The sequence below is a fragment of the Pseudochaenichthys georgianus genome, chromosome 8 (assembly GCF_902827115.2).
Source record: "Pseudochaenichthys georgianus chromosome 8, fPseGeo1.2, whole genome shotgun sequence".
NCBI lineage: Eukaryota > Metazoa > Chordata > Actinopteri > Perciformes > Channichthyidae > Pseudochaenichthys > Pseudochaenichthys georgianus.
In genome coordinates this window covers 27,820,467-27,948,004 of record NC_047510.2, presented here as the reverse complement: position 1 = coordinate 27,948,004, position 127,538 = coordinate 27,820,467, and the positions used below count along the sequence as shown (strand labels likewise).

Here is a 127,538-nt window from a genome sequence, read left to right as displayed (position 1 = left end):
GAATGTTTACGTGGTGTGTTCAATAAAAACATGAACACATATAATTGTTTGTGTGGTATTAGTTTAAGCAGACTGTGTTTGTCTATTGTTGTGACTTCGATGAAGATCAGAACACATTTTTATGCAGAAATCCAGGTAATTCCAAAGGGTTCACATACTTTTTCTTGCAACTGTATGTGTTTTTCAGAGTTGAAACATGTGTTCTGTTATTTAGTTTCAGTGTACAATCTGTTCCTTTCAGGTAAAAGACAACACAATCTTTGTAGTGGAGGTAGAAAAATAAGATTGATCGGCTCTGAACCTCCAGGAAAAGCTTTGTTTGATGTGTCAGGCTGTACTACAGATCTGATGAGTGCACTATTTTCAGACTGCAAAATGATCGAGAAACAATATAAAACTGTATTTCCTGTACAGCACAGCATGAGGGCTGAACAAACACAGCTGCAGCGAAGCCTTACTTATTTTCCTTCATTTGAGGTATTTAAAGAAATTGACGTTATTTCACAAGATAACTTTAAACTATGACTTAAATTATGACTGATCCCTTCAAATCTGGTTTCCTTATGTTTGAAACTACACCGCACCTGATGGCAGATACACAGTTTAAAGGGTTCAGGTGTTTGTAGTGACTTCGATTTTTCTCAGGACATCTATTATCAATACAGCAGCTGCCGCACACCCCAAGGTCTAGCCCATTTTGATTGGCTATAATGCTCCAGCTTCTCTTTGAATGTTCCTATCTGTTTGTGGTGAAAGTAACCTGAAGCAAGGCAAAGTGTGCCAACTCTCCTTGGGACAGTATTGTATTGCATTGTAATTCAATTCCTACCTTGTTACAGTACATTTAACAAAGAACATACACAAACTAATGGAAAAGACCCTGTGAATGTTTGCTCAAGTGGCAGCCATTTAGTTATTATTGTTCAAGTAGTATGTGACTTTGAGAAATGTAATATTATTATATTATGATTACAAAACCCCTCTCCCCTCTGAGAGGAAGCGGCAGATTATTTTCGGCTGCGTACTTTCAAATTCTAGCGCACTCGAGCTGGTTTCTCCATTCTTACCTACCTTTAAGTGTTTATTAAAAGTTTTCATTTCACACAACTGTCACACAATGATCTGTTTGAATAAACCAACATAAAAGGTGATCTTGGTCTTGTTTGTGATGTGTGTATCTTACACTGCACTGTAACCTTTATTCATGTTGCTTGCTTTTAAATTAGTGTGTTTAAATGTTTTTCATAATATGTTTCTTAATGCTCTTAATGTCTTTCATTACATTGTATTTAGCTGACACTTTTATCCAAAGCGACTTACAATAAGTGCATTCGACCGAGAAGACACAACCTTGAAGAAAACAGAATCATATAAGTACATCAGGTTTCATAGAGCCAACACATTTCAAGTGCTACTCAACTGGCTTTAGATAAGCCAGTCCTTTATTAGTATATAAGTGCTTTGTTAGTAATTCTATCGCTCGAAGTGGAGTCGAAAGAGATGAGTTTTCAGTCTCCGCCGGAAGGTGTGTAAGCTATCTGCTGTCCTGATGTCAATGGGGAGCTCATTCCACCATTTTGGAGCCAGGATAGCAAACCCACGTGTTTTTGCTGATGGGAACTTGGGTCCCCCTCGCAGCGAGGGTGCAGCGAGTCGTTTGGTTGATGCAGAGCGGAGTGCACGTGCTGGGGTGTACGGTTTAACCATGTCCTGGATGTAGGAAGGGCCAGATCCATTCGCAGCATGGTACGCAAGTACCATTGTCTTGAAGTGGATTCTAGCAGTTACCGGAAGCCAGTGGAGGGAGCGGAGGAGCGGTGTGGTGTGGGAACATTTAGGAAGGTTGAAGACCAGACGAGCCGCTGCATTCTGGATGAGCTGCAGAGGTCGGATGGCACATGCAGGTAGACCAGCCAGGAGGGAGTTGCAGTAGTCTAGGCGTGAGATGACGAGAGCCTGGACCAGAACCTGTGTGGCTTTCTGGGTCAGCTGGGGACGTATCCTCCTGATGTTGTAAAGCGTGTATCTGCAGCAGCGGGTTGTAGCAGCGATGTTTGCAGTGAAGGACAGGTTGTTATCTAGGGTCACACCCAGATTCCTTGCAGTCTGAGTCGGGGAAACGACAGAGGGGACACTCTTTTCCCGGAAGAAAAAGCAATTCAGTCTTGTTGAGCTTGAGGTGATGAGCAGACATCCACTGAGAGATGTCTGCTAGACAAGCAGAGATGCGTGCGACGACCTGGGTCTCAGAACGGGGAAAAGACAGAATTAATTGGGTGTCGTCAGCGTAGCAGTGGTATGAAAAACCATGTGGGCTAATGACCGATCCAAGGGAGTTTGTGTACAAAGAGAAGAGGAGGGGACCAAGGACAGAGCCCTGAGGGACACCTGTAGTTAATTGACAAGGGTCAGACTCTTTCATTTTTGTAAAGCACTTTGAATTTCCTTTTGTTGAAATGTGCTACAGTATATAAATAAACTTGCCTTGCCTTGTATAAGTCCCCCCATTTTGACAGATCGACCTCTTTTCATACAGTGTGGCGTTAAGATAACAACGTAAATATCGGAAACTCTGAAGCTACATGTGAGTTGCGTCTCTGCAGGTATACAGTCTCTCACATCCATCTATGAAGCCTACCAAGGCTGTGTAACTGTTGATTAAATAATAAATTTCCTATGAAATGCAATGGAAGATGGCATATTGTATCTCATTATGATGTAGCTGTGAGAGCCTAGAGGGAGAAGATATACGTTTAGATTTGAATGTATTGAATCTTGATCGAGCTGTAATGAACATTAGGACAGACTTTCTATATTTTCAGCACCAACATTAGAGCATCGCAGGTGCTGAGCAATCACTCCCATTTACATTTATGGTAGCATTAGACATTTATGGCAGTGTAACACAGGTGATCTATCTGTGAGCAGTCATCTGCTGAGAGCTCCTCTGTGATAAATAACTGAGAGCATAGACTGTAGGTAGCTGATAGTGCAGCAGGCTGGAGGGGGTGATGTGAAGAATGTAAGGAAAATAGTGTTTTCAAGTGTCCATGGTTAGAGTCAGTCGATGTCAAACAAAATTGCAGATCATTGTGGGAATGGCAGTTAATAGCAAAATGTCGAAAGCTGATTCTCCACCTGAAACATGTTGAATGATGTGGTCCGAGAGCTGCTTAAAATATGAAAGGCAATGTCATTTTGCCATGGTCAGTTTCTTGTCAACTTAGCTTTTATTGTAAAGTAGTTAATGTGTGGAAATAGTCATCAATCCACAAATAATCTATGCTCAACGTTAAGGTTTTTGAAAGGTAGCCAGACAAAAAAACTTCCTATTGAAGTGAATGTACATACATACTTGATCTCATGTTCTTGAGATTAGTAACCAAGCAGGTGGCTGTAACTTTTTATATGAACAATGAGCTAAGACAGTTTTATGGTTTGTCTTCTGGTAGTCTAATATCCAGAAAAACAATAAGCCCAGTGATTTCTCCACTTGATGAGTGCCGTTTCAAGGTTTTCACGATTTTGTTTCATCAACTCTTGCATTTGAAAGGCACTGAAGGCAGTCATGTGATTACATGTTATGAAAACACTTTGTAAGCTATTCAGTTTCTTTATGTGACGGTGTGGTGTAGGTAAGAGTTTGTGTTGCCAACAACGCCACCTAAGGGAGTTTCACCCCTAGGAACTAACTATTGATAATAAAAGATGTAACCCACAAGGAACACAGGTTCGTTTTACATAACGAGCCAGAGACAGTTTCAGTTACAGTAAACACAATTTATTTTATTTTATAACAATCAATTAACTATTCTAAAAACACCAGATACACATTATACAATCAGCTAAAATGTAATACTGGGGCATAGGACCGTTTCTATAGCTCAGCAAAGAAGACAGTCGTGTGAAGTGCTGCTTAGGATTCAGTCCCTGATTCCCTCCCACATTGGCAGAAGAACTAGTAAAAACACTCGCTGCACAAACACTAGCTGCACATACGATTCAATATGACTGGGTTTTATCTCTGCTGCGAAGTTAAGTACAATTCATTCTCCTCCCATGGTGTAAAACATAAGCCAGCATTTTCCACTTCTGCTTCTCCCCGATGTATATTTCTCCGTTAAACATGTTTAATACAAAGGAAATGCTTTTAAGTTATTTGTCCTTGGGCGCCTGGCTCTGTGAATCCTCAGTATAGCAGAGGGATTTAAAGCAAACAGTGGGAGGGGGAGAGAGAGTGCAGTGGAAGGAGATACTCAAGGGACACGTAGACAGACAGAGACAAATAAAGAGAGACTCAGGCAGAGAGGCAATATAAGACGGCAAGATAACAAATATTGTGGATAATGCAGTGGTGAAGAGGTCAATGTGCAGCAGGAGAAGGAGAAGAGTAAGAACAAGAAGAAATATAAAGACTTATAAACAGGAAGAATTACGTAGGACTGTAGAAAGCCATGAAAAGTTGAAAAAGGAAACTGTTGTCCTTGCTTTAACCTTTTCAGGTGACATTATGAATCCTCCTCTTATCAAAAGGGAGTTAGAGCTCATCCCAGATTCAATGCACACACACACACACACACACACACGCACGCACGCACGCACGCATGCACGCACGCACGCACGCACGCACACGCACACTGTACACAACCTTTTTTAACTTAGACACTATAGCTGAAGTTTTATGTAACCATGTCCTGTAATGAAGCCCTGCAGCATTGTCAAGACAAAGTCATATTTACTTTAACTTCTTATCTTTTAAAAAATATGTATTTATTTTATGTTGGAAAGGTGCAACTCAAGATTCAAGGCTTTTATTGTCATTCGTACATAGCTACAGTGTAGTTATGTTGATGAAAATCTTAGGTCCCAGGCTCCTCCAACAGTGCAGCACAATAAAACAGATACAATAGTGCAAGTAAATTCAATCAAATAGAATAGACTGTCATGAAATGTAAATTCCCTCACGGATAATTCAAGTATTGTGATTCTGATTTGAAGTGAATGTGATCTGACGAGTGGTGCATTTCCAGACCTCAGCCCAGGCTCATGGTATACCAGCAGTCTCTGCAAAAGGCAACATGTGAAGCTCAACATAGAAGGGGTGAAAACTGTTTCCATGACAACAGAGGATGCAGCTGCCGCTTGCTGTCCATTAGGCCGACTTTGGATGTGGCCTCGACCTGTCGATAGTCCCTCTTTCTATGATGACTGTAAGATGGTACACTTAGTATACTTAGGTCAAGTCACAATGTTTGTTTGAGATCTTTTCCTCCATATTTCTCACAAGGCCAAGGATAAACTAAAAGAGAACGGTAACTAAAACAGGAACATCTGAGTGACTTTACCTGAAAGTCTCTTTGTGATTGTGCCTGAAGATGCCCTTTTTAATGAAGTTACAATCAGAATGTTATCAGGAAGGCATTGATGTGTATATTCTCGAACAGCATCCTCAAATAGACAACACTTGAAAGACATGAGCAAATCTGCCAGTTTTTTGGCTCTAACTTTCACTATGTCTTTGTAAAAGCCATACATAAATATGAAGAAGAAGCCTTTTTTCTAGGAAATGGAAATCTAGGGACACTATTATCTTTGAGCTGTCAGTGTATTCTGTGCTCAGTCCTCTGGGTGTAGCTACTGAGCTGCTGTCTGCTGGGCCACAGCCGGAGCTATCCTCGGTACTGAAATGTATGAGATTCTGTACGGTATTACATTTTACAATTTTGTTTTGGAGACTATTGCATATCATTAATGAGACTATACAGTGCTTGGTTTTGCTGGATTAACCTACCACTGTATCACTTCCATTAATCTACTGATAAGAACTTTTTGCATATTGATCAAAGTCAACAAATCTTCCATCCAAAATCTTTTTGTACTCCTCCTTTGCCAATAAAAACTAAAAACAATGAATTCTCATTTCTGTATCACTTATAACCTCTATGCTTATAACGGATTGCTTTTTTTCAAGTTTGCAGAATTCTTGCTATTTTACATTTGTAATTGTGATCCTCGTGCACATAAAAGACTCAGCTAAATGTTCTTATCATCGTAAACAGCCTTGTTTGCAGGATCATATCAATGTAGTGATTTATTGTTCTCTGGTTATTCTATCTGTGGTCTGTTTTCTTAAGGTAAACACAGTAAATACATGTTTTGTTTTCCGGTCGTTAGATGGCGCTACCAGTAAACCAGCTACTCCCATAATGAGTGGAGAATAAGGCAGAGCTCCAGCAGCCCCTCAGATCAATTGAAGGAACTCAAAGGCAACTGTCGTGTGGCTCCACTCGGCGCTGCTATCCAACAATGTCCGGGGTACAATCCTAACTGAGTGTCCCAGATTATTTCTCCACATTTATTCCGCTGCACAATCTGAAAAGGAGGACTATACCCGAGGCGCTGCTGCAGCAGGACGCACCTGCGGGATTCCTGCTGAAGTTGTTTCACACACACACAGCAAAACACACACACACACGCACGCAGCTGTCGGGCCGGGAAGTTGCCCGCGCTCACCGTTGATCCTCAGGACTGTCGTTTTTTAAAGTTATGTGTTTGAAGCTGGTTGTCACAATGCTGAGGAGAGCCGCTTTGTCCGTGTGTGGAAAATGATTGCATCCAGCAGCGACCTGTCCATTATGGTGAGGAGATGTCTTCTCACTTTCAAACCATTCAGGTAAGAACAAGTCCTCTTCGATCGGTTACATCTCTATTCACTGACATGGCCAATTATCACAATAAACTACACACCCTTGTACATTTTCTTATTCTGTATCTGTATCATCAGACTACAAAAAGTCACCATAAATGTAAATATTGTTTGCCTCCTGTTGTTTTCTACTCTTGCAAGTTCAGAAAATGTGCATTAATTGGAACAACAGAATACCTGCTGTGCCATAATTAACGTTTGCTTACTCAGCTGAAACTACCAGCAGCAGATGTATCGGGAAAGCAACTGAAGCAGATCATTAAAACTGAAGCAGTCATTACAACTTTTGCTCAGGAACACAAGCTGAATGGCTCATTAGAAATAAGAAAATTAAGAATCAGTATCAATAGTGTTAGTGATAGATGGTTGTCGTCTTCCAGGTGTGAAGTTCCCTATTGACAGCTTTCTGAGTGCAGTCAGTGGTGTTTCACATTCTGCCTCCAGACCTGATTGAACAGGCTGTACAGTTCAGTGTGTTGTCACTGTAGCATCAAATACTTTCCACACGGCGTAAATGCTTCCCTGAACATTGACTTTTTACATCATTACCTCACATATTGCACAGTAAAATGGCACTATCACTCTCTCCGTCTCTAACGGAGTGACTGCAGCCTCTCTGTTGTCAGTTTCCCCACCTTATACAAATTCCAGCTGTGGCTTGAAGAATGGAATTGCAACCATTTGTCCTGCGGTGCCCCTCAATACAAAACATTTTCCCAGCATGACTCCTGGAGCGTGGCAGAAGAGCCAAACCATTTGTTTTCAGAGCTGGAGGACTCACAACATGTTTGCTGTGTGTTTGCCTCTTCCTCCCAAAATGCAACCCATTCGCCTGTAATAATGCTTTTATGTTTGGATGTCAGCTCACTGAGCACAGTGTGATGCAGAAAACCCATCCGTGTAATGGTTCATTTGGGATGACACGGCCAGGCGTGTGCACTGTGCTTTTCTGTGGGTTGATTGGTGCAATATGAACTTTACAAAAAGTGTGTTCAAGCTCCATGAAGCCCGCTGTGATGTTGACTCTCACATGCTTTTTTGGTAATGTTCTACTTTCTTGTCTCTACTTTTTATCTCCTATGCTCTAACCCTGTCACGCTACATGGTTATACATGTGGTTTAAATATTGTACACCTTCAAGTGAAGATCAACTATGTGGCTTGTCAATTGATGTACAATAGTAGAGAATAAGCTGAACACTAGTAGCTTTGAACTGTTGAACATTTGTAACTGTGGTATCAATATACCAAATGTCTTGTCTACGTGTCTTCAATACAAAAAAGAATGAAAAAACCCCCGTCATGCTCTTGTGTCGTGTAATCGGCCTCTGGTCTCTGTCTATCTGCTGCAGGATCTTTGTGGTGGGGATTGGCTTCTTCAGCCTGTGCTTTCTAATGACCTCTCTCGGGGGCCAGCTCTCGGCCAAGAGACCCGGAGACTCTCCCTTCACGGTGCGGAGCGAAGGTAAGCCAGCAGTCACACGTCAGTGCCGCCCCCCCCCCTCTGACTCTACAGCGCCTGTGGGTCGTAATGAACAGGCTGGGAACACGCTGAGAGCCTCGGGGGGCTTGCTTGATTGCTGCCAGGGGGCTGACAGAGCTGCTCACTTTGCTCATTGTGAATGCGTCAGGGGGGGGGGGGGGGGGGATTACATGCCGCCTGGAGAGGCTCCAACTTCTTTCACCCCTGCTGTTTCTACCACGCTCACATGGCCTTGCTCTGACTCATGACTCTGACCAATTAGTGGAGGGACTTACTGTCTGGCAGATCTTTACATGTTGGCTATTATGACCTTGTATGTATTCATGAAGTGCAGACATGTAACATGTAGTGGAAGCAGTTCACCAAAGGAATTCATTATTGGCGCAAACTAAGTTATTGCAAACACACAAATAATATTCTGTTCGTATTTTTGGTGATAAAAAGTTATCTTTCCTTTTGACAAATCTCATCTGAGAGGCTTCATCCCCCGTTATACCTTCTGTCTTTTTATATTTGCTCATATGATCTTGCTCCGACCCATTTGATCTTATTTTGTGCAAAAGAACACCAGTAGCTGACCAATTAATGAAAGTTGAAGTGGGATTTACTTCACCGCCTTGTGAATCTTTAAATGTTGGCTATAATGACCTTATGACCCATATGTATTCATGCTCTGACCCATTTGAAATCATTGTGGGTGGTGGAACTATAGTAGCTGACCAATCAGTGGAGGCTGAAGTGGACTCCACGTAACTGTCTATGTAGAAGTAGTTCACCAGTGGAAATTGTCACTGAGGCAAAAATACATCAGTGAATTAGTGCTGAGATGTTGAATGTGTAATGATGGGACGGTGGTGCATTAGTTTCTTAGCATTTCCTAGCATTTTATTTGTCAAATCATCATGTTTTTGGTTATAATAGGCTTCTTCCTTTTGACAAATTCAATCTTGCTTCTTTAACGCCTACTTTTCTAACGTTTTTGATCTTGTTCTGACCCATTTGAACTCATTCAGCTAGAAACTGACCAATCAGTGGAGGCTGAAGTGGGAGTTACTTTACCGTGTTGGGAATATGTTGACCTTGTATCTATTTATTTAGTACAGAAATGATCGTGTAGAAGAAGTAGTTCGCCACAAATCGTAACTGAAGCAAAAAAACCACATTAGTGAATCTGCCAGTTAAAAGTACATTGCTAATACTTATTAAAAGTATAAGAAATGTTTATAAGTTTATTCGTTACTCACCATTTTTCAACATTTGTGTGTCATGTGGTCAAGTTCTTGGTTCAAAAAAGTTCTTCTTCCATTTGACCAATCTCACCTGAAACGGACACTCACATGTGGCCAGCAATACTGACCATGCCTGTGTGCAGAGATCAAACAAATCAAAGCCACACCAGAAAAGAAAAAAACTCAAACAATTTCAGAGACAGCCTCCCTGACAGAACCGCGTTATCTTTCTCAGCACGTCCTCTGTGTTTGCGCTCTGTGCCTCTGCATATCAACCATGACAGCGCTTGCCGTTTGGGAGAGTCACTGTTGCCTTGTGGACTTTTGTCTCTCACCTTTTTATCGCCGCGTGGCACATGTTGACTCTGTGTGTCATCCTCTGTGACGGATACCAGCTGGCACCGGAAGAAGCCATGCAAATGAGGCGACAGCAATCATTTCATCCCTCTTGAATAATGCAGTCCATCTTTGAGCCAATCAGTGAACAGCATGTGGCCCTGTGGTTGTTTTGCTGTGCGAGATATCTTTTGACTGACTTGAATGATTTTGCTCGGTTGGTAAAATATCATCTCAAAGTGGGAGCGCCAGTGTAATGCAGTGGGCTGCTGTGACGAGGTGCATCAGGTGTCATCGAGGGAGACAATCTCAAGGCTCTCACCCATGTATGAAATAGTATATGCAGAGCTGCTTCCAGAGAGATAAAGAGAGGGGGTTGAGAGGGGGGGGGGGGGGTGAGACGAGACAGTAGAGCTGTCTGATTAATTAACCACTCACAGGGTGCAGTCAAGGAAAGGCATTCGGCCTCCAGCTCATTAAACACTGCCGCCGCTAACCAGGGAGAGTCAAGCTATGTACATTCTCACCCTCTGTGTCTGTGTGTGGGTGTGTTTGTGTGTGTGTGTGTGTGTGTTTGTGTACACGTTTTAGGAATGAAGATTAGGAGCACGGGGAGTTGGCGTAACGAAAGAGTTGAGATGAATTGTTCAGTGGAGCTGGGACTTCATAATTCCCAATGTACACACCCATGAAGCCTCTGCTGTTTCGAGCTATACATGCAAACATACTGTATACGTGCTGTAAGGCTGCATCATTTCGGAAAAATAACTAATTGATAATATTTTTACTGGAATTGCAAATGCCATATGTAGGATTCATGATATTGGAGGGAATGGCGTTTTATGCATTTTTACCCTCATTATCATTAACATATAATACATTAATCATTGTGTGATTCGTAAAGTCTTCAGAGTACGATGTGTAGCCCGGCATATCTGCAGCTTCACAATTATTTATTCAGACTGATATTTAAAAATATATTTCCTTTTATCAAATGTCCTACCTACTGCCAAGTTGATATTGCACGAGGCACAATTGGGAGTTTATTCAATTAGGATTAATTGTGCAGCCCACACCTGCAGCAACATGTGCAGGACATCTTAAAAGCAGGAACACACACATTGTTTTGAATATCAAAGGGTGAACAAAATGGCCAGGCTACGCTTTGAGAACCTCTGTTCGTTGCTCGTCTTGTAAATGGCAAATGTGTAGCTGCAAGACAAAAAAGGTGTGAAGGAAAATGTCTAATTATTTTCTTGCCACCTTAAGGTCTCTCTCTCTTCTCTCTGCATTTATTTGTAAACTTCTCTCAGGCTCAGTCTCTTTTACCTGTCTTGGTTTATTTGCAAAATCTCTTACCTAAGATGTACAAAGACTCTACTTTATCACAATCAAAAACAAGATAGTTTCACACTCCAGAGCTAGAGACCCCACATAGTTGCATTTGGATACCCTGTAATATATATCCCGTTTTAAAATGCATGTATTACTTTCTTTTGAAGGTACGGGAAGCTAATGAGGTGGAGAGAAAGTAAGAGAGGGGACAGAGGGAATGGATTTCTTCAAGAGTGGGTAGCATGGAAGTCTGAAGCGTTTGATCCTATATCTTAAAGGCTCCAGAGGTCTACTGTAGCTTTCTAATAAGCTCTTTGAAGACCACCTTCATAGTGTCGCCTTTCAGAAGAGGGGCTTATTGAAGCTTTGCCACAAAGAGAGAAATAGCCCTTTTGGGCACTTTCAGGCGTTCCCAGGTCACAACAACACTAAGAGCTCCGATGTAAGTTCATTCTTATACCGGCAAGCTCCATTACGTGAGCTTTTTTTAGCTTGTGGAAGATGTGTTTTGCTGCAGGCAGACAGAGTGTTGCATCTCTCAGCAAAGCAGATGTTTTCTTCTATCTTCAGCCCCCTGTATCCCCTTTCCACTGAGGAAGTGGTTTGTCTGTTGGTCAGCAGGATTACAGAACAACTTTTGGTTCTGAATTCAATATTCTTTTTTTCTGATATGTCATTCTTTTTTAAATTTTTTGATAAACTATTATATGTAATGTTTTGCATATTTTCGTCATTATTTTTTTCTGATATTTACTTTATTATGTTGTTAGTGTAGATTGATTTGTACTAACCATTTTGTATTTATTTTCTATAATTAATTTCATATTAACGATTTTCAAAAAACTGTGTGTGTTTGTGTGTATACTGTATGTTATTGTTTGTTTGTGCGTGTGTGTGAGAGTGTGTGTGTGGTAGTGCGTGTGGGAGTTTGTGTGTGTGTTTGCATGTGTCTATGTGTAGGGGTGTGTGTGTGGTCTGGAACATCTGATTCCCATATAGGGAAATGTAGTGAGGAAATCAGTTCCACCATTGCACAAAACAAAATCGGTGGAAAGAACATCCATCCATCCATCCATCCATCCATCCATCCATCCATCATCCATCCATCCATCCATCCATCCATCCATCCATCCATCCATCCATCATTTCTTTTCCCTGGCCACATCAACCAGCTCTGACTGGGGGATCCCAAGGCGCTCCCAGGCCAGCGAAGAGATATAATCCCTCCACCTGGTCCTAGGTCTACCCCTTGGTCTCTTCCCAGATGGACGTGCCTGGAACACCTCCCTAGGGAGGCGCCCAGGTGGCATCCTAACTAGGTGCCCGAACCACCTCAACTGGCTTCTTTCGACGCGAAGGAGGAGCGGCTCAACTCCGAGTCCCTCCCTGATGACCGAACTTCTCACCTTATCTCTAAGGGAGACACCAGCCACCCTGCGGAGAAAACCCATCTCGGCCGCTTGTATCCGCGATCTCGTTCTTTCGGTCATGACCCATCCTTCATGACCATAGGTGAGGGTAGGAACGAAAATGGCCCGGTAGACAGAGAGCTTTGCCTTCTGGCTCAGCTCCCTTTTCGTCACAACGGTGCGGTAAAGCGACTGCAGTACCGCTCCCGCTGCTCCGATTCTCCGGCCCATCTCACGCTCCATTGTTCCCTCACTCGAGAACAAGACCTCGAGATACTTGAACTCCTTCACTTGGGGTAACGGAGCGTCCACACTACAGCTACAAAAAAAGCTTGGAGCTGGACGTGTCTGTAGCTTGGGGATTTTATTCAAGCAACGCGACCAACAACCAATCACATGAATCTCCCGCCCCCGACATACAAAGCAAAAAACCCCGGGGGTTTTATGGGAGCAATATATATATAAACTCCCCAAACAGGCGAAAACCTACCAGTTTCCCCCACTGTCTCTGCCACCTCCCTCCATGCCTGGTTCCTCCGGTTTGTATCCCGGTAGGTGAAGAGGGTCTGGTCATACAAAACCGGGTGATTGCTACGGCGATAATTAGTTTCTACTCCAACTTTTTTTGAAATATAGAAATGAATGGCGGGATATCTCTCCCAGCTTAGACGCGGTTTGATTGGCTACGGCTTGAACTGTCAGATTTTCCGAAACAGGATTTGATTGGCTGGCGCTGGCTACTCCGGCGGAGACGGACCGCTATGCTACCCACAATTCAGTTCGGCGAAAAAGCGAGGCAACGTGACGTCACCCCATTCAAAGTGAATGGGCAGATTGAAGCTGTCGATGCTGTCGACGCTGTAGTGTGGACGGGCCGTAAGGACTCATTCCCTACTTGGAGGGGACAGTCCATCGGTTTCCTGCTGAGAACAGGTGGCAAGAACAGAAGTAGCTTATTTGTGCACATGCACAGAACACATCAGGTTGATGTTACGGATTGGTTAGTGACGATGGCGATTCAGTGCTGCGCTGCAGGGATCCCGTTTATCGCTGCTTAATTATCATAGTTTTTGTAGCACCCCTTCAATTAGGATACAAATCTTGCTCGAACCAAAGCAACAAAAAAAAAAACAGTTCTTCTTTGTGTTCCCACACAACAAACTAGCAAAAACAAAGTAAATCAGAAGTAAAGTAACTTTTTCTTAGGTGCAGTACTCTGCAGGATTAAATGTAAAGAAAAACACGTCTTTTACACAAACTTTTGATCCATCAGCGAGTCACGTAGCAGAGCATCAGGTGTGGAAGCAGCGCCGTGTTCAGGATCCTCTTCACTGAGATCCTTTCAAAGACCCTGACAGAAGTTTTTTTTGTATTTCACGGCTCAGCAGTCCTCAATATGTGATGCATGGAAATGAATCTTTCCTGACATCGCTCTTGTAGGGTGTGGCGTTTGCAGGTCTATCGAACCTCTCTACTTTTGTTAGAATGAGAAATGGGATAAATAATCTGCTTGAAATGGAAGCGCCTTCCCGCAGCGTGTGTAGATAATAGGAATGAAACAAATGTGTTTGACGAAAAGGGGTTTGAATTAAAGATGAGTGCTCAATGTGAACTCTTTCACAAGCCGCTGTCATTCGGTGGAAAGAGCAGTGGTTTTCTCTTGGAGTGTGAGGCAGTTACAACAACAGGGGCTGCAGTGATTGTTGTTTTTGCCAAGACAGGCAGTTACCAGATCGTTACGGCTTTGGAACATTCAGCTTCTTTTATTTCCAGCCACATTTCACAAGTATTTAGGCTGAAACTGATCTACAACTTTGTACTTTGTTTTGTTGCTCGTGTTTGACATTTATAGAGGCATTTTAGAAATGATTCTAATATATGATGTTTGGTGTCACATCTGCTGCTTACTAATTAGTCTTTTGTCAAATAACAGTTGGAGTTGATTTAATTGTGTGTGTAGAAGTGTTGGTGTAGACCCCGGTTGATTCAATTATCTCCTGGGGAGGCAGTCGGATGTAATACAGTTTTGATACTTTCTGTAAATTAGCTGCTGCAACGTTATTACCTTTTATCTTTCTGTGGCCATGATGCGTGTTCATGCATGTGGGGATGCAGTACGGGCCGACTCATCTTCACAGTACTTAATATACAGGCAACGGCAAAGCATTCACAATGTTCTAACACCTAGTGCTCTGTTGTTATATAACATTAGCTTTTATGTGCACTAGGCCTGCACAGTTAATTACATTTTTTATTGAAATCGTAATATGGACTTGTGAGAAAAGTGCAAAAATGTGAAATAAATCTGTCTCAATTATGGATTGTGGTGCTGAGCATTGTTTAAAGAGATAACATAAGATGAGCTTTTGTTAATCCTCAATGGAAATTCAGTTTTCCACCCTGTTATTGTTTACACGCACGCACGCACGCACGCACGCACGCACGCACGCACGCACGCACGCACGCACGCACGCACGCACACACACACACACACACACACACACACACACACACACACACACACACACACACACACACACACGCACACTACATTTCAGACCTAACCTACAGATTAGGTCTGAAAACACATATTCACGAAGACATGCATTTTTATAGAGAGTTGCCAGAGCTAAGAGGTTGCCAGGTTGGCCGGTGCCTTGCTCAAGGACACCTCGGCAGTACCCGGAAGTGAGCTGGCTCCTCTCCAGCTACCAGTCTGTATTTTTTGGTCCGATCAGGGCTTGAACCAGCAACCCTTCAGTTCCCAAGCCAGAAGAAAAGGGTCATTTTTTCAAAGCTTTATTTTTTATTTTTTAAGCTTGTACTGTCGGGATAATGACCATGATCATGACTTTAACTATGATTATTTCTATATATATTATGTAATGATAATGCGAATAACATTTTAAAAATGAAGTGAATCATACAATTGCAATATCAGTCAAACTATTAGCAATTGTTTTAAACTTGGCGTTACTGCTTTATTTTATTGCTATCTTACTATATTTGTATTACAGTGTTCTCTATCTGTGTACTTTTTTACATGTTTTGTTTTATATTTTTTTGTATGCACCATGACATCAAGTCAAATTCCTCGTACGTGTGAACCTGGCAATAAACCCGTTTTTGATTCTGATTCTGCGCACATGTTATGCTGGTTGATTTCAGCCTGTTTTAGAGCATATGTGTTGTTGCCAACTGCAAACTGGGTCAGGAGGTTCACTTTCAGCCTCGGTTGAGGTAGCATTTCATATTCTTGTTGCTTATTTTGCATTCATGCATGAATTGCTGAAAACAGGAAATATGTTTATGCAAATCATCCTCATATTTTGATGGTTCTGCCAAATATGAGCAGTGAGAATTAAAGAGAATACAATTGAACTCCCGTGACACTTCTGTGTGTTTGTGGGTGAAATGAGGAGAGGCCGTCTTATTTTAATATTAGCAAACCCTGAGCTCTGTGTCTGAGTCAGCCTTTCATCACTTTTGCCAGGTGGGCTTGTTTCAAAGTAAAATTCTACAGCTGTGGAAAATCAATAAACATAAGGCTGCAGTTTTAAGGTGGGAAAGCGGCTCGAGATACACTTTTTGTTATATTCCATGGAATGCTCTTAACATCCCGATAGCAATGAATATCTTAAGTGCTTTGACAATACATCCATAAAAAAACGTCATCTGTGGAAGCCGTAGCGCTGTAAAAAGCACGACCAATCATCTGAGCCGGCCCGGCTAAAGTAACTGGATGTACGGTGGCCCTGAAGTGCAAGACACCACAGCATTTCAGAAAACACCACAGCATTTCACAAAACACCACAGCATTTCAGAAAACACCACAGCATTTCACAAAACACTACAGCATTTCACAAAACACTACAGCATTTCAGAAAACACCACAGCATTTCACATTCGACGGAAAGGGTATTACTTTAGGGAGAACACTTCTTGTTTGTGATTGGACAGAGCCAGCCAGAGAAGCACTGCTGTGATTGGTTGTTTTTGCTGCCAGTCAAGAAATGACGCTTCGTGATTGGTCAACACCCGACAGCGAAATATGTCCCAACCATGGTCCCACAACGTATGATCCCATTCCCAACACATCAGCCGTTAGCACACACACTCAGAGCTCACAGCTCCTCATATCTGTTCAGAAACTGGACAAAAGTTAAACATGTACAAACCACAGACTGTCTATGTCATGGCGAATACAGTCGCTGCTTTATTTATGTCTGTATGATGTTGTTGTGAGTGTGTACGGAGCAGCTACAGGTTAGTTTAGCCTGATGAATCCGATTCAGAAAACACGCATTTTAAAAGCTTTTCGCCTGCCGTCTTGTCTGCAGACTTGTCAAAGCGTTAATTCATGGTTTTTACTAACTGCTATCAGTATGTAGTTACTTCGGCATCACTTTGAAACGTGTATTACAATTAAATCACGGTCAAATATGTTCATTTTGTTGTAGGATTTACATGGAGATACGCCCCGTCCCCTCTCCAGCGCCTCTTGTTTGAATGACAGCATTGACAGGAGCAAACACAGCTGACAGCCGCGGTGAAACTCGAGCAGCCGCGGTGAAATTAGAGCGATGTGAATATTGGGTAGTCTACCATAGTATTTACATGGAGATAAGCCCCTTAAAAACCACGAGTTAATAAAGCATTAATTCTGTATTTACTCCTGTCATTCAAACAAGACGCTGGAGAGGGGGCGGGCCGTATCTCCATGTAAATCGGAATCGGATCCATCAGGCTAAACTAACCTGTAGCTGCTCCGTCCACGCTCACAACAACGTCATACAGACATAAATAAAGCAGCGACTGTATTCACCATGACATAGACAGTCTGTGGTTTGTACATGTTTAACTTTTGTCCAGTTTCTGAACAGATATGAGGAGCTGTGAGCTCTGAGTGTGTGCTAACAGCTGAGCTAACGGCTGATGTGTTGGGCTAATCACGAAGCGTCATTTCTTGACTGGCAGCAAAAACAACCAATCACAGCAGTGCTTCTCTGGCTGGCTCTGTCCAATCACAAACAAGAAGTGTTCTCCCTAAAGGAATACCCTTTCCGTCCAATGTGAAATGCTGTGGTGTTTTCTGAAATGCTGTAGTGTTTTGTGAAATGCTGTGGTGTTTTGTGAAATGCTGTAGTGTTTTCTGAAATGCTGTAGTGTTTTGTGAAATGCTGTGGTGTTTTCTGAAATGCTGTGGTGTTTTCTGAAATGCTGTGGTGTTTTCTGAAATGCTGTAGTGTTTTCTGAAATGCTGTAGTGTTTTCTGAAATGCTGTGGTGTTTTCTGAAATGCTGTAGTGTTTTCTGAAATGCTGTAGTGTTTTGTGAAATGCTGTGGTGTTTTCTGAAATGCTGTGGTGTTTTCTGAAATGCTGTGGTGTCTTGCACTTCAGGGCCACCGTATGGATGGCCTACCTGCCGGTCAGCCTTCCATCTGGGCACAAACTTATCTCGTGCCCTCATTGGTCATTTGCGCGTTCGTGTGTGTTGGAGGAGGGACTCTGTAAGGAAGTGGCAGATTTTTTCCGGCTGTTTATTTTCAAAATCTAGCGCACTCGAGCTGGTTTCTCCAAAATTACCTACCCCACCTTAAATTAAAAGCAGCACCATGCTTTTAACTAAACCTGTAAGTCTAGTGTGCATACTGTGGAAAAGGTGAGATGTTAAGGAAGAGACGGATTAAGGTTTCATTGAAGCTGCAGAGAATGCTCCACATTTTTTTTTTTATAAAGTGCAACGACTGTCGTCTCCACTTTTCCCAGCTGTCAGGTGCAATAAGGCTGGAGGATAGAGCAGACCTTCTACAGCCAACCTGATCTCACCAGAATGCGTGACTCCACCACGACTCCTTAACACCACAATGCGTGGTGGAGTCACGAACTTTGTTACATTTACGTGTCGGCACCACGCAAACAACCCCAATGTAAAGTGAATGAGGCTCCTTTGTCGTGGTGCACACACGCATTTCTACAACGTCCCGCAGTGAGCTTTTATTCTATAAAACGTTTTTTTAAATCTACTTTATAGCTTGTAGTAACTCACGGGAGGCTTCTTTTATTTTATTTGTATTCATAATAATTAAAAAAATTCGTCAGAATGTAAAAATTACATTAGTTACGAATTTGTGTTCTCAAAAAACAGTGCATTGTGTGTAATGCAACTGTGATTTTTATTAAATTAGTTAGTTTTTAAGGAAGGCCAGAGCTTCAGCTGTGTCAAATAGATTGTTCCCTTTAGTTAACGTTATTTAAAAGATAATGATCATGTCCCCTGTATTGTATTACGAGCGTCCATTCCCATTGGATAACGGAGAATTGTACACCCGGAAGTAAGAATTCTCCTTACTGTCGATTGATTTTACAGTGATATCTGCACTACTCATCGACTAAAAAACACCAAATTGTCCTTGTTAATTACACAACATTGATTGGTTTGAATTGTGTGCAATGCTTTTGTATTTTTCCCCTTCGATTCGGAGAAACAAATGTTTTTTCTGAGTTTTAGGATGGCCGAAGACACTACACTACCCAGAATCCTCAGCTATCGTTTGGGACTAGACCATGTGCTTAGCTTGACAAACCCGTGATCAGTCCTCAACCTCTGTGATTGGATGTTGGAGTGGCAGTGTGCGAAGTTTACACAGAGCGTCAAAAAGGACTTTGAAATGGAATGAAACCCATCGACGGCACACTATTCAAAACAGGAATCGAACGTGTCCTACCCCCCCCCCCCCCCCCCCCCCCTTAGGTCACAGGCTCCTCCAACAGTGCTACGCAATAAAACAGATAGGCCTACACAGAAAAAATTGTGAAATAGTGCAATACGAGTCTATATACAAGTGATTGGAATATGATATATTAGATAAATAATTTCTAAGTAGCAGCCAGATGAATGTTATTTCTAAATTCAGGTGTTTAATAATCGTATAGCCTGTGGGATGAAGTTGTCTCTGTGTCTGGTGGTTTTAGTCCGGATGCTGCGGTACCGCCTGCCAGACTGCAGCAGACAGAACCGTTTGTGGCTGGGGTGATGGGGGTCTTTTATAATCCCGAGGGCTTTCTTTAAGGTTAACCTGGTATTTTTACTCCACTACATTTATTTTAGTTACTTTACAGATTTGGATTAATGATGTGAAATATAAACAACCCTTAAATCAGACTTTAGTTACACCTGAGTGAAATTCAGTGAAGGTGATTGTCAAGTGCCAACAATCAGGCAAGATATTTGATAGTTGGTGCTTGAGAAGACTAAATATTTATCTGCAGATCCGTTTAAAGCATATTCATTACTTGTTATTCTCTAATAGTTAATTAAAGACTGTATATAATTGCTATTTTGCACATCCCTTTCAAGATTTCAAGATTTTCTAAGGTTTATTGACATATCATATACACAACAGTGTAGTTATGCAATGAATGAAAAACTTGGGTCACAGGTTCCTCAACAGTGCATTACAAGACATCTATCAATATGTGTGTACCTCCACCATTAAACTGTTAATTAAAGACTGTGTTGTCACAACCAGGGCCGGCCCTGACCAATTTGCAAGATTTTAGCTGGCGCCCCTCCCCCCAAAATGCAGACACTCACTATGATTCGCACGTGCATGGTTGTGGCATGACCACAAAAACAATGATGTTGACACAAGATGTGTGCAACTGTATTTAGTTTCCAATCCATTTGAACATGATTTAAGTGGGGGGGGGGGGGCTCCTCTAGGGGGGTCCGGGGGCATGCACCCCCGGGAAGACTTTTTTTTTTAATATTGAAGTTAAAAGCATCAATCTGGTGCACTTTGAGAGCAACATTAGGAGATCTATGGATACATCTCTCAACACCCATATGAAACAGAACTGTAAGCAGATTTTCTTTTTCTTTATGGATATTTTACAAATCACTCCCCTTTCAAACTGTATTCTTGTTTATTAATAACAACTTGTTTGTACTGTCAGTATTTTATACCTGTTTTTCATCTATTCTCTTATTTTTGTATAACTATAATAATCATATAAAGGTGTGCCTTTACCTCACTGAGCTGAGGTTATCAGAGCCTCTCAGTCTTTCAGGAGAGCTCTCTAAGGCTGCGGCCCCACGAGGACGAATTCGGTCGTTTGCGTTACTGTTTAGTGTCATATAGACCGTTCGGCCACACGAGGACGACCGAATACGGCACTAAACGACTGAGGAAACGACAACGGGTCCCAAGGTGGATAGAAATGCATACGCCACTCTCTGGGGGGTCAAACAGCTCCGTGTGTGCGCCCTATACGGACATTTTCAGATCACTGATAGTGATTGCGCAATAGCCCCGCCTCTCCCCACCTCTTCTGCTCACCTCCGCTTACCCCGCGCCATTACTGAAGTGTTTCGCCACCAACAACAACAACAATGGCGGATCGCAGAGTTTCTATCGTGCTCCGGACGCTATTGACCATGCTACAGTTGTTTGTGCAACATCTACAGCAATAATGATGAGGCAATAGCCCCGCCTCTCCCCACCTCTGCTGCTCACCCCCACGTCAAAGTAAACTGCACCCTGAATTCAGATTATTTATCTTTCTCTCGCGAGTGAAGTCTAATCTGACAGGACGGAGACACGCAGCTCTGCTCACCTGCAGCTCCTCCCTCTGCAGCAAAACACACACTTCAAGTCAGATCATCACCCTTAGCTATTTTAATTACCTCTCAAACTCCCTAAACTAGTTATAAATATGTTTATTTTTACAGTCGGCCGGGTCACTGATTACTGGATGAGCTGCTGCATGAGACAGACACTGGCGCTGTCCGAAGAGAGGGAGGAAAAAGAGAGGCTCCGTGTATTTTATCATTATATTATATAGAGTCGTTATTCATTTGTTTTAAAGCTCAATAAATAACAAAGAAGACCTTTGACCGGCACTTTTATAATTTTGTCCGGAAGATTTAAACTTTAATACACGCTGACTGGCGAAAAACTCTGCCCGGTTCCCTCGGCCCCCACCGCGGAGAATAAACAGAAGGGCAACCATGACAACCATGCTTCTTCGCTGCTTTTGTGGAGGAAGTTACAGCGCCACGTAGAGGCTCCTGCATATGTACTGCAGCTTCTCCAGCGGTTGGAGCTAAACGGAGCGGTCTCGTGTGGGCAGACACTATCCGGATAATTATTGCATGTGGACGGAAGCCGTTTGCGATTGCGTTTGCGTTAATCCTATGCGTTTAGCCGTTTTCGTCCTCGTGGGGCCGCAGCCTAAAGCTCTCCCCCCCGCGGCCGCTTACACAGTAAATTCCAATGTTAATAAAAGCACACAGAAGCTGTGTACGTTTTTTGGGAGTTTGATTTATTTTAAATGAATACAAATACAAAATTAAAATCTATAATTGCACACTAAAACCATTATTTCAAAAAGAGAACAATTTCTCATAAACCTTTGGTTTTTACTGGGACTGGGGCAGTTCAACTTGATTTTGGGGGGGGGGGGGGTGCCATAGTTTATGGGTGCTGTACGCAATATAGGTGTAGTTCTGTTAGTATAAGATAATACGATGTACTTTGTTGATCCAAAATCGGGAAATTGTGTTGTTATGAAATACAAAAAATATATATTTTTTAAATTTCTAACTTTTTTTTTTTCAATTTTCGGCGCCCCCTATGGGTTGATGCACCCTTAGCATTCGCCTATACTGCCTATGCCGAGGGCCGGCCCTGGTCACAACAGACTGTATATAATGACTAGTTTCCACACCCCTTTCAAGATTTTCTAAGCTAAGGTTTTTTGACATTATTATACACAACTACGGTGTAGTTATGCAATGAATGAAACACTTGGGTCGCAGGTTCCTCAACAGTACATTACAAGACATATATCAATATTGTGTGTATATCTCCACCATTACACTGTCGTATTCTGCACATTTCTTATACTATCTACATACATAAGATTATAATTAATGTGTATAATATCAGTTAAAATAAGTGCTTCAACATAGTTAACATTGCAGGAAAGTTGATTGTCAAGTTCCAAAACAAACCATGCAATTTAGACTTTGTCAGGCTTAATATATAGATACCCCCAAAGCTTTTTTCCTATTTAAATGAAGACCATAACCTAAAGTATTCTTTAATGTTTAAATAAAGCCTTATTAGTTAGCACATCCTCCTATCAGGCACTAAACTGTTTTATTCTAGATATCATTTAAGTATCTTCTTGATATTTTCTATTCTATATTTATATCATTGACCTTCTACTTTCCCACTATTTTGTATGTACTCTTAATATTTAAATGTTTTCATAAAATGTAACACATTGAAAAGTGCTTTACAAAAATGAAAGACATTAAGAAAAAGGCATTTTAAACAGTCGTTAAAAAGCAACACAATCTTCCTGCATTGCAATTACTAACTGCAATAACGTGCTTTAACCAGTAGGTGGTTTGGGTTAAAAATCTGTCAAGTTTACAGTGTTAACAAAATAAGATATACTGCTGTTTCTGGTTTAGTTTACGACGAATATTATTTTGTTATTGTTTTGATATTTGTAACAAAGCGATGGAAAAACCCCACAGCAACACAGAAAAGATGGTCTTAACATGACCCAGCGGTCTAGTAGTTAATAAAAAACAATAATATCAAAACAAAATATGACTACTAATTTATTGTGAAATTAAAACAGAACAGTAAAAGAATAGTTTCCGGTCTATTCTGAGCCCGATCTCTGTAGATAAATAAAGAACTACGACAGATGTGTAATATTTAATGCCGCCAAACCATTTATTACAATGTATTCATGTGATGACTTTCAAAGAGTAAAGCAAGCACTGCTGAATAAAGTATGATTTTCTCTTTTACGAAACCTTTTTTTTTATATGGAATGCAGTTGGAGGTCAATCAATCAAAGAGCTTGAGGACTGATCACGGGTTTGTCAAGCTCAGCACATGGTCTAGTCCCAAACGATAGCTGAGGATTCTGGGTAGTGTAGTGTCTTCTGCCATCCAAAAACTCCGAAAAAATCTTTGTTTCTCCTTAAAAACTAACTAATTTAATAAAAATCACAGTTGCATTACACACAATGCACTGTTTTTTGAGAACACAAATTCGTAACTAATGTAATTTTTACATTCTGACGAATTTCTTTAATTATTATGAATACAAATAAAATAAAAGAAGCCTCCCGTGAGTTACTACAAGATATAAAGTAGATTTAAAAAAACGTTTTATAGAATAAAAGCTCACTGCGGGACGTTGTAGAAATGCGTGTGTGCACCACGACAAAGGAGCCTCATTCACTTTACATTGGGGTTGTTTGCGTGGTGCCGACACGCAAATGTAACAAAGTTCGTGACTCCACCACGCATTGTGGTGTTAAGAAGTCGTGGTGGAGTCACGCATTCTGGTGAGATCAGGTTGTCTACAGCTGACATTTGATCTTCTCCCACAGTGACAGAGGTTTTCTACTCTAATAGCGTCTGGATCTGACAGCTCCTGACATGCAAAAAAAGGAGCGGGAAATCTCAATCAGCCTTTTCTGTAATGAATATGGGAAATAGGAGGGAGAGGACATGTGTGACTGTGAGTGCAAAGCAGAGAGAATACATACATATATCCTGGTGGGATGGAGGAGTCTGACCCCTGATGACCCTCGCTGTAAAGCTAGCCAGCTTTTAGCTTTTAGAGATGACGGGATTTATTTATTTGGCTCTAAATAAATAAATCCACAGGGAGGAGAAACATATGAATAAATGTATAGACACTGTCCATCTTTCTGAGCTCATGGTCAAATAAAATGTTATTTGAGATGTTGTATAGTTTCACTGGATAGTGTATAATATTGCCTCGGATACAAAATAATTCAATTATAGAAAACAAAAAGGCGCCTCGACATGATTTACAACTTTACTAGATCTTTTTTTGATACTATCAAAGTTGGTCCTTTCACTTTTTTGCAAAGAAGGTGATACTTGGCGCGGGAACTAAATAGCTTTTTCTTGCCACTATTCATTTGTACATTTGGCAGTTTTGCATCCATGTGTATGTTTAGGTGTATATGTTGTGTGTCGCTGCCAGGCAAATGCGAAGTTATTCATAGTGAGTAGGTATTCAGGTTTTTTTCTGAACAAATTAAATAATGTTATCCACCTTCCACTTAAGTTATAAGACATACTTTGTGCAGATAACACACAACATCTGAATATGTGAGTTGCCAGTAGAGTAATCCCAGTGTTGTGAAAGTCTCCTTCTGAGATAATGATTAACAATCGTCAAACTGCACGAGTGCCACGGTGGAGAGATGCACTGCCATTCTTTAATTATTGTGATTTTGTGTGTGCCTGCTCTCTTTAAATCAATCAAGTGTTGCTATTGAAACATCAAAACCACAGCCTCCATGTGAAGGATTTACGGAATGTGATGAAAGAAATTAAGTCTGTTGTGTGTTGTGTCAAATCTGCCAGAAGCTAGATGGACAGACGGATAACGAGCACCCTGACCTGTCACTGTTTGACTCTTGTATGCAAGCAGATGTTCTCTAGGGAACCTTTGAAGCTTAACAAACCACTCATCTGTCAGTCATGTAAAACGCTTTAGCTGCAGTGGCTCAGTAAAACAGAGTGATGCCTTAAAAGCGTGATCAGCAGACAGAACAGGTTAGAATTCATCGGGATAACAAGACACTCACATTATCACAAAGATTGAGCCTTCACTACCTGACCAAATTCCCTCCTTTTGGAAAAACTAAAACTGGTGTAACTTTTTAAAACCATGGTTAAAACAAAACGTTTTTTCTGTGAAGATCTTTTTGTTGTTGTCCCTGGTAGGGAGATTGTGTAGCGTTCGGATTTGAGTTAGAACTACCTTTACATGCTGAGTACTCAGTCAGCCATTTCCCACTCATTCCTTCCAGTTGGCTAAAGTTACTCATGCTTTTGCTTTCCAGCTATGTGGACCTGAACCTGAGCCTGATCTGTTGCTCTTTTCCCTTGTTATCTGTTTCTGGACTTTGGCCTGTTCTTGACCTGCTTCCCAGAGTGCTCTCCCCTGCTAGAACTGGCTTCTAGGTTTAGACTCTTGCCTGCTTCATGATGTGTCTACCTGTCTGCCTGTAAGCCTTCACTGTGTCGATACATCTTTTCAGTTTGGACTTTCCGCTTTTGGATCCTGACATTGACTCTACCAAAATGTAGGAGCAGGTGTGATGGTGTGGGGATCAGATTATAGGGAATATCAGGGTCTGAAAAAACAAATAAAAGTGGTAAAAGTCTGTGGCCATGACATAGCAAAAACAACCTAAAAGTAGTAAAGGAAAATGGCTGATGTGAGGTTGAAGCACTGAATTGGGATAAGTGTTAAATAAGAGGTACAATTGTGAATGAGGGTCATTATATCTCGCTTTCAGCCATTTTCATAATTAATTTACACTTTTGATTCTCATCAGCGATCTTCTGTTATGATTTTAGCAGCCTGTTAAAGTGTGTTTCTGTGTTACAATGTCCAGTGTTTCACAGTACACACAGCAGGCTACAGTACAAATGGCTATCTAATTGGAATTTGTTCATAGTATTGATTGTGCTGTGGCACTTCCGAAATTGAGTCGTTAACGGAGATTAGCTGCTGCTAAATCGACCCTTTATTAACCAGCCGATGAGGAATGACACAGAGGAGGCTACATTAGCACATAGACCATCAGGTCCCGCTGCTACACTGTCTGCCATCCGCACTGTGCATCGGGGAAACCACATTAGCCAATGTTTCCCAAGAGGCAGCACAAAGCTAGAGCGAAAAGTCGTCTGATGAACAGTTGATTGCAAACATATATAAGGCTCGGTTTTATAAACAAACTGCGTAGGAAGGGAGCTGGGTCTCCGTAATGGGGATTTACGAGTGTAATGTTTGCAAGAAGCATTACTGAGAAGAAGGTCTTCCCACACTTTAACCCAGAGGCTTTATATTTAGTACAGCATGAACACCAGAGCAGATATAAGATCCTCTGAGTTTAGCAAAAGCCTGTGTCCACAGAAATAGATGTAGAGAATAATGGGAAAATAACAGTTACATGCAACAGGTGTCAGAAAAGTGATAGTTTGCAATGATCAGTTTTTCTGTACATGGACATATTCCAGCTTTAAACAGCGACGCTGGTAATCGAAAAAGTTTCACCTTGTGAGTCTGTGTGTGTGAGTCTTTCAAGTCCGACTAATTTACATCTCTCCGGTATCCAGTGAAAATAATTGTTGATATTGTTCGGACATTTTCTGAAATAGCCCAACATTGCTTTAAGGGGCCCATTATGCAAATGTTCTGGTTTCATATTTGTATTTGGTGCCTCTACTGCAGTGTTTCTCAAACTTTTTCATTCCAAGGACCACTTAACCAATAAAAAAACACTCGCGGACCACCTAACTCCACAAATATCAAAAAACACATCGTTTTTCTAGAACAGATTACAAATCGCCTGAAAATGGTACAAACAAGTGGCAACATGTGTGATGACGGTGTTGCGCTGGGCTATATCATGCAATCGAAAGTGAAACTTAACCTCCCTCCATTGCGGAGATATTCCCGCGAGAGTGCGGAAAACTGAAATGTATTTATTTAAATTGTGAAATGTTACCAATATACTCACGGACCACTAGGGGGTGGTCACGGACCACCAGTGGTCCGCGGACCACACTTTGAGAAGCATTGCTCTACTGTGACAGGTTTAAAAGCTTTAATGTTCAAAAATGTCTTTATTTTTCTCATACTGCACCTCTTTTCACCCTCTGTCTGAAACCAGAGACGAGTCTGCTCTGATTGGTTAGCCGGCTCTGTTGTGGTTGGTCAACCGCTTAGAGATGTCCCACCCCTTAGCCTATTAGGTACATTGTGTTGAAGCGCTAGCCAATAGAAGCCCGAGAGTAACATAGTGACGTCTATCCCTGACTATGTTAGGGAACTAAACAAAGGAGTCCAATGGAGGCGTTTCAGGCGTGTTTGACTGAGATAAAAATTAAAGTTGAGTTGGAAGAGGGGCGTGGTCTGAACATAGGGCATCTTTGAAGCCCTGCTTGATGCCACTGGCCTGATTTGGCATTGCAAGTATTAAGTTTAAACATAAATGCTTAATTTAAAGATGATTGTGTCGTAGTGGGGAAGCAACCATTCCCCCACTTTAAACCCCAGGCCCAATTTAACACAGTATCCGTCACACGGTTACTAGTAATACCCTGCAGTGCTTTACTCCTTCCTAAATCTCATCTCTTTTCCTATCCTGTGTCATTCTTTTTTAAATGCATTGTTTTACGGCTGCTCTAAAGCCTTGAATCTGAATGGGAATAATTTATTATCTCTGTCTGTGGATGGAAAAAAAGTTGCCTAAGTGCTGAATTATTCAAAGCCAGACGTCTTAAGGCCGTCTTTAAATGAAGATATTCTAGAAATGACTTTACCAGGGCTAAACAATAGAAGAGAATATGTAGGCTTACAAGCAATAAAGGGAAGAGATTCAGGACTTTGGATGCTGCATGTTTCTGATGCTGAGCATTTCTCTTCCTTTTTTCAGACCTCCACAACACACACACACACACACACACACACACACACACACACACACACACACACACACACACACACACACACACACACACACACACACACACACACACACACACACACACACACACACACACACACACACACACACACACACACACACACACACACACACACACACACACACACACACACACACAGTATCTACACACATGCGCACAGACCAATGTTGGTGGGTGGTTCTTATTTTATTTACTGGTGATGTAATACAATTTATTTTCAGAGAAAGGTGACTCTTGCTTGGAAGTGATAAATGAACCCTGACAGGAGAAGTGAGTCTGCACACATTGCAGTTTCTAAAGCCTAATGCAATTGATGAAGGAACACAGAGGGGTGAGGCTGTATTTTCTACTCACAGTCTCCAAGAACAACCTCAGGCTGTTACGGGTTTTTAGTATGTTTCTCTCAAACCACAAATAATTCACTCCCAAGTCCCAAACGTGGCATTATTCGTCATGATTGTTGGATTTATTTGAATCAAAAACAACTCTTTGCTGCTGAGAATAGTGTTTTCTTAGGCGCACATGGAATCACGTGTTATTTTGAGCTGTTGCAATAATTACGTTTGGATTGAGCGCGGATCTTAATGGGATCAAAGAAACAACACGGGGTCGGGACCTCGCCTCGCGAGCGATGCAGTCTGGAGACCTGCTTTGACCTCATTGTCTGTAGCTGCAGGCTCATTAATTGACTAGGTGTTCGCTAAACGCCATCGTCCTGGTTTACCGCCTGTCAGGTCGTTAATAATTTGAGTCGAGAAGGAAGACAAAACCAATACTGTCAGACTAATTTGCCCGTTCCTGTGTTTTGCTGGCTCCTGGCGAGCTGCTGTTTTACTAACGAAGGACAACAACAACATAGAAACTAGACCGAAGCTTTAGAGTAAACCTTGAAATGGAAGGTAAAATAAATGAATTTTAAAATATTACCATGAGGGGTCTGTGCTACATTGGTGATTTAAAATCCTGACACGCTTAAAAAAAACACAATCTATTTTAAATACAGCAGTTTGTTTGGTTCCTGTGACCTTGTTTTCTACATTGTGTAACACAAAATATTGTTTTATAAAATGTTATCTGTATATTTTCCAATGTATCTTACTTTCTCCTTATCCTTACCTTGTCCGATCGTTATTTGGTCCATATTTGTTTCACACTGTCTGTCTTTGTGTTTTTCAGTGCTCGGTGGGCAAGAGTCTCGCGGTGTGCTGAGGAAGATCAGTGACATGCTGGAGGTCATTATGAAGAGGATGGATGCTCTGTCTAAAGTGGGCAACTCCACAGACGCCCACCGGCTGGATGAGCTCAGCTCGGCCCTGGACAGGTACAGCGTCTCCCTTTCTAAAGCCGCTTTTGTTTCCTGTTGTGTTTTTGTTTCCTGCTGCAGGTCGAGTTGACGGTTACCTGAACGTTTCTGAGGAGTGCTGCACAAACATTATGAAATTGCAGTAGACTGCTCTCCGGCTTTTATTTATATCACAATCAATAATTCATCTCACCGTTGCCTAAAGAGAACTTCTCAAAAATGGGAAATCGAGTAATGGAGTGAGGATGGAGTACATGTTGATGAACTATCTGTAATGTCAGATTGCGCCCCAGGCCCGACTCAAGGGGTCACTGTGTACAATTCCTACAAAATTGTTAAAGGTGATGCTTTAAAATTCATCCTTAAACAACTCATCATAAAACAATGTGAACACAATGTGCATTTTGTAGCTATTCAGGAGTTTTGAAATGATATGATCATCACTGCAAAGAGCATAATAGAGCCTCTTTAAAAAAAAAAAATGCAATGAATAAATGTATGTTTTAAGAATGGTTGTATGTCACATCAAAGAGATTGCCAGCCACCCTGTCTCCTATAACATTTCATTTTCAATGTTCTGATTGAAATGCACTTCCCGTTCAGATGTGGTCAAGGTGGTGTTGTCAGTAGTGCTGGAAATATGCTTTTAAGTCGGTCAAGGTTCAACTTGAGGTGCTCTGCAGAACATCCTGTTCAGTTGTCCAGCTGTTTGCCAGAGGAGAATTTCATAAGCAAGGTAAGATAAAAACATGACGGCTGAGGAGGACTCGGGAGAGACAGTGTGAGGAAAGTATTGAGTCCTGGGGCATCCCAGTGGATCAGGTCCATGTTAAGAAAACGCCTCACACTGCGGAAACTGTGTGTTGAAGAGGATGATATGTGTTAGAACCCCATCCCTGCTCCCAGGGTAGCTGGAGAAAATGAAAGAGACGTGTGAAGCGTATATATATAAGAGAAAAACAAGGGAGAGCAGGGTTCTTGCTGGACAAGTTGAAGCCGCCGACTTTGAGTTGTGTGTATGTGTGTGTGGGCTCTGCTGTCGCCATAGAAACAGACCTTTCCATATGCCTGCACCTGCTCAGGGTTTGAGGAGAGGAAGCTCCTGTTTTCTGCCTTTGCCGTTGTTACGGCCTCCGCCTTCTATCGGCTCGTTAATCTGTTTGTGAGTGTTTTCAGCTGTGTGTGTTATATGTAAATGAGCTGTGCGGTTGCCCTCACGTCATTGGCTGCCGTCCGCAACCAAAGATTGTGATTGGAGCACGCCGGGCCGACGCACTCCAATCCATGCGCACATTCAGTGCGCTCCTTCTGGAGACGACTACAAAGCCAGTGGACTGTGATCACTCTGGAGGCTCTGTTGTGTGAACAGACGCCTCTCGCTACTTGCTCTTCGCTCATGTATAAATCTGTTAGCAGTGGCTACCTTGTGTGGTCTGTGTTTGGTAGTGTTGATATGATTAGATGTGACCAGAGTATCTTAGCCTTTACGTTGATCGTAGTTAGTTAGCTTAGCTGTGTTTTCTTACAGCCTCCTTTTCATTAGTTTGTACCACTGCGATAGTGAGGGTTACTTTGTTTAGTTATGTATATTCCTTTGTATTTAAGTAGGCTCACTTATTAGAGTCCTCCCTTTGTTTGGTTGTGGCCACTTTAAACTTGCACCCTTGTGGCCACTTTTGTTTGTTATTTAAACCGGTGTCTTTGTGGCCTTTTGTTTGTTCCAGGCTGCGTGCCTTCCATTTTGTTCTACCTGTTATACATTAAAACCATTTATAATTATTACCAATTCCAACTGGTGTATATTGCTTTCCTCTTCCCCTAGTTGGGACGTAACAGCTGTTCATTCCTTCTGGACATCACCTCCCCCCCACAGTGAGGGAAATATCTGTTTTTGAAAGCCACGTCAATAGAGCTTTCACTGAGTAATGTGTAATTAGTACCTCTGGTAATATATGTCAAAACTAAGGCTGTCAATAGATGAAAATATTTAATTGCGATTATTGCATTCCTGTCCAAAGTTAACTTGTGAATAATCGCAAATTAATTGGACCAATTTTTGTATCTTTTCTTAAAGTACTTGAAAGGATTTGTGATACTCTCATCAACATGGGAGTGGACGAATATGCTTACTTTCTAAAAATCCATAAAAGACAAATTCAAGTGAATTGGCCTGCAAGCTGGAGCCACCAATGTAGCTATTGCTGTTGAGAGTTTGAGTGTGGAGTTGTCTTTGCATCTCTGTTGCAAACTATCCAGCCTGGTGTGCCTTTGGATCCGGAGCTAACTCCATTCACATCGACAGTAAATGCATATAAAATATACAATGGTACTTCTTCATTGCTTTCTGATTTCCAAAACTAAGGCGTGGATCGTAATCATAGGGTGCCAGGTTCGCCGGTCAGAAAAATCTGTGGCATTAGAGGAATTTTCTATATCGGTAATTTGACAGCCCTAATAAAAAAAGGGTATTGTAGTAATATTATAAATGTACAATATGTCTTACTACTGCGTCTGACAGCAAATGATGGACAATGACAGAAAATGTGTGACGCCTCACCTGACCTGCAGTTTTAAAAGCCTTGTGGGAGTTATGTATTGTCCACTAGCCAAAATACTGCATACATTTTCTTTTTAAATGCACTTTTATATAGCACAGAACATTTGTATTTTCTCAACAATGAGCTCTGTGGATAAACCCTCTGTCATATAGTTTTAACAATCATTTAATTGGCCTCTCAGGGACTAAACTAGAACATGTTACAGTCACAAAGGCCAAATGGTTTTAAAACTTGCTTATCATTTAAAACCATTCTGATACATCGTGGCTTTATATTTTATCTCACTCAGGTGATTAACAAACTCTGCATGACTCAAGGTCAGAGGTTGACCCTGGAGGTTAGTGTGAGATCTTAAGGCAGGAAAAACTCTGCACAACTGGTGTATCATTAAAAAAGTAATTGGGCTGTCCTCCTGCTCCTCAACAGCTGATAGGGTCAGAGTCCCTGCAGTGAAAATATGGGGGGTTCAGAGTGAGACCACAAATGTCTGTCTACACAAGTGAAAGCTTCCGTGTTCCTGCATACTAATCAGTGTGTGTGTGTGTGTGTGTGTGTGTGTGTGTGTGTGTGTGTGTGTGTGTGTGTGTGTGTGTGTGTGTGTGTGTGTGTGTGTGTGTGTGTGTGTGTGTGTGTGTGTGTGCGTGTGTGTGTGTGTGTGTGTGTGTGTGTGTGTGTGTGTGTGTGTGTGTGTGTGTGTGTGTGTGTGTGTGTGTGTGTGTGTGTGTGTGTGTGTGTGTGTGTGTGTGTGTGTGTGTGTGTACTTTAGTGTAATGTATGTCTGTGTGTCTGTATAATTGGCAATTAATTTGAGCTGACCTGCTTGTGTAAAGTATAAAAGAGAAGGTTTGGCTACCACTTGCCTCCTGGGAACCATATGGAAAAATGAAATTGGGGGATTATAAATAAGCTATGCATATAAGCACAGTGAGATTGCTTTTTTTCCTGACACACACACACACACACACACACACACACACACACGCACGCACGCACGCACGCACGCAGCCCCGAAGTAAGCAGTGTTTTAGTGCTTGATCTGGCTCCAAACCACTGTTCCTTTGGACTTTCACGGTAGAAAGCTTTCCACCTTAGACAGTAGAAGACTTTATTTGTTCCCAAGGGTGCAATTTGTAGAGCGGCGTTGGTTCCATTAGTTTGCGTTAGTTTCACGAGTTGCCATGTTCAGAGACCTTTAATGAGAAATGTAAATCCCAAAAATACTACGAGATAACAAGAAAGCTCATTCAAATAATTCATTTATGTGGTTTTTCCTTCTTCATGTAGAACAGGGCAATGATGCAGTACTTCCATCTACAGTATGGCTTTTGGTGTAATATCGTCATCGTTAAACAAAAGTTTGACGTTAAAATTATCTTTTTTCTTCAGCTGCAGCAAGTCAGATGTTAAGCAGAAGGTCTGAATGTGTGTTAAGTCGTGTAAGAACACGTTTAATGAGATCCACCAGTAACCCGGACATCAAGTATTTTTCTTGTCCAGAATACTCTCTGCAGTATTGAACCATTTGCTAAATAATTTATCAAGCAATGTTAATTGAAACTTCTAGCACTCCTAAGCAACATGGGGCAGGATGATTGTTTTGAATGATAAATAAAACGGTTGTTAGTGTGTATTGTTAGTGGCTAGAGCTCCAAAGATTAGTACATCAATGTATTTTAAGATGAGAAGAAAAGTTAAATTTAAACTGATATTAAAAGCAAAAAACTACTGTTTATTCAAATGTGAACTTTTTTCTTAAACTCTACTGTTACAGTAAAGTTAATAAGGGAATATCTTCCACTATTTGCTGACACTTTATAGACCAAACAACTCAAGTGACAAAATAATCTGTAGATGAATTGGTAATGAAAATAGGGCGTTTGGCTTTTGGCACTAGCTTCATTAAGAGTTCTCTGTACGTGCAGTAGATATCTGACGAGGGGATCTGACTTTTAAACACCTTTTGTTGGACACGTATAGGAGTTGTATTTTATTTCTCGGAGATGTTTCTTAAGAAGGTTAAATCATTAATTGACTGAATCCATTAACCATTAATGTAGGTACTGTAGTTGCTGTGCATTCCTAGCATCACATATAAGCTTTGTTTCACAGAGAGATAACATTTGCTGACACGTCCCATCTCCTCCTCTCTTCTTCTCTGGTGTTTGGACCTTGTAGAGCAGATCTTGAAGTATAAGGTGTTGAAATATATTTTGATAACCTTTAGCTGGGGTATAATAAATAACACTTTAACCAACACTGAGTTCCTGGGCTGAACACATTTTGAGATAATATGCTGGTGCTCTGTTTTCATTAGACGTCTTCTCTTTATAATCTATTTTCCCCGTATCTCCTTCTCCGTTGTAAATATTCCTGATTGTTTATCCAACAGCTTTCAGGCCGCAGAGGTCAAGTGCAGTGAAACACAAACCACCTAATTGTCTTTTGTTTTCATTTCTCTCAGGAGACCTGCTTTAATATGCCGAGTAACTTTCCTTATCTTAACAAATAAATTATCTGTCAGTGTTTTTAAAAGCGTCTTTTCGATTTCACGCCTCAACTTCAGGGCAATTAGCATTTCTTCCACTTCTTCATGCTCACTCTGAAGTGTGCAAAAACAACAAATACAGCTGGATTGAAAGACAAATAATTATAGTGTCCTCTTTCTTTCGAAGCCGCCTGATTGCAAGAGAGAATTTAGGACATTACAAGATAGGGCTGCTCGATGATGGCAAAAATCATAATCTCGATTATTTGGGTCAATAATTGATATCACGATTATTAAAAACGATTATCCAAAAAAAAAAAGTAATAATTAAAAGATAATCGTTTTATTTCGATTACGTTGTTTTCGTAATCGTTGCAAGCCATACTCGTAATTGCAATTTAAAATACGATTAATTGAGCAGCCCTATTACGAGAAGGTTGTCGCTGGATATTCTCTTTGTTTGTTTAGATATTCTTTTTGTTTGTTTGTTCAGGATTCAGCCTGTAGGGCTCGTGGAGCGGATCCAGGCGATAGCCCAGAACATGTCCGACATGGCAGGGAGAGTGGAGCAGATCCTACAGCGCAGCATGGCCGGCAACAAAGGTACGATTTAAAAAAAAACACACACCTCAACAAGAGGAATCTTGTCAAAAACATGTTTAGCATACTTTTTTATATTTGAGTGTTGTATGTTTTGTAATAATGGACCAAGAGTCTCTTTAAATAAAGATGATGATGATGATGATGATGATGATGATGATGATGATGATGATGATGATGATGATGATGATGATGATGATGACTACTCTAACTAACCAAAACATGGGTATACCTACTGCCGTTGTTTGTTTTGGTCATCGTGTCTTTGGATTAACTTCAAAATAGATTAAAAAGGATATAATGATAATAACAATAATGATAATAATTATAATGACTATTATCATAACTATCTTAATTATCATAGTTTATCTAAAAATACGATGAAGCTGTCTTGTTATCTGAACATGGACCTGTGGGAATTTTTATTTTGTATTTGTTTTACTTTATTATTTTTATTTTCACCCTGGAAATGGGTGTATATGTGATACATACATATATATATATATATATATATATATAATTGTGGTTGTCTGTGTGAGTATTTAATTACGGAATTATCTTTTTCTTCTTTACCCTGCAGCTGGATGACTAACAGGAGGGCTACCTCTGTATGAACTTTGCTTTCTGCCCTCCCGCTTCTACTACTGTAATTCTGATTGTTTTTAGGATGTTTAAACTGTCTAATTGTTGAAATAGTAGAATACTAATTTTAAATAAAGGAAACAAAGATGAATCCCCCACTGTCTATTTCAAATCCATTCAATCTGAAGACACTTTTCCCTGCTGCCCACATAACTGTCAAGCCTGGATCCAGTCTGCACTTGAATGCACCATCTCTGTGTTCTTGCTGGTTGATCATATAGAACATGACAGATATTATTCACAGCACATTAGCCCTTGGAATAGCAAGCTACTGTGCGTCAGACTGTAGGAGCTCCAGTGCTCCATCGCTGCTGCCCTATCATAACCACACGACTACAGGACGCTTAAATCATGATGACGAATCACGGCCTAGTTAATGGGATCTGGGCCTGTCAGCTTTCTTTATTAGCCTTCACTCCCAATTTCTTTATTGGGCACAGAATAGGAATCCGACAGCGAGTTTAATTCACAATTCAATTCCCCTCCTGTTTCCCGCTACATTGAACTTTATGACTATTGCCCTCACTGTCTCATTGAAATGTATCAGATAATGTGTCTGTTGTCATGATGTCTGCTATCATGTAAGTTAGGCGGATCTGAACCTGGCTACGTTTCGACAGCGGCATGCAATAGCGTTTTTCATCTGTTGTTATCGTGGTAATCAGACAGAATGGCTGGCAATTATTTGCCCCTGTTTGTGCTCTTCGATGCTTGGCAGGAGGCTGGCAGAGCAGCTTCAACTTCTCCTTTAATTAGCCTCACTAGTGCCGGGCTTCAAGGAGAAGAACCGAGGGAAACGGAAGGAGAGGAGACGCAGAGACTAAAAGGAAAGAGAGAGAGAGAACATCGCAACGAGATGGAAGAAGGATAGAGGATTAGGGAGCAAATAAGAGGGGGAGATTGTCCTTTTTCTGAATCATATGCAATCTATCTATAGTAAATCCAGTGAGTGGGTGGGAACAAAGACTTGGCCGTTCAGCCGGGGATGACAAGCTTTTACAGGAGCTTGTTAGCTAGCTCGACTCTCTAATGTGTCTCTTCATCCCAAAGCCTGCATCGAGCTGTAATGTGAAACGAAAACAGACCAAATGCCAAAGGGAGGCACCGTAAAGCCTGTTTGATCAATACAAGCCATGGAGGTCCAAGGCTGTCATTAATTATATGTATTTATTAATATACATTACATTACATTACATTGCATTTAGCTGACGCTTTTATCCAAAGCGACTTACAATAAGTGCGTTCGACCAACAAAATACAAACTTGAAGAAAACAGAATCATATAAGTACATCAGGCTTCATAGAGCAAAAACATTTCAAGTGCTACTCAACTGGCTTTAGATAAGCCAGCCCTTTATTAGTATATAAGTATTTATTAATATACAGTATGGAGCTGGTTGTTGTAATGCAACATTCAACCATACGTTAAATCGGATATATTGACAGAATTTCTAGATATTAACTTATTATATATTATTTGTAAAGCACCTTTCATAGTGCTTGACAAAGAGAAGAAAAATAAATAAAATAAGATAAAATACCATAGTTAATGGAAAAATAATATAACAAATACAAATTAGAATTCAATTAAGAAATGAAAAGAAATGAGAGTTATACAATATAATTGTGATTTATTATTATTATTAACTTTTCTTTTTTCTTTTTTTTTAATTCAAAGGAAATCTTTTTATATAATATTTATATTTTTATAGATTTATTAAACTTTTACTAAACAAAAATTAATAAAGAAGATAAGGGAATACAAAGCAGATACTTTTTTAAAAAAAAATCCTGATAGATTCGATGTCCCTTGCAAGTATTTATTTTTTATTTACATTTGTGTCTGTGCACAAAAAACACAACGATGATATTTTTCTCTGATTTGTCCTGACGTCTGATAGTGTGCTGTCTTTTTCTTTGATAAACAACTTGTACTTTTTCTTCTCTCCAGTCAGGGATGGAACGTTAGCACAATGTGGGACTCCTAAAGACCCCCGTTATCCAGACTGTCTCAGCAAGATGGATGTAAGTTTTCATATCTCACTTAAGTCCAAATCGTTTCACAAAAACAGCGAATAGCCCGTGTCCTTGCCTGGCTCCTCACCTTGGTGCGACATACATTGTGTACAAAAAGATAAGAGGCTTTTTTGGGGAGAACAGGGTTGTCTCAGTGGCAAAGAAAAACACAAAATGGAAAAGATAAAAAAACGACATAGATAGTTTTATAAACACACTACATATTGTATTTATGATTTTATAATATATATAATTTTACAAATTAGAATAAATACAGCAAAACACATTATAAAATGACATTTAAAAACAGGCATGAAAAAGCAAAGATAATAAAATAAACGCAACAGATATAGAATTCATGAATAAAAGCCATACTGCAGTGTGGATATAAACAACGCACTCAAATGCAGCGGCAACAATATACGTTTTTAGTCTAGATTTAAAAGTATTAAGAGTTGCAGCGGACCTGCAGGATTCAGGGAGAATACAGGCAGAAACAAAACAGTATGTCCAAAGTGTTCCTTCTATCAACATTTGGAAATTGGTGAAAAAAACTCAATATTTGAGGACAAAATGTGGGAAAAGAATCTTCCTTCTGTTCAAAACATAGTTAAGCGTAGCTAATGTATAGAAAAGGTGCATATGCAGGGTGCACCTTTTAATATCACAATAGTTCCCAAGCAGAACAAGATTTCTGTCGTCCAGATATCGTGTCTTTTATCTTTCTTGCTTTTTCTGTGCTCTGTACTTCCTGCTTTAGTATAACTAACAGTTTCTGCCGTTTAGTTTTTCTCTTTAACAGAAAACAGCTTAAGTTTCAGTCGCAACATACTGAAGTCCCTTTCTCCTGGGGGGGGGGAATATGGAGGATCCTTTGGCTCCCTACCTTCTTATGACAGCCATCCAGCCTAATGTTAACCAAACCAGACGTTTCCACTAATAACGAGTGCTCTGCTTCCTCCTCTTGCATATCCACTCTTTGCAGCCTACAGTGCATGTCAGAAAATGAGTCATCTTAAATAAAATCTGCCCTCTCTCTTTAATCACGTTACCCTGCCGGATGACCTTGTCAGATTGTTTTGCTGACTTACATTGCAAGACATGAAAACACTCAATTATCTGGAGTACTTGAGCACAGAGTGAGCACAGAGGTTTATTCAGCCAGCTTAACCCAGATATAAATGTAGCTGATGGCTGCATGCAAGCCCGCCTTAACCTGCCATCAGGCCCTGGGGCTGATGGGTTTTGTAGGCCCCCTATTTAAACAACAAATCAAAGTCATTTATAGCCTCGGCAGGCTCTGTGATCGCACTTCTCCACTCTGCTCTACGCGCGCCTGGTCCTCTCCTCCAGATGAGTGACGTATCGGGCCTCCCTCATGTATTTGTCCGGTTGCCGTTGGCTCCCCTCCACGTAGCAAGTCCTCGTCGTCCTCTCCATCTCCTCCAACAGATAATGTCCCTCCTGTCTGGTTTTCCTCTCCCGCTACTCTATCGCTATCAGAACCAGACTTGGCTCCGAGGCCCCGCGGCCGGCACCGCTGCCGCTCGGTACAGAACTCATCTGTCCTTCCTCCTCATCCTGGCCTACAGGTTTAAAATAACCTGTAAGCTTCGGCATTTTGTGTAATAGCTGCTTGTCTCAAAACTCCTTTTCCCTCAACAATTTCCTTTGCCGAGCGCCACTCTCAAACTTTTTCTTCTCTGACATTTTCTCCTAAACAATCTTCATCCGTCACTCAATCACTCACAATTTGAATAAGTGAGTTTGTGTATTTTTGCGTTTGTGTGTATTGTGTTTGTTTCCCGGGGAAAACACTCACGAGAAACACCGGCTGTTGTTATGCCTGCTGTGACGCCAAGTTACTCCGTTCTCCGCTTGTAATTATGCCGAAGCTTCAAAGCTGTATTTATCATCTGAATTTGCCGAAACAAGTTTAATATTCTGAAAGCCAAGACTTTGTTTAATTGAGATCAGATGAAAACAAACTGTAACGGACCCTGCCGTGTTATCTATGATTACTATACGCCTTACATTCATAATTTCAGTGGAGGGAGGGGAACAGCAGAGTGGCGAGGGAGAGCTGTCTTCTTCCCTTTAAAAGCTTCAAAAATGGATTTATCGTGTGATTTTGGAAATAAAAGTTTCATATTATGAAAGCCAAGACTTTGTTTATTTAAAAAATCTGAAATAAAAAATGTATTAAAAAATAAATAATTATTGACTCATGATAGGCCCCCAATCTCCGTAGGCCCCTGGGCTTCAGCCCAGGTCAGCCCGTGCATTAAGGCGGCCCTGGCTGCATGTACCTTACAGTAAAGGACCAGAGGCATCACATTAAAGATAAATGTGAGAGTGAAAAATAATAACATGAAATTGCCCATTCAGTTTCAAAATTATAAGAGGACACACAGATTTCTTTTAAGGCAATCTCTAGTCAAATATAAATATGTTCGTAAAGTATACTCCTTAGAGACAGAATTGTGTTTGTTTGTCTTCCAGTGGATGCGCGCTCGTTGGACGTCGGACCCTTGCTATGCCTTTTATGGTGTAGACGGCTCCGATTGCTCCTTCCTCGTCTACCTGAGCGAGGTGGAGTGGTTCTGCCCTCCATTAATCTGGAGGAACCAGACTGCTGCACCCACCTTGAAGCCTCTGCCCAAAAAACAGGTAACCACGATAAGGCAAACCGTGGGGTCGGATTGCCCTAAACCTGAATTATTTCTAATGGCCAGCAGGGGGCAACTCCGCTACTTGCAAAACAAATCTATTTGTGTGGAAGTCTATGAAAAACTACTACTTCTCACTTGATCTATTACCTCAGTTAATCTTTTATATGAATAGTTTGATGTAAATTATGGTCCAACTTAGAATGAAACAATAAAGCATCATATGCTAATGTTTTAGCCACCTGAAAATGTCTCATGTTACTACACTCATGTTAAATGACAAAACAATATTTTAAAAACCCTAGTCACACTACCAATAGGTACCATTGAAGTGACTGTGATATTTTTTGATACAGCCTATGCACGTAACACAACATTTCGTTTTTTCGGACAACAATACAGTACGCTGAAAGGAAAAGATAGTAACAGAGCAACATTTTGACGTATAGGTCAAATAATAACTGCAGTCTAAGTTCCCCACAAGCACAAGCACCCAGGGACATGGCCTGTTTCCCAAGTGTTGTCCAACAATGAGCAAATACCTGTCTCTGCACTAGAGACTGTTGTGTCATCTCCTGTCCGGTGTGAAGAGAAAATCCTGGGGAAAAGAAAAAGGTCTTTTTAAATGTTCACCTGAGAGTTCGAAAAGGCCAAGGTCCTGAAACAAGTTAGGAGACACATCGTATTTTACATAGTTCACATGCCAACAAAGGTTTAGGCAAGGAATGAGGTATACATCTGAAACTAAACTGCCAAAAAATGTTCTTAATCAATTGAGCATTCAAAATGAAGAAGAAAAACAGAAAGAACAGAATGCTAAAACACCAATATGCCTACTATGCCTATGTCGATTTTGTAGCTTGACACCGATGCTGCTGAGTGCTTTAAACATATTCTCCAAGTACCAGCAGAGCATTTATCACTTCATTTCCTGATACATAGCTCCTGGGAGATTCTAAATACCCACTGCGGATCGTCCCCTAGAGGTGCTGCCTGTCACTCCTAGTTTTCTTTGCTTTTCCGCATCATTCCCTTCTTGTTTTCTGCATCAACACATGATGCATTGTCCTTACATTCACTCCTCACGGTTTATCCCACCATTAGCCCCCCCACCCCTCCACTCTTTCTCCCCAGAGTAACGTACAGCCGGCACAACGAGCCTTGTTGTGAATTCATTCTGCAGGTCTACCTTCTGCTCTAATTACCAGCCTGTATTCACTGAGACTAATCCCAAGGCCTCCCCTAGGTCCTCTGCATTTCGCTGTGCCGCACACCGAGTGCTCCTGAGAGCCACCATTCCCCCGCAGTGTGAGAGTACAGTTCAGCTCTGCACATTGATTTTGTCTCCGAGAGGATCTTGTGTAGTCGGCAGTCGTTTGGGTGCACCAGGTGCTCCCCCATGCAGTAACTCCATTGATTAATACCGGTGCGCTGGCGATGCAGTGATTATGGCGGGCAGAGGAGCAGATGTAAAATGAGAACAGACTATTTATGAGGCTGATCCAGGAATCCCTCAGGCAACGTGTCTGAGAGGCCTAGCCGCAGGGCATCAGTAGATAACAGGATATGACAGTCTCCTCTCGTAAATAGGAAAAACTTCAAAAAACAGCCTAATAATGAAGTTTTTGAGTGTCCCACCATCCCTGCTTCAGGCTATGTTATACATCTGAATAAGAGCCTGTTGTTTTGTGTTTTTCGGTGTAAAACTTCTGGACTAATGCTACTGGTGTGCTTCTTGTATGCTGCTATCATTTATTGTTTTTTGCCTGTCGGAAAGCCTTTTGAGTACTGTTATTATTAGGGCTGTAGCACATATTAATGTTCTATAAGAATTATGATTTGAACTTGAACAATAGACACATAATACAAGGGTTTTTTGAGTAGGTTAAAAGAGAGTATCAGTAAAAAACTGCACTTGAAAATAATAAACTGTTTTTGTTTCCTTTTTGAAAAAACAACGTTTGAAGCGACAACAATCCCAATAAATTAAGTTGCCACGAGGCTAAACTTGGCTCATGCTGTGACACCTTCCAGAGAAAAGTCCGTACTAAAGGTAACGCTTACGATGTTTAATAAAGACAACAACACGTTAACCCAGGTAGGACCAAACGGTCAACAGAGAATATCAGAGCTGAGCCCACCCTCTTTGTCATCAACAAACCCCACAACAGGTGCGCTTAATGCCATAAACTACACCCATGTGACAAGTACCAGAAGTGGCCAATTACAAATCTGGTTGTTGTTTGTAATTATGTTAATAATAGAACAACAAACAACGGCTTAATGAGCTTTTTGGCTCTTAAATATTTTTCTCTTATTGAATTACCCTGAAACCAGCAGAAAGGCAGAATACTCTTTGATATTTTTGTTTTCATTGCAAGAAATATTCAGATGAATTCACCATATTTAACAGCATCGCATGTTTCTCTCATATTGGCAGCCACAGCAACGATTTAACATCTCACTCGCTTGCTACTTAAACTCCTGCATTTCCCCACAGGGATTAATAAAGGTCCATCTTATCTTACCTTATCACTAGTTCCTCACTTTCCATTGTTGACTCTTTCTAGTGGCATCTTTTTAATTTGACTTTCGTTTATATTGTTTTTAACATCAGGGGGCAGCATCCCAATGTGGTTGTATTGTTGGCTTGAGCAGAAGCATAATGGCAATAAAGTATCTCATCATAAAGAAATAAGACTTTGGGGCCATCGGACAGCTTATTGGCTAACCCTGACGGCCCATAGGCGGTGTTTGCTGCCAAGTACGCAGGTTTGACTCCTGAGCCATCAGAACATTTCAGGTGATGAAATCCGCTGTATCTCCCTATTCCAACAAAGGTGCTCTCGGGCCCAAAAATATCTTTATAAGAAAGAAGAAGAAATGAGACTTTGGTGTAAAAAAATAAGCCACTGTATTCTGTACATTTCCTTTCCAGTCATATCCACACCCCACACACACTCACACACTCAAATCCAGCACCAGACACTTTGTACGCTGCTATGGGCAATCTTGCACTAATGCACATTTCTCAAAGCTATTGAAGTGACTGTTATTTTGTATATTTTGATTGATTGTTGTGCTTTTATTCATGTCTTAATGTGTGCATATGTATACATGTGTCTGTTGATTGTGTGTATATGGGATATACATATTTTTTAATATATTTGTAGTATTGTATTCGGGATCGTGGGACACGGAATTTCGATTTCTCTGTCCACACAAACTGAATGATTGACAATAAAGTTGACTTTGACTCCTGTCTTCCAGGCTGTCTTCCAGTCTGACGTCGGGGCTCTGCTGGAGCAGGTGGGCACGGGGAAGGAGTCCCTGAGCTTCATGAAGAGGCGCATGCGCAGGATGTCGGCGCAGTGGGCCTCCGCTGCTCGGCGGCTGGGATGACAGGCTGCGCAGCCACTGGAGGGAGCAGAACAGGGTGAATATGAACCACACACACACACACACACACACACACACACACACACACACACACACACACACACACACACACACACACACACACACACACACACACACACACACACACCCACACACACACACCCACACACACACACACCCTCACACACACACACACACACACACACACACACACACATACACACACACACACACACACACACACACACACACACACACACACACACACACACACACACACGAGTATCTTCTGCACACATCAGAGGATGAACGCTTGGGAAAAGAAAACAAGTCCTGTGTTGTGGTTTCAAACAGACTTCAGATGACAAACCAGTAAAAAGTACTTTTTCTCAGTTTCAACTTTCTTGTATTTCTGTAACTCTGGACACATATTACTCTATTCCAAATGTAGGCATAACAGAGGGGAAAAACACTTTCAGTACAGGATGTTTTGGATCACAACATCAGACAGTCAGAGTCCTTTAATGCCCACCAGCAAGGCTGCTAAGCATCCAGAACAGCTGTGAGTGTGTTGGACCAACATGTTCTTTTGCAGCTACTTGGATGATGAGATGCAGACAAAAGCCTGTAATGATGAAACTAGCTGGCATTGATTGGCTTTAGTGCCCACTGACATTTTCAGGGACATTTCCACAAAGCCTGAAACAGCGCTGCTATCAGACATACGTGACATTAGATCTAGAGTTCTTTTGTTGATGTTTGATGTATGGATTACCCATAATTCTTAGTGTATTGCTCAAATATTCTGCCACAGGGGTACTAGCTATTGCCTGGAGCTGCTCAGTTTGTGTGCTCCAGAATTAAGTGTTATACCTGTTGCTAGACTCTCAACCAATCAATGAGGTCGGTTGGTGTCAGACCCACACAGATTATAAGAGTATGAAATTGAAAAACAACCATAATGTGAGAAGCTTTTACCGTGGTTCTCATTTATACACAGCATAAGGTTCCTTAGCACTCTCTTCTATGTGGGATACTGTCATGACTAACACCTTAACATCTTGGCACACAACAACCTTGTGATGACACCTTATTTATAGCTCGACATAGGTGAGCAGAAGATGGGAGCATACTGTATCGTCATTTGAAAGATGGAGAACTTCACACCCGGGAAACACGTGTGAACAGTACTGTATGTACAAGAGTACAGATCAAAGAATCTACAATAATTATATTGAGGATTTAAACAAGGAGTGATGCAGAAAAAGACAACTTCTCGACGATTCAATCCAAGAAGCCTGATTTGACTGCCAATATCAGAGATTAATAGCCGAATTGGCAGGAAAACGTTGTTACTATTATTACTCTTTGTTAAACAAGGACCATGCATCACAAAATAATATTCTCAAAAAGAGAAGGGATGGTTTGGACTTTATGAAACAAAGGATAATTCCAAATTGGCTTTAAAGGGGGGCTTAATGATCGGTTTTTAAATGAAAAAACAGCTGCTTTACTAACCGGAGTTGTGGGGTTGGAAATAATTGGGAAACAGGCAGGGGAAATGTAATGGAAGAAGATCCTGTTGCATTATGGGAAGCGTAGGATCTAGTGTTTTGGGATCTGACAGGTCAGGATGGCTCAGCCTCTGTTTGGATGTATGTCGTTATTCTTTTTTTAAACTTTTATTTCTGGGTGATAACATGATGGAGGTATGACATTTAATTTCTAGATATAATCATTTGTAAAACTGTCACCAAGCTGTATTCATCCATAGAGGTAATTTCCCCCCTCTTTACATCATGTATTATTGTGGTTAACTAGCTCTCCTTGGTGTTTAATGTCAAAGCCAGCACCCCCCCCCCCCTCCTTTTTTTAAATGCATTGATCAACCATACATTTTCTGCGCGCAGAGCGATAGACACACTATGAGCTAGCAGATGGTATATTGCTTTTTGATGTTTGAACACTTGGCAAAAGATTTCATTTAATTTCAAACCTTTATTTATACAGTTAAATCCCATTGAGATCATTGATCTCTTTTTCAAGGGAGACGGCTGCTCAAGTAGTTCCACATGAAACATAAAAACATAAATAGAACAACAAAAGGACATCATACAGCATCATTTACATAATTATCCACATAAACAGGTACAAATAGCTTCCGATTGAGTAGCATCCAACCGAGCTTTAAAAACATTTAGTGGCACCAGATTGTTCAGTTTCCATTTAATTTGCAGACTATTCCAAGACAGAGGAGCTGCACATCTAAAAGCTGTCTTCCCTAAGACAGTCCTAGCAGTTGGCACATTTAATAAAACCACAGCATTCGATCTCAGGCAGTAGCCACTTACAATTTTCCGAGAGATCAGGGAGCAGATGTAGGATGGAAGTTTCCCTAACATGGCTTTGTATATAAAAATGTACCAGTGACTGAGCCTCCGTACAGTTAGTGAAGGCAAACCAGCCCTTGCATACAGGGTACAGTGATGGGTTAATGCTTTACAGTTTGTCACAAATCTCAGTGCACTGTGATACGCAGCATCTAACTTGACCAGGCAATGGGCAGGTGCATTCATATAGACCAGATCCCCATAGTCCAGCACAGGTCAAAGGTCACAGAGCCTTTTCCTGGCCTCAAGCGAGAAACAGGACTTGTTCCTGTAGAAGAAACCTAGCCTAACCCTCAGCTTTTTAAGCAGGTTATTGACATGAAGTTTAAAAGTGAGACTGTTGAAAACAACAGAGAAAGAACCACACAATTGGAAGAAAGGTTAGAAGGCACTTTTATGCTTTTTGGGGGTTTTCCCCTAAATCCCAAAGTTCCCCCCCTGCCTGAAACGCCTCCATTGGACTCCTTAGTTGACTTCCGTAACACCGTGACATCACTATGTAACACTCGTGCTTTTATTGGCTAGCGCTCCAACACATTTTACATTATAGGCCATGAGGTGAGACATCTCTAAGCGATTGACCAATCCCAACAGAGCCGACCAGCTAACCAATCAGAGCAGACCGGGCTCTGGTTTCACACAGAGGGTGAAAAGGAAGGAACACACGTTGAACTCAACACATGCCAACAGCACTGCAGGGAGGAAATGTACAATAACCTAAACATTTCTATACGTATGAAATAACTCAACTTCTCCAAGGGTATTTTGTGTATCTTTCACCTGATCCCCATTCATTCCTTACATCTGGGACATGTTTGCATGCATGTCTCTGCAGGGATTATCAACTCAATAAAGCACAGTCATTATATTTAGTCATTGCTTCAAAGCGGCTGAGGACAGTTGTGTAGATCTCCGTTTAAACAAACCAATAAGATGTGGACAGCTCTGCTCAAATCCCTCTGTCGCCGAAAAGCAGCTTGATATTCCAAAAGCTGAAATGAAAGACATGCATTTGTACCGTTTTGCTTTTTGTAAATTAGCTGACAGTATCCTGTGTGTTTGTTTTTCAGTTGGACGACTCAAAGCACATTCTGTTAATAACAATTAATGCTTCCTCGCAACTGGGGGGCGGGCTTTTGTTTGCTGTAATGATTTGTTAGACAGTAATAGTTACTGTCCGGTAACCAGACCCTGCAGGCTCGGCTTCCGTCGCAGAAACACTGAGTGCTGTTGAGAAAACACAAATTGTTTTCACAGACGAGCGATGGAGAGTCTCTGGTCAACCTCTCTGTTTTCGGCTTCCTGTTCTGTCTCCCTATTAGTGATCCATATTCAAGGTCTACTTGGTAACCATGAGATACTGTATGTGAGTAAGACATCGTTAGTGTTGTGTTTTATACGGTTGTTTATGAAACCTGAATACCAACGCGACATGATGATGAATGACCACACAAAGCTTCACAAAGGTTAAAATCATACCTGCAAATGTCGCTTTAGCTGCTGGTGCTGCCTTTCTCTTCAGCAACATGCGTATTGCCCATGGCGTGTCAGCTGAAGTGGATTATTGTGCACATTGTTCTCTGGGTCGGTATTGGAACACCTTGAACAGGAGTAAGACACTATACACAAGGGAGACACTCATGCCTTGTTTTCAGCCTCTGTTATTCGAACACCTGCAAACAAGGACGATTAAATATGACTTGATTAGCACTTTTAAGGGCACCATTGATGAATAACATAATATGTAATTGCTTGTCCATATGTGTTTGTGTATCTGGAGTGCCTAAAAACCGTAAAACTGTTTAATAAGACAACCCAGTTTAGGCTTTGACTACCTCATCAGAAAACAAAGGACTCTGCAGGCCATTAGGATGCGGCTACCCTTCCTATATCACAGGGGTGTCAAACTCAAGGCCCGGGGGCCAAATCCGGCCCGCGACTTCATTTTATGTGGCCCCGCAAGAGCTTGCAAAGAATATAATACGTTTATTATACGGTTACATGCCACTTTACAGAAGCAGGTTGCCCATAAACTACATGTCCCACAATGCATCTTGTTTTGTGACATGCGCACTGAAGACACTTGCAATTATTTGCCCTGGACTTCTGCTTTCAGACGTAGTTAATTAGGAAGTTATTACCCTATCCAATAATAATCCAATTCAGAGGCAATAATGTCATATAATACATTATTTTATATATATTATACATTTATATATGTATATTTATATAGTTACAACCGGCCCTTTGAGTGCAACCATAATGCTATTGTGGCCCGCGATGAAATTGAGTTTGACACCCCTGCTATATCACATGAAGGCTTATTAAAATATATAGACCACGATATGTGAGTTCCTCCGCCCATGCCTGGAGAACTACCTTTCCAAAGGGAGCCATCATTTTACAATTGGAGGGTGAATACAGATACGTTTACACAGACAGTTTGAGAATATAATGTGTTGTTTGAATCAATCAATCAATCAAGTTTTATTTATATAGCACATTTATAAACGATTTTTGGTCGAGCCAAAGTGCTGTACATATAATAAAAATAGCCTACAGTAGAGACACTTTACAGCAAATACAACTGTCAAAAGTACACATATCTGTGCCATGTTTTCTATTAAAACCAAACTGGTTGTCAGCTGTGGTAATTTCCTTTCCAGCCTATCCAACATAATTTTTTTGGAGAGAATGCTAGCTAAAGCAATGGGTCTGTAATTATCAATGGCATTAATCTTCCCAGCTGTATCCTTGATGACTGGTAGCACAGATAACATGGAATCTGGTAAGACACCATGATTAAGGAAACCAGTAAGACACAGAGCAAGAAGAGGAGCAAGCTTAAGACTGGCATGTGCATTAAAAAAGTATTTGTACGTTTATTAAAAATAAAATTAAGGGTTTTGTTTTTTTAAATGCTGCCATCTGTTAAGGAATCTAATTTCATTACATATTTGACAGCCTAGAAGTTCCACCCTTTCCCAGCAGCAATTAAAACGCTTGTGAATCGTTCTGCATATCAATTAGCCCTCAGCAGGTCAGTTTCATTTCAAGTCGATGATTGTATTTCTCAGGAGTTGAGTTGGTGTGACTTTGCTGTCACTCTTCCTCCTCGCTTTCATTAGACACACGATTCTATTTCAAATCTGCTCACCGATCCATACCAAATATCTGAATGTATTCATATGTGAAACCTTCTGGAGCGTCAGTGAAAATTGCTCTCACTAAATCTCAATTATTCAACACACGGAACCGTGAATATAAAAATTAAAACATGAAGGAAATAAGGCTCTACAAACGTGGTTCTCAACCTCTTCAAGCCCCCCCCCCCCTACCCCTTTAGCATCGATCAACCATACAGAGCGATGGACACACTATGTGCTGGCAGATGGTATATTGCTTTTTGATGTTTGGCAAAAGATGACTGTTGAAAAAAATTGAGAAAGAACCAAACAAGTTCAAGAAAGGTTAGAAGGGAATTTTATGCTTTTTGGGGGGTTTTCCCCTAAATCCCAAAGTTCCCCCCCTGCCTGAAACGCCTCCATTGGACTCCTTTGTTTACTTCTGTAACACCGTGACATCACTATGTAACACTCGTGCTTTTATTGGTCTAGCGCTCCAACACATTGTACATTATAGGCTATGGGGCGGGACATCTCTAAACGATTGTCCAATCACAACAGAGCCAGCCAACTAACCAATCAGAGCAGACTGGGCTCTGGTTTCAGACAGAGGGTGAAAAGAGGTGCTGTAGCACAAGCATGAGAAAAAAAAGCACTTGTCGAATATAATAAAGCATGCAAACATGTCACAGTAGACGCATAACATACAATTATGAACCATAACATTTGAATAATAAGTCCTCTTTAAAACAAAAATGCTCACAGTGCATTAACAAAACCAAGCGCTGTGGTGCTCTGAACACTTTCCATTTTTCTTGACTTATCTCCTTTTCATTTTGCATTTAGATTCTCGTTCATGTGGGTTTCCTGACAGAGGAGTCTGGGGATGTCTTCAGCCCCAAAGTGCTGAAGGGGGGTCCTCTGGGTGAGATGGTGCAATGGGCCGACATCCTCACAGCCCTCCATGTGCTTGGGCACAACCTCAAGATCTCATTTTCCCTCAAGGAGCTTCACGGGTGAGTTTGCAATTAAATTATTCCTCTCTGATCATGATTTGTTCTCACTTGCTTTCGGCAGAACTACTGCAGTCAATGTGCAACACTGTCTCTCCCATCCAAATGTAATGTGAGATATTCAGGGCATCAGTGCAGGGACCATCCGTTGTTTCATTATTTTTGGCTTATTTGTTGAGTGAAATTGCTTTGCTGTTCGTCCTGCAAGCTCTGCAAGTGATCGGCTGCCGCGGCGCACTCTATTGCAGATCACCCTCGGCCACACAGATAAGCTATCTCTCCTTCTTGCAGAGTGTTGTTTCAGGTCAAGCCCTCGGGCTTGACAGCATCTCTACAGTTTGTGCACCTCCCTCCTGCCACAGCTCACCAGAGCGATAACGGGCTTGTCGCTAGTCATCAAAAACATAAGTGCATATGCCAGTGGAGAGACACACATATTTACCCAACGTGCCTTACAGTCACACCGAAAAGACGGTTTCATCTAAAAATAAAAGATTATTGATTGTGACACTGCAAGGTGCAAAAAGATGGCCCCATATGGGTCCAGTCCTTTCTGCCTGACACTTTTCTCGACGCCGTCATCTTTCAGAAACGCTCGGGCTTCACGCTGGCTGGTCAGGAAAATGACTGTGTGTACAAGAGAGCTGTCGATTGTTTTCTGCCTGTGGGTGGTGTGAAGCCGGAGCAGACATGGCTGATGATAATGGGGGCTTGTTATCGAGCCCTGTATCATAGCTACAGGGCAGAGTTGAGGGTGTTGATGAGTTAGAGCTGCCCTTTGATCTTACATTTCCACCTGTGATGAAAAGCTGCTTTGATAAAGGACTCTGGTGCGGTGAGGAAGATGCCGCAGCGGGAATGCATCGGCTGCGTGCGCTATTATTTACCCCACTAATTGGTGTCATGGTTTATTGAATCACTGAGGTCCGTCTCCCTTAGGAATACCATCAGGAATGTTGGACTGGCCTTACAATATCCAACATATAAATACTGTGTGTGTGTGTGTGTGTGTGTGTGTGTGTGTGTGTGTGTGTGTGTGTGTGTGTGTGTGTGTGTGTGTGTGTGTGTGTGTGTGTGCGTGCGTGCGTGTGTGTGTGTGTGTGTGTGTGTGTGGCCTAGCATTACTATAATTGTGGGGACCTAAATCTGTTTACACAGTCACGTGTGGGGACTCGCCGCCCTTATGGGGACAAATTGGAGGTCCCCATAAGGGGAATCATTAATTTTAGGGTGAAGACTTGGTTAGGTTTAGGGTAATGGTAAGGTTAAGGGTTAGTGTTAGGCATGTGTTGGTTATGGTTAAGGTTAGGATAAGTCTCCTGGAAATGCATGTAAGTCAATGTAATGTCCCCTGAAGTGATGTATACATGGTGTGTGTGTGTGTGTGTGTGTGTGTGTGTGTGTGTGTGTGTGTGTGTGTGTGTGTGTGTCTTTATTGAGATATTTCATCAGTACATTTATATAAGAGTGCATGGCGTTCCACTCAGGCTGATATTAGACCCTTTGCATCAGGAAATGAAATGCTCAGCCTTAGAGAAAATGTAATGAAAGGCTGAAATTGAACCCAAGTGGATTTATCAGGCGCAGACCATATTCCCCCTCCCCACTAAACACAACCCAGTGTACATATCCCACTCTTTTTTTATGGCCATCTCAAATTGACCAGTTAATGGCAGATGCGGAATATCCATAAATCCCTTTTCTCTGGCTGTTAATGAATCGAAAAAGGGAACATTTCTCGCCATCCCGACTCTCCCACACGCTATCAAATGGACATCGTTATGTGGATTGTGCTCCCACAGATTCCCTCAGGCTCGTATCTATTTACATGTCCTACTCTTCACTTTCACACACAGGCATTGAAAAAAGGAGCTTAATATCTCCGAATGGCCTGCTGCGGTTCTTACTTGGACAGGATTGTTGATATGTTTAGCGTCTTCTCAGACAGACAGATTAGCCTCAAAAGGAGCTTACTTACGGTGGGTGTCAAGCTGTTGGTTTGCAGCATGTAATTGCCTCTGATTGGCAACAATCATGCTCTCTGGTGGCTTCACTGAGTAGTCACTTTGGCTGTCGTCTTTCCTTTGCTGTCCTGCTTTGAGAAATCAGTTATGCTCCGACATCTTTACTACCAGATCCTGCAGATGCTCCACTGAGGTGCTGCCTCTGAACAAGTCTTCTCGTTTTCCACACACTGCAGAATGTCTTCGAGGGATTCACTGATCCAACTCTTTTTGAAGTAGTGTGGTTGTGATTGTTCAGTTAATGTAATTATTGTACATCAGCCGGTTGTAGGGCTGAGAGAAAATCAAATATCATGTTTGACAAAATAGCTCAATACCCGCAAATGTGATTTTGATTAATAATACTCATAAATGTGGAGTATAATGACCAAGTGGGTGAAGACAAATAATAGAGCAGCTTGTAAGTTTAAATTACATACATTTGCTGTAATGCAGCCTTTAAAACCATTATTCCATATTATCATATTCAGAGTCTAAGACAATATTTGGTCTGATACCACAATATTATGTTGATTTACCACTTTTCACTGTGGCATTAGTCCTACATCTAACATGATGTGCTGCTGGTGACAATGGCAAATTATGTTAACAACATTTGGAAAAAGGTCTTGGAAAGAAAGCTGATCAAAGGACGTACATCCCCTGATACAGTATGTACCAACCAATGAGGATTGTGGTGTGTATTCCCAACAACTATTGGATGTATACCCATGACATGTCTTACCACATAAAGAAAACGTTTAATAACTTGGATGAGCCCCCTGACTTTTGTACTTAACAGGTCAAAACATTTAATTTGTTTCACACATTCGGTTAGTGACCTGCAAAACAAAAGACACTCAAGGGCTAATTAACAAGCCTACATGCTTAAAAAAGCTGGTGAACGTGTTAAACATCACCCCTGCTTAACTCCCCCCATTTCAGCACGCAGTGTGAGCATGTTAGCATGCTGATAGCTGCATTTAGCCTAATTACAGTCTCACAGAGCTTCTAGCATGGCTGTAGACCAGTGTTTCTCAAACTTTTTCATACCAAGGACCACTTAACCAATAAAAAAACACTCGCGGACCACCTAACTCCACAAATATCCAAAAACACATCGTTTTTTACAAATCGCCTGAAAATGGTACAAACAAGTGGCCACATGTGTGATGAAGGTGTTGCGCTGGGCTATATCATGCAATGAAACTTAAGCTCGCTCCATTGCGGAGATATTCCCGCGAGAGTGCGGAAAACTTAAATGTATTTATTTATTTCAAATGGGAAATTTTACCAATATACTCACGGACCACTAGGGGGCGCTCGCGGACCACCAGTGGTCCGCAGACCACACTTTGAGAAGCACTGCTGTAGACGCTTTCCCTGCATTATAATACTATACAATAATAACTTGTTCCAATACATAGTATGTCAAATGCAGTGTGCCAAAAACACAGCAGAGATTAAACTGTGAAATTCAAAACACTTCCAACTCTCTTATTGACTTGCATCTTTAAGGGCATATGTTTAAAGGTGGGGTAGGTAAGTTTGAGAAACCGGCTCGAGATACACTTTTTGTTATATTCCATGGAATGGTCTTAACATCCCGATAGCAATGAATATCTTCAGTGCTTTGACAAAAAATCCATAACAAAATGTCATCTGTGGAAGCCGTAGTACTGTAAAAAGCACGACCAATCACCTGGCTAAAGTAACTGGATGGCCTACCTGCCTGTCAGCCTTCCATCTGTGCACAAACTTATCTCGTGCCCTCATTGGTCATGTGCGCGTTCGTGTGTGTTGGAGGAGGGGCTCTGTAAAGAAGTGGCAGATTTTCTCCGGCTGTGTATTTTCAAATTCTAGCGCACTCGAGCTGGTTCTCAAAATGACCTACCCCACCTTTAACTGCAGGTCAGAGTCATCAGCAAAAACGAATCATTTTATAATCTTTTCTGGCTAAAGATTTCCCTTTGACAGGAAGTGGGTCCTGCTGTCCTGGATTTAATGTAATTGAGGTGGAGACAGAAGTGTTTGTGAAATCACTTCTGTCAGTAACTCCGGCACCTGTCGCAGAGTGATAGGAGGACCCTGGGAATTCTGCAGAGCGGCAGAGACAGCTGTCACTTCTGCTTGGGGATCTCATCCCCACCCAGAGCGACACGGGTAATTAGCCAGCGACAGAGCAGGGCGTCTTGACACCTGAGGATCGGTGGATGGGGGGAGGACGGAGGGAGAAAGGAGAATCAGGAGGGTGGAGGTATAGCTGCAGTCTGTCAGGTTTAGAAAGCTCTGTCTGCAAAGTGAAGTGTCTTTGTGATCCAGAGATGGGTCTCTGTTGGCAAAATACTGAATGTACTCTTCCAATATCAGAGTAGCACATAATAACAAAGGCCCTACGTAGCTGTATATGTAACAGGATGTATGATTACATAGAAGAGCGTCAGGACACAGTGTTTTAGGCATATGATAGCTATGAGACAACGATTAATATGATGATTCAGCGTCTAGGGAGATAGACATATGACAAGCATGATCATTTCTGACGTGGGTCTTAGCTAATCTAAACTGAACATTGTATACTGCTTTGAACCGGTATAGGCTCTGTGCACAAGATGGCGTCTATCAACTTCCGGGGGCTGGGTGTGCGGCAGAGTACTTCCGGTTTGAGTACAGAGTTTTGACAGCTTGACAGTTTGACAGTTTGTTATGTCACACCCATAGACTAAATGGACGTAGTATCCGTGACGTCACCCATAGGATTCTGCAGAGTTGCCGTGAAGCAGAGATGGAGTACTCGAGTCCTGGACTCGGACTCGAGTCGGACTTGAGTGCCGATTTTCGGGACTCGTGACTCGACTCGGACTCGCGCACTGATTGACGCGACTCGGACTTGGACTCGTGAATTCTCGCACAGGATGACTTGGACTCGGACTCGTGAATTCCCCCCCCCCCCCACGATGACTCGGACTCGACTCGTACATTGACGCTCCGACTTGGACTCGGACTCGGACTCGTGAATTCCCCCCCCCCCCCACGATGACTCAGACTCGACTCGTACATTGACGCTCCGACTTGGACTCGGACTCGAGCACATTTTCTCTGGAGTCTGATGTCCTCTATCCTGTATGGCGAGTTCACGTACTGGGCCCCGCTATTCCAGTCTAGAGATGTCTACAGACACACCCCGCATCATGCTGTATGCTTTCACAAATTCTGCTTCCACATTGGAAAAGAGCAGCGCAAAATGCTCGTTATGTGGAAACAATATAGAAGAGAAGGCTCCGTAACACATTACTCTAAGGATCGAGTTCAGACATATAGGCTGTCTTGAACACTATCATCAGAGTAACGTGATCTAATCAATAAATAAAGATTCAGCCGATAACGAAAGCACATACTTAACATGCAGAATGACGTCATTTTGCATGCTAAGTAGCCATGTGCTTTCTGGGGATAAATCTTTATCGGTAAACTGATTTAACCCGTAAAAGTTCCTTCAAAATAAGAGTCCCGATCTTATTACTATCAAAATAAAAGTACAAAACGAAAACTTTACCATAGGAAAATATTGGCATACAAATATAATCACTTCTCTAAAAGGTAACTCATTTTAAATATAGTTTATTTATATATAATAATAATATTAATATTAGAAATAAGCTTTATATTTGTATAGCACCTATTACAAGAATTGTAGCCAAACTCACTTCACAGCAGTTCAATAGACAGGATAACAGCAATGTAGAGGAGCAGCTACATTTCAAAACATATATCCACGAAGATTAATACATGAAGACTTGTGACTCGGACTTGACTTGGACTCTTCTTAAGTGACTCGGAATTGGACTCGGACTCGAACACAGGTAATGATGACTCGGACTCGGACTCGACTTGGACACTCCTTGGGTGACTCGGACTTGGACTCGGACTCGAAGAGTGGTGACTCGAGGGTGACTTGGACTCGTGAATTGGTGACTTGACTACAACACTGCCGTGAAGCCCTTAGTAGGCGGAGTCGGCCACTAATGGCTCGACTGCAACGTCAGAGTCTAATCCCGCCTGCTCCAAATAAGGGCAAAGAGGCGGAGCCGAGGCGGGACCTGCTGCCTCCGAACTGGAAGTAAACAGAGTAAAACAGTAAAACAAAATGTCAGTCATTTTACATTTAGGACACTGCTTCAATACAACACAGACAAATGAGAAAGCTCAGAGCAAGCTGATCAGGCAAGTAATAGGTGTGGGAAAAGGCTAAACCATGTCAGGTTGTCAGTCACATCACAGAAGTTCTGCTGTTTGGAATACTGTAATTTAAGGACATTCAAACAGATACGCTTGTATAGCCTGTCTCAGCTCTCTCAATGTATTATCTTATATTATAACTACATAAAAGTTGGCGTGACATTGAAGCAGCGACCCTGCTGTAGTTCCTTTATAGCATAACGTTAGCATTTAGCTTTTGGCGATTAGATTTATGATTAAAAAATAATAAAAGTAGAGTAGACATGTGGAGATTATCCGGCTGAACAAAACGTGCATTTATCTAACAGGTTCGTTTTCCACAGGTCTTATTTCGAGCTACTTTCCAAAATCCTATGGAGAATCCTATGGAGAAATCCCATTTTGTCGAGGGAACCCATGCGTAGCTTACTTCCGGGTAAATACGTCATCCCTGCACCACTTTTCAACGACACAATTACTCTGTAGCTATGTTAGTTTGACAATAAATAACCTTGAACCTTGAACTCTATAGGGCAAGGCAAGTTTATTTATATAGCACCTTTCAACACAAGGCAATTCAAGGTGCTTTACAAAAATGAAAGACATTCAGACAAAGGCATTTAAAAACAGTAAAAGATAATAAAAGAAACATTAAAACTAAAAATACATGAATAGAAAGTACATGAATAAAAAGTTACAGTGCAGTTTAAGATATGAATAGTTCACACAGAAGTTCCACTTTACTGATGAACACAACGGCTCAGTTTCAATTAAAAGCAGCGACAAAAAGAAAAGTCTTCAGCCTGAATTTAAAAGTAGTAAGAGTTGCAGCGGACCTGCAGGTTTATAGGTCTATATCCTATAGAGGATTTAAAGAGTGAATCAATGCAAATGTATGTAAATAAATGTAAAACAATATATGATGTAGCCAAAAACAACCCAACCTAGTCTCACAAAAAAACGTGTAATAACTACGTTGGTCCACAACGTAGGACGTAGTATTTCTACAAAAACGCCTCTGAAATTGTAAGATCCCTACGTTTTTTTTCACCATTCATTCCGATGGCTGGCGTCTATGTCACGTGATCTTCACATTTCTCCCTGTAGAAAAAAAAAACATGGCCGAACTTCGTTTTATTCTCGGTGTAAAATGCCTATTTTAAAGTTAGTTTGACCATTAAAATGCGTTTTGATGTCATTTGATGCGAGAAATATGAGTTGTTATTTCAGATTATGTGTGCAGTGGATGTACATGATCTTTAGTTTGCTAGTTATTACGAAGATTACTTCAGGAAATGGTGTCTATACAACGTCTTCATTGTTACCAAGGTGGTTGCTAGGGACGCTGCTATCAATATTATTTCTGTTATGTTGTGTAACTGTTTAATGGTGTAATCTTTATTGCTACCCCCTTCCCCGTCAAAGTATAGTGTTGGTCCACAGCGCAAACATATTAGCTTAACAAAAAGCTCAGGCTAAGAAGCTAAGCTAACATGAAATACATGCATACCAAGTTACTGCTAACAGTGTAGTTCCCCTATATAAACGTTACATTCATAATCAAATGAGACAATCTGCAAGAGAATTAGCTATATTTTGTTATTCTTAATGCTTGTCATTCACACGTTGAGAAAAGACGGACTCCACCGCCCGGACCTAACGGAGCCGCAGTGGGCTAGCTCCGGGACGCCGGCTGGAGCTAGCCCCCTGCGGCTCCGTTAGCTCCGGCGGCCACCACTGGGATAATTGGGTCCCCTATTAACATTTGCTCCCGTTTAGCATTATGGGCGTCATAGCCATAGACTATAAAAGTCTTACCCAAGGCTGAATCATAAACTAAAATGTATATGTATGCATAAAGGGTTACGTCCTTAGCTGGCTAATACGTAACAAGCTAAGCTACCAAGCACACAAACACCTGCGAACGGGGTTAACATGTATAATATTATCATTTTAGACTTCTTGGAAGTTCTGTTAGTACATTCAAGCGCACAGTACAACATTTTAATTGTCTGGTATTTGTAACAATATTCCCTAAAAGGCACAATCACCACGAACACGGCTAAAGCTAAAGGGTCAAGTACAGTACTATGACTAACTAACGTTGTAGCCTCTATGGTTGTAGCCTAGCAGAGTGGACAAGTTGCTGTTAGCTGACAGTGAGGCATGTACGTGTCCATCAACGTGACCACGCCCTAATTTATGCAAAAACTTTAAGACCTAATATAAATAAAAGGGTCGTGTTACAAAACAATTCACTCACAGATTCATAATCATGAAGGTGGAATCTAACTATATCGATAATAATATTTATTGCATCCATCTCTACTGAACGTTTTCGTTTTTCCCACAATTAGAAGTTGCCAGTATTAAACACATTGGTGTTATCAAATGTAAAACATATAATTAATAAATGGGTGAAAACCGCTTGTGTCCATAATGGGCATTAATATACCCACATGACAGCTCATTGTTACTTTGTAATTCTACTCCACTACAATTCAGAGGTTAACCTGGTATTTTTACTCCACTACACTTATTTGAGTTACTCTGCAGATTCTGATTAATGATGTGAAATATAAACAACCCATAAATCAGACTTTAGTTACACCTGAGTAAAATTCAGGTAAGATGATTGTCAAGTGCCAACAATCAAGAGAGATATTTGATAGTTGGTGCTTGAGAAGACTAAACGTTTATCTGCAATTGACATGAATGGAAACGAGTAATAAAGTATATTCATTACTCGTTATTCTCTACTAATAGTTAATTAAAGACTGTATATTATGGCTATTTTGCACATCCCTTTCAAGATTTCAAGATTTTCTAAGGTTTATTGACATATCATATACACAACTACAGTGTAGTTATGCAATGAATGAAAATCTTGGGTCACAGGTTCCTCAACAGCGCATTACAAGACATCTATCAATATGTGTGTATATACCTCCACCATTAAACTGTCATATTCTGCACATTTCTTATTCTATCTACATACATAAGAGTATAATTCATATGTATAATATCAGTTAAAATAAGTGCTTCAACATAGTTAACATTGCAGCAAAGCAATATATTAGATGTTAAGTACTTTGTCAGGCTTAATATTTATCTGTAGATAGATACCCCCAAAGTTTTTTTCTTATTTAAAAGAAGACCTGAATCTAAAGTATTATTTAATGTTTAAATAAAGGTTAATTCTAGGGCCGGGACTTTAACGCGTTAATTAAGATTAATTAATTACACAAAAATTAACGCGTTAAAAAAATTAACGCATTTTAATCGCACTTATTTTTGCACAGCGGAACGTTTCTCACTGGATGAGTTTCAGGCGTACCGATTATACTGGAGCACCAACTAACGTTCATGACTTCAGCATGGGACTTCAAACAACAACAAACTACGGTGAACAATAGTCAAACATGAACGAACAAGCTGATGAGACCGCTTTGGTCGGCCCCGTGGATGGGACATTTTGTTTTAAAAAACGGACGATAAGAGCACGGTTGTGTGCAAATTATGCAAAAAAAAATGTGCATGTCACCACAGCACATCAAGCCTAAAGTATCACCTAAATGCAAAGCATGTAGCAGCTAGCGTGGACGTTAGCCCGACTCCGAGTGCAAGGAACCACACCCTGACCCAACCCACACTCAACTAGATGACTGGTTTCAGGGCCAGGATAAGTAAGTCCACGTCTGAGAAAATAACCAACTCCCTGGCTCACTGGATTGCACTCGACTGTAGACCACTTGGAGTAAAATCCATGTGAAAATGGCTTCTCACTGTTCTCAGGTCAAATATGTATATTTGATTAAAAATGCGATTAATTTCGATTAATTAATTACAAAGCCTCTAATTAATTAGATTAATTTTTTTAATCGAGTCCCGGCTCTAGTTAATTCGTTTTTATGTTTTGCACCTCCTCCTATTAATATCTTTGTACATTGTTATGGAAATCTGAGACCCAACACTGTGGAGAGTACAAGTCAAAGTGGTCAAAACAAATAAATGGTGAATCAGACAGAGTTGTCTTTCTGGTTATTTATTTGAAGCTTCAAATACATAAGATACAATAAAAATAGACACAGGTCTCACAGAGCATAGAATAGTCTGCGTGAGTGTGTGCCATACAATATGGTAGCAAAGCTTATATACAGGAAAGAGTGAGAAGGTTAGAAATCTGTCTTCACACGGTCACATTGTTATTAGACATCTGTCCTTGAGCTGTAGATAGCATAACGGTTCCCAGAGTAGGGAAGTTCTTGTGTGACTTTGTGTGAGTCTCAACCCAGTAGCCAAATCAGCTATGTGGCCTTGAAGCGCTTGGGAATAAACCCAAAGTAGAGTAGATAGAAGAAAACAGCACATCTCAGGAAATGAGAAGCATTTGGTTTAAGCATATAAGGATATAATACAAATGTCCACTACAACATCCTGCACTAAACTGTTTTATTGTAGAGATCACTTATAGTATCTTCTTGATTTTTTTCTTGTCAGACCTTCTACTTTCCCCCTATGAAAGTATGTACTCTTAACAATGTTTTAATCAAATATAACACATAAAAACAATAATTCAATAATGTGCTTTAACCACTAGGCGGTGCACACAAGGTGCACACAGCCATAATAACTTTGTATTATTAGTGTAGGACACTTATGTACAACATCTGAAGATGTGTAGTTTTATTCATGCTTTCACATAATTTTACAGCATATTGCTATACTATTTCAGACTCAGTATTTACATTCTTATATTCAAAGAAAATCAGTAATATCTTTAAAAACTACAAGTCCTATCAGCTGTGCACCGTTATGGTGTAAATATAACCTATCTATGAATTCGATCAAATGTAAAAGTCAGCCGAATTAGTGTTGATACTGCAAGGAGACGTATTGTGTGAAGAGAAATTGAAGATATTGTTTAATTGTTGATATATTTATGATCCACGTCAAGTATTCAGTTTCGGCAGCATTTCTTCCAGTTTTTCCAAAGGTCTTCTCATCAGGGCGCTATAAATAAAGAACTACGGCAGATCTGTAATATGTAATGCAGCCGAACCGTGTATTACAATGCCGTTATGTGATGACTTTCAAAGAGAAAAGCAAGCACACTCGGGATTAAGTATTATTTTATTCTTTTAAAATTTTTCCGGATTTCATATAATATAAACACCAAATCCCAGCAAGCATTGCGGCTAAAACATCCAATCAGCGAGCTTAAAACCATAGCTGAGGATCTTGGGTAATCGCTCGAAATGCCTACGTCTGTTTCCGGTTATATTTATTTTGAAATTCAGTTCCTGACGGACGCCGAAAAAGCCCGAGATTATGGAATTAAACCAATAAATAAAAGCAAGGATAATTGTGTGTTATTGGTGAGTAAATAACAGTGTGTTATTTTGAAAAGAATAACAAATTAGAAGGAAAAAAAGATTTAAAAAATACAGATTTCAGTATTCTGAGGCTCTGAGCCCCATTTATTTTCCTCACAGACGGCAACAAAAGTAAAAAATTATACGATTTTAAAATAAAAGCAATAATTGTGGCTTGATATTGAGTAAGAACATGTTTTTATGAACCACACAGCTTCCGGTCTTCCACGACCCGACCGGAGAAAAAGACGTGCTGCAGGCACGAAACACATTACCAGTAGAAATACATTGCTTTTAAAATCGTGCTGTGCAACACGAAAAAAAGGGGGGAAATCGTGTTGGTGAACACGAATCAATAGATTAAAAATCGTGTTGGTGAACACGAAATGCCGTGAGACTGGGTTGGGATTTGGGAGCAGTGTGCGGTCTGGACAACACATCCTCACTCCCAGGTCGGCCTATGTTGACGTTATGTCAAGTCCCCTGCCGGCTTTTTCCAACGCAAGGGGGGGGGCCTTAGCGTCCATTTTCAACGCAAGGGGGGGGGCCTTAGCGTCCATTTTCAACGCAAGGGGGGGGGCCTTAGCGTCCATTTTCAGCTTTCCGGGATGTCCATGTGCTTCTATGGACGCTCATGGAAGCACGGCATTCGTTTGTGTCGACTGCCCTTAAAGGCAATGTGAGCGTCCATTCTCATTGGATAGCGGAGAATTGTACACCCGGAAGTAAATATTCCCCTTACTGACGATTGATTTTACAGTGATATCTGCACTACTCATCGACTAAAAAACACCAGATTATCCTTGTTAATTACACAACATTGATTGGTTTAAATTGTGTGCAATGCTTTTGTATTTTTCCCCTTCGATTCGGAGAAACAAATATTTTTTCGGAGTAAAGGATGGCAGAAGACACTACACTACCCAGAATCCCCAGCTATCATTTCTCCCTGCAGAAAAAGAAAACATGGCCGAACTTCGTTTTATTCTGGGTGTAAAATGCCTATTTTAAAGTTAGTTTGGCCATTAAAATGCGTTTTGATGTCATTTGATGCGAGAAATATGAGTTGTTATTTCAGATTATGTGTGCAGTGGATGTACATGATCTTTAGTTTGCTAGTTATTACGAAGATTACTTCAGGAAATTGCGTCCAACGTTTTCATTGTTACCAAGGTGGTTGCTAGGGACGCTGCTATCGATATTATTTCTGTTATGTTGTGTAACTGTTTAATGGTGTTATCTTTATTGCTACCCCCTTCCCCGTCAATGTATAGTGTTGGTCCACAGCGCAAACATATTAGTTTAACAAAATCCGCATCTAAAGATACGTTATTTCCCCCTGTGCAATTCCAGTCTCACATCTCACAGCACATCGTCATTAACAAATACCGGAAACAGACCGAAAACATTTAAAAAAAAAAAAAGAATACCTTATTCCGAGTGTGCTTGCTTTTCTCTTTGAAAGTAACGGCATTGTAATACACGGTTCGGCTGCATTAAATATTACATATCTGCCGTAGTTCTGTATTTATAGCCCTGATGAGAAGACAAACATGAGGAACTGAAAACGTGACGTGGATCATAAATATATCAGCCATTAAACAACATCTTACATTTATTTTCACACAATACGTCTCCTTGCAGTATCAACACTAATTCGGCTCACTTTTATATTTGATCCAATTGGTAGATAGGCTGTGTTTACACCATAAAGGTGCACAGATGATATAAAGAGACACCTGGTGGTTAAAGCATGTTATTGAATTTCATTATTTTTATTATTAGATATTAATAGGATCCCTATAAAGTATATTCATTACTCGTTATTCTCTACTAATAGTTAATTAAAGACTGTATATAATGACTATTTTGCACATCCCGTTCAAGATTTCAAGATGTTCTAAGGTTTATTGACATATCATATAGGCCTACACAACTATGGTGTAGTTCTGCACTGAATGAAAAACTTGGGTCGCAGGTTCCTCAACAGTGCATTACAAGACATCTATCAATATGTGTGTATACCTCCAGCAATGTTAACTATGTTGAAGCACTTATTTTAACTGATATTATACATAATGTATTATACTCTTATGATGTATGCAGATATTTCATCTCCGGCCTTGTCAGGTATTGAACAATCAATAAATAAAGAACACAGAATTGTTAAATATAAAACACAGAATTTGTGTGATTATACTAAATGATTTTCAAATAAACACCACTGCATATTTAACTGTTACACATGCTGATGTAACGCAAATGTTCCAACTTGGGATCAATAAAGTATATCTTATCTTAAGCTGATCGATGGCTACTGCCATATTTGCAAAATGTGCCTCTGAACCTTGACAAGTGCATGTTTCAGGCTTATCAATTAATGTAATGTAATGTAATGTTATCAATTAACAACAGGAGGGGTCACAAACATAAGTCCAGCTGTTAAATAAAGCTCTTCTGACCTTAGCTGGCGTGTGGGTATATATATTAATACTGCCCATTATGGGCACCAGCAATTTTCACCCAGTGTTTCCTGTCCCCTAAACCTCCAGGGATGTACACAGTTTAATACTGGCAACTTCTTATTATGGGAAATACGAAAACGTCTTTTAAAACTACAACTCCCAGTAGAGACGTGCCATAGAGAACATGTTGCGAAACAGAATAGCCAGCATGTGTAGTTCTGGGGACGGGGTGGGGGAGGGGGGGGACGCGGTGGACCCGTTCAAATCCAGTTTTGGACAGTCTGCCGTGGTTCCATCCCATTTCAAGTGCTGTTCGAGGCTCGGTAACCCTCGGAGCACACTCTCCAATCACAGAGCTTGAGGACTATCACGGGGTTTGTCAAACAGAGCACATGGTGTAGTCCAACGATAGCTGGGGATTCTGGGTAGTGTAGTGTCTTCATTGCCTTTAAGGGCAGTTGACACAAACGAATGCCGTGCTTCCATGAGCGTCCATAGAAGCACATGGACATCCCGGAAAGCTGAAAATGGACGCTAAGGGCCCCCCCCTTGCGTTGAAAATGGACGCTAAGGCCCCCCCCCCCTGCGTTGAAAATGGACGCTAAGGCCCCCCCCCTTGCGTTGGAAAAAGCCGGCAGGGGACTTGACATAACGTCAACATAGGCCGACCTGGGAGTGAGGATGTGTTGGTCTGGAACAGCAGTGCAACATTGTGGTTGCAGAGTGCTGTTCCAGCTACACAGGAACACTTTGCCACTGCAATCTCCACAGGTGAACAGTTCTCAAAACAAAATGTCAGTCATTTTACATTTAGGACACTGCTTCAATACAACACAGACAAATGAGAAAGCTCAGAGCAGGCTGATCAGGCAAGTAATAGGTGTGGGAAAAGGCTAAACCATGTCATGTTGTCAGTCACATCACAGAAGTTTTGCTGTTTGGAATACTGTAATTTAAGGACATTCAAACAGATACGCTTGTATAGCCTGTCTCAGCTCTCTCAATGTATTATCTTATATTATAACTACATAAAATAGTGTTAGTAGAACATTGAACAGCTTAACATAGATGTAGGGTACAAAACCAGCACTTACCTAACACTGGCCCATACAAATAACTGGACCCTACATGGATTATACCAGGGGTACTCAAATACAAATCTTAAAGGTCCAAAATAAATGTTTCAATAAGACAAAGGTCCATTTATTACGGTCATTCAAACTTTTAAACAATTGCAACAAGATTCTTAACACGAGGTTGCAAAAACAAAAATAATCTGTATGCAGCAGTTTTCATTGTTATTGTGTCTGTGCTTGATCCCTCAGAGTCACAGTGTAAGAGCTGCACAGTTATGAATAAAGGCAGCTGCACTCTTTTTCATTCAGCATTCCCATTATTGCTTTATAAATGTCTTGCCCCCTTGTGTGTCCACTGAGGTTCGTCAGACACATCTTCAACAAACTCCCCCTTTGCCTCATCATAAAAACTCACAAACACCAGCAACTGAGCATTGTCAGTGGTGTCAGTGGACTCACCCACAGCTAAGGAAATGCACTGTGCATTTTTATTCCATGACAAAGCTGATTAATCAAATCACCAGCCAGTATTTATGTTCTTCTGGTTGCTGTGGAATCTGAGAGGGGGATTTGCTTGATTTGACCTGTTATTTCCTCTTTTTGCTTGCCTTCAACATGGTCTCCATCACTTCAGTCATGCATTCTTTTATACTTCAGTTATTATCCAGTGGAATGTCCTTACCTACTGGCCTAGTTAAATCAAAGTGGTTACTTTTTTTTGGCTGGGCAGTGTAGTTTGTTTTACACACCGTCTTATTTGACTTTCTCAGGACTTAAAACAGTTTTTTGGGGGCAGACCCCCTCAAAGAAAAACATATATTTACACACGTAAGGTCATCATCTTAATAGTTTTGTATGCTCATCTGTGAGCAGAGCATCAAGTTGACATGTCTATTACAGCTGAATGCGGCGATTACCATCTTGTTCAGCAAAACGCCTCACAAACGTATTAAGATCAACAGCTTTAGTGCGTTTTGATTCAATGCTGAGTGCCACTGCCACACTGACAGTCTCTTCTCTGTCAGCGTAGCCCGCAAATACCTCATTCCTTCAGTGCTTGGGTCCGAATGCTTCTCGTTTTGCGCCGTTCCGTTCAAATGAAATCGCCGCCAATCATATGTCCACGCTCGCGCCAGGACTGGGGGAGGGGTTACATGACGTGCATCTTGTGCTGCATTCACTTGCACTCGGACATTAGAGACTTTCTCTCATAAATGTCCGATGAGCGCTGTTTGCAGTCTATGGACATAGCGGATCATTTTGACTCGTTGCGTTGTGGCGATGTCTCGCAGATAACACAGATAATACAGATAATACATATGAAAAGTATAATTTGCTCAGAGTCCAGAGACAGTTGTGGTTCGGTCAGGATCCGGACCGGAGTCCGTACTTTGAGGATGCCTGGATTATACTAACCATACAGTAAAGAACAGCAGCCGTCACAACCAGTTTCTGGGGTTTCCATGAAAGCAGAGACGGTGTTCAACCTCTCATTAAGAATCTTTGATGAAAGCTAAGTTTGGGTTTAGCTAATGTATTTATCATTTTACACGAGAGGGTTACAAAACGAAAATAAATCAGTTGATGTGAGCAAATGTATTGTCACTATGTAATCTGTTGCAACATGTCAGCTAGCTGGGCTTATTTGAATCCTAAATCACAGGTTACCTACTCTTGCCACATCAAAACCCCAGAACATGAACCTGATTGAGGCTTTGAACCGATGAACACTTTTTATTTTCCTCCCTACTCTGAGATCGTGAGGCTTTTCATGCTTTCTCATGGACCTGTAACAGCTAGCCATGATGCTCACTCTCCCTGAAGGTAGATCTTTGTTTGAAACTGTGGGGAATTATCATTCATGTTATCCAAAAAAAGTAATAGTACATCATTGAAACGCTTTACACTGTATCAAGACTGTCAATTTGTCAAAGTTAGCCAGTAACTACAGCTTTGTTTGTCACTTACCTTCATAATTGTCGACGTAGCTGGATATGTAGCTACATCTTGAACCCCTTTTCTCTTTTGCTCTTCGGGGCTGAGCCTGCCGCTTGTACCAGCCGATGTCCATCACTGATCCTTCGGTAGGTCTTGGAGACATCGAGTGTAAAATAGTGCCTATATAATATATATAAGCTATCTCTCTCGCTATCTATTGCTATCTACAGTATACGCTATCTATCGCTCTTCCCTCTACCGCTCTACTGTAGACCGGAAGTTTACAACCGCACACTCAATTAACCGGAAGTTGATAGACGCCATCTTGTGCAGCTAGCCCATTCCTCCATCGTGTGACTGAATAATACCCTCTCTTGTATATAAAGCATGTGAAGGACACTATTCGGTGAACTATTTGTCCCATATGCTCTGTATGTGATGACTACTTCCATTCTTGCAAGGATAATAAATACATGTATCCTGATAATGAAGCTCAAGCCGGTGACGAGTGATATTTTCCTAACAGTCTCACACTCTCAGCCTTCTCCTTCTTACTCAAGCTCATGTCATTCTGCTGTTTTTTTAACATAGTTCTGATTTAAGACGCAGGATTGAGCCCTGCTGTGCGTAGACATTTTGCCGATGGGAGCTCTATATCTATTCTGTCGAGTGGGCTTTACTTGACAAAGCCCATTAACACACTCGGCAGGTAATTTCACCTTGTTTCCCCCGGAACAAACAGACGTGCCTGAATTGTGTGATCAGTAACCCTAAGAAATGATTTAATAGATGTCAAATCTGGGGTCAATTGTCTCTTTAACCCATCAGCCTCAACAGTGGAAGTAATAACAGGTATATGCAGGGCACTTCTCAAGTGTAAAACTCTTGAAATCTTGAAAGCTCTCTTTATCCTCGAAGGCTTCAACAAAGAGCCTTATTATGCTGCCAATCTCAGGTTGTGCCTTTCCATAAGTGCTGATGCTCTGATTGATGTGCCTTTGTTTCTATGCTTTGAGATGAAAAGAGATGAAAAGAAAAAGACAGCAGAATTGAAGATAAAAAAAATAGCCAGTGTAGGCCACTAGCGAGATCACATCATAGGGATTTGTCTTCAGCACAGTGTTGTATGGTGATGTAATTGAGGTTAACAGTAAAGTGCTAGCTAGGGATAACTCATGAACCAAACTTAAAATACGTGACCACGGGGCTAAACATTCTAAAGTTGTTTCCTTTAGATGCATTAAAATCAGAATCAAAATAAATTATATATATTATATTATGCTTATTGGTTTTCAAAGCAAACATGTCTGGACTGAAGGGGTTTTCCCCTGCTTCCTGTTTTCAAAACAGCTGTTGTGTGTCAGTGCATCCACTTCTCACTCTCTTTTGCTAACACTGGCTTTAGGCTATAAGCACAAACTTGACTTTTTGTACATTTTTAATCACCGACTTATTGAATGTTGACAAATGTGTTTTTTAATGAAATACTACATTTAAAAAATAAATCAGCAGGAGAGCTCAGGCTAGCTGTTAGCGGTTAGCGGTTAGCATTTAGCGGCTGACGGTTAGCGGCTAGCGGTTAGCAGCTAGTATATGATGTGTTTTTGACTTTTCAATAACATGCACTCAAGCTCTGTTCTGCTATAATGTTTAATGGGCTGAGATAAATCAAATTGTTGCCATGTGTTTGTCGAAAATCTATCTTCTGAAGAGAGTTTTTTTAGTTTAGAGTTGTTGGAAGGAGATGTTTTTACAGAAATATAGAATAGATGATGGAGAGGGAATTATGATTTGTCACATTTCTGAACCAAAAACAATATTCAAACAGTTATAAAGGACGTTTTCTTCTGTGTTTTTGCAGTTGTATCGAGACTGTCACAAAACTAGGGATTATGACAGCCCTTCATTTTGAAAGCTTATGGAGAGTGTAGGTGCCATAAATAGCCACATACAGTTGCAAGAAAAAGTATGTGAACCCTTTGGAATTACCTGGATTTCTGCATAAATTGGTCATAAAATGTGTTCTGATCTTCATCGAAGTCACAACAATAGACAAACACAGTCTGCTTAAACTAATACCACACAAACAATTATATGTTTTCATGTTTTTATTGAACACACCACGTAAACATTCACAGTGCAGGGTGGGAAAAGTATGTGAACTCCTAGGTTAAAGACTTCTTCAAGAGCTAATTGGAGTCAGGAGTCAGCCAACCTGGAGTCCAATCAATGAGACGAGATTGGAGGTGTTGGTTAAAGCTGCCCTGCCCTAAACACACCAGTTTTGAATTTGCTATTCTTAAGAAGCATTGCCAGATGTGAACCATGCCTCGCACAGAAGAGCTCTCAGAAGACCTACGATTAAGAATTGTTGACTTGCATAAAGCTGGAAAGGGTTACAAAAGTATCTCTGAAAGCCTTGATGTTCATCAGTCCACGGTAAGACAAGTTGTCTGAAAATGGAGAAAGTTCAGCACTGTTGCTACTCTCCCTAGGAGTGGCCGTCCTGTAAAGATGACTGCAAGAGCACAGCGCAGAATGCTCAATGAGGTGAAGAAGAGTCCTCGAGTGTCAGCGAGAGACTTAAAGAAATCTCTGGCACATGCTAACATCTCTGTTGACGAATCTACGATACGTAAAACACTGAACAAGAATGGAGTTCATGGGAGGACACCACGGAGGAAGCCACTGCTGTCCAGAAAAAACATTGCTGCACGTTTGAAGTTTGCACAAGAGCACCTGGATGTTCCACAGCACTACTGGCAACATATTCTGTGGACAGATGAAACCAAAGTTGAGTTGTTTGGAAGGAACACACAACGCTATGTGTGGAGAATCCAAAGGGTTCACATACTATTTCTTGCAACTGTACTTACAAGCATCACTGTTTTTTACAGATTTTCACAAAAAGATTGTTATTTCAACCACAAAAGTCTAAACCAATTTCCCCTCAGATTCCCTGTGTGCCCTAAAATTGTTATTTTTCTGCAGCATAAGGACTTTGTTTACTGCCGTTAAAGAACAAATTAGATCCTCTTGTGATGTTGACAGCTTCCAGAATAGAAACTGAAGAGAAAAATGAGGAGGCAACACAAACGAGCTGCTGGTTTAGCAATTAAATTCAAAACAACAACACAACAACTGCCCAAAATGTACCCCGGACGTTCTTTTCCTCATAAATACAGTTATATTTCCAGTTAGCCTTATTTAATGAACACTAAAATAATGAGCCTAGTTACTAGCCTAGCCTCTTTCAACTCAAAATAAGTAAGAGTGTTGCTTGTGCACTGTTATAGCACCTATTTTCACCATCACTGCACATTAAAGTGGCCTATAAGCTGTATCTGATCACAACAGAGTCAACATGAGTTTTCTCTCCTCCTGCAGTTTCAAGTGGTCGATTAGCATGCCAGGCTCAGTTCCCTCTGGCAGGCCAGCGCCACACAGTGACACACATCATCTCTCTTCTGTGCCCATTTTATTCCCCACACACTGTGAAGCCCTCCCTCCAGCAGCCTGCAGTAAACCCCTTGCCCCCAGCATCAACCCCTCATATGTGTCCGGAAAATCTGTGACATCCAATTCCTTTCACTGTTGGACATATTTACCCACTTTCTTTAAGAAGCATCGCAGTGTCCCTCACTAAGTCTCCTTTGTTCATCTTATTGCAGTCTTTCTCCTTGGCAATCCTTCCTAAAGGTCACCTATTGTGCAAAATCCACTTTTTCATGTCTTTTCTACATCAACATCAACATCAACAAAGAGATTCTGAAAGTTTCAGGAAAAAAGATTCTCTCTCTTTTTGTCCTGATCCATTTATATAAAAACCTGTCTGAAAATGAGCTTATCAGATTTTGGCCCCTTTATGATGTCATAACGATTGTTTGGCTTGTGTAACCATTAGCCAATCACCAACCAAGGTAACCCCTGCCCACCTTATCACCTGAATCTCCTCCTAGAGCACCATCGAGTTATTTGTAACCAAATCTCTCTCAGAGGGGCGTGGGGAGGGGCTCCTTATTTTCATCTAAAGTCACAGACAGAGAATCAGCACTTTTGAAACAGGGCTGAAACAGAGGGGATTATGGGTAATGTTGCAACGATCTGTTTGGTATTTCGAGCCAAACACTTCAGAGACATGTTTTGTATATATCTGAGAGCTGTAATAAAGTAATGAAAAACAGTATAATAAGGGGACCTTTCATTTATCCTCTTTTAAGTCTGAGCTGGTCAAAAAAAAGAAAAAAGAATCCTGATAAAGCTTATTGTGCCAACTCGAGGGTCGTTTGTTAAAAACACATTTAGAAACATTAAGCTCTATTGAGTGACATTGCCAGCGTGATATATTCTAAAACAACGCCGTAATTGTGTTTTTTAATGTTTGACGATCAGCTCTGGGTCGTTGACACCACTAAGCATGCTCACGGGTTAGTTTAAGCTGCTGAGAGGCATCGACTATATTTGTTATGTCACTATTAAGCAAAAATATCCCCATTATGCAACGGTATCGCTCTTTTATGTGTTTTTAATAGTTTTTGCAGGATAATTGAGCAGTAAATCATAGATGCAGAGGCAGTATTAGATGTTGTATACACAGACTTGTTAGTGGGCTTAATTCATTGTTAGTCGTGGTCTTTTCACAGGATTTTTTGATAATGATAAAATAATAAAATAATGCCAGCCTAATCCTTTAATCTTTTCTGTGTGTGTGCATCTGTGGAGGAGATAAAAAGAAGGAGAGATGGAGCTGTTTGTGCCTGCTTGTTAATGCGTACTGTGCGTGTGTGTGTGTGTGTGTGTGTGTGTGTGTGTGTGTGTGTGTGTGTGTGTGTGTGTGTGTGTGTGTGTGTGTGTGTGTGCGTGTGTGTGTGCGTGTGTGTGTGTGCTTGTGCGCTACAGTATGTGTGTACTCCCATTTCCACACTGCTGGCACCTTAATGCACTTTAATCCCTTTAGTCTTCCCTTAAAGTTTGCTCGGATTTGCATATATCCAATTAAACATGTGAACAGCAGCAGCTTCAGTGGATCTGTGAGGAGCGGAGTCACTCCTTCTGCACTCAGCCACTGTAATACATCTGCTCTCACAGTAATGCACGTCAGCATGAGAGGCCATAACGGCTATTATTCAAACTTAAAAGCTCACACATACTGTACTAGTGAGATGCATGTAATTCATTGTACACCCCACATGTGATTGGAATATCACATAACTTCACATGTGTATGTTTATTTCAGTGTTTTTTTGTCATACCAGCACATTGTGATTCTTTTGATAGTGATGTCAGTCGGATGCGCCACATTGGCCCATATAGACATTTAAAAATTTGTATGGATTGGCAGATCTTTTGTTGCAGATATTGATGGTTCCCCTTGTGAAGGGAATTGTAAAAACCTTATTGATACCTCAACTTTTGGTCATAACATAAAAACTTGCTCTAAATATCTGCTAAATTAGTGACATTTCTATCAGCCTCAGTCATGCTGTACTTTTGTGCTTAATGCTAACAATTATTATCATGCTAATGAGCTTAACAGGGATGGTGAATAGTGTACAAATTATACCTACTTAACATCAGCATGTTAGCCTTGTCATTGTGTGATAATGTAAAAAGTAAGTTTAAAATATGGAATATCCATAATGTAAAATAAAAAATCCTTATCGTATATGTGCTATATCACCAATTCAATGTTTTTTAATAGAGCTTCTTCTGACTTTTCGCCTGACATTTAAACATGTATGAGTCTCCCTTATGTAAAGCACTTAGTATGTACAGTATAACAAGTTTCTGCATTTGAGCAATTTTATTTCTCTGAATGTTTTTAAGGCACGTCTGCACGAGATGCTTTCTGACACTATGGGTGTTTGTAAGTGTTGGTGAATATGTAAATATGATGTCCTCTATTGTTTGTTTTTATGTTGTTTTTATGTTTCATGTGGAACTAAATTGATGCAGGTCTCCCTTGTAAAAGAGATCCATGATCTCAAGGGACCTATCTGTCTAAATAAAGGTTTGAAATGAAATGAAATGAAATGTGCCTGTATAATGACCTTACTTTGGAAAGTCCCTGGCAGCTGGACTGTACTTTATCCACCTGGCTGCACAAAATCTATAGAGAACAGAAATACAGTTCAAGTGAAGAACACTTGTGTAAGCGCTGAATTGCATGGGTGTACAGTACACCTCTGACTGATGAAGCCGCAGCGCTCAGCACCGTCTGCTGACACGTTCCTGCTCATTATCCCCTCTGCTGTACGGGAGCTGGCCGCTACACCTGTTTCCACGAGGCTGCTGTGCTGACTGAACATGTTCACAGTCCAAAAGAAGATCGATACGCTCTTATTTTCTGCAGGTGTGTGTGTGTGTGTGTGTGATATTTGGTTTCTGAGCCAGGTAGCGAGAGTTACAGCATGTTGAAGGTCATAGGTCTAGGATTGCTGCTGCAAAAACACTTTCATGAAGTGCTGGCTGCAGTTTGACAACAATAAAGGTTTCATATTTTCCAAAATAGAGGACAGTGTTTTCTTTACTTCTGTAGATATTTAAGCATCTCTGTATAAAGAGGCTTTCATTGCTACTGGTTTGCTTTCTTTATATGAAGCTGTGATTCATATTCAAACAGAAGCCGTGACAGTGCTCTTTTTTTTATACAAGCTCTTTTTTTAATATCCCATCCATATTATATTGAGAGAAATTGGTGGTTCGATAGCCTTGCTAATGTTAATGTAGCCATAAACTCAACTACATGTCTTCCATATTTATTGTTTCTCTTGTCAACGGCATGGGAAACACAACATCTTACTACTACAGTATTGGGTTCAATGATGACTGACAACCCCCAAACCAGACAATAAAGTGTTAGCGACTTGTAAAGCTCACGCTGTGTTATCATCTATTTCACTCTAAATGGAGTCATAATTTCATTATTCTCTATTGAAAGAGACCTAAAACTAACAATTGAGAGTACATTATAATTAGGAAAATGTTAACTGCGCTATAAAACCAAGGGAGAAGTAGGTTGTAGTAATTGTATCAGTGACTTCTATGCAATTCAACTTATTTTTGCAACCATTGGAGTCACCTTGGTTAAATAGGAGTTAGATGGCATTAGTGTGTAAATACTCCTTCCTTTGGATAAATCCCTTCCATTAAGACATTGTATCAACAACTCCTCTATGCTGCCTATACAGTAATGTCCTTAAAGTTATACTGTAGCAGTACAAGTGTGTACTTTTGTTCATGTAATAGTCCCACAGGACTGTATTATTATACTGTTAACATGTTTTACAAACTCCCTTATGTGAAATTATCCTGGCATCCACTAAACTGCATTTAGTACAGATTTAGTACAGATCTGCACATTCACTTCCTCTCCTTCTGCTCTGCTGTTTTTGTTCTGTGCTGGGCTCTTAAGAACTGCAGAGGTTTGACAAAGCAACATTTTCTCTTGTAATGAAAACAGACACACTTGATTGCGTTTTTCTGTAACAAAGCACAACCTTGATCCCAACTGAAAGCTGAGCGCTCTGAAGCTTCGCTGTACTTTGTCATAGCAGACAACAAATGTATATCTCCTGTCTTCCCTGGTTTTGGTACCAGAAAGCTCTTTTGTAACGTCTGTCGTCTGGTTTCTTATTTATGCCTTAGTTCTTCAGGCAGCAGATGCTTGATCCTGGCTGATCAAGCCCGTTTGGTTCACTTGCTGGGGACAGAAAAATAACATGGGAACGCTATTTCAACATTCACTTACATTTCTATTTCACGAGTATTACATTCACACATGAAGAATACTAAGCTAGATTAACACACACATGGCCCTGATGTTATCAATGGCAAAAATGACTGCTACTAACTACATGGTGCTTTACATTAACTCTGATATTTGTATTTGATTATTCAAGTGTGGAAATGATTCACTATACAGTATAACAATTCATAAATATAGTATTAAAAAAAAGTAGTAATTTTTCTAGGAAGCTCTATTTAAACGAGTGTAGCCTCCACCACCTCTCCGACACTTCACTGTCTTTCTCTCCTCTCGTACAGACAGTGAGGGACAGCCAATGTTAACGGCATTAACCCTGTATTAATACAATTCTTTGCATAACCATGAAAATAGACACTCAACTGACTACATTTCATTCAGGTTACTCAGGTAGAGGCTGCATTAAAGAAACAAACACTGGATGACAACGTTAAGTGAAGAAAGAAATTCAAACGACACAAGGACACCGTGATTACAGAGAGCATGTGATATTTATAAATGATTGTTTGCATTTAATGCATTGCAGATCTTTTCACCCGGCAAGTAAGCATATGTCATTCAAGAACTATAGCCGATTGGGAAGTATACAGGCATCTTCGAAATCTGAGTAAAACCAAAACCCAAAATGCTCAATCGAACTACTATAAAGAATCTCTCACATCGGACTTTAAGAATCCCCAGCAATTTTGGACTAAAATTAAATCTATTTAAAATAAATCAGGTAAACATTCTATTAATAAAATAAGAACTGCTGATACAATAATTCATGACCCATTATCCATTGCCCAAATATTGAATCAGCATTTCGCTAATGTATGTTCCACACTACTATCTGACTCTTATTTGACGACTGGTATTTCTAATAGTAACTCATACTGTTATTTTTCTTTTAAGAAGATTCTACCACACGAAGTTCATAATGCTATCACAGAATTAAAAGTGGATGGCAGTGCAGGACTCGATGGTATAGAAAACAGGTTCATAAAATTGGCGTCCCATATTCTCATGTACCCACTTGCTGATTTGTTCAACCTGTCTTTGTCCACCTGTGAGTTGCCGACTATTTGGAAATGTGCACGCATCATTCCACTGCATAAAGGTGGTGATTTACTTGATACAAATAATTATAGACCAATCTCTATAATCTGTTCTATTTCCAAAGTTTTGGAGAAAATAATTTATAATCAACTGTCACATTATCTCAATACTTATACTATTTTATCTCTGGTTCAATCTGGTTTCAGGCCTAATCAACTTCAATTTACAAATGACTTGTACTCTGCTGCAGATGATGGTGAACTCACAGGTGCCATTTTTATTGACTTGACAAAAGCCTTTGATTTCGTTGATCGATATCTGCTCTTGGATAAACTTCACGGCATTGGCCTTTCTAATAATACAGTGTTATGGTTTAACTCGTACCTTCACAGTAGAAAGCAATGTGTGGTTGTTAATGGAAAACAGTCTGACCTGTTGATCCAACAAAAGGGTGTACCCCAAGGATCAACTCTGGGCCCACTTCTGTTCTCTATTTACATAAATGATTTATCTTCTTGTCTCATTAATTGTTGTACTCACCTTTATGCTGATGACACTGTCATATATACATCCAAATCAGATTTTTCACAAATTCAGATCTCTCTTCAATCGGATTTTAATATCTTACAGGACTGGCTATCACACAATAAACTACTGCTTAACAAAACAAATCTTATACCATGGTCTTTGGTACCAGGCAGAAGCTCAAATCCAAACCTAATGTAGTAATAACATGTAAGGATGGCACTTCTCTGCATAAAGTTGATAGCTTTAAATATCTTGGTGTATGGCTAGACTCTGAACTTTCATTTAAACTACATATAAAGCATGTAATACAAAAAGTCAATTACGGAATCAGTGTTTTACACCGCTCTCGCAATTGTTTTACGATCAGTGTCCGAAAGAGAATTGCTTCTCAACTTATTCTTCCGATTATGGACTATTGTGATCTTAAATCAGATCTTGCTCCACTCAACATAGCCTACAATAGACTGCAGATTTGTTCTTGGTTGTCCTTTTCGTACACATCACTGCACAATGTATAACCAATTTAAATGGCCTTCTTTAAATGTAAGAAGACACACGCATTGGCTTCAGCTGATATTTAAATGCATTTATCTTAACTATCCCCCTTATTTAAAGCAGTATTTTGTACCCTACTCGTCAATTCATCAAGTTAGACATTCTGTTCAGATTTATTTCTCTGTCCCCTCTGCAAAAAAATGGATTGGCAGAAGAGCGTTCATTTTCAAAGCTCCAACAGACTGGAATACTTTACCTGCTGCTATTAGATCTCTTGCATCATTGGGTATATTTAAACATGCATTATCATCTCACTTTCAACTGGTCTGTACTTGTTATTAATGAAACTGATATTGATGAAACTGATTTGCTCGACTGTCTCTCAAATTGTAATGATTGTATGCATTGCTTGCATTTTACTTAACAGACTGTATGTGGTTTGTCTTGTGTGTCATGTTTTGCATGTTGTCTTTTTATTTATGTATGTCTGTAAGTTGTTGCTATTGTCGGGACTCCCTTGCAAACGAGATGGTGCATCTCAAGGGGTTTATCCCAATGAATAAAAAAATATATATATGTATTTATATATATTAAATTGATTTAAATGCTTTAATGGAGTGTGCACTGTGTAATCAAGGAAGAAATAATATGGAGTTATTTGAACTGTTATTTTAGTTGGCACACTAAACCTAGCTGAATAACCCTAATCACAAAGTAGAATTGAGGTTTATGGGAATGTCATTCGTTTTTCCGGGGTTTGTTCATAACACAAAGTATCGAACATACAAATAATTTCATGGGGATAAAATGTAGTATATTCATTTTCTGGGAAACATGATTGTGTGAACTTCATTCAACAGCAATCTATTCAATATGGTCAACCTCACAGTGGAAGGAAATGTCAGGTTCACTAGAGTCAGCAAGATTCATCCTCTGGCGACCATGAATATCTCCACGTAATGTCATGGCCATCACATGCTGAGATATTTAAGTCCCAATTAAAGTAACATCACAGACATTGTTATCCATATATATGTGGCACTCCTGATTGAGCATTCATGCAGTACGTGCTTGGCATGGTCTTATGAAAAACACAAATTTGGCACAAATAATACTTAAACACCACAATCCCTCTGCATCCATCATGACGTGTGGTTACATACAATAAGCTGCGTGCCTCAGATCATGTGTGTTTTTTGCTTAGCCAAAACAAGTCTTCCCTGTGAAACTGGGGCGACTCCCCGCAGCGAGACATCACTGATGGATTCAGTATTGTTTGGTTAAATGGCTCACCAGGTGCACTGATAGCACTGACATGCTTCACAACGCAACTGGGCTCATTTATTTTATCTGTCTTCATCTCTATCTGTCCTTCTCCTGATAAAACATATAAAAGCACCCACACCCGCCTAGCCTGAAATTGCAGCTACAGAAAGTCAGGTTGTTTGTGTCTCACTGGATTGTCTTGTGCTTTTTTGTTCTTTACCGTCCTTTTATGATTGTGATTGATCTGTCATTGCTGTACAATGGCTTTTGAAAATCTCTCAGGGAGCCTTTTTTCTCTATCCTTGTTACCCCCTAAAGTGTTGTGTGCTTCATCTCTCCTGTGGGATAACGGTGATTGTTTGTTGTATTCCACTGTGCACACCGTTTTGCTCAGTTTGATGGTAATACGGCATCTGACCTGTCTGCAGGTTTTTGGGCGTCCCTCCTGGAAGAGGAAGCTGCCCTCTCACAGGACCTCTGCCCTTTGACCTCATCTACACCGACTACCATGGCTTGCAGCAGATGAAGCAGCACATGGGTCTGTCGCTGAGGAAGCACAAGTCAGTCCAATGCTCTCTTTCTGTCTTTATATGGGTGTCTTTTCACTTTGTACCTCTATTTTAATTAACATGTATTGCTTTGTTCTTCACTTTATCCTTATTGACTGGCTGATGTGACATGCTGTGACACACTTGGATTGTAACCTCACTGTGCATCAGCAAAAAATCTCCATGTTGGGCATTTACACAGTAATCAATCAACAAGGTTCAGGCTTAACCACAACCTCTGCTCTTCATCACACAGGGAAAGTGTCACAGTTTCAAACCCCACTGCAGTCAACATGTTGTTGTGTCCCTGGGCAAGACACTTCACCCCAAATTGCTCCTGTGGGGATTGCCCACAGTATTGAGTATGTAAGTCGCTTTGGATAAAAGCCTCTAACAAGTGAAATGTAATGGGAGCGCGTAGACCTCCGCCTGGCCTGTTTTATAAGTGAGAAGTAATGCGTGTACACCATAGACTGTATATATGGTGTACACACCCTGTGATTTGGATCCGCTTCAAATTGAAATGGTGCTGTCCTTGGCCAATGCTTCACACTTACGCCAAGTTTCAAGAAAATTGGGCTGGTGGTCTTTCTGTAATCCTGCTGAAATAGAGACAAAACAAAACAAACTAAAAACATCCTATTTGGCAAAAGGTAATCATGGAGGTGTAATACAGTTTATTGTGTTGCTGTTTGTGTTTCTTCAACATTTCACTCATGCATCAAAGGAGTCGGTTGCCGTCTTAAATTAATAACACAAATAATTCATCCTTCGTTTGGATCCTCAAAGACGAGGTTGGACAGCATTGAAAACCTGCTGATTCCAATCAGCGCCAGTCCAAGGTCAGCTGATCGACCAGCACTCCTCAGCTGTCACCGAGTGAAAGACCAATACTTTCATTTCCCCTCCTGCCCTGACACTGATCAGAGAGGCAATGCATTGAGAAATCTCCGTTTGGATTACATTAATTGATTTTCTTGCTTCCCAGTGTGAATATATTCACTGCTGACAACGTGCTGATGTAATCTTTTTTCTTCTGTCGTTGTAAACTAAATGCTTAAAGGTCCCATGTCATGCTTTTCCGGTTATTGCCCGTCCCCTTGTGTGTTATGAAGGTTTTTATGCATGTAAACGGTCTGCAGAGTCAAAACCCTCAAAGTCCCCCCTGTAGCGAGTAAAACTCTAACACAGAAAATACCTCCCCAAAACGCCTCGTTGGAGATACGTCACTGTCCATTTGATTATTCCGGGTAGGCCTACGCATGATGTCATCCGTACCTGGAACGAAATGGACAAATCCGTGGAGCCGTTACGTTACGTCCACGGAGCCGTTACGTTAAGCCCCCGCTGATTGGTCCAAATTGACCAATCCACGGACTTCCTCACACACTCAGTGCATGCAGCTCTGCTGATTTCTCCTCCCTGGCTGCAGGCTGATAACAGACAGTTGGGATCGCGGCGAAATTCTGCAGACCCATTCTCACAGCGTTTATCAACCTTTTTCTTACTCAATATCAAGCCACATTTATTGTTTTTACTTCGGCTGTGACTTTGTGTGTGCTCAGGGTGAGTTTGGCTGTGTTTCGCTGTGTTTCGCTGTGTATCGCTAAACAAGGAAATCACACCTCTACGGAGCTCAGCGCGATTCACAACGTCCCGACTGGTCCCGACCAATCGGAGCACACTGGGCTCACAGGGAGGGAGGGGGGGGGGGGCAAGAGCTGCAGCGAGCCGTTTAGTGGAGAGAGTGAATACACATACTTTACAGAGATGCTGTGCAGGAGTTGCCTCACATTGTCAGAAAGTATGTTAAGCATTTATTGTAAAGAGACTCACGCAGGGCAAAAAAGTTACGCATCTTCTTTAAATTCTCAAAAATCGTTTTCCCTCAACTTTGTCTCAGACTTTTCCAGCTTGTGTCAGGATCTTTTTCGAGGGCGCTGTGATGGCTGTGAAACAAAGCTGTGTTTAAAGTCTCAGACGTCTCACCGTGAGGCTTGTGTAACCTGTACTGAATGAGGGGCGACCGGCAGGGGACATGGATATCCATCACCACTGACAGCTTCACAAAATTAATCTCTGACAACAAGACTGAGGGCTGAGATTAACTCACAAAGATCAAGACAAGACCGATATTTGACATGGCTGTCCTGTTATTGAGAGATAAGGCATACATGTGGACTGACATCTTCAGACCACATCACAAGGGTCAATTGATCTAAGTCTCAGTGATGTAGCGCTTAGTGACCAATTACTTGGTGTTAAGGGCCAATCACAGTACAGTAGTACCAGTGCATAACAACCCATTAGTGTGGGGCACGCAATACATTACAAAACTATAATGTATGAGGAATGTAAACAAACATGTTGGTGTCATATGAGTTTGTTTGTTTAACTCAAAATCCCATCAAAAGGACGGCAAACATCTTTGTACACAAGTGAAGCTTTAGGTGCAATTTCATTTTTCTTCTTTTAGAAATAAAATGCTTTATGGATGACAATGTAAAACCAGAAATGTCCCAGTTGCAATAACTATGTCTTGCATTTCATTGATCTCTAGAGAACCAATAAAACATAATACATCATAGAAAAAAAACGCTGGCGGGGACGAGCATTTGAGTCATTCGTATTTATAGTTAAGATTAAGTTACTTTCAAAGTTTAACAATATATATTAGTTCTTTGTATCTTATATAACTGCAAAGTTTGCTGTTTTTTGTGCATCTTTTAGAAAAAGAATACTGTCCAGATTGTTCCACATTGACACGATAGCAACTTCAAAAAGTTGGACTGCATCTGCAACCTCCCTGGTTGTTTAAATAATGCCTCTACAGCAGGGGTGTCAAACTCAAGGCCCGGAGGCCAAATCCGGCCCGTGACTTCATTTTATGTGGCCCACAAGAACTTGTAAAGAATATAATATGTTTATTATACGGTTACATGACGATTTACAGAAGCACGTTGCCCATAAACTTCATGTCCCACAATGCATCTCAAATTTGACTTTTTTTCTCCGAAATTGACTTTTCAAAATGTCACATTTGGATTTTCTTTTTAAATCATTTTGTGACATTCTCACTGAAGACACTTGCAATTATTTGCCCTAGACTTCTGCTTTCAGACGTAGTTAATTATGAAGTTATTACCCTATCTGATAATAATCCAATGCAATAATGTAATATAATACATTATTTTATATATATTAAATATTTATATATGTATTTTGATATATTCTTATATATAAAACTGGCCCTTTGAGTGCAACCATGATGCTAATGTGGCCCGAGATGAAATTGAGTTTCTTTACAGTCATCCTCACAGACAAGCCCCATAGATGATTTGCCAGGAAAAACTCAGGCTGCTAGATCTCAGTCCAAACCGAGGGGGTCGGATGCATCTGCAAATAAAACATGAGCTTGCAGATTCCTCCGGTTCCCAAGCAGGCAAACTACATTAGGTGAAATATCCCAAGCTGGGTGGAATCATTTTTCACTTTGTTGCTGTTTTTCTCACTCAATCTTTAGAGACTGTATTATTTGAAAGCGAGAGAGATCTGTGATCTAATTTTAGCTAAGCCCATTTCTTATTTTGTCCCAGGTGCCACATCCGTGTGATTGACACCTTCGGCACGGAGCCTGCTTATAACCACGAGGAGTACGCCATCCTGCACGGCTACCGGACAAACTGGGGCTACTGGAACCTCCACGGCCAGCAGTACATGACCATGTTCCGTATGTGGGCTTTCGTTTCTCTGACTCTGATGATATGAAAGACATGAAGTGTTTTGATCTGTGCAGGTGTTCGTCTGTGTTTATGTGACCGAGGGCGAGCAGATTGTGAGTTTATAACGTCGTCAGACCAGAACAGGCGAGGCTTTGGGCCAAAACGGTTCAGAGAAGTCGTTTAGAGCTGCAGAGTCTGAACAGATGCCTAGAGCCAGGCTCTGATTAACCACCACCACACCAGAATGTACACACGCATAAACGTACAGACACACATGCCTTCATGGCACGTTTGGTTAAATGTGTGACAGAAGAAACCTTCAGGTGTTCGTTTATGATTAATTCAGCGTTAATCGACAGCTGCACTGTTTCCAAATGACTCGCGGTTATCACAAAGCTCGGCTCTGTGAAAGACGTCAGCTTTCATCTCGGGTTTGCAAATTGACTGGAAACACTGTTTAGTTTTGACATCTCCCTGCCGTAGTAAATTCTCTTTGTGTTTGCTCCAGTTCACAGCTTTTTTTAGAGAAGTTGTAAAATGTGTCAAAGTAAAACTGCAATCCAAATCTCTTGAAGGTTACAACTTTTTCAAAGATTACAAAGAAAAATTGCTTTTCATAAATCCAAATTCCTTTTTTCATCCCCCAAATGTACAACTTATTTCCATGCTTCATGTTGGTATGCAATGCAGCTCAGTCATAAATGATGAGAACGCGAAAAAACTGTATTTTCTATTTAAAAACTAGAGTTGTGTTTGTGTGGCAACATTTACAGCAGATCTTTCGGATTAATCACACTTGTTTTAGAGCGTACATTTGGCTTGTCACTTTGTGTTGCCAATTGCTTTGTTTGTCCTTGGCAGCCCACACTCCTGATAACTCTTTCATGGGTTTCGTGGCGGAGGAGTTGAATGAGACGGAGAAGCAGAACATTCAGCGGAACAAGGTTAACAATATGGCTGTTGTGTACGGCAAGGAAGCCAGCATGTGGAAGGTTAGTATCACACAGTACGTGTTTGTAGATGTTTGTTAATTCTGAGAGGAGACAGTTTCCAAGATACAGACTGAAGAACCTCTGATTGGGGGAGGCTGTGGCTCAGTGGATTAGTGTGCTGAACCTTGAATCAAGGGATCACTGGTTCGATCCCCCACTGCAGTCAGCATGTACTGCAGCATGTCCACTTCACCCCAAATTGCTCATGTTGGGAGTGATTTGATTTATTTGGAATGTGTAAAACAATAATACAAACCTTTTACATGAGAATTATTATACAATTCAAAATTAAGCAGTGTCAAATTGATATACAACAATATTACTGATTCTAAGTTATGCAAATGATCTACTTAATTACACATCCGAAAAGGGGTATATATATATATTTTTTTTTTCTTAAAGAAATACACTTTTTATTGCCTACACTACAGTATTGAGTGTGTAAGTTGCTTTGGATAAAAACGTCTAACAAATGACATGTAATCTTATTTATTATTTGTAATTTGGTCAATTAAAAAGAAACTGTACTCTTTGTGACGTTGGAATGAATAATTACAAATAGATTTAAAGGGCACACAGAAAACAAAGCACCCAACACGATTATTTTAAAGAGACCCTATTGTGCTTTTTTGGGCTTTCCCTTTCCTGTAGTGTGTTTTATAGATTTCTGTGCATGTAAACGGTCTGAAAATGCTAAAATCTCCCTCCAGATGGAGTTTCCCTCCCACACACTCCCCCCCCCCCCCTGCATAAAACACCTTGATTGGACTCCTTTGTTTACTTCCATTAGTGACATCAGTGTGTAACACTCCTGCTTCTATTTGCTAGCGCTCAAACACAATGAATGTGAAAGGCTAAGGGGCGGGACATCTCTTAGAGGTTGACTAATAGAGAACCGCAGACCCGGATATAAACTCCTTCCGATTCCTTCGTCAAAAACGCAACGCAATTTCTCCATAGGATTTTGGAAAATAGCTTGAAATAAGGTCTGTGGTTGAAACACATTTAAGAGACGGGTCACGTTTTGTTCAGCCGGATAATATCCGTCTATCCTACTTTTATCATTTTCGAAGCATAAATCTAGTCGCAAGAAGCAAAATGCTAACGTTATGATAAAGGAACTACAGCAGGGTCGCTGCTTCAACGTCACGCCAACTTAAGATCCATATTCAAACTACAGATTGTAAATGGAACGAGTTGAAGCGTTTGTTTGAACAATTTGCAGGAGGCAGGTACTTGCTTTCAAGCAGAACAGGGCAAACAAACTTAGGAATGTTTTACGTGTTCGGTGTAATGGCATAAAACGGCCTCCACAGCTTCCTATTCAGCCACTTGGTAACAACCATCGTTTTTCAGACACGTTAACTCTTCAAAAATCACCAGCGGGGTCACTGCTGATGTATTTAATGTCGTAGAACAAAACGTGATCTGTCTCTTCAATTTGTGTCAAACACAGACCTTATTTGGAGCTATTTTCCAAAACCCTATGGAGAAATTGCTTTTTATCGAAGGAACCGGACGTGGTAAAAATGCTAACTTACTTCCGGGTTTTAGGACGCGTCACTGCGGTTCTCTATTACAACAGAGCCAACCAGCTGACCAATCAGAGCAGACTGGGCTCTGGTTTCAGACAGAGGGTGAAAAGAGGTGCTGCAAAATAAAGACCTTTTGGAACATTAAAGCATGTAAACATGTCACGGTAGTGGCACCATATATACATATGAAGCTGGAAATTAGCATGATAGGGCCCCTTTAAGTGTGATGCCATCTTGTGCAACTATGACTATCGACCTGTTAAAGAAGAGCACTGGGACACTTCACAACTCTTTTTCCTAATACTTTGATATCCCTTATGACTCCTGTGAAGATGTCCTCTTACCACCTTTTAGTAGAATGGACTAAGCCTCTGTAATGAGTGCTAAAAGCTTTTCAAGAGATAAAGCGCTTCCCATTCCTCTTGCAAGTTGCCATGTATATGTAGGATAATGTGTAATTCCAAAGGCAAAGATTATAGTATGGTCTCATTCACTAGTTTTAAGCCTTCAATACAGCATGTGTTTTTAATGTCTTTGATTTGATCTTAGTTTTTCAGTTCATTCAAGTTATTATTAACATTTTGGTTGTTAAAAATGTCTTCTTTAGTGTTTTGTTGTTTTTAGCTCTAAACTCTTGTGACACTTCTTGATTACATTACATTACATTACATTACATTGCATTTAGCTGACGCTTTTATCCAAAGCGACTTACAATAAGTACATTCGACCAGGAAGACACAACCTTGAGGAAAACAGAATCATATAAGAACATCAGGTTTCAAAGAGCCAATCGTTTCAAGTGCTGCTCAACTGGCTAAGCCAGTCCTTTATTAGTATATAAGTGCTCTGTTAGCAGTTCTTTGTTAGTCATTCTATCGCTCGAAGTGGAGTCGAAAGAGATGAGTTTTCAGTCTGCGCCGGAAGGTGTGTAAGCTTTCTGCGGTCCTGATTTCAATGGGGAGCTCATTCCACCATTTTGGAGCCAGGATAGCAAACCCACGTGTTTTTGCTGATGGGAACTTGGGTCCCCCTCGCAGCGAGGGTGCAGCGAGTCGTTTGGCTGATGCAGAGCGGAGTGCACGTGCTGGGGTGTACGGTTTAACCATGTCCTGGATGTAGGAAGGGCCAGATCCATTCGCAGCATGATACGCAAGTACCAGTGTCTTGAAGTGGATTCTAGCAGTTACCGGAAGCCAGTGAAGTGAGCGGAGGAGCGGCGTGGTGTGGGAAAATGTTGGAAGGTTGAAGACCAGACGAGCCGCTGCATTCTGGATGAGCTGCAGAGGTCGGATGGCACATGCAGGTAGACCAGCCAGGAGGGAGTTGCAGTAGTCTAGGCGTGAGGTGACGAGAGCCTGGACCAGAACCTGCGTCGATTTCTGGGTCAGCTGGGGGCGTATCTTCCTGATGTTGAAAAGCGTGTATCTGCAGCAGCGGGTTGTAGCAGCGATGCAGCGGGTGAATAAAACAAGATGGCAATGTCCAAAAAACAAAACATCAAACTCAAGGCTTCTAAACCATTGTAGACAAACCAATGATTGAATGCATTTGTGTTGCATTTATCATATTCTAGGGATACAAGTAAAGTTTGGAGAACTTTTAAATATAATTTCCCTTAAGCAAATCTTTACAACCTGCACTGAGAAAAATCCACTTTTTGTTACGTTTCCAAACCAGTCGCTCCTTCAGGAATCGGGCCTGTAGTGTGATGGAAGAGGAACAATCGTTTTTGTTTGGAGTACATTTTCCCTCCGAGCTACTGGCAAGGTTTTCTTGTTCTTACTGTAACTTTGAAGTGTTGCAGCCTCCCACAAGGTCTGCTTCACTTCACTTACTGCAGCTTTGTTTCGACATTCCCTGTTTCTCAAAACAACTTGTGGGCCAGTATAACATTTTTGCATCTGACAGATTGCAATGTAAAAGTGTGTTGAGGTCTCTCGATGCGATGAATCCAACAATGTTGAGAGCAGCGTTATTCTCCTCCTCTGCAGGTGTTCAGGTTCACTTAAGAGAGTTGGGCCTGTTTAGTTCTTGGGGAAGACAAGTTACTGTTTTTCTTTACACCTGCCTTTCCTGTACTCTACATCCCTCCTCTGCATACTTCTGTTTTCACCATGTACTGTTCTGTATTTATCCTCCCATGATGCATCATTGATGGACCCACGCAGCTTCAAGTAAGTATCCCTGTTTTTTTTACTGGACATATCGATTCTCCAAATTCCAAAAATAAACACTTTTACTGAAAAATGTATTTTTCACTTCAGTTGTGTTGGCATCCAGTTACACTTAAAGATGGGGTATGTCATTTATTTCAGAAACACTTTTTGTTATATTCCATGGAATGCTCTTAACATCCCGATAGCAATGAATATATTAAATGCTTTGACAATAAATACATGAAAACATTTCATCTGTGGAAGCCGTGGTACTGTAAAAAGCACGACCAATCATCTGAGCCGGCTAAAGTAACTGGATGGCCGACCTGTCTGTCAGCCTTCCATCTGTGCACAAACTTATCTCGTGCCCTCAATGGTCATGACTCATGTGCGCGTTTGTGTGTGTTGGAGGAGGGGCTCTGTCAGGAAGTCTGAAGGAAGTAGCAGATTGTTTCCGGATGTGTATTTTCAAATTCTAGCGCACTCGAGCTGATTTCTCCAAAATGACATACCCCACCTTTAAGAGCCACATTTTTAAAGGTAATTCAGAAAAAAGACAATGCAAATATCAGTATTGTTTACAGCTTACAATATGTGACATTTCTCCCTACATTTATCACCAACATATGAACTTTGACCGTTAGTTACCATAAAGAATAAAGAATGTTTTAAACCTATTGAGATAAAGAAATAACCCAAGTAGTCTTACTTTGTTTTTTACTATAAAAACTGTTCATAATTGGAATTCATCGTAACAGTTTAATCCAAGAATGTTTGATACTCAAGACGATTTGGGATAATTAAGTAGAAGAAAGTGTAATTGTAGCTCAAATGTATCCAAGGCTGGAAGACATTAAAAAAGATGAAGAATGAGGAATAATACTCAGATGACATTTCTAAATGATTTACGCCTTGAAGACAAAGCATTTGTGAATAATTCATAGCATTGTCCTAGAATCACCTTTTGAAATAAACTAATTCAGTTTTATGTGAGTGAAATGATTTTAAAATGGTCTCCACAGGGCAACACAGAAGATATACATTGATTTAAGTATTGTATAACTTCTCAGGTAATGGAAAGTTGGCAAAATGATGAGTGTAGTGCAACAAAAGTAGACTGGGCTCATTTAATCTGCTTGCCTACTTTTCATTAACTCTTCCCAACTCCTTTGGGCTTTTCTCAACTGTGTAGTTGTCTGACTACTAATGTGTATTTTCAATTCATTTAACAAAGTGTTGTTGGGGGCAGCAGGGGAAACTCAAGAGTGTGTAAAGTCAATATAGGACATGAAAAACGAGAACATATAAAATAAAAATCATAGCTGTATTTAGACATTCTGTCTGTGCAGTCCAGTGAGACAGTTGACCTAATAATAAAGCAATCTGTTCATAAAAACTAACTTTTAAATGGATAGTTCTGATATTTTGGAGTGGGGCTGTATGAGGTGAATATCCAACGTCAATGAATTTGGCAGTCGGCATGCCTTCAGTTTAAAAGCCTCATAATATTAATATTGCTGTGGATGGGGGCACCAGCTAAATGTATTTCAGCCTTGCAGTCAGTCTGGAAACAGAAGATGTTACATTCATTCCCCTGCCTCCATCGTTTAGTTTGTGTTATTGCTTGACTTTGGTTTATCCTATACCAAAATCACACAATAACATAAACAAACTTTCCAATATAGGCAGTCGTAGACCATTGACTCTCTTGGCTTTGTGCGGTGGCTTTGGCAAGGGCTAACATATCTTGACTTCACACAGCAATATATTGTTTTGCTTGTTTGCGTTAACTCCACTTCGCGAGTACCAAATACAACCCTACTATAAAACCTCCAAACATACCTTTAAGTTAAAACTGAATTACCAAATTACTGAATTACTGGGGATCTGGTGGTGCCCTTCCCACCTTTGTAGCAGGGTGTGTATACAGCAGCTACTGCAAAGCACAGTGCCGCTTTTTAAGTGTTTATATTTATTTATATTGTGCTTGCATGTGTTGAAGGGAAAGGAAAAGTTCCTGACCATTCTGCACCGCTACATGGAGATCCATGGGACGGTGTACTATGAGACGCAGCGTCCCCCAGAGGTGCCCGCCTTCGTCAAGAACCACGGCCTGCTGCCCCAGCAGGAGCTGCAGCAGCTCCTCAGGAAGGCCAAGGTAAACATTACTGAGGCTTTCATGAAAATATTTGCATATAGATATTCTGGATCAAAATGAAATACTTTGTTAGAGTTAATATACCTTTGTAGAGTTGAAATACTTCCTATGGAAGAGTTGACTTGGATATGAGCAGCTCAGTGTATAGACTGATGATCTCTTCCTCTCTTTATGTTCCCATCAAGCTGTTCATTGGGTTAGGATTCCCCTACGAAGGTCCCGCCCCTTTGGAGGCCATAGCCAATGGCTGCATCTTCCTACAACCCAAGTTTAACCCCCCTCACAGCTCTCTCAATCACGACTTCTTCAGGGGGAAGCCCACCTCCAGGAAGGTGGATGCACTTTTCTTTATCTTGCTTATGAGGATGATCGCCACTTGTAATGTTAGTTAAATATGCATTGAACACACAGATCTGGACTTCAATCGTTGTTTTATTGTGGTTGTGATTTATTCCTCCTCAGGTGTCCTCTCAGCATCCATATGCAGAGCAGTATATTGGCAGGCCGCATGTCATCACAGTCGACTTCAATAACTCTGAGGAGTTTGAGGCCACCATCCGTGAGATCATGAGGATCAATGTATGTGAATGTGTTGGTTTGTACTATCCTAGTCTTCTTATATCATCAGCTCCCAGAGAACATTCTACACTGCATAATGATAATAGTATATTCCGTGCTTTATAGTCTGGTGTGACCCACTTTTGGAGACCTCAGCCTTTAATAGAGCTCTTAATCATGGCGCTTGCATTTCAACAAAATGCTTAGCTGGCTCCCTCTCCGCTCTCCGCGCTGCTAATTGCTTGAGATATTGAGCGGCTCGGTAGGTAAACTGCCCACACCTGGGTTTACATGGCAGACTTCCAAAGGCCAGCCACACAGGCGGAAAGCATTGTCCGCAGGACGCAGCACATATTAATAAATCACGCTGCGCTCAATCTGTCACCAGAACAACATCAAGCCACAGCCAAGCCTCTCGCAGTGCCAAGACGCATGTGTGCCTCTGCCGTCAGGTGTGTTGAATAGGCCTTGTGTTTCCTGCTGATAGAGGAAGAATGAAGGAGCAAGGATCAAAAAGTGGATCCTGGGGGAAGGGGAAAAACAATATCTTTCAGGTTGACTGGGCAAGTTTAACCGTGCATTTAAAGCATCTTTATTTTACAGGATCTTAATTTATTTGATCGAAAGTATTGAAGAACATGACATTTTGGAAAATGTGCTTACAGAGAGTTAGAAGAGATGATTAGTGCCACTCGTACTTCTGCTGGCTAATTCCAGCTAGCACTTCTTAGTCTTGCTAATAAACATGTTACATTTTGCTTCCTCTGTTTGCCTGGTCACTTTTTGTATTATTTTAGATATAGTGTTTCACCTAGTGAGCATTACAGTTACTGGCAGGTTAGTTTTGTGACCTTTATGGCACATTTCCACTGCAGCGGGGTAGCCCCGTTTAAGCGTCCATAAGCGTCCTCGCTCAGGGCTGTCTCGCTGGCCGTCCGAGGCATGGAGGTCCGAGGCCGTGGCGCATTTCCATACAGTTTAGGATCTGGGGTAGCAACGCAGTGTAGGCGGGGCGATCGGCTTTTTTTTCACATTTCGAGTTGTTCCGTCGAGCTCCCGCTGGATTTTATCATCCCCAATGAGATGTAGGAACGTCGTCACCTCCTCGGTCGACCACGGTGTGCTTTTTTTTGACGTTGCCATTTTTGTAGCTCCTCCGTTTACAAAAATGCTGTTTATAAAAATGCTGCAAGCTTGCTTCTAGATATATATGCGACGCTAGGGATGATCTCGCGCGTGATCTTGTGACGATTCTCTCTGACCAATCAGCAGTCGAGAGTGTTGACGTCACTAGTTCAGCCCTGGCCTGATAAAACCACGATTTTATGGGGCCGGAAAAAGAGGGGGAAAGTACCCGCTAGCTGGTGCTACGCTATATGGAAAGGCCACCAAAAACGGGCCTGGCCGCTTGAGGACGATTAAGGATGCTTAAACGGGGCTACCCGCTGCAGTGGAAATGCGCCATTAGACAGTCTAGCTGTTTCTCTCTGTTTTCATTATTTGTGCCAAGCCAAGAAAATATACTGCTTGCTTCATATTTTGGAGTGGTTCACTTCTTAAGTATTTCAGTATGATTTATGGAATTTTAAAGCTGCAGTGCCTATCTTTTATCTCCCCCCTGTGGCAGTGATTACCAGTAATCCAGAGTAATTTCCATATGGGAGAAACAAAAAACGACGAAGCTGCAGCTATCTGGAGTAGATACTCCAGATTAAAAAGAAAGTATGAGCCCAGAGGAAGGATTTAAGCTAAAAAGAGAGCACTCCTTGGGGGGGGGGGAAAGCTCACCTACAGGCATAAGTGTGCCAGTGTATAAAGTCGGCACAGATAGGCCTACAAGACAACACAACTGGGAAAAACAAAGAGCGTTCCCCGTGTGCCAAGTGAGAGTTGCGTGAAGTTAATTGGAAAGTGCTTGAATTCAAAGGTTGCAACTATAGACTATAAATGGACGTAGTGTCCGTGACGTCACCCATAGGATTCTGCAGAGTTGCCGTGAAGCCCTTAGTAGGCGGAGTCGGCCACTAACGGCTCGACTGTGACGTCAGAGTCTAATCCCGCCTGCTCCAAATAAGGGCAAAGAGGCGGAGCCGAGGCGGGACCTGCTGCCTCCGAACTGGAAGTAAACAGAGCTAGCTCAGGCTAAGAAGCTAAGCTAACATGAAATACATGCATACCAAGTTACTGCTAACAGTGTAGTTCCCCTATATAAACGTTACATTCATAATCAAATGAGACAATCTGCAAGAGAATTAGCTATATGTTGTTATTCTTAATGCTTGTCATTCACACGTTGAGAAAAGACGGACTCCACCGCCCGGACCTAACGGAGCCGCAGTGGGCTAGCTCCGTTAGCTCCGGCGGCCACCACTGGGATAATTGGGTCCTCTATTAACATTTGCTCCCGTTTAGCATTATGGGCGTCATAGCCATAGACTGTAAAAGTCTTACCCAAGGCTGAATCATAAACTAAAATGTATATGTATGCATAAAGGGTTACGTCCTTAGCTGGCTAATAAGTAACAAGCTAAGCTACCAAGCACACAAACACCTGCGAACGGGGTTAACATGTATAATATTTTCGTTTTAGACTTCTTGGAAGTTCTGTTAGTACATTCAAGCGCACAGCACAACATTTTAATTGTCTGGTATTTGTAACAATATTCCCTAAAAGGCACAATCACAACGAACACGGCTAAAGCTAAAGGGTCAAGTACAGTACTATGACTAACTAACGTTGTAGCCTCTATGGTTGTAGCCTAGCAGAGTGGACAAGTTGCTGTTAGCTGACAGTGAGGCATGTACGTGTCCATCAACGTGACCACGCCCTAATTTATGCAAACACTTTAAGACCTAATATAAATAAAAGGGTCGTGTTAGAAAACAATTCACTCACAGATTCATAATCATGAAGGTGGAATCTAACTATATCGATAATAATATTTATTGCATCCATGGGTAGAAACATGTTTTTTTCTGCTGTAAAGTTGGGCATTTTAACATGGGGGTCTATGGAAATTGCTCCTTTCTGCAGCCAGTCCCTAGCGGCCCATGTATGAACTGCAGTGTGTGGCACTTCCGTATTGGCTTCCCGGCTGTTCCCCAGAGTTTGCCGCTTGGTTCCAACCCAGCTTTAAGTTTAATTAATTTCGTTATGAGATTACTCCCAGTATATGTATTCAAAGCTCAGCACATAATGTTGTTTACTCAACACATTATTTGGATACGGTTTGTTAGTTCTGTGGCTCGTGTTTTAGTTATTCTTCTGTCAGAAAGCTCAAGAGCTGCCTGCTTGTTTGCTGAGATAGTAATGGCAACAGTGCATGATGGAAGTGAGGATACAGACAGTTGATAAAGACTCACTTAAATCTGTGAGACACCTGCTCGGCTTTACCCACCAGATGGGCTTGTTTGCCTTTTTCTGGACGCGGCTGCACCTCGGGGCAGAAGGTTCATGTTATCATCATCAATGATGGCATGAAATAATAACTGTTGCTCACACATATTTGTGGCTGAGCAATGCAATCAGTTGAGGTATATACATCGCAAAGTCATTTTAAAAGTGTTTACCGCTGCTGAATTCAAATCACCCTCGATGTAGCATTTTGCTTCCCTCTCGCTCAGATTCTATTATATAAAGATGCCCAAAAGGCAAAGTGCACAGCAGAATATCTGATCAAGTGCCAGATACATTTCATTAAACTCAGATGAAATAAAGTAATAAAAGAGTGCTAAAGGGAACACAACAACCATTTATCAATTTGAGTGCTTTTGTGGCCTGATAGAAAACAATGAGATCTCATTTTAGTTACTATAGGAGACATTCATTGCACATTCTGCACTGAAAATGCTGACATATTTCATAATTATTGATATCATCAAAATACAGTAGACAGTACTTACAATAATATAATCCTCCTTATCCAAACACATCAAGCACAGCAGTCATCGTTCTACACCATCAGTGCATGTGTGTGTCCATTCTGCATTATGACGCTGTTAGCATAAAACTCGAGAGAGAAGAGGAAAAGCTATGTGTCAGTGTTGATTCATTGAGTTTTAATCCATTTCCTGCCATCAGTCAGACAGTGAGTGACAGACCTTAACAGCGACAGTGATAACGGCTCCCAAAGGAGCGAGAACGCAACCCAAAATAAACCCATCTGCCTCCCTCGGTGCTGGATGACCTGTGCTCGGCTGTCAGTTTAATCCATTGTTTGACATATCGATGCGGTCGTCACTAAAAATAATGAAATCAATGTTCGAAGCCGTCACCTGTGATGTATTAAGTCATTGATTTTAATGTGCGGCTTGTGGCATGATATAAGCCGTGTCACAATTACGCTAATGAATATGTCAGCTTTGATTAACTATCAGATGCTCTGATCCTGTAATTACACAGCTTGCTTCTGTGGACACACACACACACACACACACACACACACACACACACACACACACACACACACACACACACACACACACACACACACACACACACACACACACACACACACACACACACACACACACACTCTCCCCTACCGGCTCTTTATAAGTGTGCACATCTGTGTTTGCAGGTGGAGCCATTCCTGCCGTATGAGTACACCTGTGAGGGGATGCTGGAAAGAGTTCACGCCTACATTCAGAACCAGGTGGGTCTCTAAGCTCCAAACCAGCTGGCACACTGGTTGAGGTCATAACAATGAACCTTAATAGAAGTTATTTGTAGGTGCTATGTCGCCTCCCATGAGATTAGGTTGTTAGCAGTTTTGTGTTGTGAGAAATAGAAACAAGGTTAATTGTTCTGCTACTTAGTCTGGCTCTACTGTTGCTCTTGCAAGTGAACACCATCAAGTCAGCTGCTCTAAGAATAGACTAGTGGTGTGTAGTAAATTGTTACAAAAACGAATAAAGTTTAGAAATAAAATAATGTTACTACAGTAGCTGGTCATTATTGCTGCAAATTAGTTTTGTGCCATAAAATACAATTAAAAACAATTTTACAAAATAGCTTTGCCCTGGCCTTTTTTAGTAACTACAAAAAAACGTTGTTCCATAACAGGCAAAATAAATGCTGGTTTGTGTGCAGGGGACTCATGGTTAGCAGTGAGTGATACAGCACGGGTGAGAGTGGGAACTTTTATAAAGATTATCATTCTTATAAATATACCCTGAAATATTGTCAGATTATTTTCCGAGCCGTATCGTCACCACTACCACAAAGGTATAGATGCAATGCCAATAGGCAGTCTTAAACCAACATATGCACAGTAGAAAGACACACTTTGTATGAGTCATGTCTGTTATGTTTTAGCAAATACTGACAAATGTGGAAACTGATCTCATATACATTAGGAGGAACATTTGATTCTTTGTTTTGAGTGCTTTTCTACGGAGCCCTGGAGGGTTCATAGAGAGAAAAATAAATAAAACGTGGCCACGCTTTAGTAACTCGTGCGCACGCTTTAGTAACTCGTGCGCACGCTTTAGTAACTCGTGCGCACGCTTTAGTAACTCGTGCGCACGCTTTAGTAACTCGTGCGCACGAGTTAATAAAGCTTGCGCACGAGTTACTAAAGCGTGCGCACGAGTTAATAAAGCATGCGCACGAGTTAATAAAGCGTGCGCACGAGTTACTAAAGCGTGCGCACGAGTTAATAAAGCATGCGCACGAGTTAATAAAGCGTGGCCTCGTTTTGTGTGTATGTGGGCATTTGTTTATGATAGTATCGTTCGTTCCGGTGCATTCCGGCAGGACTATAGCACATCGAGATTAAGATTAAACGAATTTATTTCACTTGGGAATACACATATAACTATGGAGAACCAGATTTGTGTAAATTACTATTCGTGGTAATTTGAAAACAAATGCCGCACACACACACACACACACACACACACACACACACACACACACACACACACACACACACACACACACACACACACACACACACACACACACACACACACACACACACACACACACACACACACACACACACACACACACACACACACACACACACACACACACACACACACACACACACACACACACACACACCATGCGCCCCGGTGACAGGACATCTCCTTCATAAAACGAGGGGAATACTCTGGTAGTTCGATGTGTGTAGAGGTGTGTGTGGTTAAACGTAGCAGCCTCCATCTCTATTCAGCGGTTCTATGGGCAACGCAGTGAAGTAAACAGTCAGATTCTGCTGAATTACACGTTACTGCCTCCAGTGCCCTGTACGACGAAGCCAGTTCAACAGACCCTGGATATGTTTGATTTACCCGGCTTAACTAACCCTAACAAACGCGATGTCGCTAAGGTTATCAACTCAGCAAATCAACCAGGGTTTCTCTGTCCGTCTGAGAGTGCGTTCACGTGAAAGGGACGGGGTAACCAACATTTGACCAATCACAAACATGGAGACGCGTGCTGACAGCGCAGCGTCATACTTCATGAATGAATAGTGTAAATAGCAAATCCTGCTTCGTAGTACAGGCCACTGGTGCCACAGAGATTTCATAAAGTGAAGGATGTTTTCCTTCTATAAAACAGCTGTGGGCAGCAGCAGATTCTGTGAGTCACGGACAGGAATCCCTCAATTTAAATAAAACGAGGCCATGCTTTATTAACTCGTGCGCACGCTTTATTAACTCGTGCGAACGAGAAAGTAAAACGTGGCCACGTTTTATTTATTTTTCTCTCAATGAACCCTCCAGGGCTCCGTACTTTTCTGTAATAGTATTACAATTTATGTTTTACTTTTCTAGCACAGATTATTTGTTCAAGTTTCTGCCAGAATTGAGCTTTTCTTGACCAGACTAGCTTCGAGTGTTGACCACATGATTCAAGTGCAAATGGTGTGACACACACTCCTGACTCTCCTGGCTTTCTTTCTCCAATTACTCTGTACAGTCTTCCAATTTCAAAAACATTCCTTGGTGGCAAACACAATTCAAGTTCAACATATGAATTGGGGAAGAAAGAAATAGCGTCTACGCACTACATCGAAGACACCTCTGCTCATTAGGTTAGTCTTTGTTTTGAGGTGTTTCAGCTTCTCTGTTGACAGGAGAGTTAATTGGCTGTTGCATTTTGGATCCTTGTTGCTAAGCCAATCAATTGTAATAAAAGTGTTTGTGACGCATTTGCAACAGACCTCCCCTTCTGTCCCTTTGCTTACTATGATGGTTGCATTTTTTATCAAAAGTGAAGGTTTTCCAAGAAATGTTGAATCAATAAATGACTGATAATAGTTTAGGAACAGAAACAGCAATTGGAAATGTACAACTGCAAAATGTCTCACTTCATTAAAGCACTCAAATGTCCAATTCATTCTACTAATAAACATATATTTATGAAGTTTCCCTTTACGGGATTACTCATTTGCGAAGCTGTAATATTTATGCCTCTGCTCCATTTCCTGGATCAGCTATTAAACTTCTCTGCAGGCAGCAGCTGCAAGCGTAATAGACTAGAAAGGTGACTAATTTCTCTCAATGATGTTCCTCGAGGAGGGTGATGAAAGACATGATCATGCTCATACATAAAAAATGGACTCTAAATTATTTTACACATTTCAAAAATGGGAATTCATAAATAATCAAGATATGATGTTATTGTGCATTTAACTGAATCCAGAGAAAGTACTCTTTCTGAATCTTACATTGTCAAACTCCACAACACATTCTCCTCCCACTCTTTTCTTCCACTTTTCTTAACCTTCTTTGCCATTTCTGACTTTTCCAATATTATTTTCTACTTTCTAAGCTCCCTTACAAATCTTTTTCTTCGTTTTATCTACTGCCCGACTGAACCTTTGGTCCTCGTTATCTCAATTACTCCATCGCACCACCGGCCACAAGCAGGGCTTCAGTCCTACTTTGACCCTTATACAATGTACTCTAAAGGCAGCTCAGTCGCTTTCCCTGGAAACACTTTCTATATGATGGTATATATTTCCCACTCGTTCTAGTTTCATAAGCATGTTTTGGTTCATTCCACAATTGGAAAAGACCATTTATGGACATTTCTCATTTCAGACATCCTTGTGTTCAAACAAATAGACAGAGTAAGGAGAAATAAGTGTTTATTTGCTCTGTGAATGGTAGCCATACAGAGCAGTGCAGTTGTTGTATTAATAAAAAACAAATGTAAAGAAGTTGGTGATGGCACAATTCTGCTTAATACATTGTTTAGCCTCGGTACATAGACAATCATTTTCCTGTTGCTTAACAGCAGTCTACTGAAGTACTGAAACACTTGAACCGAAGCATATCCTGTGCACGACTTTCCATGTCTTAACCACAAGCTTACAAGTTCAATTTTAAGCTAACACACTGACTTACTGTCTAACTGAGACTCTTGCATAACAGAACTATCATTTTTGTAACAAGTGCACTTGTCCTACTAGTTCATATCTGCTGTATAAAAAGCCTGCTGCTGTTGCTGATAAAACATTTCCAAAATGTCCATTAGTCATCCATAGCATTGTAGAAGTGTGCAGAACTACTGCAGGAAGTGAGGAAATAAAAGGGTCTCATGGATGATTAAAACAGACACTTCAGTTAATGACTTGTCTAGACCTCATCAGTGAGGCTGGAGACACCTTAAAACAAAAAGACCCACGTTTCAGATCTTGTCTTTGTTCTTTATGTGTGGGATTGGATAGCCTATTTGCTGAATATGATGACTCAGTGGTAGCATTAAAAAAGCCTCTGCTGTGTCTCATTTGAGATCCTTCCCTTAGTACACTGCCATGTCCTACACTGTGAACACTTGGGCAGTGTGTGACTTTCAATTGGGTAGCGTTGATTTAAATCCTACAAGGCGGCTGTGCCCTTTCAGGAAGTGACCAAACCTGCTGTTAGCTCAACCCAGTCTCACTGCATTTCGTGTTATAGTCACAACATTTAATCTATTGATTCGTGTTCACCAACACGATGTTCCCCTTTTTTCGTGTCACACAGAACGACTTTAAAAGCAATGTATTTCTATTGTTAGTATATTTAGTACCATATCCCAACGTGCATTGCGGCTAAAACATCCAATCACCGAGCTTCAACCATAGCTGAGAATCTTGGGCAATCAGTTCAGTGGGTGTGTATCTGTTTCCGGTTCTTTTATTTTGAAATTCAGTTCCTGACGGACGGCAAAAAAGCCCGATATTATAGAATTAAACAAATAAATAAAAACAAGGATAATTGTGTGTTATTGTTGAGTAAATAACAGTGTGTTATTTAGAAAATAATAACGAATTAGAAGGAAAAAAAAGATACAGATTTCAGTATTCTGAGGCTCTGAGCCCCATTTCTTTTCCTCACTGACGGCAGAAAATGTCCGACATTATATGATTTAAAATAAAATCAATAATCGTGGCTTGATATTGAGTAAGAAAATGTTTTTATGAACCACACAGCTTCCGGTCTTCCAAGACCCGACCGGACAAAAAGACGTGCTGCAGGCACTAAATATACTACCAATAGAAATACATTGCTTTTAAAGTCGTTCTGTGTGACACACAAACAAAAGGGGAAAATCGTATTGGTGAACACGAATCAATAGATTAAATGTTGTGACTATAACACGAAATGCAGTGAGACTTGGTTGGCTAGCTAGCTAACTAGCAACATTCGCTAGCAGTAGCAAATCATTAAAGACTGCTAAATTAACCTAATACAATTAATGGTGGCTTCACAGTATAGTGGTTATTTTATTAAAAAGTGAAAAAAAAACATGTTTACGTTTTTTTGTATTGTGCTGTCTTCACCGAGGCAATAACAGCTAGTCCCACAACTTCTGGTATGTAGCCAATGGCGTCGATTGTAGCCTATTTTGTTCCGCACTCAAAATTTGGACCGCAATGATGCATTTGTGCTCTCCAAATAGCACATTTAACGAGAGAAGTATGTAAACTGACACACAGCACTCATTCTTAACTTGCTATAATCACATACGCACCTATCTTGTTCAAAATTAACAGAGAAAATAAAAAATGTTGTACATTTTCTAACAAGCCCTTCACACAAAACCAAATAAATGAACTCCATCAAATAAAATGGTTTGATAAAAAAACAGATGAAAGAATTCAAAATAGTAGCATCTGCACTGCCTTCCATCTCTATCTCTTAACCTTGTTTGTTTCCATGCTTGTTACATTCCTGATGAGCTGTGTGAGTGTGTGTCACAGATGTTGTGTGGGATAAGGAGAGCAGCAGAGATGGAGAGATAGGAAGCCAAGTTATTGCCTGCGGGCACTGGGAGCCTGTTTAATACAGAGACCGGAGGCCAGTGGGACATGTCAGAGAAATATTATTACCTGGGTTTTATGAATAGCCCCAGCTGGAGGGGAAATATAATCAGGACTCTCAGTGCAGTCTAATTCTGCCTCCAACCCCCACTTGGTATTGGTTGGCATGGCTGCATTCATATAAATTCCTGGAAGATTGACGAGGGCGTGTCAGCTCTGATAAGCACCTTTGTATCAGAATGTTTGTTATTATTTCCCCCGCTTAGCTATTGCAGAGCTGAATGTATGATTTGTCACTGATCTGAGTTTATTTTATCTGACAGGGCAAAGTGTTAGCAATAGAGTGGAGCAGGGATGATGTAGGCCGACCCTGAAGTTAGCATTGTCTCTCTTGACAAAAAGCCAATGGGATTTTCTCTCTGTGAATGATACTTTGTTCAGCAGCAGAGTCGCCACATATTAACACCTCTTTATAATAGTTGAAGCGTAAATGCAATCTGCAGAAGTCAAAAGCTAATGTTAGGTTATAAACCGCTAAGCTAAATGCGGACATGGTTGGATGACGTTTAGTATTCTCAATTGTTAGCATTTGCACTATTATTTTCTGACATATTTTATGTTGTAGAACAAAATGTGAAATATCATAAGCTTGTGTTAACCATGGACCTTCGGGGATCCAACCAAAACCGTTCAGAAAAAACATTGACTTTAAGAGGAGCTAACCGGAAGGGCCAAGTCTTTTAGGACACATTCCTGCTACACTTATACAACACTGAGCAAATGACTGATCTGGGTCACTCTATCTTTGTTCCTGCAGGACTTTTGTTCCCCCAAAGCTCCCTTTCCTCCTGTAAACTCGTCTTGGCTGAGCAGTCCTTTCGTCCTGCTGCCTAACTCCAGCATCCTAACCTGGGCCTCCAACGCCAGCTCCTACACATCCTGGCCGCCCCTCAGTGCGCTGCGCCTGCTGGCTTCTCTGGAAGGAGAGTCCTGTGTGGAGGCGTGCCAGGGCGCAGAGCTCATCTGTGAACCTGCCTTGTATCGCTTCATCAACATTAAGGAGGCCTTCAGCGCGTAAGTTGTTTCTTCATTGGGATAATTGACTCACCATTTGGCCCAGAACTGTTTTTTCGTTTCATTTGCTGCTATCGATGCATGGCAGTGGAAAGATAACACCGAGATTTAAGTATCAGAGGACAATAATCCTTTTTAGACATAATAGTTGACCCTTTAAAATTCTGAAATGAAGGGAAGTGATGCCAACACACGCATGCTGTTTTTAATACAAAGATTTGTCACCAATCTGGAATCTTATGGATATACATTTGCATGTCAACTTTACACCCATCAATGTGATATACACTGTAGTGCATGTACCTTCTTTAAATAGAAAATGGAAGTTAAACTCTTCTTGCTGAAAGCCCCATCCACACTATTGATTACCTTTTTGAATGTTCATTCTGCAAAGCAACCAATTGGACTAACTAACTAACTTTTCCTCTCCACAACATTACGCCTGATTTGCATTTTTTGTTTAAAGTTATGCAAGAAGACACTAGTTTTACTGTTTCCTCTCGTATCTCCCCTAATTCCTTTAGGTTTTGGGGCAGCACTGTAACAATAAAATAAATATATTACTGTGTAAAAGTCCCTAAAGGTGCATTACTCATTCTACAGTATTAATAAAACTGTCCGTACAGCTATATCTTCTAGCATACTCAGACTAATCATAATATTTATTTGGTCTATATTGTATTCATATTAATTATGTCTATAGTGTCTTATTTCTATCAGCTAGGGTGTATTCAATTTGTATTCCACTGCTTATAGTAGTTCACCTTTTTTATTTAGTTATTTTAATATGATGTGTTAAAGCGCTTTGAATTGCCTTTGTGTCTGGAATGTGTCCAAGGTTCATAATTAAACCTTAACCTATAGTGTGTATACCCATAAATACTGTCATACTGTATTAACGTTGGCTTTTTTAATCTTTTATATTTATATACTTGCATAATACTATAAATAATTTATATTAAATGACATAATATTTAGCTTTGGCGCTATGCTAGGTGGCAGCCTGTTGCAGCAGCTCCCTGTGTGTCTTATTGATTTTTGTTTTTTTACTACTTTTATTCTCTTCGTTTATTTCTTGTGTCTTAATTTCTCTTATGTACATTGCCTTGTGTTTTTATGCTGCTGCAACGCAAACATTTCCCAAATTGGGATCAATAAAGTATCTATCTATCTACCTATCTACCTATCTATCTATCTATCTATCTATCTATCTATCTATCTATCTATCTATCTATCTATCTATCTATCTATCTATCTATCTATCTATCTATCTATCTATCTATCTATCTATCTATCTATCTATCTCTTCTCTCTCTCTATCTATCTATCTATCTATCTATCTATCTATCTATCTATCTATCTACCTACCTACCTACCTACCTACCTATCTATCTACCTATCTATCTATCTATCTATCTATCTATCTATCTATCTATCTATCTATCTATCTATCTATCTACCTACCTACCTACCTACCTATCTATCTACCTATCTACCTATCTACCTATCTATCTATCTATCTATCTATCTATCTATCTATCTATCTATCTATCTATCTATCTATCTATCTATCTATCTATCTATCTGTCTATCTATCTATCTCTATAACACTGAACTGTATTGCTTCTGTTGCACGTACTGGTTAATGCTAACTGCATTTGGTTGTCTTAGTACTGCAAGGACAAAGTGGAATAAAAAAAACGGAGAAAATAAACTCTAATAACTCTAACTGCTCCGTGTTTGTTCGCAGGCTGGAGCTCCAGTGTGATGGAGTGGAGTCCCAGGTGAACCACCTCCTCCCTGCCTTCTCAGCTGAGCATGCTGAATGTGGCCTGCAGCAGGATCCGCTGCTGTTTAGCTGCGCCGGCTCCAGTGCCAAATACCAGCGCCTCTGCCCCTGCAGGGACTCTCGGGTCGGCCAGGTGGCTTTGTGCAGAGACTGCCTATGACCAGAGGAGGATCTGAGGTCTGAGACTCTTTTATAGCTCACGGCGAAATCTCTTTGAAAAGGAAAGTCCGTGGTGAAATGCTGAAACACAAAAACTCAGCTCCTTTACCTCTGACAAAGGACTGGATGCGGAATTATAAGAGGCATTACCTCTCAGGGACCTGCATGATTGTACTTTGAATCTGGTGGGATTGAAGCCTCAGTTTAAAAGGTTGACATGGCGGCTGCATTAGAACACAGTCTTTATAACTGAATTGGGTCGTTTGGTGGATCAGTTTAGTCAAGAGGGAAGCTTTGAATTAAACTACATATTGAAAATGCTTGAAATTCACAAGTGTGTTTGCTCGGTGTCGTGTGAATACCTACAGTGTCATAGTGGAGTTTGGATATTTGTACTAAATGCACCCAAAGCCATTTACACTATGTTGAGATGTAATATTTGACATGTACTGTAATGAATATATTTGTATATAAGTGTTGTTTAATACATTGCCACAACAAGAAAACTGTTTGTTTCTAATTCAGCGTTTCTCAAAGTGTGGGGCGCAGAGATGTGATAGGTGGGTCGCGAAAAAAAAAAAATTATTTAAAAAAAAAAAATCTGATTTTTTTTTAATTTTTTTTTTTCACATTTATTTATTATTTATACACTGGTGGAATATCAAACCAACGGCCCTCCCGGGGTGCAAAATGCATCAATGAAAGCGACCCTCTACCACACAAAACAACACCTGTAAATAACCCAATTTGTGTTCTTTGAAATTGAAAAGGATATTGCGTTGTGTTTGTTGTCTTAAGTGTAATTTGGCATGCTTTTATTTTGAAGGCGAGTTTACGCTTTTGACAGTTGTTGTTGCTATGGAAACAAGAAACGTTTCACAGCGGGCGGAACTTGTCATAAAGTCCGCGATAATAAAGCCCACCCATTTAGAGGGAAGATATGATTGGTAAATTGTACTGTCATTTGACATTACTCTCGTTCAGTTACTATAGCGACCCTCTGTGAGTTCACAGCTGGACGTCCAATCAGCTCCTGTCTTCACCTCGCAGAGACGAGCTTCTTTCATTTAACCCTTCACATTCAAACAGAAACTGAATAGGCAGATTCAAAGGATTTATTTATTTGGAAATGTTATTTTAAATACAATTTAATCAAGTTATTTTTGGTAAAAGTAATGACAAATATTACTAAAAACATATTTAAAAAATATATATAAAGAAAAATATAATTTGTTTTAATGTTTTTAAATATTATTTTGTAGAATATCTTAGGCCCTCAGAGACAGGCTCGCCACTGGTAAAAATCTCTCATACACACGTGAAATGCTCTCACAGACACACACAACAGCGTTGCAGTCGGGAAGAAAAGCAATGTGGAGCAAGAGAGAGAGAGAGAGAGAGAGAGAGAGCACACTTTTATCTATTTAATAAAGTTGTACAAAATAAAGTAAGAAATCATTCCAATGTGTACTATAGGACAGTAAAAAGTTTAAAAGGGGAGGGATTAGTCAAACATGCATAAATAAAAAGAAAGAATGCTAACTAGGTAACATAAGATAAGAATAAACAAGTTTAAATGATTTGTTGTGATCAAATTCTAAAGATGTTTGGATTACTGAAAAGTATACAGCTCCCTTTCATCTGAGTGTTGAGAGCTGTATCCATACATTCATGTTGGGCTCAAAGTAGGGCTGCTCTATTATGGCAAAAATCATAATCTCGATTATTTGGGTCAATAATTGATATCACGATTATTAAAAACGATTAACCATTTACTTTGAAAAACATCAATTTATTGAAGAAAATAATTTGAAAAGTATGTTTTTAACAGTTGATTACCCTGTACTTTAAGTATAATTCAACTGAAAAACCTATTTAAAAAATAAATAAAATCGTTTTATTTCGATTATGTTGTTTTCATAATCGTTGCAAGCCAAAATCGTAATTGCGATTAAAATACGATTTAATTGAGCAGCCCTAGCTCAAAGTGCACCAGATTGATGAATTCAACTTCAACATTTAAAATAAATCTTCCTGGGGGTGCATGCCCCCGGACCCCCCTAGATGATGTGATGTCCACCACCAAATAAAGCAGGTTAAAATAATTAAATTGCATACATTTTATTTTAGTAAACACTGAAAACGGGTCCCACAGACCCAAACAGCACTCAAAGGTTAAAGGTAGCATATAATAATGTTAAAATGTGCTAAATATATACACTGCAAAAAATCAAAAAAGAGGAGTTAAAGTAGCTCACGACTTGTTTAATTTTTTGAAAGTAACCCTCATCCTAAAAAAGGTTGGTGACCCCGTTATAGAACGATACATTTGACAATTTTAAGCTTGGCCAACCCTTTTATTGGAGCGATGAGGAACAGGTGGGGCTTGAAAAGGCCCACCTGTTCAAAGTGGGGAATGACAGAAAAAGTTTGAGAACCACTGTTCTAATTGAATATAGGGGGAAGTGGGAATTATTTTAATTAGTTTTCTTTCAGATTCATCCTAATTGAAAAGATATCATCAATCTTGTATGGTCAATTTCACAAAGTGTGAACCACTTAACCACTTCTCTCACATTGTGATTTATGTTCAGTGCTGGCTTCAGATGATTTGTTTATAAAGCGTTCTTTAGATACAAGGTGACGATAGTGTTTCCAGAGTTTCCTCAATCAATGGTTTTTAAAGTGATGTTTCTTTTGTTTTTGCTTTAACTGAAGCAGATAATAAATTATTCTTCACTTATATAAACATATACTATATTAGCAAGACACCTTTTTGTAATTGACCTTTACAGAGATGAGCATGAGCAATACTGGAAAGTGGTTTATATATGAGAGCAGCAGATAAATATACATATTATTTGAGGCTTATCGCTCTTGACGAAGCTGCTGTTGGCAAGGGGTTTAGCCTGTGACCTAAGATTTCCATTGACATATCTACACTGTAGCTATGTACAAATGACAATACAAGCCTTGCATCTTGAGTTTAGGTTATCGAGCATTTCTTATTGAAAAGATTACATGCCTATATGTCAGTTGTTTTTGGATGCTGTTATTGTTCTTTTTGCCCGTTCTGTAACTGTATTTGTAACGCAATACCATACCGTTGTAAGGAATGCAATGTTCTGTTTCGTACGAGGCTTCAGAAGTCTAGGTTAACCAAATGAGAAACACATCTTCTAATTTACTAAGTCTTTTCAGTAAAATCATTCCTCCATGTAATTGTTTCCACAGACCGTTTTCTTGCAGAGTTGCTGCAGAAAGACAATAACACAAAGTAAACCCTGCCCTTGAATACAGTACCTTCACAAGATACTCTGCCTCACGTTGCCTTAGCCAACCTTTTTTTTTTGTTCCCCTTCTCTCTAATAATAATAATAATAATAGCTTTGATTTATATAGCGCCTTTCAAGGGACCCAAGGTCGCTTTACAAGTAATAGGGCAAACACATAACAAAACAAAAGTCAGACAGACAAAACAACAGATCGATTTAGGGGCCGAAAGCCTTGGCAAACAGATGGGACTTGAGGGCCCTTTTGAAGGCGTCAAGTGTGGGGATGTTGCGAATCTCCGCAGGGAGAGCCTTCCAGAGTATTATTGTTTGATTGTATTAGAAGAAATCTAGAGGTGTGGAGGTGGATGTATGATAACAGTGTTAATGCTCAAAAGGGAGTATTGTATTAAAGGTCCCATGTCATGCTTTTCTGGTTATTACCCGTCCCCTTGTGTGTTATGTAGCTTTGTATGCATGTAAACGGTCTGCAGAGTCACAAACCCTCAAAGTAGGCCTACACCCTGTAGCGAGTACAACTCTAACACAGAAAAGACCTGTCTATGCTGCCCCAGAATGCCTCGTTGGATATTTCTCTTTTTCCATTGTTTACTTCATGGGTATAGTGACGTATTTCGGGTATAGTGAAGTAACGTTACGTCCGCGGAGCCGTTACGTTTGGACTATGGTTTGGACCAATCCGCGGACTTCCTCACACACACACACACTCGGTGGGACGTTGCGAGGCTCGCTGCTGCGAGGAGCGGGACACTGTGAGCTGGCTCACTGGTGTGGGGTCGGTGAGACAGCGAGAGACCGCGGAACTCAGCCTGGGCACAGACACAAACTCCCAGCCAGGCTCCAGGTCAGTGCCGCCTTAATGCACGGGCTGACCTGGGCTGAAGCCCAAGGAGATTGGGGGCCTATCATGAGCCATTAAAATAAAAAAAACACATAACCAGTCTCAAGACTAGTTATGCATTAGTGAGTGTGATGGTGTTCATGAGGTGTTGTTTCGAGACAGGTGTCGCTCACACACACACACACACACACACACACACACACACACACACACACACACACACACACACACACACACACACACACACACACACACACACACACACACACACACACACACACACACACACACACACACACACACACACACACACACACACACACACACACAGTATCTCCCTCCCTTTCTCTTCCATTGATCCACCACACTAACGTTGATCAAGTTAGCTAGCAAGTTAGCTACAGTTACGTTAATGATATCACCTTTAGGACAGCCACCTGACATGGCTCTTCTTCTATAGTGGTAATAGGGGAAAACATTGAAATATTGTCGTCTGTTTTCGTTTCATGTTTGCTTCCTGTTTAGCGCTCCGCGAACTTGAATGGTGGACGGATCAAATTCTGATAACGTTAGAGAAACTTGGGGTTTGTCAGAGCCGTGTGTTGCTGTTGCTTAGCAACAGGCAACAGGCCACATGCGACGGAAGCTCCAGACGTCCAAAAGTATTAACGAAGAGGCGAAAGCGTGAAAGCGCAGTCACAAAATGAAGTTGTTACGTATCATCGCTCATTTTTAAGAGGGTATACGGAAATCACTGGCATTTTCTTGTGGGTATACGGCGTATACCCGCGTATCACGTAGACTACACCACTGGGCATACGTCCTCCACCCCTCGAGAGTTATCGCTGACTCAGCCATGTTTATGCAGCACTGCAGGTGGAGATGTAGTCGCGCAGATTACGTACATATAAACCTACAAAGTACTGATATAGTAAATAAAAAAATAATTATTTGTATGTAGTTGTATATTGCAATAATAACGTATGGTTGTCACAAAATCCCACGGCACACCCGGACTTGCCTCACGGCACACCAGTGTGCCGCGGCACACCGTTTGGGAACCACTGATCTAGAGAATTCGAACGGCACTTATCATGGCTGCCACTGAGGGACTTCCGGGTCATTTCACTCCGTTAGGAAGGTTCCCAAGCTAAATGGACTATTCGACTTCAGCCTGGGTTTCGCTGTGTCTCGCTGTCTCGCAGACCGACGGCTACTGGCTCACAGGGAGGGGGGGGGCAGGAGCTCCAACAAGCCGTTAGGACAGAGAGTGAATACACATACTATACAGAGATGCTGATGAGAAACCAATGTGAGTTTGGAAAATTGCACAATGTAAATGTATTTTAGTATAACCCAACAATGGAATTATGATCAGTAGAAATGGCCATGACATGGGACCTTTAAGTTAGACTTGGGAAATGGGAACCAAAGTGTGTAAAGTAAGATGAATATCACCAGAGGCCTACAGGAAACTGCAGCAGATTTGTATGGCTCGTTGGATTTATTACTACAGATGTATTACTAGTCCATGCTTTTATCTTCAGTAGACTGGACTACTGCAATGGTGTCTTCACAGGTCTCACTAAAGAATCTATTAGGAAGCTGCAGCTGATTCAGAACGCCGATGCTCGAGTCCTCACTGACACTAAGAAAGTGGATCACATCACTCCTGTTCTGAAGTCTTTACACTGGCTTCCTGTGTGTCAAAGAATAGATTTCAAAATACTGCTGCTGGTTTATAAAGCACTGAATGGTTTAGGCCCAAAATACATTTCTGACCTCCTGCTAAATTATGAACCATCCAGATCTCTCAGGTCTTCAGGGACTGGTCAGCTTTCTGTCCCCAGAGTCAGAACTAAAGATGGAGAAGCAGCGTTCAGTTATTATGCTCCAAACATCTGGAACAAAGTCCCAGAAACCTGCAGGCCTGCTGCAACTCTGACTACTTTTAAATCCAGACTAAAGACTTTTCTTTTTGTCACTGCTTTTAATTGAACTATTCATATCTTAGACTGCACTGTAACTTTTATCCATGTATTTTTTCATTTTATGTTTATTTTATTAGCTTTTCTTTTTAATGACTGATTTTAAATGCCATTTTCTTAATGTCTTTCGTTTTTTGTAAAGCACTTTGAATTGCCTTGTGTTGAAAAGTGCTATATAAATAAACTTGCCTTGCCTTGCCTTGCCTTACTACAAATAGGACTAATTTCAAACCCCTCAGCATGGTGCCAAGTTATCACATAGTGAAAAGCACATTTAAACCATCAAAGTCTTTCCCAAAAAGAGTTTTGCCTGCGTAAAGCAAAGCATAGATATATAGTAGGACAATGTTTGAAACAATTTCACCAAAAGATTGCAGTTAAATTAGTTCCCCCCTCACCTACCCCCCCCCATCAGGCACAGTCATTATTTCCAGAATGGTATCCTCTCCACATGCATTCCTGTTTTTCTACACAGTAGGAAATGTGGTCAACATTAGCAGGACAGCAAATAATGTCTCAAACAAAAAACAATCATATGTACAAAAGTTGAATATGAACGGATATACATAACAACAATTATCTCATTATATCTTTAGAAATGTTCTCTTTCTTCTGACTGTAAAAAATATGCAGATTTATTTCATCACTGACACTTTCCAGGTTCATTTCCAATTAAATCTATTTTTCTCTCTTTGTGTTTGCTTGTGCGGGCTTCACAAAGAAAAATCCATATGTCATATTCACTTAATGTCTCATTATGAACCCATTAAGTAAAGATGTATACACAGCACTGTTTTAAATCACCTTTACAGACTGACATTATAATTTTTTCGCACAGAAACGATGCAGTGTCGCTGAAGTCGTTATCGTGTGAGCTGCTGCTCCACTGAAGCTGAAACTCTGCCTAAGATAAGAGGATTTTAATGAGACTTGAGTTGGGGTTTTCATTTAATGATTGTGCTAGTCTCTCTTTGACTGATAGCAAGGACTATTTCACATTATGCCCATTTTCGCCTCTTCAATTCATAATCTCTGAACTAACATTTAACTTTCTCTCAAAAACCCAAAGAGAAAAGACTAAAGAATGTGGCAGCGGTCAGGAAGGCTTTTCATTTGGATGAATTCAGGTTTTCAACCAAAGTTTTAAAGAAAAATAAACCACTTGAGCAGAATGATAAATGATACCTTTCAGAGTTAGACAATGCTGCACATACTCTTAAGTATTTTTCTTTTCAGCTTCAAAAACTCACCTCTATTTCTGATTTTCACCACTTCAACATTCTTTTAATTTCCTGCCAAGAAAGAGCTGCTTTAATAAGAAACCAATTCTGCAGAAACCATATAGTGGGCGGGTGGCGCAGTGGTCTGTGCATCCGATCATCAGATCAAGGGGGAGTGCTGGGGAACCCGCTCCTGCTGCAACGCATTTTAATCGCACTTTAATCGCACTTATTTTTGCACAGCGGAACGTTTCTCACTGGATGAGTTTCAGGCGTACCGATTATACTGGAGCACCAACTAACGTTCATGACTTCAGCATGGGACTTCAAACAACAACAAACCACGGTGAACAATAGTCAAACATGAACGAACAAGCTGATGAGACCGCTTTGGTCGGCCCCGTGGATGGGAAATTTTGTTTTAAAAAACGGACAGATGGAAGCGTCGATAAGAGCAAGGTTGTGTGCAAATTATGCAAAAAATAATTTGCATATCACCACAGCACATCAAGCCTAAAGTATCACCTAAATGCAAAGCATGTAGCAGCTAGCATGGACGTTAGCCCGACTCCGAGTGCAAGGAACCACACCCTGACCCAACCCACACTCAGGGCCAGGATAAGTAAGTCCACGTCTGAGAAAATAACGAACTCCCTGGATTGCACTCCACTTGGAGTAAAATCCTTGTGAAAATTGCTTCTCACTGTTCTCAGGTCAAATATGTATATTTGATTAAAAATGCGATTAATTTCGATTAATTAATTACAAAGCCTCTAATGAATTAGATTAATGTTTTTAATCGAGTCCCGGCTCTAATAATAATGCTTTACAAGCTGCAGATACTTCACTTGTGGCTGTTTGCTCTCATTTTCGGCACAGCTCATTTACCTCCATGTAAATTCAATAAGATCGTTTTTTTATTTTTATTATTTTTGGTTAAAACCTGTTAAACCCCGAGCCTGTTTTTCAGGTTTCAGGCTCGAAAATGACATTCCCAGAACAAATGACCATATCTTCCCTTCTAAAAGGGTTAAATTAATAATCTTTTTTCTCAAAGTAATGATAAACCTGTGAGTTGGATGTAGAAAAGTCAGATTCAATATAGATGTTTTTTATTTGAAAGAAAATTCAGATTGAACATGGTAAAAAACTGTAAATTATAGTGTCCGTCCAAAATATATTTTGTACTTATAGTGAAAATTACCCTTGGATGATGGGTTAGTAGACTAAAAGCTTTAGGAATCCAAAGTACAACATATAATAAGTACCCTGTATCAAGATTGATGCAAAACAAGTGATATTTTACCTTTTTAGACAGATTTAGCAAAAAAAAAACAATTCTGGGGCCATTTGGGTGGATTTTCCATATCTCTGGCCCCCCTTGCTGGATTTTGACATATGACATCTCTTTCTGACCGTCAGAGCCAATGGAATCGAGGGGAACTCACACATAGTCCTTATTTGGTAATGTGTGTGTGTGAGAGGCTGCCACATAGCCTAGACCGGAAGCAGCCACTCTGGTGACTACCATTAGCAGCTAACTTTTGCTCTGCGATTTTTAAATAAAAATGGAATTATGGATTATAAATGAAATAATTTTTTTATACAGAGACGTTGAAAACCTATGGATTAACCGATTTAGCCGCGTTTTCTCGTTTTAATGCCATTGAACACGTCTTTTGATCAGATTGACAGCTACGGTGAGACGATCTTCCTAGAAGCACCGTAAAGGTACGTGTTGTGACGTCTGTGTTTGCTTCCCCTGTCCGAGTTCGGATCACTCAGTGATGATACTATATACCAAAATAATCTGTGGAACCTCAGCTTTAATCGGATATCTTGTATGTGCAACTACGATAAGTAATAAGGGTACTTTTATCTTGAGTTCTGTGCCAATGTCCGTTAGCATTTTTCACTAAGGGGTCATTTAGATGCTTCTTATGAGACTTGTGTTTTGTTTTGGTAAAACAATTTGTATCGTCAGTTAGCTGAGATTATTCTGGTATAACACATTAATAGGTTCTTAAATATTAAGATCCCCCTGAGACACAGTGTCGCTGACGGGGACCCTGGGGTTTAACAGGTTTTTATAAAGAGGAAAAAAAAGACTTCTCTCAAGTTTCCAGATAGAATAGATCGATAGAAATGATGGAACAAAACAAGCTGAGGGTGTAAGTGAATACAAACAAATAAATAACTATTTTATAAACCTTTGTTTTTGACTTTATAGTCTGCATAAAAAAACTGCTCTGATTAGAACATATGGCACAATATAAAATAATAATAACAATTAAAAAGAATAATAATAATAATACATGTAAAACAAAATCCACATAAATAAATAAATACATACAAATACATTTAAACAAGTTTTAAAGGGGCCCTATTATGCTACCATGTTCATATTTGCTTTTGTTGTGCCTCTACTGTGACAAAAGGCTTCAAAGGAACATTTGCTTTTAACAATGAACATGAAATATGGTTACCCATTTAAATTCCTTAATGTTTAATGAGTGTATGTCCTTTACCTTAGCCTAACACTTTTATTTCCTCTTCACTTTTCAGATGAAAACGATTTGTACAATGTCCCTTTTCACACACATTAATGGATTGTGTCTCTTGTATAATGTTCTGACCATGAAGTGTGTTTTGGCTGCAGCAGAACACATCTCAAACCCGGTGAAGGTGTGTTTTCTTCATGACACAGTATGATTCATGGCATTGCAGTTCGCCTTTTCAAAAGAAAGAGGTCATGCAGTTCCAGGATTAATTACTCACCTCCACCACAGCACAGCACATATCTGACCCCTTACTCTTTGAGCACTAGTTTCTCTATATATCTAGTTTCTTTTTTCTTTCTAAATCTCAATCCTTACCTCGTATTCCCAAGGTTTTAATACCTTCTCCAAGACCAATTACCCACACTTTATGAATGCTGCATATTTGATATTCCTTTCTAATTAATTCTCTCTTGTGCTTTTTGGCTCTTTAGTATGTGTTACAGAGTGGAGCCCCAGCGCTGACTGCTACAAAGATAAATGCATCACAAATGAAGACTCTGCACAGCTCTCTTTGAGTCACACTGTACTGTATGCAGACGCCTTTGTGCATAATAATAGGTTTCTGAAACAGAAACACCTAATGGAGTGTGCCTGTTATGAGTTTAGTGTGAATTCTTAACAACTTTTTTGCTCCACATTAGTGATGTGTAGATAAATAAAATATCACAAATATATGTTGTAGTTATATTAGCCATAATAATGGAGTTTTAAAGAGGCCCTTGTATAGCTTTTGGGGTTATCCCTTTCCTGTAGTGTGTTAAAAAGGTTTTTGTGCTGAGAGATTTTAGGAAGATTCATCACCTTTGTTTAATTTTTTCACTCCTTTATCTCAGCTTTCTCATCACATAATATAGCTGATAATGAGAAATGCCTTCTGTTAGTCATAACTGATAACCCCTGTTTTCACTTCATTCCTTGAAAGCACTTGATTGTAATTGCATTCTTGCTCATTATGCAGATTAATTGGCTGGTGTGAATAATTGTAATTTGTTTCTCTTTTCTTTTGTGCTTTTTGTATTCCCCTCATTTGGCTGTATTTCATTTTTCACGAAAAGGTGAAATGGAGGCTTGCTCTTGTGCTTTCTTTTGATCTGTATTGCATGTGTTTTAGCACCTGAGGTAAAAGTATTGCTGCTGCTACTTCTCTTGTGTAGCACAGTGAGGCTTTATTTCAACTCGCATCTCAGGTAGTGAGGGGGCAGCGCAAACAGAGCCAATATATAACAAATCCCAACGGTGTATGTTGATTTTTCAGCTTTGCACACTCGGAGAAGAATCCATAGTGTATCAACACACACTATACTAGTGGCACTGTATAAGAAATATGTTCTGCAGCTACTCCCGTCGATGATGTTAAATATATTTCATGGGGTTAGCTGGAAATCGCATCATTAATGCAAACTCTGTCAAGAGACGTAGACTTATTTCACAACAATGGAGGTTTTGTCCAAACAAGTTACACTTATAGCAGCTGTATATACCTCAGCTGAAGAGGTTATATTGAAGTTGTATTCTGTTCCCTGTTTTTCCCAGATTTGTGCTCCCTGAAATAAGCTATGCATTCCCCAACATGTTGAATTATTCCTTTGAATTGCAGCAGCTAAATTTGTCTGGAAAGCATGCCAGGCTTCCTTTTTGTGTGAATATATTTCATGGTGGCTCCCCTCAAATTCACTTTTGTCCTTTGTTCAGAGGAGTTATGATTCCTGGTTAATCAATTTTTCATGGATTCAGGTTCATATTGGCAACATTTCAAGCCTCCTGCAGACAGTCTCAGCCCCCAGGCAGGCACGGCCTCATTCTGTAGGATTTCATACCCTCTTACAGTAAACGGACACATTTCACATTAGCCTATCTCCATGTATTTCCTCTGTAATGCACGAGTGGCAGTGGAGAGCTCAATGAGAAGTCAAGAGGCTACTCCAGTCATTCTCTGTTATGGAGTCATGGCTCCCACTGCCAGCTGGCTGCTCTAGCAACAGACACCCAGACTGCATCTGTCTCAGCTGTCTCACTGTCGGACTCGGCACGATTGCAAAGGCCTCTCCATTACTGAATCCATAGAGCTGAGTGTGAATGGCATAATAGATATAAGAACCAATCCTCCACAATCTCATGTGGGAGATTGTTAGGGTCTGGATGGCTTTGGCTGAGCTTTAAAAGAAGCTTGGTGACTGGAAGCCTTCAGTCCTAACAAATAAGGGAGGTTTGGAGGGTGAAGGAAGGAGGGATGAAGGAGAGAAATCCTCCCCCTTATAGACAGTCAATTTGACCTGTGAGACCCTGTTGTCTGAGTGGACTGTCAAGCTGTAGGAGCAGTGATTGAGATGGTGTGGGCGTATGGGAGAGAGGAAAAAGTCGTCCAGCAGAGAAAAAACAAAAAGAGAAGACAAATGATTGAAAAGTAGGGAAAGGAATCAAGGCAGATTGATAAGAGGCTAGGGGCTAGTTTTTAAAGTGAAGCAGGAGTGAGATGTCGGAAAAGCAAAAAGAAGCAAAAGTGTGGGTCTGTTTTTATTAGGACTTCTGAGAGCAAGTTCAAAGTGATCTACTACAAATGCCATGCCAAGGATATACAGTAAAAAGGAAGAGGTCTCAAATCATAAGAAAAACATGTTGATATTGAATCAATTGCTGTCAGGACCTTGATGTAAAAGTTTTTGGAGGGATCAAAGGTATCATGGAGTTTTTACTGCCAGCTTGCTGCATGTTCTTATGAGTTATTCAGTGAACTATGGATTAATGCAGGAGGTGACAGGGCTCAAAGTCGGATCAGAGAAAGAGTTGGGAAGCTGCTGTACCAGCATTCACACTTGTAGTTTGTCCCTGAAGCTGGAGAAGTGAGGAAATAGTATGTGAATGATTGTACTTAAAGTGTCACATTGGTTAGAAAATGCTCACTTCCAACAGAAATAAAATCACACATGGCAGAATTCTTTCATGTCCAGGAAAGAAAAGAAAGCTTTTAAGTGTAGCTGTTAGAACTTGCTTCTGAGGATGCAGTGATATCTTACAATCTCATTACAAACTGAAGCAACATGTCAGATCATTATTTTAATATTTTATCACAGCCCTAGAATAGCAGAGGAAATTGGATTCCTCCAAATGTTACCTTGTGAAGTCACTTCCTGGCTCTCTCACTTGACTTTTCGTCCAAACCCTGCCACAAACAGACACTTACCAATCACAGCTTAGCAAGTATTAGCAGGCCTGTTAGCATCTTTCTTATTTCTCAGCATATTGAAGCTGTGTGCAAGGCTCCCATAATAGTAATAATCAGTAGGTTATCGAAAGAGTTTGGAGGGTTGTATGGTTTTTATTCAGCCAACAAAAGAGCAACATTTATTATTTCTTAATGCTTTAACGTTTGCCACAACTAGCATGCCTGGCTAACTAGCCAACAACTTTCACACTCCAGCAACTACAGTGAAACTTGTGTTAAATTGTGATACGTTTGCCAATTTCATCTATTGGATACAGACTTCTTGCCCTTCTTGCCCAGGACTTGTTATTTATAGCCTCTTGTTAGCTTTAGCCTCAGTGCTTAGCTTAGCTTAGCTTAATTACATGTGCATATTATGGGAAAATCTCAATAATGAGAGTGCAATCTCTCTTTGTCTTTTATCTGTTAGTCATCACGGCATAACTATAATGAACAGCTCTGTCTCTGATGTAAAATTCAAAGACATTTATTTCCATGTGCAGAATACTAAAGCATACCTCATAACTTTTTAAATCCACTAATAAAACTGCAAGAGTAATATATGTGTCCTCATTAAAGTAAAATGTTTTATCTCTCATTCATCAATAATAATGAATGTAAATCTATACATCAAAATGATTTCTACCCCAAGCTTTTCCTGCATGGCCATCTGCGTTAATCACGAGTGTTTGATACGGATACGTGTTTCCATGAGCTAAGCGCGGCCAGCCCTGCCACAGAACAACTCCCTTAAGTGGCAAATGGCCTGGTGCCAAAACGCACATCCTGTGTGGTAAATGATTAAGATGTTTACCCATGATTAAAGATGTTCCTCCGCCCTGCAACGCTTCAGATGAGTACCTCGGCTCACTGTTAGCCTGCTAAAGGCGTTGTTTGATAAATGATTCAACGCTTGGCTAACTATATCCCCTGACTTCCTGTTTGTTCCTTTGCATTGAACCATGACTCAGTAAAGGGTTGTATAATGGAAAGTGTTGTGTTTGTTGGTGTGTGCCATTGTGGGAGATTTGAGCTAACCTCCTCTAGTTTTGTATTTATTTTCCCCGAATTCAGCAGAAAATGCTTGCTGTCAACTTTGGTTCTTCCCTGTAGCTTCCCTGCTCTCCAGACTTCTAATTAGTTTTTTGTCACTACTAATTATAAAAGAGATGTATAATACTTGTGTCTGCATGCTTCAAACTGTATGGTATATCAGCTATTTTGAGAAATCAAATCAAGGAGCCGCAGGAGGCTTTTTCCAATCATTTATAGCCACATGCACAAGGAAGTCATTTCATACAGGCTGAAGTAATTACAAATGATTGTTTCCTGAGCTGCCACATCTATATAAGAACACTAAAATGAAGCAAAGGTGTTTGTGTTACGGCCCCTACACACGGCGGCGTGCGTTGGCGGTGGGCGTGTCTTGAGCTTGGGGAGTTTACGCGAGCAACGTGACCAACAACCAATCACATGAATCTCTCCTGTCAATTGCATAAAAGGTTTTACATGTCACACTTTATATGATGAACATTTATGACATTAATGCCTATGGTGCTATTTTACGCAACATTCCAGGCTTGCTATATACTGTCTATGCCTGCTAGCTGTCCATTCAAACGAAGTACACTGGATATAAACTCCCCAAACAGGCGAAAACCTACCAGTTTCACCCAATGTCTCTGCCACCTCCCTCCATGCCTGGCTCCTCCGGTTTGTATCCCGGTAGGTGAACAGAGACTGATCATAAAGCACCGGGTGATTCCCTACCGCTACGATTATTTTCATCTCCATTTTTTGGCATATGAGGAAATGAACTGCGGTCTGGCTCTCCCAGCATACACGCGGTTTGATTGGCTAGCGCTTGTACTGGCAGATTTGCATAAACGGGATTTGATTGGCTGACGCATCCATCGAGGCGTCAAAAGTAGAACATTGCTCTACTTTTGCAGCGAGCACCGCGAGAAAAGCTACGCTTTGCTCCCACAATGCAGTTCGGTGAATCGTGACGTCACCCCATTCAAAGTGAATGGGCAGAAGCATTGAAGCGGCAACGCACGCCGCCGTGTGTAGGGGCCGTTAGTGAGTGATAACAGGCAGTGCCACCAGAGCTTGTTGCTTGGATGGCATTGGGATAAGATAAATCAAAGTGGCATGTCACTGTCAAATCTCCCTGCTATAATCTCCATTTTAATTGATCTAATTTGAGCTGGTTAAGGCTTCCCTCTCGACTGATGGACACAGCTGCTACCCAGCTTGTCAGAGCTAACTAATAACATGTCACCGCATTCGTGTGACACCGACTGTGGCCTCACAACAAAACAAATATCTATGAATATCTGCACACCTGAGGATTTCTGTTTGCTCTTCTTAACATCATCTGTGAAGCTGAAGGTATGCTGACATCTTTATCAACTGAAAGCAGAGCACCACATTGAATTTTCTACCACACACTGTGTTCATATGGAAGAATACATGTTGATACAGAATATATCTGGATGTATTTTGCAATATTTTGCAGGGTGATATCTTCCCTGAAAATTAGTTTGAACAGTCAATGTGGATGTTAAGCTAAGGGAGGCAATTCCTTCAAGGCCAATAAAACACTTCTATCAAGAGGTGTGTTGGGATAACTATAAATTAAATAGAACTTAAAAGAAACCCATATTTTAAATAGCTTAATCTAAATCAATAACTGGCCCTCGAAAGATGAACGCAGAGTTATTTGGTCAAAAACTGAAAAGTTTGACATTTGGGAACTCTGCTATTTACTTTCTTGCAGAGAGTCAGATGGGAGATCTATCTTAGATCTGCACTGTAGATATGAAGCAAGCAAAGATAACAGGTTGAGGTTTTACAGAGGGCTTACGTAGCTTATATCTTTCATGACCGGGCGCAGTGACTTTCTAGAGTCTCCACTGGTGCCTGGCAGTCACACACTCACAACAGGACTAGGAAGTTACTACAAGCAGCTAAGAAATCCTTCGCCAAACAATAACAGGGGATTAGTTGTTACGGTGAGTGAAGCAAGCAGGACCCAAACGCAGATAACACTGAAAAATCCTTTATTTCAAGGCTAACGTCAAAAATCAGAACACTCCCCGGTGAACACAGTCACAGACAAACGACGAACCAACAATGACAGACAGCAAAAACAGAACTTAAATACACACAAGACTAATCAACGAAACAAGAGACAGGTGAGGAGGGAGGAGAAAACACAGGGGCAACAGGTGAAAACAATCAAGTAAACAGGTAGGAGGGAACACACACACAGACAGGAAAATGTATTATCTTTTCAATTTACACACGGCATCTATTGCACGTCTGTCCGTCCTGGGAGAGGGATCCCTCCTTCGTGACATTAGTGATCTTTTAGAAGTGTCAATAGTCTGAGATTGAGACCTATGGACAGAGCTTAATGGCTCTTGATTTTTGATGCATACTGTATCTAGCTTACAGACATGAGTGTGGTATTGATTTTCTCATATCAGCTTTTGAAAGATAATAATAATAATGATACATTATATTTATATAGCGCTTTTCTACAACTCAAAGACGCTTAAGATGAATCCATTTTCAAAAAGTCTAACTAAAGCCTGACTAACTTTCAACTTGGCTTCAATGTTATATACCGTGCTTGCATCTGTGATATTAACCAGCAAGTGGTGACCACACCTTATAACTTCAACATGTAGGTATTATCAAGTTTAACAAGTAAAAACACTTCCATACCAAAACCTGACTGACACTGACTAATGGAGGCCCTTAATCTTGGATGTAGCAACAGAGCAGAGACAAGATGACTGATATGATATGAGGATGTTTCCTTTAACCCTCCAGTATCATTCGATTGGACTAGCCAAATTAGTCATTCGAGACAAAAATGTCCACTGCAAAAGACTTTGATTATATTATATTAAAAGGTTTTTTTCAAAACTTTTGTGGGTTCAATCTTTAAAGCAACTTCCGCCCTAGGCTCTGTGCAGAAGATGGCTCTATCAACTTCCGGCGGCTGGGTGTGCGCAGGGGCGGTTCTAGGGGGGGCCAGTGCCTCCCTAACACTGACCTCTGACCCGCCAGTGGCCCCCCTAAACTATTTTATTTTATTTTTTTAATGTATATTTTCTGGTACTCTGTTTGCCAAAAACTGCAGGATTTTGTTGCTGTAATGTGAGATTGTGTAAAGTAGAGATGTAACTGTTCATTGCCTTTATTTTTATATAAATATGGTGTTAGTGCAAACATTGCACTATAACTTAAGCTGAAGCTAACAGTCATAACTATAAGATCTATCTGAAATAAATAAGTGTACTGAAACAAATACCAATAACTGTATTGCATTGTTTTCTTATGCGCAATTACTTCATACTGTCTAGTTCTCTTTTTCGTCCTGCATTTATTGTGCCCCCCTCAGAAAATAACTGTCCCCCCAGTAAAATTGGTCTAGAACCGCCACTGGGTGTGCGGCTGAGTACTTCCGGTTTGAGTAGAGTTTTGACAGCTTGACAGTTTGTTATGTCACACCAAGAGCAAGAATGAGCGGATTTCGGGGGAAAAGAAAAGCGATTGGCCTTCCAGCGTGTAAGAAAGTCGGCACCACATTGCTGTGTGCCCCTTTGTACAAATTCGTCCCGTTATCAGAATACCTTTATTAGTCCCACAGAGGGGACATTTGCAGCGTTACAGCAGGAAAGAGCCATAGACAGCTTAGTGTTGAATATCTTACATGCGTTAAAAAGTACTAAGTTATAATATAATAAACAATATGCTAAAAAAGTACTAAGTTATAATATAATAAACAATATGCTAAAAAAAAGATAAAAAGTTACATAATTTTCAAAAATACAGATAAAAAACAAATCAAATCCTGTAGCAGTTCTTAGGATTTAGCAGCCCGGTATATATATTACAGTTATTAAAGATGGCATATGTATATAAAGTATATATTGCACATAAAGCACATATATTGCACATAGTTTGACGGTATTTAACAGCAGCAAGTTACACAATGTTATAATCGGGAGATAAGTTTCCATTCATTTCGGCAAGCCTGGGCAACAACGATTAAAAGATTTCTTGCTCCCAAACCAATTGTGTATTTCATTACAAAAAGCAGTTATACCATACTATGTTTAGGTACTAATGAATTATATCCTCAAAACAAACACACACATAAATAACAAAGGAAAATACATAATTTAATAAATCCACAATATGATAACATTTTACAGATTAATTTAATAAACTTTTACAAAACATAGGTTGATGTTATATCGGGGGGAAAATACATATTTAAACATTTCAATTAGTCTCTGCATATTTAAGTAATGCTAGTTTATATAACAGATGAACAGATGTACAATATCCAGAAAGTAGATAATATATATAATGTGTGCATTTCCAACATTTCCTCTGAAAGAATGTTAGTCGCTGAGTTGAGTAGTGAGCCATTCGGTTTTTTTTTCGTGGTGCGATGTCTGCTGAGAAGTCCTTGTATGCCTCGCTGACTTTGAGGACATCTGGGTCTGGCAGCTCCCCCCGCACGGCCTTGTAACGTGTACTCCTTTGAACATGTTTATATGATAATTAGGACTTTAAGAACAATTTTACACTCAGACAACAATCACAAAGTTATAGCAGGCTACATACAATTACTTAGGACAATATATATTACCTTACCTTACAGCAACTGTAAACTGCTTTAGCTTAGTGGAAATGAACACCATGTCACCCACTCTGCCTGGTTTCACACCCTATTAATTACACAAAAGAATTGTCAAATTAATTGAAAAGGTCGTTGATGCAACATACTAAATCAGCTCTTGGCACAAAGGAAATACTCATTAAACCGTGGATTGGTTGTGAACACATACTGTACTTACCATGGTTCTTGGCTTGTGCCATCGCTGCTCTGTTTCAGTGCAGCTGAGGACAGGGGGACAGCAGCCAGGTTGAGTGTGGAGTAGTGTGCGGTCTGGAACAGCAGTGCAACATTGAGGTTGCAGAGTGCTGTTCCAGCTACACAGGAACACTTTGCCACTGCAATCTGAACAGGTGAACAGTTCACAAAACAAAATGTCAGTAATTTTACATTTAGGACACTGCTTCAATACAACACAGACAAATGAGAAAGCTGAGAGCAGGCTGATCAGGCAAGTAATAGGTGTGGGAAAAGGCTAAACCATGTCAGGTTGTCAGTCACATCACATACACAGAAGTTCTGCTGTTTGGAATACTGTAATTTAAGGACATTCAAACAGATACGCTTGTATAGCCTGTCTCAGCTCTCTCAATGTATTATCTTATATTATAACTACATAAAATAGTGTTAGTAGAACGTTGAACAGCTTAACATAGATGTAGGGTACAAAACCAGCACTTACCTAACACTGGCCCATACAAATAATTGGACCCTACATGGATTATACTAACCATACAGTAAAGAACAGCAGCCGTCACAACCAGTTTCTGGGGTTTCCATGAAAGCAGAGACGGTTTTCAACCTCTCATTAAGAATCTTTGATGAAAGCTAAGTTTGGGTTTAGCTAATGTATTTATCATTTTACACGAGAGGGTTACAAAACGAAAATAAATATGTAGCCCCTTCATGCTACACACACATAGCTAGCTACCAGTTGATGTGAGCAAATGTATTGTCACTCTGTAATCTGTTCAACATGATCTCACCAGAATGCGTGACTCCACCACGACTCCTTAACACCGCATTGCGTGGTGGACTCACGAACTTTGTTACATTTACGTGTCGGCACCACGCAAACAACCCCAATGTAAAGTGAATGAGGCTCCTTTGTCGTGGTGCACACACGCATTTCTACAACGTCCTGCAGTGAGCTTTTATTCTATACAACGTTTTTCAAATCTACTTTATAGCTTGTAGTAACTCACGGGAGGCTTCTTTTATTTTATTTGTATTCATAATAAAAAAAAAATCCCGTCAGAATGTATTATGGTGCATTAGTTATGAATGTTTGTTCTCAAAAAACAGTGCATTGTGTGTAATACAACTGTGATTTTTATTACATTAGTTTGTTTTTAAGGAAGGCCAGAGCTTCAGCTGTGTCGAATAGATTGTTCCCTTTAGTTAACGTTTTTTAAAAGAACATTATATTCCGATTTGATCATGTCCCCTTTTTACGGAGAGCAATGTGAGCGTCCATTCCCATTGGATAACGCAGGATTTTACACCCGGAAGTAAGTATTCTCTTTACTGTCGATTGATTTTACAGTGATATCTGCATTACTCATCAACTCAAAAACACCAGATTATCCTTGTTGATTACACAACATTGATTGGTTTAAGTTGTGTACAATGCTTTTGTAATTTTCCCCTTCGATTCGGAGAAACAAATATTTGTTCAGTTTAGGATGGCCGAAGACACTACACTACCCAGAATCCTCAGCTATCGTTTGGGACTACACCATGTGCTTTTCTTGACAAACCCCGTGGTTTGTCCTCAAGCTCTGTGATTGGATGTTGGATGTTGAAGTTTATGAAACAGAAACCCATCAATGGCACACTATTCAAAACAGGAATCGAACGTGACCCCCCTTAGGTCACAGGCTCCTCCAACAGTGCAACACAATAAAACGGATAAACAGGAGAAATAGTGCAAGTCAATACAAAAAGAAAAATAGTAAAATAGTAAAATGTGAAATAGTGCAATAAGAGTCTATACAAGTGATTGGAATATATATTAGACAAATCATTTCTAAGTAGCAGCCAGATGAATGTTATGGATGTTATTTCAAAGTTCAGGTGTTTAATAGTCTTATGGCCTGTGAGATGAAGCTGTCCCTGAGTCTGGTGGTTTTAGTCCGGATGTAAGATAAGATAAGATGGTACTTTATTGATCTCAATTTGGGACATTGTGTTTGTTGCAGCAGCATAAAAGACAAGGCATTTTGCAATACAACAAAACCACAAATAAACAAGAATAGAAAGAAAAGAAAAGAAAATAGAAAATATACGTGTTGAAATAGAAAACATACATGTAGATATTATATATGCAAATATACATATTCAAAAATATATGACAATGGAATATGGAATATCAAATATTGAACAGATTATGTGTAAAATGTACAGCAAGGTTGTATTACAAGAGAAACTATGGAGCAGAGAGTTGTCTTCCAGCCAGAGGTGATTTATTGGACAGAGTTATTGCAGTGGGCAGGAATGTGTTCCTGTATCGGTCCTTGTGACAGCGGAGCTGCAGCAGTCTGTTGGAGAAGGAGCTCCGTTGACTGTCCAGCTGCAGGTGGAGAGGATGGGTGTGGTTATCCATCATGGTCAACAGCCTGTTCAGTGTCCTCCTCTCCACCACAGCTTCAAAGGGGTCCAGCTTGATGCCGATGACAGACCCAGCTTTCCTGATCAGTTTATTGATCCTGCTGGTGTCACCGGCTCTGATGCTGCCCCCCCCCAGCAGACCGCAGCTAAGAAGAGTGCAGTGGCCACAACAGACTAGAAGATCTCCAGCATCTTGCTGCACACGTGGAAGGATCTCAGCTTCCTCAGAAAATAGAGTCTGCTCATCCCCTTCTTGTACACAGCGTCAGTGTTGATCCTCCAGTTCAGCCCATAAGTGCACTCCCAGGTGTATACTTGTAGTCCTCCACAACAGCTACATCCTCTCCTAGAATGCGGCTGTTGTGCTAGACGGCAGCAGACAGAACAGTTTGTGGCTGGGTTGATGGGGGTCTTTTATAATCCTGAGGGCTTTCTTTAAGGTTAACCTGGTATTTTTACTCCACTACATTTATTTTAGTTACTTTACAGATTCTGATTAATGATGTGAAATATAAACAACCCTTAAAGCAGACTTTAGTTACACCTGAGTAAAATTCAGGGAAGGTGATTGTCAAGTGCCCACAATCAGGAGAGATATTTGATTGGAGGACTGGCTTATCTAAAGCCAGTTGAGTAGCACTTGAAATGTTTTGGCTCTATGAAACCTGATGTACTTTATGATTCTGTTTTCTTCAAGCTTGTATTTTGTTGGTCGAACGCACTTATTGTAAGTCGCTTTGGCTAAAAGCGTCAGCTAAATGCAATGCAATGTAATGTAATGATTGTTGGTGCTTGAGAAGACTAAATATGTATCTGCAGATCCCTATAAAGTATATACATTACTCGTTATTCTCTACAAATATTTAATTAAAAACTGTATATAATTGCTATTTTGGACATCCCTTTTCAAGATTTCAATATTACTCTAAACGTGTAATAACGTGCTTTAACCCAGTAGGTGGTTTGGGTTAAAAAGCTGTCAAGTTTACAGTGTTAACAAAATAAAATATACTGCTGTTTCTGGTTTAGTTTACGACGGATATATTTAGTTATTGTTTTGATATTTTTAACACAAAAGCGATGGAAAAACCCCACAGCAACACAGAAAAGATGGTCTTAACATGACCCAGCGGTCTAGTAGTTAATAAAAAACAATAATATCAAAGCAAATTATTACTACTAACTTTATTGTGAAATTAAAACAGAACGGTAAAAGAATAGTTTCCGGTCTATTCTGAGCCCGATCTCTGTAGATAAATACAAATAAAGAACTACGACAGATGTGTAATATTTAATGCAGCCAAACCATTTATTACAATGCATTCATGTGATGACTTTCAAAGAGTAAAGCAAGCACTGCTGAATAAAGTATGATTTATCTCTTACGAAACGTTTTCTTTCATATGGAATGCAGTTGGAGGTCAACCAATCACAGAGTTTGAGGCAACGCGGAACAATAGCTAAGGATTCTGGGTAGTGTAGTGTCTTCGGCCATCCTAAACTGAACAAATATTTGTTTCTCCGAATCGAAGGGGGAAATTACAAAAGCATTGTACACAACTTTAACCAATCAATGTTGTGTAATCAAACAGGATAATATGGTGTTTTTGAGTTGATGAGTAGTGCAGATAGCACTGTAAAATCAATCGACAGTAAAGAGTATACTTACTTCCGGGTGTAAAATCCTCCGTTATCCAATGGGAATGGATGCTCACATTGCTCTCCGTAATACAATAAAGGGGACATGATCAAATAAGAATATAATGTTCTTTTAAAAAACGTTAACTAAAGGGAACAATCTATTTGACACAGCTGAAGCTCTGGCCTTCTTTAAAAACTAACTAATTTAATAAAAATCACAGTTGTATTACACACAATGCACTGTTTTTTGAGAACAAAAATTCGTAACTAATGCACCATAATACATTCTGACGAAAAATTAAAATTATTATGAATACAAATAAAATAAAAGAAGCCTCCCGTGAGTTACTACAAGCTATAAAGTAGATTTTAAAAACGTTTTATAGAATAAAAGCTCACTGCAGGACGTTGTAGAAATGCGTGTGTGCACCACGACAAAGGAGCCTCATTCACTTTACATTGGTGTTGTTTGCGTGGTGCCGACACGTAAATGTAACAAAGTTCGTGACTCCACCACGCAATGCGGTGTTAAGGAGTCGTGGTGGAGTCACATATTCTGGTGAGATCAGGTTGAATCTGTTGCAACACGTCAGCTAGCTGGGCTTATTTGAATCCTAAATCACAGGTTACCTACTCTTGCCACATCAAAACCCCAGAACATGAACCTGATTGAGGCTTTGAACTGATGAACACTTTTTATTTTCCTTCCTACTCTGAGATCGTGAGGCTTTTCATGCTTTCTCATGGACCTGTAACAGCTAGCCCTGATGCTCACTCTCCCTGAAGGTAGATCTTTGTTTGAAACTGTGGGGAATTGGATATCATTCATGTTATCCAAAAAACGTAATAGTACATCATTAAAACGCTTTACACTGTATCAAGACTGTCAATTTGTCAAAGTTAGTCAGTAACTACAGCTTTGTTTGTCACTTACCTTCATAATTGTCGACGTACCTGGATATCTACATCTTGAACCCCTTTTCTCTTTTGCTCCTCGGGGCTGAGCCTGCCGCTTGTACCAGCCGATGTACATCACTGATGTTAACCTTCGGTAGGTCTTGGAGACATCGAGTGTAAAATAG

The 127,538-nt window shown here is 40.5% G+C and overlaps 1 protein-coding gene across 1 annotated transcript; it reads left to right on the top strand.

Annotated features, from left to right (window-relative positions):
* The first annotated feature begins 6,261 nt into the window (after window positions 1–6,261).
* LOC117450603 (alpha-1,6-mannosylglycoprotein 6-beta-N-acetylglucosaminyltransferase B-like) lies at window positions 6,262–107,791 on the top strand. The gene is given in 18 exon segments (XM_071204082.1): window positions 6,262–6,673; window positions 8,058–8,170; window positions 29,250–29,394; window positions 34,913–35,022; window positions 37,613–37,686; window positions 40,180–40,347; window positions 43,617–43,742; window positions 43,744–43,782; window positions 50,107–50,276; window positions 78,869–79,000; window positions 82,585–82,718; window positions 83,572–83,720; window positions 89,396–89,551; window positions 89,737–89,883; window positions 90,014–90,130; window positions 94,690–94,764; window positions 101,192–101,448; window positions 103,199–107,791. Coding segments are annotated over 18 exon segments (2,379 nt in total). The 5' UTR covers window positions 6,262–6,605; the 3' UTR covers window positions 103,398–107,791.
* Window positions 107,792–127,538: the final 19,747 nt, after the last annotated feature.